Raw genomic sequence first — 127,973 nt, 5'->3', positions numbered from 1 at the left:
GGGGGAAGAGACTTTAGGTTTGGGAAGTAGAAGTGACACTCAGCGATCAGACATATTAGTCAACACAGAAAAAACAACTAGGTTAAAAGCCTGCAGGATTTACAAGGTCTCTTGGTACAGGAAGTATTTATGCTGAGATGTGAGGTCGTAGTGTGGACACGGGAATAGAGAATCTACTGTTCATTTATAGTTCATTTGCTTGTAAGTTTAAAAACCAAACAAAGCACTGACTGGTGGTCTGATAACATCTATTTGAACCTAAGGGTATGTTCACACGGCAGCATCTGTAACGGCCGAAATTACGGGGCTGTTTCCAGGAGAAAACAGCCCCGTCATTTCAGCCGTAACGGCATGTGCAGGCGCTTGAACGCCGCGTTCATTACGGACGTAACTGGAGCTGGTTTTCCATGGAGTCCATAAAAAACGGCTCCATTTACGTCTGAAGTGACATGACACTTCTTTGGCGCGGGCGTCTATTTACGTGCCGTCTTTTGACAGCGACGCGTAAATATACGCCTCGTGTGAACAGACAAACGTCAGCCCATTGCTTTCAATGGGCAGATGTTTGTCAACGCTTTCAAGCCGTAATTTCGGACATAATTCGGGGGTTAAAACGCCAGAATTACGTCCGTAAATAGGCCGTGTGAACACACCCTTAGGCTGGATTCACACGAGCATGTTCGGTCCGTAAAGGACAGAACGTATTTCGGCCGCAAGTCCCGGACCGAACACAGTGCAGGGAGCCGGACTCCTAGCATCATAGTTATGTACGACGCTAGGAGTCCCTGCCTCTCCGTGGAACTACTGTCCTGGACTGAAAACATGATTACAGTACGGGACAGTTGTCCGGCAGCGAGGCAGGGACTCCTAGCGTCGTACATAACTATGATGCTAGGAGCCCGGCTCCCTGCACTGTGTTCGGTCCGGGACTTGCGGCCGAAATACGTCCGTCAATTACGGACGTAATGTGCTCGTGTGAATCCAGCCTAAGGCCTTTTTTGGCTTATGGCCCCATTCACACAAGCGTGATTCTCGGCCGCGTGCTGTGCGTTGAAACGCACAGCACACGGCCCTATTGATTTCAATGGGGCTGTTCACACATGCAGGAGTTTTCACGTAGCGAGTGTCCGTTGCGTGAAACTCACTGTATGTCCTATATTGGTGAGTTTTCACGCACCTAACTGCCCATTTAGTCAATGGGTACGTGAAAACCACGGACGCACATCTGTGCGCTGTTCGTGTTTTACGTATAAATTACATTGGAAAAAAAAGTGCTTGCGAGTGCTTGAAAAACACATGCCACACTGATGCAAAACGCAACGGACAGATTTTACACGCGTCTGTCATGCTTGTGTGAATGTAACCTTAAAGGGGTTTTCCCATGAGAGACATTTATGACTTTTCCACAGGATATGTCATAAATGTCAGATAGATGTGGGTCCCACCTCTGGGACCTGCACCTATCTCTAGAACGAGGTCCCTAAACCCCGTTCTGGCTTTTTGTGCTCACGCTGACTCCCATCCGTTTCCAGATTTAATGCTCAGGAGTACAAAAACAGCATAACTCCCATAGTAGTGAATGGCAATTACAGAAGCAGCGTAGCATGCGAGCTATGCTGTTTCCGTAACTACCGTTCAGTTCTATGGGAGTTACTGAAACAGCGTAGCTCAGCGACCATGTAATCAGTAAGGCGCCGGAAGGCAGCGTGAACACAAAAAGCTAAAACAGGGTTTAGGTACTTTTTTGGGGTACATGAAACTTATTGAATAACTTTTTTATTTTTGGGGGGTAAAGGAAAAAATATAAATTTTGCTGTTTCTTCCTGCATTTTCTTGTACGCCGTTCACTCGACTGTTTAATTAATGTTAACTTCGTTACGATTGCAGCGATATTATATATGTGTATTTACAGGATCTCCCTCGTGACTGCACCACAGGGGGTTGCCCTCTTTGACCTCTATAGGGACAGAGCTCATGAAGCTGAGATCTGGCGTCTGCAGGTTGCTTGTGGCAACCTGACGTGCACTAATGGAGGGTAAACCTAGACCAATGAGATGAAAAGGAGTGGGGATGTGCGCCACCCTATTATACGATGTGGTTAGTGGGTAACCAGGGACACGGGTTTTGGTTACCAGCGGACTGTGAGCATGTGCAGTAGGTAAATTCTGACGCCTAGGTATCTTTTTTTGATATACAACGCTTTTTATGAATGTCCATGGAGATTCACTGTCATTTTGTATCGACATGTTTGTCACGTACACTACTTGAATATGTATGTATTTTTTTAATTAATATATTATTTCTCTGTAAACTAATTAAAATACAGGATGTGATGTCATCGAACGTTGATTATAAAAGGTCTGCACCTGATGTATGGATTTTATGCTTGACAAAAACCCTGTGAGGGTTGAAACGTTGCAGGTGATGTTTTGGTGAATAAAAGAAAACACTTTTCTACTGGAGTGCTGCGGTTTCCTTCTCTTTTTTTGGATTTGCTATTTACCCTGGACCGGAGTTATTTACTGCAAACACCCCCCTGAAGTTGAGATTCTTATATGATCCACTGACGCTCACCTCTTTACTTGTTCACTGTTTCTGCTGGGGTGTGCGCTGATACTTCTCTTCCTAAATGACCAGCACGGGCCAATATTCTATCTAGGTTTCCCAAGCTATTAGGCCGGGTTCCCACGGTACGGATACGCTGCGTAAAAAAGCTGTTCATACTCACCACCTCCCTCCTCTGATGTCCGCTCCAGCCTCCCTAGAGTTTTAACAATGACGCAATCGGCGCGATGACGTTGTCATGCCAACTGTGCCGTTACCCCAGATGACGCTGCCAGGTGTCATTGTGCATTGTGACTGGTGCTATCTACAGGGGGCATTGTGACTGGCGCTATCTACAGGGGGCATTGTGACTGGCGCTATCTACAGGGGGCATTGTGACTGGCGCTATCTACAGGGGGCATTGTGACTGGCGCTATCTACAGGGGGCATTGTGACTGGCGCTATCTACAGGGGGCATTGTGACTGGTGCTATCTACAGGGGGCATTGTAACTGGCGCTAACTAGGGGACAGGTAAGAACTTTTTTTTTTGTGGGCAGCGTTGGGGGCAATATTTACAGGGGACGTTATCTAAACTGGGCAATATCTACCGGGTGCGTTGTGACTGGCGCTATCTACCAGGGGCAGTGTGACTGGCGCTATCTACCAGGGGCAGTGTGACTGGCGCTATCTACCGGGGGCATTGTGATTGCCGCTAAGTACACCGTGTTTCAAATTATTATGCACATTGGATTTAAGTGTCATAAACATGTCATTATTAGTTTTTAAATGAAACTCATGGATGGTATTGTGTCTTAGGGCTCTTTGGATCATTGTAATCAATCTCAGACACCTGTGATAATTAGTTTGCCAGGTGTGCCCAATCAAAGGAAAACTACTTAAGAAGGACGTTCCACATTATTAAGCAGGCCACAGGTTTCAAGCAATATGGGAAAGAAAAAGGATCTCTCTGCCGCCGAAAAGCGTGAAATAGTGCAATACCTTGGACAAGGTATGAAAATATTGGATATTTCAGGAAAACTTAGGCGTGATCATCGTACTGTGAAAAGATTTGTGGCTGATTCAGAGCACAGACGGGTTCGTTCAGATAAAGGCATAATGAGGAAGGTTTCTGCCAGACAAATTAATAGGATTAGGAGAGCAGCTGCTAAAATGCCATTGCAAAACAGCAAACCGGTATTTGAAGCCGATGGTGCCTCTTGAGTCCCGCGAACCTCAAGGTGTAGGATCCTCCAGAGGTTTGCAAGTGTGCATAAAGATATTATTCGGCCACCCCTAAACAATGCTCACAAGCAGAAACGGTTGCAGTGGGCTCAGAAATACATGAAGACTAATTTTCAAACCGTGTTGTTTACTGATGAGTGCCGTGTAACCCTGGATGGTCCAGATGGATGGTTGGTGAATGGCCACCATGTCCCAACAAGGCTGCGATGTCAGCAAGGAGGTGGCGGAGTCATGGTTTGGGCTGGAATCATGGGGAGAGAGCTGGTAGGCCCCTTTAGGGTCCCTGACGGTGTGAAAATGACCTCTGCAAAGTACGTCGAGTTTATGACTGACCACTTTCTTCCGTGGTACAAAAAGAACCGTGCCTTCCGTAGCAAAATTATCTTCATGCACGACCATGCACCATCTCATGCTGCAAAGAATACCTCTGTGTCATTGGCTGCTATGGGCATAAAAGGAGAGAAACTCATGGTGTGGCCCCCATTTTCCCCTGACCTCAACCCTATTGAGAACCTTTGGAGCATCCTCAAGCAAAATATCTATGAGGGTGGGAGGCAGTTCACATCAAAACAGAAGCTCTGGGAGGCTATTCTGACATCCTGCAAAGATATTCAAGCAGAAACTGTCCAAATACTCACAAATTCAATGGATGCAAGAATTGAGAAGGGGTCATATGTAAACATGTAACTTGGCATGCCAAGTTTTTTTTTATTGAAATAGCTTTTGATTTCTGTAAATATGACGACCTGATGCTGCAAATTCAACAAATTACCGTTTTTAGTTCTCTTTACAACCTTTAACCCCTACCCGCACCAGGACGTAACTGTCCGTCGTTGCGGGAGGTTACTTCCCGCATGAGGACGTATAGTTACTGAGTTTTTCCCGGTGCACACTGTCGGCGACAGTGTACACAGGGAACCGGGAGGTCAGCTGTCGCCGACAGCTGACACTCCCCTCTTGCCGGCCAGCGGTCCTTTGCCGCTGATTTAGGCGAATTAACCCCTTAAATTCGGCGATCGGGTGCAATCGCCGAATTTTAGGGGTTTCTAGCATATCGGCAGACCCCCGTCCGAAATCGCGGGGTCTGCCGATAGTATGGCAAACGGAAGCCAAACAATGGCTTCCGGGTCTGCCATGGACGGAAGCCCATCGGGACCAACCTTCGGCTGGTCCTGATAGGCTTCCTGTCAGAGTGACAGAAAGTCACTGTGCCGTTCCCGATGCACACTGTCGGCGACAGTGTGCATCGGGAACTTGGAGATCAGCTGTCCCCGACAGCTGACACTCTCCAGTGTTGCAGATCAGCGGCTCATCGCCTCTGATTTCGGCAATTAACCCGTTACATGCGGGGCTCGATTGCGATCTCCGCATGTAGCGGGTTTGTAGCGCATCAGCAGCCCCCATGCAATCGTGGGGGCTTCTGATGCTTGTGATGGCACCCGGGGGCCAGACAACGGCCCCCAGGTCTGCCATGTATGTCAGCCTATGCTGATCCTCGTAGACCAACTGTCAGAGTGACTGTGACGTCACACTGACAGTTGGAATACGTTACACTACCTAGGTAGTGTAATGTATTCTAGCAGCGATCAGAGCTGCAGGTCAAAAAAATAAAGTGTAAAAAGTTAATAAACAAAAATATAAAGTGTAAAAAGTTAATAAAAATGTTTTATAAAAGTGTAAAAATAAAAGGTTTTGTTTTCCTACAATAAGTCTTTTATTATAGGGAAAAAATGAAAACTTTAAAAAAAAGTAAACATTTTTGGTATCGCCGCGTTCGTAACGGCCCAAACTATGAAACTATAATGTTAATTTTTCCGCACGGTGAACGCAGCAAACAAAATAAACGGAAAACTGTCAGCATCGCTATTTTTTGGTCACCACCCCTCCCAAGATATAGAATAAAAAGTGATCAAAAAGTCGCATTTACCCCAAAAATGGTACCAATAAAAACTACAACCCGTCCCGCAAAAAACAAGACCTCCCACAGCTTTTTTGACAAAAAAATAAAAAAGTTACAGCTCAGAATAGCGTGTCCCAGAAAATAAATTATTTTATAGAAACGTAATTTTATTGTGCAAACGCTGCAAAACGTAAAAAAAACTATACACATATGGTATCGGCGTAATCATACCGACCCGCAGAATAAATTAAAACGTAATTTATTGCGCACGGTGAACGCTGTAATAAATAAAGAATTTAAAGAATAAAGAATTTAAAGCGCCAAAATTGCTGTTTTTTGGTCACCTTAGCTCTAAAAAAGATCCTGAGGGGCCAAAATGCTCTATCCCTAGAAAAATTCCTTGAGGGGTGTAGATTCCAAAATAGGGTGACTTTTGGGGGGTTTCCACTGTTTAGGTCCAGGGCATTGCAAACCCGACATGGCACTGAAAACCAATCCAGCAAAATCTGCGCTCCAAAAGGCGCTCCCTCCCTTCTGAGCCTTGCTGTGGGTCCAAACATCAGTTTACGACCACATATGGGGTATTGCCGTAATCGGGAGAAATTGCTTTACAAATGTTGGGCGGCTTTTTCTCCTTTATTCCTTGTAAAAATGAAAAAAATTCTATGTTTCCACAGAAAAATAGGTGATTTTCTTCTTCATAGACTAATTCCACTAAATTCTGAAAAAAAACTGTGGGGTCAAAATGCTAACTATACCCCTAGAAAAATGCCTTGAGGGGTGTAGTTTCCAAAATGGGGTCACTTTTTGGGGGTTTCGACTGTTTAGGTACCACAAGACCTCCTCAAACCAGACATGGTGCCTAAAATATATTCCTAAAAAAAGGAGGCCCCAAAATCCTCTAGGTGCTCCTTTGCTTCTGAGGCCTGTGTTTCAGTCCATTAGGACACTAGGGCCACATGTTGGATATTTCTAAAATCTGCAGAATCTGGGCAATAAATATTGAGTTGCGTTTCCCTGGTAAAACCTTCTGTGTTACAGATTGTAAATTTCACCTCTAATTTCCCTTAATTCCTGTGAAACGCCTAAAGAGTTAAAATACTTTCTGAATGTGGTTTTGAATACCTTGAGGGGTGCAGTTTTCAAAATGGGGTGATTTATGGGGACTTTCTAATATATAAGGCCCTCAAAGCCACTTCAGAACTGAACTGGTCCCTGAAAAAATAGCCTTTTGAAATTTTATTGAAAATATGAGAAATTGCTGCTAAAGTTCTAAGCCTCGTAACATCCTAAAAAAATAAAAGTACGTGGAAAAAAATGATGCAAACATAAAGTAGACATATGGGGGATGTTAACTAGTAACTATTTTGTGTGGTATTACTATCTGTTTCACAAGCAAAATTTTTGCTAAATTTTGACGTTTTTCACAAATAAATATTGAATTTATCGACCAAATTTTTGCACTAACATAAAGTACAATATGTCACGAGAAAACAATCTCAGAATCGCTTGGATAGGTAAAAGCGTTCCGGAGTTATTACCACATAAAGTGTCATGTCAGATTTGAAAAAATCGGCTGTGTCCTGAAGGCCAAAACAGGCTGTGTCCTAAAGGGGTTAAAATGTTTTGATCTCTGTTGTGCATAATAATTTGAAACAGTGCATTTTGAGTTTTTTACTTCTAAAAAAAAAATCTGTTATCATTAGGAGATTTGTTCAATAAAATTTCGCATTATACTCCAACGGTTGATGGCTTGAAGATTATACTGACTGTCATTTGCATCAACTATTTAGGAAAATCAGCGAAAAATAACATTTGCATAATAATTTGGAATGCGGTGTAGGGGACAGGTGAGGATGTTTTTTTGTGGGCAGCGTTGGGGGCAATATTTACAGGGGACATTATCTAAACTGGCCAATATCTACAGGGGGCATTGTGACTGGTATCTACATGGGGCATTGTGACTGGCATCTACAGGGGGCAATGTGACTGCCTCGCCATTCGGGGCTTTAACAATGGCGCAATGATGTCGTCATGCCGACTGCGACGTTACCCCAGATGACGCTGCCAGGTGTCTGACCAGGGACAGGTGAGAATGTTTTTGGTTTTTTTCTGTGGGCAACGTTGGGGGCAATATTTACAGGGGACATTATCTAAACTGGGCAATATCTACAGGGGGCATTGTGACTGACATTAACTATCTACAGAGGGCATTGTGACTGGCGCTATCTACAGGGGGCATTGTGACTGGCGCTAACTACAGGGGGCATTGTGGCGGGCGCTATCTACAGGGGACATTGTTAGTGTGTGGTGTTTTACTTTACAGTGTTTGACACAACTTACTTCATGGGGACAGAGCATGCTGCCATTATATTCAGGGGCACAGTGTGTGATACTGTTATATTCAGGGGCATAGTGTGGGGCACCATGAGAATTTTATCTTCGTTTTATAGGTGCAGAAATGTTGGAAAAGTGAGCAGCCGAAGACATCTGAGCGGCAAACTCTGCAGAAATGGGCTGTGGCCGGGAGAAATAATCAGAGAGGTCTCGACCGGTTGGAAAATAAAAGAGAAAAAGAATCTGAGGCGTCACCTGTGAGTCACTCATTGTAAATATTTATTCTCCCTGTGACTGATCAGTACTGTAGTAACTGTATGATCTGCAGCGAGATGACGGATGGTAGCATTCTTTTTTGGAAACAACAACCCCCAGCATATCCTAACCATTGTTCATGCTATACTGGGAGCTGTCGTTTTGTCATACAAACTTATATGGCAGGGGTTAAAGAGGCTCTGTCATCAGATTATAAGTGCCCTATCTCCTACATAATCTGATCGGCGCTGTAAATGTAGATAACAGCAGTGGTTTTTATTTTGAAAAACGATAATTTTTGAGCAAGTTATGAGCAATTTTAGATTTATGATAATTTGTTTCTTAATGACCAACTGGGCGTTGAACAGAGAAGTGTATGACACTGACCAATCAGTTTCATACACTTCTCATTGTTCCAGCCCATTGTTACAGCGTGATTGTGCAGTGAAAGAAGCTGGGCATGAATGGAGAGACGTGTATGACACTGACAGGCTTGAGAAAGACCCTCCACTTGTCACTGGTCGAAACGTTGCCATTTTTTACTGGATGTTTGACCAATAAAAGAACATATTGATTGACATTTGGGAAACGTGTGCTGCTGTTCAACCACGCTTTTACTGATTGGTCAGCGTCATACACTTCTCTGTACAACGCCCAGTTGGTAAAAAGCAAAAACATGCCCAGTTGGCCATTAAGAAACTAATTAGCATAAATGTAAAATTGCTCATAACTTTCTCAAAAATTAACTTTTTTCCCAAATAAAAACCACTGCTGTTATCTACATTTCAGCGCCGATCAGATTATGTAGGAGATAGGGCACTTATAATGTGGTAACAGAGCCTCTTTAAACTGAATTTGCAAATGATCTCTCAACTGAGCTGTATTTGTGCTGGTGCTGAATATATGTACTGAGCTTTGTTCTGGTGCTGTATATATGTACTGAGCTTGGTTTTGGTGTTGTATATATGTACTGAGCTTGATTCTGGGGCTGTACGTATATATGTACTGAGCTTGGTTCTGGTGCTGTATATTTATGTATTGAGCTGGGTTCTCTGGCTTTATATTTATGTACTGAGCTTGGTTCTGGGGCTGTATATATATATATGTACTGAGCTTGGTTCTGGGGCTGTATATATATTTACCTTATCTTAAGGTAAAATTAGATGTTAAAGTATATACATACAGTAAAAAAAAGCATAGAGGAATCATTTTTTTTTCCAATTCACCCATTATATGGTACTTTACATGGTGCCAATAAAAACTACAACTCCTCATGCAAAAATGAGTTTGGCATGGTGATGTCAACATTATTTATCATCTGTATACTCAAATCTAATTAATAAAGTTAAATACATGACAGATTTACTTAACCCTTTAATGACCACTCTATGTCTTTTGATGGTGTGCGGTGCAGGTCCCGAGTCTACAGCAACGTCTTTTGGCGTCGCTGTAAAAAAGGTTTATGAGCGGTACTGTGAGATTTCATTCTCTAAGCAGAAGCAGGAGTGTACTAATACATAAGAATAAAAAAAAGAGTTGTAAAATAGTAATCCCTTTTATGGGATTCCAATTTTTTTTTAAAATAAAAACAATTAAATGCTGCAAATATAAGTAAATAAAAAAGTAATTATTTAGTGTAAAATACATTTTATTGTGAATACCCTGCATAAAAACGAAAAACCTACGCATTGTAGGTAGCTGCACGACCATAATAACCTGCGGAATTCATTTACTAGGTTATGCAATGTGAAACTGTGAAAAAACAAAAAGACAAATGCCAAAATAGCTTTTTTTCTATATTCACTTCGAAAAAACAATTCTATAAATTATACAGTAATTTATATATACTCCCCAACAGCACCCACAAAAAATACAATTTCTCCCGCATAAAACTGAGCCTCCTACAACCACGTTGATGAAAAATGTTGGCGCTGTGTCCATCTGAAGGCAGAGGTGGTGGTGGAGGCGTCTCTCAGACAGTCAGAGACAGCGGTGGCCATCTTTGATACCGGACAACGGGGATCAGAACGCGAGAACCGAGCCTGGACCAAGCAGGAGAAGGCCACCAGGTATGGAGTTGAAGGTGTTCAGGCCGCACTAGGTTTCGTATGGGTGCATGCGTAGGGGCCCAACCCGTGTAGTATAACAAAAGTAAAAATGCATACCAAAAAGTAGTTATCCAAAGATGGATTTTTAATATTCGTAATTATGCCAGTTTAAGTGCGACGTTTCGGTCATCTCTGACCTTCATCAGGCACTGTAATATCCTGGGTCCTGCGTAATGGCTCTTAATGTATGGCGGCTTGCCGCATGTGGAGACTTTTTGGTGTGCATTGTACCTTTCTTATAGGCCATCAGGTATGCGAACTATAATTTTGCAGTTTTATGCTAAAAAAAAATGTTGTTTTTGACTGCAGGGTTGTTTTAAGGGATTAAACCTAATAGACTTCTGTAGACCTCAATGTTTTTTACAATTAGGACTTTGTTATAAAGAACCAAAGATATGTAATCTATAATGGACGGCACTAGGTTTTGTATTTTAACGTATACTTTATTTATGGCCAGAATATATAGGATACATTATTGAAACATCACTTTCTTAACATAATGTACAGAGTTAATATTCATGGTGCTCTTTCTGTAGCACTTTCTTGTGTTCCAAGCCTGCCCTCCAGTGTAAGACTTATGTTATGTAGAACACTCTGATACTGTGGATACTCCTGCTGGACCTGGTGAATGATTGTGCTGACTGTGTGAATGCGGGTTTCCTGTTTTTGTTGCTCTGTTTCCAATGTTTTTGGGCTGCTGAAAACTGGTATATATTTGCCTTCTTTCACAGCTTGCAAATGCTTCATGCGAGTCTGAAAGGCCACAATCTGTGACAGGTTCTAATTTGATCGAAAAAGGAGAGAAAAAGTTTCAGTGTTAGTGAGAGAATGCATAATTGAAATACACTCTAAGGCTGGTTATACACCTTATTTGGAAGCAGGGCCGGCGTTAGGGGAGGGCAAACAGGGCAATTGCCCAGGGCCCCCATTCTCTCAGGGCCCCCTGCACACTCTAGCAGCCATAGCGGCTGCTACGGGGCCCGCGCCACCCAGCCACATCACATTTATGGGCCTGGCGGCACGGATCCCCTCGGTTTCGTCGTTAGCGAAGAGATGGGGGGCCCGGTGTTAGTGACTGCGACATTCACTTGTATCTGCGTCCTCAGATACTATTGAATAGCCACGTTAGGTCTGCAGCCTACAAGACGCTGGGACGGAGTCCCTATGCAGGCCGGCGTGATGACGTCACTGCATCGCGCTGGCCTACGCAAAAGGTCCTGTCTGGAGAAGGTGGAGCGCTCAGTCTGTCGCAGAAACGGGGCTAGGTAAGTACAATTTTTTGGGGGGGAGGGCTATCTACTGGGGGGGAGGCTGTGTGGCACAATCTACAAGGGGGTGTGGCACTATCTACAAGGAGGGGGCTGTGTAGGGGTGGAGGGCTCTGTTGCACTATCTACAAGGGGGGGGGGGCTGTGTGGCACAATCTACAAAGGGGTGTGGCACTATAAGGAAGGGGCTGAGTGGCACTATCTATAAGGAGGTGGATGTGTGTTGTGTGGTCTACAAGGGGGCCGTGTGTGTGGCGCTATTTACAGGGGGCTGTGTGTGTGGCGCTATTTACAGGGGATGCTGTGGTGCTATCTACAGGGGTTGTGTGTGGCGCGCTATTTACAGGGGGCTGTGTGTGTGGCGCTATCTACAGGGGATGCTGTGGCGCTTTCTACCGGGGGCACAAAGGGGGCATTATTACTGTGTGGGGGCACAAAGTGGCACGGTTACGGAGGGGACACTTTTATTGTGTCGAGCGCTGAGGAATCATTATTACCATTTGGGGCACTATGGATTATGAGTTTGCTTAGAGGATGGGGTATAGGTGGGGAGGGTGCTGGAAAAGCGAGAAATCAACACGTCTGTGTGTCAAATTATGCAGAGATGAGTCGTGGCTGGAATAAGCCGTTACAGTGGTCTGGGCCGGATGGAGGAAAAAAAGGGGAATGTGAACGACTAATCAGAGAAGACATCACCTGTGAGTCACTGGATATAAATGTGCTTTAATCATTTATATAGTCTGCGCCTGTGTATAGCTGCCATATACAACTATAGGGTCACTATATGGTGGTAATATTATATGGTCTGCAGAGCTTCCGTATATAACTGCCATCTACCACTATATGGTCACTATATGATGGCAATATTGGTCTTTGTATAGTGGTTTGTATTCAGTAACAGCATGGGGGTATTATTCAGTCACTGTGGTTATGGTGTGGTGGTATTATTCAGTAATTGTATGGGGGTATTATTCAGTCACTATGTGGTTATGGTGTGGCAGTATTATTCAGTAACAGTATGGGGGTATTATTCAGTCACTATGTGGTTATGGTGTGGTGGTATTATTCAGTAATTGTATGGGGGTATTATTCAGTCACTATGTGGTTATGGTGTGGCAGTATTATTCAGTAACTGTATGGTGGTATTATTCAGTAATTGTATGGGAGTTTTATTCAGTCACTAGGTGGTTATGGTGTGGAGGCATTATTCAGTAACTGTATGGAGGTATTATTCAGTAATTGTATGGGGGTATTATTCAGTCACTATGTGGTTATGGTGTGGCAGTATTATTCAGTAACAGTATGGGGGTATTATTCAGTAACAGTATGGGGGTATTATTCAGTCACTGTGGTTATGGTGTGGCGGTATTATTCTGTAACAGTATGGGGGTATTATGCAGTCACTAGGTGGTTATGGTGTGGAGGTATTATTTGGACCTCATATTGTACTCTTATTGGTCTTATAATGTGTTCAGTAACAGAATGCATGTAATATGTAATCCTGTTTAGTAGTATGATTTGAGAACTGTATATGTATATAGATAATTTTTTGGTGTGGGAGGACGGATATATGCTTTGGGGCTTGCGCTACAGTAATTCAGCATTTGGGTCCCCATTTTTAACCTTGCCCAGGGCCACACATTGTCTAAAACCGGCTCTGGTTAAATGGCGACCAAACGGTCGTTTGGCTGACCGCTTTTACTCCCAATCCCCCCATACACATGCTCGGCTTGGCCAAACGTGCATATAGTCTGAATGGGGAGAGGGGAGTAAGCTGCTGTTAGACACCTATGGCGGTGACATATCCCCTGAGAACAAGTGTCATGTCAAAAATTCAACTGCCCAAACCCTTCTCCGTAGGGGGGGGGGAGAGTCGGGAGACCACCTTTTAAAAATATGAGCAAAACCTCACAAATACCTGATATTTCCTTTCTTGTAGTTGCTCAATTTCATTTACCATGGAGCTGGTGTCTAATTTCAGGCTGGAGATGCTGTGCTTTTTTTCTGAAATGGCTGAACTGAGTGTCTTCTGAGTGTCTTCAAGGTCAGAGATGGTGTTTTTACATTCATCTGTATTCTACGCAATATAAATTAGACTATTATTTTACTTTTATTTGTCTCAATGTTCAACTTAAAGAGGCTCTGTCACCACATTATAAGTGGCCTATCTCCTATATAAGGAGATCAGCGCTATAATGTAGGTGACAGCAGTGCTTTTTATTTAAAAAAACGATCTATTTTCACCACGTTATTAGCGATTTTAGCTTTATGCTAATTACTTTCTCAATGGACAACTGGGCGTGTTTTACTATTGCAAGACCTAACGTTCGGAGTCTGACACACCAAAATAATTTAAAACAAAAGTTTCTTTATTAAATACATCTAAAAAGTAACATAAATTAAAAACAGAGATGAATTCCACAGTGCAGAAAGACAACCAGATCACAGTGTAAGTGCCCCTGACAAAAGCCAGACAAAGAAAACAGTAATCATACTATGCACACAAAATATACGGCTCAGCTTGACCCCATAAATAAAGAGCACAAAGCAAAATCAGAGCTGTGGCTGTGTTGTCAGCCACAGGTGCAAACAGCCACTACCCATTGGGTTAATCTAAATAAAAGACTCGTAATGCTGAAGGTTAAACTATGCTGGAAACGGAGCTCATACCCATTTGAACAGGTCACCGTCACTGGCGTCACCCCGACGCGCGTTTCGGCCCGGAAGCCTTTCTCTGCACCCCCGGAAGCACCCCCAGACGAAGGCTTCCGGGCCGAAACGCGCATCGGGGTGACGCCAGTGACGGTGACCTGGTTGTCTTTCTGCACTGTGGAATTCATCTCTGTTTTTAATTTATGTTACTTTTTAGATGTATTTAATAAAGAAACTTTTGTTTTAAATTATTTTGGTGTGTCAGACGCCGAACGTTAGGTCTTGTTATTATTCAGCGGGTTCACCGTTATTACCATGCTTTATTCCCCACAAACTATTATGTAATAAGTCAGATTTGTGACTAAAATAAATGTATCCAGGGGATATCTTTTGTGGTGTTCTTCATGTAGGTATACTACTGTGTTTTACTATTGACCAAGTTGGCGTTGTACAGAGGATTGTATGACGCTGACCAATCAGCGTCATACACTTCTCTCCATTCATTTCCTCAGCGCATAGGGATCCTTTTAGATCACTATGTGCTGTCTTATACTGACACATTAACGATACTGAAGTATTTAGACAGTGAATAGATATTCCACCGGATGTCTAGTCACAATCCCTGCACTCCGTTAATGTTTCTGTAGTAGTTACAGCAGAGCAAGCGTAATCCCGCGAAATCACGCTGTAAATGGTTACAACGAGATTACGCTTGCTTTGTAACGTCCTAGAAAAATAAAAGGATGTTCAAAAAACAATGCCAATCTAAAGTAGACATATGGGGGATGTTAATTAGTATCATTTTTTTGTGGTATAACTGCCTGTCTTACAAGCAGATACATTTAAATTTAGAAAAATTCAAATTTTTGCAATTTTTTGCAAAATTTTGGTGTTTTTCACAATTCAATACTGAATGTATGTATCAAGAAAATTTTGCCAGTAACATAAAGTCGAATGTGTCACGAGAAAAGAATCTCAATCGCTTGGATAGGTAAAAGCATTCCGAAGTTATTACCACATAAATTGAAACACGTGAGATTTGAAAAATGTCAGAAGTTTGGATTGGTGGGGGTCCAAGCACTGAGACCCACACCAATCGCTAGAACGAAGCAGTTGAAGCACTCGTGTGAGCGCCCAGCCGCTTCGTTTCTGTTAGGCTATTTCCGGAAATAAATGTATCTGTGTACAGACTCCATAGAAAGTCTTTGAGCCTGTACTCCGATACATCGGCTTTCCGGAAAAAGCCAAACAGACACGAAGCGGCTGAGCGCAAACACGAGGGCTTCATCTGCTTCGTTCTAGCGATTGGTCTCTATGACATGTCAGAAGTTTGTCAAACTACACTTTAAGATAATGGAAAAGGCATCTTACCAAATGTTCAGTGGATCCCATCATTCCTCAGGACAAATACCAAACTCTGAGGCCTGAGGGCTTCTGATGGATCAGCACTTCTTCATGTCTCTGGTTTTACAGCTCACACTAATTATAGGCTGAAACCCTAGTTTTTGCAGAGGACCTGCAGGAGCCGGCAGCCTCCCTGCAGCCTATTTATATAGTGCCCAGCAGTGCGGTGATTCCTCCCACCTGTTACCGGCATGGCAGACTCCACCGGAAGGGACGTCCGATAAACCGGAAGTGACGTCAGACGCCTCCGGAAGTGCCTGAGACACATCCCAGACATTGTCCTGCCCACACTGAGAATCCTACCCACAGCGTGTTAGCCACCTCTCTTTCCAAGAAGGGAAGAGTCGCCGGACAAGCATGCTGCCCGACCTAGCCTAAGCAGACCTGAACCGACAGCACACAGGGAAACAGACTAGGTAAATAGGCTGCGTTTTACAACGACTTATACTATACCAGGAAAGGAAGGCAAATTCATTCCAGCTTCCAGTCCTCCGCCCCGGTTGTGAATAAAAAATAAAAAAATTAGATACATATCTCCAATGGGAGCAGATGCTCCCCAGGACAAACTATCCGGAGGACAGGAAACCTGAAACTGAGGTGTGGAGTGGGTGTGAACCTATTTATCTCCTTAGGTTTCATGTCCTGGGATGGGCGGTCTCCTCGCATGGGTGCTCTCATGAGCGATGGAAAAAGAAAACTACCTGCTTCCTGCTCTGCCATTCACCCCTCCTTTTGTGGGAATCCCCAGTCAGAGCGTTGCCGACACTCAGGCCGGGGATTCCGCTCATAGAGGGAGCCCCTGATGTCACTGTACATATAAGGACAGTGACGTCAGGGGCTCCTCATGCAGCGAATTCCCCGACCAGAGTGTTGATGACGATCTGGCCGGGAATTCCACCACTGGGGGAGCCCTTGGTGTCACTGTCCATATATGGGCAGATTATAAGAAGGGCAAACGTCTCTTGGGAAAGGAAACCTGTGAAAGTTTGCCCTCATTAGAATCTGCCTGGTGATATGTATAAAATCTTCCCCCTCCTCTCCCAAACCTTTCGACCATTACTTTATTTATCCTCTCGACCATTACTTTATTTATCCTCTAGGCTTGATTCTTGTACCACAGCTTTGCAGTAAGCTTGGATCTGGTACTGTATCCATTCAGTAAGCTAATCTAAGCACTAGACTCACTCGGTTACCATATTTACGTGGTTAACCAATATATCCAGAAAGGTGGTGCACAGAGTGCCCACCTCAATGAGGTAGACACAAACCAAATAGCCTGCACACAAAATTAAAGCATAGCTCCACTGATGTTACTGCATGTGCATCAAATAAGATATTGGGGCTCTATTACACGTGAGATTTTACTAGGTCCCTCCCACTCGGGAAACCGGAACTATATATATATATATACATACATGTATACATATATACACACACACACACACACACACACACACACACACACACACACACTCACTCAAGAGTGTAAGCCACAGTGTTCACATAGCAGTGGCAGCCACAATGCTCCCTTAACAGTGGCATCCAGAGTGCCCTTTTAAGACTGATACTTGGCAGAGATGCAGGCACGAAAGTATTTGGAAGTATTTTAAAAATTAAACCTGTCCATCCCTTTTTAAGAATGTCTTATAGCCAGCCAATTGCTTTCAGACACATCCTTTTTATGTATTGCTAGCTGGCTGTCATCACTACGGGTGGCTGTTCCGTCAGCCTTGCATTGTATGAGGGAAAGCAATGAGGTTTTTTTATCCTAACAGGTCAATAACCCAGTCAAAATGCCCCCATATGATCCAGGCACTTTGCCCCCATAATATTACCAGCCACATAGAACGGAGAATAGGCTTGCAGTATTATGCATATTAGGGGTTTCACAGTATTTTAGATTAACCCTTAAAAGCTACTGTCTTACCATTACAATTTCCTTAATTTTTTTCCGTAACTCTTGTAGTTTCCCATGAAAATCATTTGCAGTTAGGTGCTTTTTGTCCTTCTCAGTTTGATTCATACCCCGCATGGTGATGGTTTCTCTTCTAGAAACAACGGCTTCCATATCACGGATCATTTTCTCTTGCTGTTTCATCAACTGTGCATATCGAACCTAAAGGCACAAACATAAATTTAAGTAGAGTAATAATTCATAGTATTTGCCTTCTATATTTACTTTCTATAGTCCTATTTGCCCCCCCGTGTCCCCATTTGACATTGCTGCAATTTACCAATATAGAATCTAAATAGAAGTTAAATGTAATTACAAAAAAAAATCTAAACCATTATATACACATACTTCATATTATGCTCAAATTATTATATCGTTTTCTGCGGGCTACTTGTCAAATTTTGAAGTTCTTCATACCACAAAATAAATCCCACAATACACATTTATGACATAGATAGTATACACCATAATGTTTCTGTAACACTGGCGGCCGCCGTTCGCCATTATCCGGCTTCCCCCAACGGCTGCCAGCATAGTTTACCTGTACGCCGGCATCCTCCTCCCTGAGGACACCGGCATGTACTGCTCCCGTGCGCTGCTCGCTCCCATAGGATGTGCGCGCGTGCGCCCTGGTGTCCCCTTAAAGGGCCAGTGCGCTTGCCACTTGAATCTTCCTTAGAATATCCCTGTGCACCCTGTCCTATTTAAATCCGTCTTGCCCTCCTTCCTGTGCCTGAGCGTTGTTGTTGTCTACCCATGTTAGTTTAGCAAATGGTCCCTTAGTTGTATCCTATTCCCAGTTTTCCTGTATCCAGTAATCCAGTAACTGTGTTTGTTCCTGAGCGAAGTCTAGTGTTGGGTCGAGGTAAGTGCCATCTGCCACGCCAAGTGTCATCTGCCACGCTTAGTGTCATCTGTGCCAAAGCATCTGCTACGTCTCGTGTCTGACAGAACTTTCATTCAGGTACTCTTGTGCTAGAGACTTACGGCGGAGCGGCCTAGTGGGTCTACATGCCCCCATAGTCGTGACAGTTTCATTGGTGATGGGCTGACCATTGGGTCCTGCGTCCCTCATACACAGAAGACAGGTGGGTTAACTCTCCATTTAAGTTTATGGGAGATATAGGAACAAGCTGTGTGAGCTCTTAAAGAAATGTGTTGCTGTTTTTTATCATTTACAGATGTGCGAAATCCGGCTTCCTATTCACCTGCATGCGATGGATTTCCGCTTTCATTGCACTGATCTCTCCTTGGCCAGTTTCAGCGTCCACTGCATTACGCATCTCCTTTGCCAATTGAATTTTCTTTTCCCAAAGCATGATTTGATGTCTGATGAACGACATGAAATACACAAGAACATATATATTAATCATAACACGCTTTTTCCCAACAACACACACACACACACACACACACACACAGACGTAAGGAGGTACTACTCCCATCGTACACAACTCTGGTATTTCGGTTAGGCCGGATTCACACGAGCGTGTTCAGTCCGTGATATACGGTCTGCAGGTCGGCCGCATTTCCCGCACTGAGCACACTGCAGGGAGCCGGGCTCCTAGCATCATCGTTATCTATGACGCTAGAAGTCCCTGCCTCGCTGCTGGACAACTGTCCCGTACTGAAAACCGGCATCAGACTTTATATCACTACTTTCTTGTGAGTTTCCTTTGTCAGAAAGCATGCGTTACACAAATACCACAACCAAGTTTACATCTTTGGTCCATACAAACTCATCAAAGACAGGTGTAGGAGTGTAAGACAAGCCTTTTCGCAATAGTTGTTCCTGATGGACACTTAGTTGAAAGGTAGATTGTTTGAAAATTAGCATTTCTTTCTTTGTGATGTCACCTGCCAGTGTGTCTCCTACTACTGTTATTTGTGATTTTGTCTCCATCGTAGAGTTGATGGTCCTAAAAAGGCATTGGGAGGAACTGTAGGGGTCCCTATGGGGCATGAAATACTCCATTCTGAAATATGCCATTCTGGTTCAAAGTCATCCCTATGGAATTGGATGTATCGTGAAGTGTGTGTTGATGGGGTAAGTAATGTGGCAAAAGAAGACAATGATAATATGGAAGCAGTGGAGAGCCCTCCATGTATTTCGTTTTGTTGGCATGGTCTGGCGTTAAGATTACCGTTAGGGTTGAATGTACAATGCAGGGGTCTTGGAGACCGTAGATGTATTTTTAGTTTGGTACCAAACCTTTAACTGTTCGTTCGATTGTCTAGACTCGTCTGCGCCCGAAATGTCGGATTCAGAGAAGTCGGTATGTCTCGTCTCACGATGTGCTTTACGTGTGTGAGCTTGTCCAGTATCGAAATCTCTACGGTCTTGCATTTACTTGTGATGTTTCCTGTCCTTAACTTCCCCCTGCAAGTTCTCTATATTTTTTTGAAGCTTAGATTTGCAATTATTGAAGTCAGATGAAGAATTGAAGACTTGTATATCACCGATTTTTTTTCTTTAAGTTGTAAACTAATCTTAGCGAAATCACGTTTTTAAAATTCAAGAAAATAGTTTAACATACGTAACAAATTGTCAGTAAGGAGATCCTCCCAGCCTTCGATAAAGTCAATAACACTTCAATAGGAATAAAGAGTGATATTGATACGCAAGTCCCTATATATGATTTTTTGTTGTTTATATGTTTTTAGACAATTTCCCAGAACGATCGCACATATTGTTTGTATGTTTTTTGTAAGTCGCTGAATGCCGTTTGAATGTCAGAATGATAAAGAGGTATATTTTCAGTGGAAAAGACGTATGCTGCCATAGCCGACAGATTATCTGAATTTAGCATCTTAGATAGTGATGGCGAGTTTTCTATGAGTAATTATGGGTCACAATAAGGGGGTTATTAAGCCAAATAGAAATCACATGAACAAATCATGGGAGCACGGCCCGTAAAATACGAAAAGTAGGACATGCTCCATAATTTCCGGCACAGTTCTATGGCACGGACACCTAGCCGTAGCGATACGGAAAGATGTCCGTGGCCAATAGAACTGAATGGGTCCATAATTGCGAACCTACGGAGATTTTTAACGGTTGTGTGCATGGGGCCTAAGTTAAAAGTCTAAGAAAATGAGATATGATGGGCTATCCATTACTAAGCTTAATTATTTTAATATATGTGGATAAATTTCATCTGGGCATGGGGCTTTATCATGATTTGATTTGCTTAGACACAACTGTAAATCCCCTTGTATTATTTTTTTTTTAATATTGAATGCTTTATTCGAATAAATGACTTCTGGCACTTCTAACCCAGTGAGCTGAAAAAAAACCTGTTTAAAGAGGATCTGTCACTAGTTTAGTAATGCCCAATCTCTTAGCTAATCTAATAGGCGCTGCCACCCTGATAATGCTGGTGAAAATTGTGTCCCAAAACGTTTATTATTTTAAAAGTTATGAGCTTTTTTTCTAAATATGCAAATGAGCTTATACTTGACAAATGGGCGTCCACACCAGTGATTCTCCTGGGGTGGAGCCTCCTCACAGTCTGACACTGTCCAATCAGCATGAAGCTGCTTCACACACAGTATCAGAGACCGTCTAGAGGGAAGGGGGATCACTTCAAACAGCAATATCTCGGGCTGTGGACCACCTATAACAGTGGCTCTGATGGCATATGAAAGAGGAGATTCTAATCTTTCATATGAAACCAGGACGCAGTTCTACCTGTGAAACAACTGGAGATATCAACAGTGGAAAACACAGTTGAGAATGGAAGCTGTATACTACGGGCAGGGAAGAGGGAGGAGCTGTATGCTGATTGGACAGCGTCATACAGAAAACGTTACACCGCCCGGAGTGAAAAGAAAATCTCCCATTTGGCAAGTATAGCCAAATTAGCATATTTAGAAAAATGCTCATAACTTTGCAAACAATAAACATTTTTTAAAACAAATCACACTGTAGTTATCAGCTGCAAACCACCTATTATATTAGTTAGGAGGCAATTAATAAACTGGTGATAGAGCCTCTTTAACGAGTCATTCTTTTTTTGTCCTCTACAATTATATTTCGCATATTTCTACAGAATTAATAGACACTTCTAACAACATTTATTTTTCTAGATTCTGGGTGTAATATATATATATATATATATATATATATATATAATATATAAAACGTTCGTATATATTACCACCATTCACACTCACTCGGTTTCAACCAGGCTATTCAGAAGTCTTTCCTTCTCTTCCTGCACGTTTCCTAGATTCTCTTGCATTTCTATTGACTCTCTTTCTGCCTCCTAAAAAATACAAGAAGAGAGTTTAGGCCTTTTTTCTTGCATCTTAACCCCGGAGTTTACTTCTACTGGTACTCACCCGAAGGGATCGCATAAAGTCACTCTCCATTAGTTGGTTATGTTGCAGTAATTGTTCCTTAAAACTTGTCTTTTTGCTATGAAGCATATTCAGACGCAGCATGTCGTTTTTTAAGTTCTTCATGTGATGTTCAATATCCTTTCGCTCATTTTTCTCTTGTTCAATTTCATCTGCCAAGAAATAGTGTTTGTGATGAAGTTATTCAATAATGGAACAGAAATATACACTCTTTTATAGACATTAAGCTTAGCAGATTTCAATATCAAAACATAACAAATATAACAAAAAAAGAAAAAAGATACCCGGGATAGAACAACAGTCATAACATCGGACCTATTAAGGTTTATGACAGTGTTTTATTGCCAATGGTTTCTGCCATTGGCACCTCTGCTTCTTCCCATTTTTTGGACAAACTTTACCACCCAAACTCGAGTGTACATATAGTCCAAAGTGTGCGGGTTCATGTGTGCTGTGTATGGTTCCATGTGCAGATCCTGAGCTAGTATTTTGGGGACTGCAGCTGCAGAGGAATTGGTTGTTTACACACGTGTAATCCATAGGGAGGAGACATACACATTTATTTCCTGATGTACCGCAGTACCCAGCGGAAACCACAGGGAGTACATAAAAACTCAAATATAGCCCTTGGTCGGATTTGAACCTGGGACCTGCAAGGCAACAGTGCTAACCCATGGCCACCATGCTGCCATATGTCCACATGGATGAGTATTTGTAAACAAATACTGCCCCTCTGCAGCCACTGTCCCTTTCAGAAGCATTCAAGGACTTAAAGTGTCCCTCCAATTTCATTCTTCCGCCCGATCGAACATTGGGCATGGAGAAATTATTGTGCAAAAGTAGTAAATTATAAAAAAAATATCAATTTGGTATCGCCTAACGACCTGCAGTATAAAAGGTATTATTTTATTTATACCACACAGTAAATTGTGTCAAATTGAAGACGCCAAAAAGAATGGTGACATTATTTTACCTTAACCAACAAAAAAGTTACCGCCTTTTGCGGACCATAAGACGCAGAGGGTGACGTTTGGAGCGGGCGGACGTGTTATGCCCGCTCGATACACTGCAGGTGTCAGCTGTGTTTTACAGCTGACACGCTGCTCTAACTGCCAGGAACTGCGATCACGGTGTTCCTGGCCGTTTAACTACTTAAATGCTGCGGTCAATAGCGACCACACCACTTAAACCGTTAGGAGGGAAACGGCCCCTCCTACAGCCCAATGCCCCCACGCAACGCGCCGATGGTTGTCATGGCAGCCCGGGGGCCTAATGAAGGCCCCCAGGTCTGCCTTCCATCTGCTTCTGCTAAGCTGTTAGAAGACCGATAGGAAATACGAGGCACTCACCGCAGTGGCAATAAAAAAGATTTTATTGTGGTCAATCTCGGTCAGTGATGATGTGGAGGATGCCAACGACCGTTTAACGCTATGAGCGCTTTGTCACGCTGGCGCCAGTAGAGAGCAGTGAGCCGCCATATTCTATTACAGTAGCGCCAGCATAAATCGCCAAACCAGTCCCCAGTACGGCTCAGTGCCCGACGAAGGTCTTGCGACCGAAACGTTGCACATGTAGCCTCTGGTATATACTGCTAAATGGAAAAAGAAAGAAATCTAGCCAAATACAATTCTTTTGACCTATAACTGGGTTGGGACCCTATTTCGAGCACCTGAGGAAATTTGTGCTGTCTGAACAAAACCACACGTACTACAATATACCATTATATAACTCGCACGGTGAATGGCGTTGTTTTTTGGTCACCTTAGCCCTAAACAAAATTAAATAAAAAGTGATCAAAAAATTGTATGTATGTATCAAAAAATGATGTCAATAAAAACCACAGCTCGTCCCGCAAAAAATAAACCCTCATACTGCCCAATCGATGAAAAAATAGAAAAGTTATGGCTCTCAGCATGTGGTGAAACAGAACAATCTTTTTTTAACAAACTTTTTTCTTTGTTTTCGTATTTTCTAAAACCGGGGTGCGTCTTATAGTCACAATATGGTAATCGATAAATTATATGTAACTTAAAATTGTACCATTAAAAAATACAACTTGTCCCATGAAAAACAAGCCTTCACACGGCTCGGTTTAATGAAAAACATAAAAATTTATGGCGTTTAAAATACGACGATCAAAAGACCAAAAAAAATCCCCTTTGTCATTAAGGCTCAAAATAGGCTGGTCACTAAAAGGTTAAGGGAATTGAGCTCTGTAATTGATAGACCATAATATCTTATCATCTTAGACTCTCTAAATACAGGGTTAGTGCCACAGGAGTCCTGGCTGATATCGTACCAATATTTAAGAAGGGTAAAAAAGTGGAAACAGTTTCTACCGTCCGGTAAGTCTGACATCTTCGGTATGTAAAGTATTTTAATGTACTCTAAGGGATGAATTGCAAAATGACATAGCAGTAAATTACTGATAACCAGCATAGATTCATGAAAAACAGGTTGTGCCTAAATAACCTGCTCGGTTTTAATGAGGTCAGTGCAAATCTGGATGTTGGTCATTTGGCTGATGTGATATTTCTAGATTTTGCCAAAGCAGTTGATGCTGTACCTTAAAATAGCCTAGATCTGAATCTACAGGTGCAGGGACAAAATGAAAATGTATGCACATGGGTAATGAATTGGTTATGGCACAAAGCAAATAGTCATCATAAATGGTACACAATCAAAGTGGGCTAAAGTCAGCAGTGGCACACCACCATAATCTATGTTAGACCCAATTCTTTTATATCTTTTTATTAATGACTGTGGATGGGATTGAAAGTAAAGTGACAATAAACGACTACTGAAAGAACATGATAGGTTGGAGTTACGCCTCTGGTGGTGCTCGAGACCGCAACACCAGACAATCGCTATCACATGAGTGAAACACGCATCAACACGGACAGAAAACAAGCAGTGAATGAGCAGAACCGAAAACCGAAATTAGTAGAAGATGGAGACAATGCATAAATGGAGTGGATGGCAGATGAATAGCATGCGAGCAGTTAACAGACGAATAGATAGTGGACAAGAATTTACAGCACTCACTGACCCATATCTGAATACTATTCCACAGCAGAAAAAGACAACAATTTGGTGGAAGACCAAATGCACAGGACAGGCAAACAAACCAGTGGAACCACTGATCCCAGGATACACATAAAAAAGTGTGATCTCTCAGAGGACCAACCGGTCCCACAGCACAAACAAACGACAAGAACAAAGTCCCAAACAAGAATTTGGAAAGAGTTTAGCACATGCCAGAAACAGTACAACCAGCACCAGAATAATCCAGGCCTGAAGTATATTTAGGCCCAAGACAAGTACTCTGCCCTTATCAACTAGACAAAAGCTAAATAATGACAAAATCCAGATTCAGACCAAAGGCATTGCTTAACAATGCCCAAATAGAGATAACAGAATCATTGACTAGCAGCAGTCCTGCTGCTGATCGTAACAGTTGGCACCCTGAGTAAAAAAATGGCAGATGAGATTTAATGTTGATAAATGTAAAGTAATGAACCTAGGCCACGGTACTAAATATACAATAGGTGGAATAAGACTGGGAAAAATGAACAAGAGAAGCACAGGCTTTCTGGTTACAAGTAAACTAAGCAGTAGTACTCAATGTTAAGCTGCAGCTGCAAAAGCAAATAACATTTTAGGGTGTATAAAAAAAAATGTTAAACTGTGATCCCATTGTAATATTGCCCCCCTATAAATCGCTTGTAAAACTGCATCATGAATATGTAATTAAGTTTTGGGCTCCACGTTGTAAAAAGGATATAGAAAAGCTGCAGAGGGTTCAAAGGTCGGCCACTACATTATTAGATGGGACGGAAAGTCTCTCTTAAAGGTCTCTTGCACACAACCGTTGTGCCACTCGGGCCGTTTTTGACGGCATCTGAGTGGCACCTCATAGTCTTCACTGACCCATTCACTTTAGCGGGTGAATCGGGTCCGTGAAAAATGGTCCGAGTCTCCGATCTGAGGAAAGATGGAACATGTCCTACGGTCATGTGCATGAGGCGTTACAGTGAGAGGCTAAAAATACCGGGCTTGTTTACAAGATGCCTTAGAAGTGATCTTATTAACATGTATAAATATGTGTGGTCAATCCAAAGAACTGCCACGTGATTTATTAATTCCAAGAACATTCTTTACGTTTGGAGGTTAAGAAATTCAAACTTCTATATAGGAAAGGGTTCTTTACAGTTAGAGTAGTTAAAAGCTCTTGAATGCTCTACCCCAAGAAATAGTAATGGCAGATACAATGACATCATTCAAAAAAAGGGCTAGATGCTTATCTAAAGACAAATGGCAATAAGGTTATAAATAGTTTTAGAATTGAAAAATTTATATTTGATCTGGAAATGGTTGAACATGATGGACATGTGTCTTTTTTTGACTTAACTATGTAACTTAGCACGGAACTACCAACTAGCAGCCGGACAAATCCAAGTTTTTAAAGGGATTACAAATATCAGAGTATGTTTTACGAAACGCACTTGTATATACCTAGTACATTGATTTGTACCAGTATTGTTATCTATGTATAAAGTGAGGGGAGGGGGGTCACATTGCTGGCTGATAGGAGGACGTGAGAATTATAGTTATGCTCCTGGTTACACAGTACTTCTTGTGGTGACTCACTTTCTGTTCGGACTTTTCTCTGTTGCAAAATAGTCAGTTCCTTTTTTAACATCTCCACTGAAGCAGCCTGCTCTTCCCTATGCTTTGTCAGCCTGACCATCTCAGTCTGCAACCGGAGCCAATACTGTTGAACAGATGCGATTTCCAAGTTACATTCTTCTATCTGCTTGGTCAGTGCAGTTATCTGGATCTCCAGAGGTCCCAGTTCTTTACCCTTAACATGAAAAAAACATTAAAAAACCTTAATATACTCTAAAAAAAGGAGAAATGTATAATCAGGATTTGTATTTAGCAATGTCTACATAAGCTAAAGCTGGCCATAGACCGAAAGACTGTTAACAATCCAACAAAAATGACTATTGTAATGTCCGCGGTCGCTGACCGCCGGCATCACTTACCCTCCAGTAGCTGCGACCGCAGACCAGTGAACTCTAACTGGCGTCTTCCCCCTCTGAGACTCCGGCACGCATTACTGTTCTCGGTTACTGCTGCTCGTAGGGTGCGGGCGCGCGCTCGCTCCCGGCCTTAAAGGGCCAGCGTGCGCACCAGGAAAATCTACCTATCCCAGCATACCAGGAACTACAAAAGGAACTCTGCCCATTCATTCTTTGCCTGAGCAATGTTGCGTCTACCCATGTTTGTCCTGCAAATGATTCCTTAGCTGTATCCTGTATTTGTGTCCGAGTCCGAGTCAAGTATCTGAGACGACTGCATTATCTGTGTTCGGTGTCTGTGCCAAGTTAAGTGTGCGTATCAACTTGTGTATCTGTTTCCTGTATCCAAGACAAGACCTGTTATCGAGCACAAGCCTGCTTCCGATAGTCTGGTACAAGTCTTCTACCAGGTACTCTCGTCCTATAGACAATCATTGACTGTTGTTTGATCAGCTTTTTCTCCGCTATGGTGGAGCGGCCCAGTGGGTCAACATACCCCACAGCCGTGACAACTACATCTAAGGTACTAAAAACAATTGGTTCCAAAACTATAGAAATTTGATTAGTCATTCTATAATTTTCTTGGTTATTTATAGAATGCTAGCAAAGATTTGACATTTCCCACAATACAGTTTTCAAAAACTCACATTAGGTTAAGGGGTTGTCCAGTTTAGTAAACCCATTTTCATATACCCTATAAGGGAATACAAAATTAAGAAATGGGGAATTATGTATCCTGGTCAGGATTCTTATCTTTTAGCCAGAGTGGATTTCTTTTATAAAGAGCATCTCCTTATAAAGGACCGGTCTTGCATTACAAAAGCAACTCATTGATTTGAATGGTTTCTGTGTAATACTTAATTTTTGCCTGTGACGGCGCTGCAGGGAAATTATAATTTTTTAATATTAAATTAATGTGTTGTATAAAAAGTAAAACATTATTTTTTTTTAATAAGTCATTTTGAAAGTTACTTAAAAATCCATAATAATAAAAAAAAAAAGGGTGGGCTGTAGGGTACATAAGGGTAAAGCAAAGTACAGAGATTTTAAGAGTGTAACAGAAATAAAAAGTCCTAAGCATACTAGCCCTAAAAAGGCTGTTCGATCACCCTCGATCTGTTAAATACCCTACCGAATATCAACTAGCCCTTTGGTATAATTCTTAACCCTATACGTTTCATCCTAAATTGTAACAGCAAGACGCACCCTGCAACAGATGCGGCTCCCCCCCGGTGATTACATCTAATTCCGACAATTGGGTCAGAGAATCCAGACCTGTGGCGATCAACCGATCACCATACCAGCTTCGCTTTTTAAAAGGGGTTGTCTTGGTGAGACAACACCTTCAACAAGAAACCATGAATGTTAGATCCATAGATATTCATTTATGATCAATAAAATGATAGAGAAACATTGTAAATTGAGTTACTTTTTTACAGAGCGAATTTAGTGAAGAAAACATACTATTTATCGGTTTATTAAACGGACATACCCCGATTTCTGCAAGAGTTGTCTCAATTTGCTTGCTGTATAAATTGATGCTGGCTTGCCTCCTCTCGATTGCTATAGTGCGCTTTGAAATTTCGCTCTGGCTGCGAGAGATGAGTTCATTGGTCATTTCAGTTTTTTTATCCAACTCTGCCAATGTCCTTTGTAGAGCTTGGATATGTGATGAGCTGTGATTAAGTTCCAGCTGTACTTGAGCAGCCTCATTCTCCATCTTAGTATAATCGATCTCCTATAAGTAACATGTAAGCAGAGACAATGTTGTCAATCAAGTATAAGAAAAATTTACGTGTAGTGTCGTTTTCTTCATAGCCGACCGAAAAGTGAATAAACAATCCTCAATTAGCAAACTAGAATGATATAGGCTAAAAGAAAACTCTTCAGACAACAAAAAAGGCGGCAGCCCATTGTGGTTACTCCTATTTGGGAATTTATACTAGACAATATTTTGTTAGCTCTAAGGCCTTATGCACACGGCCGTGCTCGTAATCGCGCTCCACGATTATGGGCACGGCCGGCTGCGGACAGCCACCCGCATTTTCAGCCCAATATAAAGTATGGGAGCACTGATCGTAAAAAGCTAAATATAGGACATGTCCTATCTTTTGCGGAGGCTTTCCACGGCCCGGACACCTTCCCACAAATATACGGGAGGGTGTCCGTGGTCAATAGAAATGAATGGGTCCGTAATTACGGCCGAATTCTACGGTCGTGTGCATGGGGCCTAATGAAGTGACAATGCGTAGTACAATAGCGGGAAAACTGCTGGGGGCACTGGTGCATTACTTGAGAATAGTATTTGTAAGCTTTACTTTTATAATGTCGTATACTTTTTCAACACTTTCATGAAACAATCGGATAGGCTGTACAGCTGGTAAAATGCTGACGCGTTTTTCCACATGTTGCTTAAGACAGACAGAAGTGACATTCCGCTGTACAATGAATTTACGTACCAATTCAAGCTTTCTTCTATGTAGTTTTTCCGCCAGGAGTGATGAATATTTAGCCGCTTTGTCAGATGTCATCTTTTCTTGAAGCTTTTCCATTATCTGAGTTTCCAGAGTTTCTTTTACTTGGGATTCTTTCTCAATTTGTTTCCGTAGGGAGTTCAGCTCAGTCCAACGTCCGGCTCTTTCCTTTAGAAATGCAAGAATTGCTGGATAGTGAGTAGGGGAATGATAAATTGCATGATGTATAGATCTTTATAACGTGCTCAGAATGGACTGTATTCACATGTTGCAGTAACAGTATAGCAACACAGGACTTGCAGCAAAACCTCCTATTAAAGGGAAGGTGTCATGAATATTTATTTATTTTTTATCATATTGCTTTGAATATATTAACATAAATTTTATTTATTTGTGTTCTCGTGTTCTACTTTTTACAGTGTACTTACTTTTACCTCTCTATGGGGGCTGCCATATTTTTTTCATCTCTGTATGTGTCGATTAACGACACATACAGAGATGGGATACAGCACATACAACCCCACAGAGAATGTGAACGGGAGCCGTTCCATTCTCTGCAGCGTACGCCGTCTGTGTGGGAACGGCACATGCGCCGCTTCCACACAGACCAAAACGAAGCTCGTTAGCAGACCAAAATCTGGCGCCATTTTCATGTGGACCGGAAGCTGCTGCCGGACAGTCAGATGACTACCTCCGGCCGCGGCTTCCGGCCATATGTTCAAAGAAGCGAAGGTGCAAGGAGTAGGAGCGGAGGCGGCAGCAGCGGCAGGAGCAGGTAATTTATGTTAGTCTATGTGATGTGTGTATTATGATCGTGTGTATTATGTTCGTGTATTACTGTCTGCTGAGCCCTGTATCTAATCCTCCTACACTGTGCAGTCGCTCAGAAAATGGCGGCACACAGTGTAGGAGGTTTGAAGATTCAAACCCCTCCTTCTCCTGGCACTAGCCAGAAGAAGGGAGGGGGGATTGTGTGAGGACACTAGAGCGAGTGTGTCTACCCCAAATTTGCAGCATAAAGCAATGAGGTTGCTTTACCACATTGACCATGCTGCAATTTTGGGAACTGCTCCCTCTAGTGGCCAGCACATGGAAATGTTATAAATTATAATCTAATTTATAATATTTCCTGACTTGTGTTGAAATATAAAAGCATCCTGACTGCGACTAAAATGTGACCTATTCGACAAAAACAACTCGTTGTGTTTTTGCTTCAGATCATGTTTATGCTATCCGAGCATATACGTTTTTAAACACTAAAAAAGTATTGAAACGTATAGCTTGGCATATACATGGACTATAATGGGTCAAACGTAGAGCAAAATAGCATCCGCTTGGTCTATGTTTGTCATGGTTTACGTTGGGATACTGTTTTTTGAAAGTACTGAAAAGTGTAGTCTGCTGCGCTATTCTGTACTGCAAAAAAAGATATATGCGACGTAACGTTTTTTAGCATTGATCTCAGTGGACGATGTATGCAAATGTAATGCTATACGTTTGTATCAGTTTACATACAGTAAATATATCCGTTTTTTTCTATGTGTTCACGTTTAAAAAAAAAAAACAACATATAAGTTGTTTTTTTTTAGGTAAAAAAACGGACAGAAACGTATACCGACGTATGAGTCTACGTAAGTTTGTATACGTTTTCAATGGTCCATATAAAAAACTTATGCGCTCGGCGGATAGCATAAACGCAATGTGAATGGGACCTAAGTCACCAGTTCCCTATAGTGACTACAATATTGACCCTGCCCATGAGGCACTGCTGGAGTGGACGGGGCGGAAGTCACTGCTATGAAGAGTAGCAGGATCTCAATTTATATATAAAACTGGGCTGAACAATCATGGCAGCAGTACAGTTGACTGAACACTTTTCTTGGTCACTGATCTTGATCAGATTGAGGGAAGAGAGGATAAAAATTGCCATTCCTTAAAATAAAAAAGTCCTCAACAGGGTACTTCATTGCTGGTCCATATACTTTTTTCCCCCCCAAATACGACGTAAAATTTACTGATGCTTCGGTATGGTAAAACTATTAGAAGAGGTGAATGAATTCCCCAATGCTGCCTACCACTCATTATGGAAATGTTTACGTTGTTTTATACGTTATACTGTAGAAACAAACTTACTGTGGTGACCCGGCTTAGGGCTTGCTCAGTCTCCTCTAATGTACGTATGTATGTGCTGAACTCTATTCTCAGGGCCTCCTGCTTAGCTTGACACTGAGAAATCAGCTTTTTGCTCATGGCCGCGTCACTCTCTGAACGATTAATCATAAAAGCGAGTTTCTCATGCCTTTCCTCTTCCTTTGTAACAGACTTCTTATAGCCTTCTATCTCGGTCTCTATGGAGCAAAGCTCCTGCTGCGCCAAACTGAAAAACAAATAAAACAATTCTAGCACCCATTTCTAGCCATTCCTTAATAAAAATGTGCCCATCTCACTGTACCTACAACTATTTTTTAAGCATTATAAATGCCGGAGCACTGTTACATTACAGTGGATATGCTCTGTGAACACTGAAAGCTCAGTCCGTAGCCACTATAATGCTATGTTAAGATGTGGCAGATTTATCGTGTGGATTTGCAGATTTTGAAAACCGCATCATGCTTATTTTGTTGCAGAATTGCCGCAGATTTTCATCCACAGGCTTCACAATTTGCAAAGCAAATAGTAAAAAACAAAAAAACAGTCAAATTCTGCAGCAAAATCCGCATGTAAGGCCTTATTCACAAGGCTGTGTTCGGACCGTGAGGTACGGACCGCATGTCGGCCGCATTTCCCGGACCAAACAGTTCAGGGAGCCGGGCTCCTAGCATCGTAGTAATGTATGATGCTAGGTCTGCCTGCGGAAATACTGTGCCGTACGGAAACATGCTTTTAGTATGGGAGATTAGTATTGTATTACAGCTGACACCAGGGAATAACGACCAAGAACAGCGATCGCGCTCTAACTGGCTGTTTAACCCCTTAGATGCTACGATCAATCACGATCGCAGCATCTAAGACGTTAAAATAGAGGGGGCGCCCCCCTCCGACAGCTCATTTGCGCTGATGGTTGTCATGGCAGCCCAGAGGCCTAATGAAGGCCCCCAGCACTGCCTTTCTTCATCTCCTATATAAAAACGCCAGAATCGCTGTTTTTTGGTCACTTCATATCCCACAAAAAATGAAATAAAAAGTGATCAAAAAGTCTGATGTAGCCCAAAATGGTGCCAATATAAACTGCACCTCGCCCTGCAAAAAATAAGTCGCTCAATCGACGGAAAAATAAAAAAAGTTATGCCTCTGAGAATGTGGCGACAAAACACAAATAAAACACAAAAAAACTATATAAATTTAGTATTGCCGTAATCGTATTGACCGGTAGAATAAAGTTAACTTCCCAATTTTACCGTACGGTGAAAGCTGTAAAAACGAAACCCCTCAAAATATTGAGGAATCGCTGTTTTTTTCCTATTTCACCCCACAAATAATTTTTTTTTCAGTTTCCCAATACATAATATGGTACAATAAATGGTGCCGTGAAAAATTACAACTCGTCCAGGAAAAACAAGCCCTCATATGGCTTTATCGATGGAAAATAAAAAAAGTTATGGCTTTTGGAATCTGGGGGAAAGGGTTATGTCATTTATACTACATGGGCAACGGAGTAAAAAACAGCTCCCCCAAAAACTATGACTGAATCGCATTTCCCCCATAAAAAATGTATAAAAGTTCTTCCATATATCATAGGTCCCCCAACGTGCCATAAACAAATGCAAGTAAAAAAAATTATAGATATAGAACTCTCGGAATGTGGTGATGAAAAAAAACGAAAAAAAAAATTGCTGCATCCTTAAAGGTGGCGTCCAGCATTAGAAAAAAACATGGCTGCCCTTTCTTCAATAAACAGAGCCATACCTGTCCATAGTTTGTGCCTCGTATTGCAGCTCAGCTCTACTATAGTGAATGGTGCTGAGCTGCAATACCACACACAACCTGTGGACAAGTGTGGCACTGTTTTTGAAAGAAAGCAGCCATGTTTTTTTCTAATCCTGGACAACCTCTTTGACCCACAATAAGACTGTCCTAAAGGGGTTAAACCTCACAGCTAGAAATTCTACATACATAAGAGCTTCTTGAATAGCTGAATAGGCTTCATCCCTTCTTGTCATTCCAATAAGGCTGCTATTCCACTGCTGAAGTAGCTGCTTTTTTTCAAGACAAATAGCTTCAATTTCCATGTTGGCCTGTAATTAAAGTGAACAGTGTTTTTTTGATCATCATAATTGTTTAAAAACTATTCAGTCTTCAGATGGTAAAGTTCATTCTAACCTCAGCCACTGCTTCCCGCGCAGCTTTCGTATCCTCTTTTTGAGCTGAAATTTGTGATTTATAGACAGCAATTTGCTCCCTAAGTCTGTCAACTTCTCGTGTTAGTCGATCCACAAACATGTCCTAAAAAAGAAAGAGAAGTATTTTTTATGTACAGTTGTGTGTGTGTATATATATATATATATATATATATATATATATATATGATTTATTTATTTTTTATTGTGGGGGGGGGGGGGGGGAGTGCTGGATAATACTCTATGCATGTGGTGTTTACCATTAATATCATAGGAGCCTAAGGCCCCGTGCCCACGGATGTGTTTTTGCACCCGCAAAAATACTGATGAATTGCGGACCCTTTCAATTCTATGGGCCCATGCACAAGACCGTGGTTTGCATGGTCTGTCCATTGGCCAGGAGACCGGACCGTAAAAAAAAAAATTGGACAAGTCCTTATACAGTCCGGGTTTGCAGTCCGAAGTCATGTGCACGGCCCGTAATTAGGGCACGGACGTCCGTGGAGTGTCATCTACGGGCTGTCCACAATTCATTCGCTCAGACAGCAAACCCGGACTGTATAATGACTTGTCCTATTTTTTTGCCGTCCGGGCTCATTGAAATCAATGTGTCCATGAATTGTGGACGGCCCGCAGATGACACTCCGCGGACGTCTGTGCCGTAAATACGGGCCCGTGCACATGGCTTCGGCAGTGTGCATGAGGCCTTACCAAGCTCCTTCCTTCTGAGCCTGCAGTGTCCAAACAGCAGTTCATGACCACATATGGAGTATTTCTGTACTCGGGAGACATTGCTTTACAAATGTTGGGGTGCTTTTTCTCCTTTGTTTCTTGGGAAATTAAAAAAATTCAAAATTTTATTGGAAAAAAATTAGATTTTCATTTTAACGGCCCAATTACAATAAATTTTATGAAACACCTGCCCACTACATCCCCTAGATAAATTCCTTGAGGGTGTAGTTTCCAAAAAGTTGTTTTTTTTAGGCAGTTTTTTTATGTTTTGGCCCTATAAGACCGTTTCAAACCTGACATGGTGCCTAAAATATATTCTAATAAAAAGAAGGCCCTAAAATCCGCAAGGTGCTCTTTAATTTCAGAGGCCTGTGTTTCAGTCAAGTAGAACACTAGGGCCACATATAGGATATTTCTAAAAACTGCAGAATCTTGGCAATTTTGAGCTGCTGTTGTGGATTTAAATTGAATTTCTGCAAAAAAATATTAAAATTGTAAATTCCACCTCCACTTTGCCTTCAATCCTGTGAAATGCATAAAGTACAATGTGTCATGAGAGAAAAAAACAATCTCCGTATCACCTAGATAAAAGCATTCCAAAGTTATTACCACACAAAGTGACACGTCAGATTTGAAAAACAGGGCTGTGTCCACAAGGCCAAAACTGTGTTTCTCTAAGGGGTTAAACAGCGTCTGTCACCAAAAGGGTGTTTTTCTGTCTTTGGACCAATCATTATAGAATTACGATAGATATATTCTTCACTATGTGTTGATTGATGTTTTTCCAGTAACTTTTAGATGTCTGTCTATCTTAACAAAATATCTGCTCATGAATATTCATTAGAGTATATGTCCTTGTCCAGCCCTATTAGAACAGCAGACGATTGATTGATCAATCATGTCACATGACACTGATTGGTCAAGAGCCCTCACTGCAGCTCCAACCTTTAGACTCATTCGAACACATAACGACCCTTTAGACTCGTTTATTTCAAAGTGAAAGTTACTAAAAAATGGCACAAAGAGAAACAAAAAAAAGAAAAAGATCATTTGTCCACAAGGAACTACATCATAAATACTGATCAAATACCACAAAATCTAAGACCTATATTTAGGGTGGGTAATAACATCCCATATTATTATTATTATGGTTTACGGTTTTCTCTTTATTAAAGCTATTTTTTTTTATTTTTAAAACTGCTATACCTGTTTTTGTTTCTCCACCTCAGCCTGAATTCTCTCGGCTTTCGTTTTCTGAACAGCGCGTTTCATAACGGAGATGTCTGAACGCACATCACTGGACATATTCTCCATGTAGAATAAACGCAATGCCAAGTTCTCCACCTCTGTTTGCATAGAGGATACTGAAAGAAAGAGTTGACTAAACATTTGACACTAGTTGTTAAAAAATAAAATTTAAAAAAATTATTTGTACGATCTATCGTCGATGTTCCCATAACTACAATATCATTTAATGGTATTTGAAAATATATTTGTATAAAAATGTAGATAAAAGCAAACAGACAAAATATACTGAATCAAATATATACCACAATGTTTATCAATAAAAACAATAGATTAAATATACCAAACATATATCACAATAGAAATGGAAAATCGGATCGTACGTGTATGAACCTAATTGTAATAGAGCGCTTTACTTGACTTGTTTAACTTCATAATTCTACACTTGTGGTGCCGCTATAGATAAAATCTACGGGTATGAGAGGAGTAATAAGCAGCTTTATAACCACACTAATAACTAGAATATTGCGCAATAGCGCTAGTTTCAGTCCCAATAGTGATTGAATTATGCAACAAGGTAGTGCAAAATTGCTTCTCACCAGTCCCGGTAATAGAAGCGATTCCTCCGTGAATTGTTTAGTGCGTGGCTACAGTGTGGCATAAGGTCCTGGAGAGATGGTTGTTTTTTAAATTGTGCGCATGCGCATTTAGGTGTAAGGCTGGATTCACACGGGCATGTTACGTCCGTAAAGGACGGAACGAATTTCGGCTGCAAGTACCGGACCGAGCACACTGCAGGGAGCCGGGCTCCTAGCATCATGGTTATGTACGACGCTAGGAGTCCCTGCCTCGCTGCAGGACAACGGTCCCGTACTGTAATCATGTTTTCAGTACGGGACAGTAGTTCCACGGAGAGGCAGGGACTCCTAGCGTCGTACATAACTATGATGCTAGGAGCCCGGCTCCCTGCACTGTGTTCGGTCCGGGACTTGCGGCCGAAATACGTTCCGTCCTTAACGGACGTAACATGCTCGTGTGAATCCAGCCTTAAGGACTCTCACTTGTCTCACGGGCTGTTCAGCATACGTGCGCCTGTGCAATGGAGGATGCAGGACTTGGATTAGGTGATTTGTAACTTGGATACATCCATTTTTGTGATATTTGTTCGTGATACATGTTTGATATACTGTTTTTATTGATAAATATCCTTGTTTATATTTGATTTAGTATATTTCAGTCGGTTTGCTTTTAAACTACATTTTTATAAAAATCCATTTTCAAATACCATTTTTATGTGGTGCTTGAGGATCGGTAAATAATTTTTAATGTATTTTTTTAACCTTACTATATTACTATGGTACTATTATATAAAATACCCAGAGGCACAACAACCGCTGTAGCAGCCACAGCGGCTGCTACAGGACCCGCAGCATTAGGGGGCCCGTTCCACCCGCCATCACATGCTCCCCCTCAAGCCCGGTGGCGCTGCAAGCAGCCATTATGGCTGCTACAACGGTAGCAACCCCACATTCAATAGTATCGGCGTCCTTAGGACGCAGATATTATTGAATGGTATGGCAGAACAGGGAGGTGGCTCCCTACTCTGCCATTTACTAGGCCACAGGCACTGGATCAAGCCGGCCTACGCAAGGATCCCATCAGCGTTCATTCGCTCCATTCGTCGCAGGGGCCTAAGTGAGTATGACCTTTTTTTGTTTTATTTATTTGGGGGTCACTATATGGCGCTAGCTACAGGAAAGGGGGGCTGTATACTGTACTGTCTACAGGGCGGGGCTGTATAGCACAGTCTACAGGGGGGGGGGGGCTGTACAGCACTGTCTACTGGGGGGGGGGGGCTGTACAGCACTGTCTACAGGGCGGCTGTATAGCACTGTCTACAAGTGTGGTGTGACACGGTCTACAGGGGGGCTGTGTAGCACTGTCTACAGGGGGGGTTGTATAGCACTGTCTACAGGGGGGGCTGCATAGCACTGTCTACAGGGGGGGCTGCATAGCACTGTCTACAGGGGGGGCTGCATAGCACTGTCTACAGGGGGGGCTGCATAGCACGGTCTACAGGGGGGGCTGTATAGCACTGTCTACGGGGGGGCTGTCTAGCACTGTCTACGGGGGGGCTGTCTAGCACTGTCTACGGGGGGGCTGTCTAGCACTGTCTACGGGGGGGCTGTCTAGCACTGTCTACGGGGGGGCTGTATAGCACTGTCTACAGGGGGGGCTGCATAGCACTGTCTACAGGGGGGGCTGCATAGCACGGTCTACAGGGGGGGCTGTATAGCACTGTCTACGGGGGGGCTGTCTAGCACTGTCTACAGGGGGGTCTGTATAGCACTGTCTACAATGGTGCACTATCTGCAGGAGGCACTATTTACAAGGGGTGCTGTGTGTGGCACCGAGTGAAGGAGGGAGTCCCATGCAAAAGTTTGCTATGGGGCCCAGTTTTCCTAGTTACGCCCCTGAAAATACCTAAAATAGGCTGTAAGAGTACAGGATAATCGCGATACCACGTAAAGGCTTCAACAAAATTATATAAAATAATGTTCAAGTTATAGGAAAAATACATTAAAGGGGTTTCCGCAGAGCAAGCAAATGTGGCTGTGAACAGGGCTGAGATGCATTACTAGGCACAGCCACACTGCAGCAAGCACCGTTGCCCCTTCGTTCTGCTAAACCAATCATACATTCATTGCCTTTTAAAAGAAGAGGCCGTCAAATAAAAATCTCAGAAAACCCCTTTAAATTAATATACGTTGCATAGAATTTAATATCTAAGCTAATGCGGTGGTATAAAAATACTGTTTTCATTATACGCACCTTCCTTGCGCTCGGTATCATTAGTTTGGTGTATTTTCTTGTACAAATTTCTGATATTTTCCCGCTCCTCTTCCACTTGCCTACATAAGGAGGAGATCTGAGCATGTTTATTATGTTGCTTCTCTAGCCCCATCTGCTGACAAGCTAATTCCTGCTGTATGCCATAGAGGATAACCCCAAGATTCTCCCGTTCACTTTTATTTTTCTTCATTGATGTACTCTGCAAAGACAGTAATGTATAATGTAATAGAAATGTACACAATTATTGAATTCTGATAACTGTGTTATAAATTTTAACTCAAAGGAGACTGTCCGAAGTCTACTAGGCCTGGTTCACATCTAATGTTTTCTTCCAGGCATAACAGTTTTGCCTGGATTGTTTCGTAAGTTGGTTTAATGGGCTGCATGGGCTATTCCCTCGTTAATCCATCATCAATTAAGCAGGTAAAAGGTCTGGAGTTGATTCCAGGTGTGATATTTGCATTTGGCAGCTGTTGCTGTGAACCCACAACGCATGGTGCAGTGAGGAGGAAAGGTGGGTTCGGGTCCCCGTCCTCGCGGTGGGGTCCCAACGATCAGACTATTATTATAATCATGTTGATAGGTGATAATTGTACATTTTGGGAACAACCCTTTAAAAGGAGCACAAAGATGGCAGACCTGTGGGCCTTCATTAGGCCCCCAAGGTTGCTATGACAACAATTGGCACCCGCGATCATGTCGGTACCCGCGAAAATGTTGTAAAGGATGTATGCGAATGGGGAAAGTAGCATAGTCATGTGACCTTGCTCTGATAGTAACTTATCATGGCTGTTTTTCTTCCTGACACACATACCCTTGACAATACAGTTAAATTCCCTGGAAATACACCCGTTGACCTCCCATTTTCAGGCAATGTAAGGTTTACTTTTACGTACCATTTCACTCAGTTCCATGTCCAGGCTTTGTATCTGCTTGGCAAGGTAATTCTTAAGAGCTGTTTGGAACCTTGTCATTAATGGCTGCCAATAAAAAGTGAAATGTCTTTATCTTCTAATTTATTACACTTACACACACACACACACATACATATATATATATATATATATATATATATATATACATACATACACACACACACACACACACACACACACTATCTATATACATATACAGTTAGGTCCAGAATTATTTGGACAGTGACACAAGTTTTGTCATTTTAGCTGCTTCTCTCCGCTTTAATTTAAGGGTATTCACATCTTAATTTGAGGAAGGGTTTAGGAATTACAGCTCTTTAATATGTAGCTGCCTCTTTTTCACGGGACGAAAGGTAATTGTACAATTATCTCAAAAGCTATTTAATGGGCTCCATGAGCTATTCCATCATCAATTAAGCAGGTAAAAGGTCTGGAGTTGATTCCAGGTGTGGCATTTGCATTTGGAATCTGTTGCTGTGAACCCACAACATAAGGCCAAAGGAGCTCTCAATGCAAGTGAAACAGAGCATTGTTAGGCTGAAGAAAGTGAAGAAATCTATCAGAGAGATAGCACAAATGTTAGAAGTGGCCAAATCAACGGTTTGGTACATTCTTTAAAAAAAAAAAAAAAGGGCGCACTGGTGATCTCGTGAACTCCAAAAGGCCTTGAAGTCCACAGAAGACAACAGTGGTGGATGATCGCAGAATCCTTTCCATGGTGAAGAAAAGCCCCTTCACAACATCTACCCAAGTGAAGAACACTCTCCTGGAAGTATCTAAGTCTACCATAAAGAGACGACTTCACAAGAGCAAATACAGAGGGTTCACCACAAGAAGCAAACCATTAATCAGCCTCAAAAATAGAAAGGCCAGATTAGACTTTGCCAAACAACATGTAAAGAAGCCGCCCAGTTCTGGAACAGCATAAAACTAAGACCAACCTGTACCAGAATGATGGGAGGAAGAAAGTATGGAGAAGGATTGGAATGGCTCACGATCCAAAGCACACCACATCCTCTGTAAAACATGGTGGGGGCAGTGTGATGGCATGGTGGGGGCAGTGTGATGGCATGGTGGAGGCAGTGTGATGGCATGGTGGGGGCAGTGTGATGGCATGGTGGGGGCAGTGTGATGGTATGGGCATGCATGTCTGCTAAAGGCGCAGGGTCCCTAGTGTTTATTGATGATGTGACTGAAGACAGAAGCAGCCGGATGAATTCTGAAGTGTTCAGGGATTTACTTTCTGCTCAGATTCAACCAAATGCAGCAGGTTGATTGGACGTCGCTTCACAGGATAGATGAACAATGACCCAAAACATACTGCGAAAGCAACCCAGGAGTTTTTAAGGCAAAGAAGTGGAATATTCTGCAATGGCCGAGTCAATCACCAGATCTCACCCCGATCGAGCTGCATTTCACTTGCTGAAGAAAAAAACATAAGGCAGAAAGACCCACAAACAAGCAACAACTGAAGACGCTGCAGTAAAGACCTGGCAAAGCATCACAAAGGAGGAAACCCGGCGTTTGGCGATGTCCATGGGTTCCAGACTTCAGGCAGTCATTGCCTGCAAAGGATTCTCTACAAATTATTAAAAACCCATTTTATTTATGATAATGTTAATTTGTCCAATCACTTTTGAGCCCCTGAAATGAGGCGGCTGTGTAGAAAAATGGTTGCAATTCCTAAACGTTTCACAGGATATTTTTGTTCGACCCCTTGAATTAAACCTGAAAGTCTCCACTTCAATTACATCTCAGTTGTTTCATTTGAAATCCAATGTGGTGGCAGCGGAGCCCAAATCATGAAGATTGTGTCACTGTCCAAATAATTCTGGACCTAACTGTGTATATAACACTGTTCACACTGTTTGACATAAGCCTAATAAAAATACATTCTAAAAGTCTGTTATACTTAAAGGCTATGTACACCTTTAAAAGGCAACATTTTTATTTTTGAAATAAAAAGCTGTATCCGTGTGTTCTGTGCAACTTTGTAAATACTTTTTATTAAAAATGATACAACTTTTTATTTAAAAAAAAATGCCTTTAAAAGGTTTACATACTTTTTAATACCTGATATCTATTTGGAGTTCTATTGTTTAAATATAAAAGTCACCCCTAAGCATACGCTAAATATCATTAGTAGTGATGAGAAGTAGTTAACAGGTAGCTAGAGTCAACAACTTACATGATCTGGATCTAACACCACCAGTTCTTCTTCATCTTGGCTCTGTTCTGTTGTAGGCTCTTCCTCTGGATTTTTTAGTCCTTCCCTCTCATAATCACTCTTGGCTATTTGATTGCTTAGCTGATGAAGAGTGGAGGAAGACACCACGGCGGTGACATTATCTAAAACAACACATAATAATATTCATAATCATATTAACAACAACAACCGGTGCTATTAGACCACGGAAGGAGATTTAAAGGTGTATTCCCATCTACCTAATTTATGGCATATCCACAGAATAGGAGTGCTGCCTTCCCCATTGAAGTTTAAAGTAGTTATGGAAAGAGCCGAGCATTGCTTGATACCCATCAAGTATATTGCACGTATATACATCATAAATGTTTAATATAGGAATAGCCTTTAAGGAAAAAGTAGTTGCAGTGTGTATCGAAGTGTACCTAACTTTCAAGTGGCATTAAAGAATAAGCTGTCATATGTGTGTACATGAGGAATAACACTATTTATGACCATTATATGACTTATAGCCTGCATTTTTGAGCAGTGTGCCCTTCTGCAGGCTCTATCTCTAATTCTCAGTTTTCTCTGAGCTAGTGGATGGAGCTTAACTGCTACCATGTCTTTTATACACAGAGAACAGGAGAATCCTGCTCTTCTATCTCTATCTACTACATATATAGAAGCAACAGCAACATGGAGGACATCATACTGATCAGTGTAGAAGTGAATCCAGCACTGGGGTGAGATATACCACTTACTAGGAGCAGAAGCAGCTTGAGTGTCTCTCACTCTGCTCCTGCTGCCTCCCCTCTCTATATACTTCTATCGGCAGCATGTAACCTAATCCTTTAGTGATTTAATAGTCCATCTTATCTTGAGGAGACGGATTTAACAGTAAATTCAGAGTGAGTGAACAGTTAGGGCGGCCCGATGAATAGAGAAAGAGGTGTTTTCCTTTAATAAGATATATTACGATGCTTCTTCTATTCGCTTGTACTATTGATTTATGCAGAGATTGTTGAAAAGTTAGTGACCATTTAAATCATATTATCAAATGTTAACTTGCATAACTTAGAAGTACTATATTTTAAATGCCTAAAAACAAAAAAGAGCCAAAGTTTACCTTTTATTTATTAATTTTATAATGTTTGTTTGTGATTTGTAATTTATTTATTATATGAAATATCCAATACAGTAACGCTGTACGCCATATTAAAAAAAAAACCTCCCTAGAATCCTGTCCCCACCTTTGCAGTGGAGCAAAAAAAAGGAGAAAGTTAAAGGATTAGGCCTCATGCACGCGGCCGAGCCTGTAATCACGGTCCGCGACTACGGGCACGGACAGCCGTGGACAGCCACCCGCTTTTTCGGCCCGTGCTCCCATCTGAAGTATGGGAGCACAGACCGTAAAAAGCAAAAGATAGGACATGTCCTGTCTTTTGCGGAGGCTTTTTAAGGCCTGGAAACCTTCACGCAAATATACGGGAAGGTGTCCGTGGTCAATAGAAGTGAATGGGTCCGTAATTGCGGACTGTAATTACGGTCCGCAATTACGGACGATTTTTACGGTTGTGTGCGTGGGGCCTAACATCGTACTTTAACATTTATCTCTGTCTCACTTTTTAGACAGACGTATTTCCTGACTCTGTATAATTTCATAATGCTTCGTTACAAATGTGTCAATATACTTTGGGTGATGAACGTGGTTGAATGTTAATACCACCCACACATAAGTAAGAGAAAAAAGAAAAAAAAAACAGAGCAAAGTGGAATGCTTATTTATCAGAGAACGCTGTTTGAATAATTAGATAAAGACTCTTTAAATAGAAAGGTGCGTGCCAAAGCATATTTACCGTAGCCGGAATTGCTTTCGAAAACAGACCTCGAAATACTTGCTGCAGAGGAGATGCTCACACCACTAGTTACCACTGGGGTTTCCATTTCTTCTATATTTTTGTCAGCTATGCTCTCTCTTTGAGTCTGCGAAAAAAATACATTAGACCCCTAAACAAGTTATGCAATCCTACATCCAATGTCCCTATATCAATATATAACTTAAAGGAGTGTTTCCATCAGGGACATTTATGGCATATCCACTGGATATGCCATGAATGTCCGATAGACACGGGTCCCACCATCCATAAAATAAAGAACATGTCCTATTCTTGTCCGAAATTACGGCACGGAGACCCCATAGAAGTCTATGGGAGCTTCCGTAATTACAGACGGCTACGGATGTGCACCCCGTAATTATGGAAGCATTGCTAGGCGACGCCAGGTTTGCAGATGTTGCACATCATTTGTGGTTTTCTTCTTGCTGAGGATCGTATATACACGGATGCACTACGGGCAGTATTTGCGGATAAGTTGCGGGTCACTACGGATCCGTATTTACGGATGGATGAAAATACGGTTGCGTCCATGGGGCCTTAAAATGCATAACAGACAGAAACCGTTTTGGTAAAATTATAGTCACCTATCACATTTCGCTCTCTTACCTCTCCATTTGTTGCTTGCATATCATTCTCTGTGTCAGAAGCATATTCTGCATTAGACCTTTGACTAAAAAAAAAAAAAAAATACACATTATATATAGTATTTACAAACAATATATGTGTTAATATAAGAAGTATTTTTTTAATTGCTATAAAGCCAGCCATGACATAAGGAAATTTGCAAAGCGAACAATACAGGTAATAGCAAAGATGGCTGCAAAAGTGGCAACATCACCTCTAAAGGTCCTTTTACACGGACCAATGATCGGGCTAACGATCACACTTTCGAGTGCTCATTCGTTCCCGATCATTGACCCATGTAAACAAAGCAGCGATCAGCCGACAAATGAGCAAAACCTTGTATGAAGAAAGCTTACGCGTTTCAAAATCTATGAGTAAGAACCAATAGGTTTGAAACGCGTAAAGCTTTCTTCACCCAGGATTTTTATCCATCTTATTTTAAATGTGTTATCGATAAAGCGACAGTAATTTTCCTACATCGTGTGCCGGACCCATTTCACTTCTACGGATATCCACCTACCTCCGACGTAGACTTCTGTCCGTTTGCACCAATAAAATACAGGACGTGGTAACCAGACTGCAATATGGTGAGCGGACCCTTTTTTCTACTTTTTGCGTATACAAACTCTCGTATGTCGGCTGATTGGATCTTTTATGCTACCTTAAAAAAATATTGTTTGTCGGCTGCACAGCTTCCATTTGCATAATGCAAAATATATGGAAAATGTATATGGACGTAAGATTGTAGTAACGATAGTTACTCACATACTCACGAACGTTGTTCCATGTAAATGGAGCAAAATAGATCAACATGATGTTATCGTCCATCGGCGCTCGTTACCCGGCAGAAAATCTGCCTGTGTAAAACCCCCCTTAGGCTGAATGCACAAAATAGAACCATCTGCATAGACCCTGTACTGCAGGCAAATGGAGTCCATACAGCGCTGTAGCACTGAGCTGTAGGCACTCCATGTGCCCCCGAATGATGCCGTACAGCACTGTATTATAGAGAATACCTCCATGATATGGCATCAGAGCATGCCACAATTTCCTGTCTACATGGAAAATTATTTCATATTTAGGTACAGCATGGCTCCTACAGACTACTAAGGGTGCAGTATTAGGGCTTGCCCAGAAGCTTGGCTAAAGGCTCATGGGCCCTGATGCAGGAATTCAGCTTGGGCCCCCCTACCTCTCCCCAACACCATCAGACCCCCTGCGCACGCCTATGCCTAGCTGCCCCGACAGTATAATGTCACCACACAGTAAAATGCCCCCATAGCTGCCCCATACAGTATAATGCCCCCTTAGTTGTCCCATACAGTATAATGCCCCCATAGCTGTCCCACACAGTATAATTCCCCCCTTAGTTGTCCCATGCAGTGTAATGCCCCCTCAGCAGCTACCATATGAGCCCCCCTACCATATCCAGTATAATGCCCCCATATATACCTAATAGAAAAATAATAACCTAATTACTTACCGATCCCCGTTCCCACGACGGGTGGAGAATCCTTCTCCTCCTCTACACTGTGCTGTGAGTGACTCGGCGCAGGCATGCGCAATGATGCCACTACATGATGCCTGCGCAGAGCCGCTCATGGCCCAGTGAATGCTGCATTGAACCCAACTGAATGTGCGTCCTATGGACGCAGATTCAGTTGGAAGCGGGACTAGCGCGATCAGAGCTGTGTGAGATTACGAGGTAAATGAGATTTCGTTTCCCTTGCTGCAAATCTCACAGAAAAGAGTCAGAAGTGTCAGGATTCTGAATACACATGACGTCCAGGCTGGAGGTCATGTGTTTTCATTATCAGGACACTTGATTAACGTTAATGTGTGTATGTGGCTGCACATCGCTGCTGTGTAAATGAATGGAGGAGTGTATGACGCTGACTGGTCACTGATTGGTCAGCGTCATACACGTAAACACGCCCAGTTAAAAACACAATACACGCCCAGTTGGACATAACGAAAAAAAACGCCCAATTGTCCAGTTCAATGCTCATTTGCATAAATATAAAAATGGTCATAACTTGGCCAAAAATGAACGTTTTAAAAAAAAAAACAAAAAAAACTCGTTACTGTTCTCTACATTGCAGCGCCGATCACATGCAATAGGAGATAGAGATTTGAGAATCTGGTGACAGAGCCTCTTTAAGCCTGTATAGTAAGACATTTTCATCCGATGGCGCAAGGGTTGCTTTTATCATTTCTCTCCTCACCGGCAAGGCTCCTGCATGGGCGAACCCTAACTGGGAGTGACAAGGCCCGGAGACCCGTGACTTCCAAGCCTTCCTCCGGATTTTTCGCATGGTGTTTGAGGAGCCTGGACGAGTCCCATCTACACAAAGAAAAACAGCTCCAAAAACGGCTGAAGAAGTGACACGCTCCTTTCTCTTTATGGTGCGTATTTTCATGCGCCATTTTTTAAAACAGCAGCGTAAAAAAAACACCCTGTCTGAACGAAACACCTTTTTTCCCATTAGGGTATGTTCATGCGTTTAACAAAATATGGCTGAAAACACTGATTTTTCAGCCGTTTTTTAATCAACATGCGTTTTTTTGTGGCAGTTTTTACGGCCGTTTTTGGAGCGGTTTGTTGAGTCAATGAAAAACAGCTCCAAAAACGGCTCAAGAAGTGACATGCACTTCTTTTTCATGGGCGTTTTTTTTATGCGCCCGTTTTGAAAAACGGGCACGTAAAAAAAAACGCCCCGTCGGAACAGAACGCCGTTTTTCCCATTGAAATCAATGGGCAGATGTTTGGAGGCGTCCTGCTTCCGATTTTTCGGCCGTGTGAACATACCCTTAAATTCAATGGGCAGACGTTTAGCTAGCGTTTTTTCAGGCATATTTTGAGGTGTTTACGCCCCGATATACGCCTGAAAACACCGCGTGTGAACATCCCCTAACCTGGTACAGCAGACTATATCATTGGCACTGCCCTGTGTTCCTCAGATATGAAATCCAGACTCTATAATAATGCGCCTCACCCTCCTTGCCTGCCACCTCTTGATTTCTACCCTAACCCTTATGAACAGTCACTTATATGCCAGTTTGGTTGTCACTGGTTACCAGCGATAACGCTGGGGACAGACCGAAGATCTGCAAATCGCACAATAATCGCCCACCAAGTTTGACATCACTTGACCGACTGCGATAATGACTCTTTACCACCAGGCGAGGATTTAATTCAATATTAATGATCGGAGAATAATTACTAACCTCCGTCTTCCAGACATGTTCTTGTTGCTAGGCGACACTGTCAACTTCCGGAAGAGGTGTAGCCGCAGCGGACTGTACCAAAATCTAAACAGAGGGGGGGGGGTGTAATGATTCTCCAGATATTAGTATGCGTTTCGCATTATTATTATCATTGGAGCGCGTTAAAATTGTATTATTTTTTTTAGTGTGGAGGTGAACGAGGCTCATTTACCAGATAATCACAGTTACGACGTAACCCAGTGGATCACTTGGTTGGTTCCTAGCGTTAGGTGAAGGGATAACGTGGGGTTCCTCAGCACAACCTGCTGTGCAGGGCTGTGTGGCGTTATCTCCGGGGTGACAATGCCCTCACCACACCAATAATAAAGGCTTATAAAACCACCATAGTCTTCCAATAAAGACGCATCACAGTGGCCATAGCCTGGTATGTAGTGAGGATACGAATGGTGCCCAGCACGTTGTTCCAGTTCCTGCTATTCTTACGTGTATCCTTGTGTTACAGTCTGGCAGGGAAGGAGTTACCCGGATCCGCCCCACCCGTTCACTGCATGCTGCTCGTGGTTCAGGCCGGACGGGGCAGTGTGACCCACGGGCAAGGAACAGGGTGGTCCGGTTGTCACCGGGAGAGCGTACAAGGTATGTCGGACAAAGAGCATGAAACGCCCCAATAATACTGGTCCCAGCGCCCGCTTATTAACAGGACCGTCACCCGCTTACACCCCAGAACTGGCTCTAGTAACCCCTTACTGGCCGGAGGCCTCAGTAGTCACACACCCTAAATATATACTATCTATATATATGTTATATGCAATTTCTATACAAATAATCTTTGTTAGTCATTCCAGCTATAATAGTAAGAAATAGGCAGTCATTTTTTTTTACACTACTGAAAAACTAAACTAGAAAATGTTGCCCATGTCCTGGGCTCCTCTTAAAGGGAACCAGTCACCAACATTTAACCCATTGAACTCCCCTCGCCTGCCGCTGCTGTCAAAAGTTCATAGCCGTTATCCTAAACTCCTCCTCTGACCGTAAATAACCGTTTGCAAACATTTTGCGCCTTTTGTGGTAATAATCCGGCAGTCTCGTTCGTTCCTCTTATGCCCGCAGAAAACTGGCCGCACTTAATGCCGAAACCTCGTCTAAAATGGCGTGCGTGCGCCTGTCATGTATGCTCCGCCACCCTGCCCTGCTTTGTCCGAGCCTCAAATCTAGTTACTGTGCATGCGCCGCTATGATGATCTGTTGTGCGCACGCACCAGAACAGGTCATCAGTGCGCAAGCGCCGGATTTTGTGTGTGCTGGGGGGGGGGGAGGCATGGAGCTGTCAATCAAAAGTAAGGAGGCGGGGTTAACGCAGAAAGGCTTGAGGAATGAAGATATGACTCTTATGCTCATTAGCATACGGTGCGGGAACACTAAAAATCGGAATATTAAAGGTACAGAGTAACTTAGAAGAGATTTATAGGTTACATAAGAATCACTTTTCACCCACGTCCACCAGGTATTGCTGGTTTTAATAGGTGAAATGCTGGTGAACGGTTCCCTTTAATAAATCTTCAGATATTTAAGATGTCCTTGGTAGGGTCTGTGAACCGAGACCCTACCTATTGGTACAATGAACCGCTCTTCTGATGTTCGGCTTCCAAGGTGTTTTTTGTGGATGAATCTTCTAGCGATTGGTGGGGGGGTCTCGGTTTACAGACCCCCTTCTAAAAAGTATTTAAATGTGCACATATCCTTTAATATTAGTATGCAACGTGTAGTTCAACTTAGGAGTGTTGCTGCAGAATTGAAGAGTGCCAGACGCTTCCCCCAATTATAAAAGGTGAGCGCAGGGACCCCTTGGATCAGCAGATTGTTGGGGGACTTTCATGTAAGACGGTGTTGTGCAATGTACCGCTAATGTTGCCGGCGTTCTCATTTCCATTCTTGGGAGACGCAGCCGGAAGATAGGGAGTGCTGTTGCAGAGTCAACCGCATATCATCCGAAACCTCTCCTACAGAGCTCCAATGCAATAGTATCGTTTTAGCGACGTTCTTCAACGTTTTCAAAAAGTGGGCAGAGCTTTGCAGGAGGGGGCGGGAGCTCCCGTTGCCCGACAGATTTACCATAATTGACTCCAGAAATTGGTATAAATTATAGTGGAAATCTACCCCAACTATGATTTCACTTGGTGGCTCATGGACAACGCAAGAGATGACACATTTTTAAAGAGGCGCGCAATTTTTGAAGAGGCTTAAAACGCCAGCCTTAGGCTCTGTTCGCATCTTCGCACATGGCAGATTTTGTTGCAGAAATTACTGCGAATGAAAATACGTTCCATTCATCTGTATGGAACTTGGAGTAATACAAGTGAGAGCTGCAGAAATAACCCCATTCCAAATAATAGGAACTGATTTGCCGTGTGCGGTCCGTGTTTTACGGATCTGTCGTTGGCGGGCGTGCGACGGCCAATGGAAGTGTGCATGAGGCCTTTTTACTAGCGTCCCCATCCATTTCCAATATACAACTACCCGCACCATAGTTTTTTTTCTTTTCTAAAATTAGCAAAATCCAAAAACCATATATATATTGGATTGGATTTTGCTAATTTTAGAAAGAAAAACCTATGGTGCGGGTAGTATATATATATTTGGTATCATTGTATTGAGTCGCAGAATAAAGTTAAGTTGTCATTTTTAACGCACAGTAAAAGCCGTTAAAACGAAACCCAAAAAACATTGGAGGAATCGCAGATTTTTCCAATTTCAGCCCGCAAAGAATTTTTTTCAGTTTCCCAGTACATTATATGGTACTTTAAATTGTGCCAATAGAAACTACAACTCCTCCCGCAAAGAAAAAAGCCCTCGCACCGCTCTGACGGAAAAAAAAATAAAATCGTTCTGTTTCACCACATTCTGAGAGCCGTAAGTTTTTTTATTTTTCTGTCGATTGAGCGGTGTGTGGGCTTATGTATTGCGGGACGAGCTTTAATTTTTATTGGTACCATTTTTTGGTGCATACGATTTTTTGATCACTTTTTATTTAATTTTTTTTTTGTGCTAAGGTGACCAAAAAAAACAACAATTCGGGTGTTTTAATTTATTTATTATTACGCTGTTTACTGTGCAAGTTAAATAGTATATTGTAATAGTTCGGGCTTTTACGGACGCGGCGATAGCAATTTTGTTTTTTATTTTTTGAAATTGTGCTTGGGGAAAAATTGGAAAAGGGTTTTTTTTTTTTAACTTTTAATATTTTTGTATTTTTTTCACACTTCTGAAAACTGTATTTAACGTTTTTTTTACACCTTTTATAAGTCCCCCTGGGGGATTCGAACCAGTGATAGTTAGATTGCTGATCCAATACACTGCAATACAAATGTATTGCAGTGTATTGTCATTTTTACAGGCCCCTGCCTGAGGCATGGCTTAACAGGGGCAGGCAGAACTGGAGGCCTTTATTAGGCCCCCGGGCTGCCATGACAACCATCGCGCTGTGGGGGGGGGGGGGTGTTGGGCTTTCGTAGGGGGCCGCCACCCTCCTAACGGTTTAAATGCTGCGGTCGCTATTGACTGGTTAAACGGACAGGAACCGCGTGACCGTTGTTCCTGGCCGTTAGAGCAGCGTGTCAGCTGTAATACACAAATGACAGTTGCGGTGTACAGAGCGGGCGCAGAGCATTAGCCTTCTCCAAACATCACCCCCCTGCTCAATGACGTGTATTTTTGTCATGGGTCGGTAAGGAGTTAATGGATCAACTTTCAGTTTTTAATGGCCATTTTGCATCAGTGTGTCTCCAAATTTTCATCCATTTCCAGTCCGTCTGTCCGTTTTTAATGGTCATTTGCCATCAGTTTTTCATGACTTAAAAAAAAAAAAGTGGATGGATTTCATTTGTCAGAGTATTTTTGTCCCAAACTCCTGAAAACACCATAGTGCCCATGTAGACAGTGCTGCAATGTCCCTGTAGATAGTGCTGCAGTACCCACTGTACATAGTGCCGACATAGACAGTGCCAGTGCCCACAAAGTGCCACAGTGGCCACTATAGATAGTGCCACAGTGCCCATTTTAGATAGCGCCACACCCCCATACAGTGTCACAGTGCCCATGTAGGTGATAGCAGCCCCCCTTTAGATGGCACCCGGGTAACACCTGATGTCACTATCCATATATGGATAATGATGCCGGGGGCTTCCCCAGGAGCAGAATCCCCTGCCAGAGCGTTGCGGACGCTCTGGCAGGGGAATCCGCTCTGAGAGGACTCCCCTGATGTCACTGTCCATATATGTGCTTACCCTGGTGCTATCTACATATATGGACAGAGACATCAGGGGCTCCCTATAGGAGCGGAATCCTCGGCCAGAGCCGTTAAAAAAAAATAAAATAGTTTTTCACGGTCCTGTCAATGTAGCCTTAAGGGGTGCAGTTTCCAAAATAGGGGTCACTACTTTGGGGTTTGTTTTACCATTTGACCTCAGAGCCCTGCAATTGCTGGCCAATGATGTGAAAAGCACCTAAATAGGCCTGAAATGCGTATGTTGTTCTTCTGAGCCCTACCATATGTCCAGGCAAATGATAAATGCCTTGAGTGGTGTAGTTTCCAAAATGGGGTCACTTCTTGGGGGCTTCCACTGTACTCTGGTACCCCAGGGGTTTTGCAAATGCGACAAAAACCAATACAGCAAAATCTGCATGCCAAATAGCGCTCCTTCCTTTCTGAGCCCTGCTGTGTCCAAACACACAATTGCGATTTTTTTCTTTTTATTATCTATATTCGACAAAGGCAAAGGAAACAGATTATTATAAATAGTTCCGATGGTCCCCCTTTTTTTTTCGGACAATTCCGGCGCATGTAGTTGTTTGGTAACCAAGCAATCACAAACAAGTGTCAACCAGTAAAATGAGGGAAAGAACTACCAATCAGAAGCTATCTCTATAGTGACGTAGACGTGGGAAAAACTGATAGCCAAACTTCTGATGTAGACGTGGGAAATTCAAACAATCAATCAGCTCTCCATACCAGTTTTACTTGGGCGGAGGAAGGGAATATAAACAAGAGAAAGTGAAAAGATTACAAAAAACGACAACGTTCAGCCCGCCCCCTTTTTTAAAATTAAAAGTATAGTTATGGGTAAATAGGTGTATACCGCAAAGAGAGTGATATACAGATACAATTTTATACAATAATAAAGACACATGCAACATGATACAACACATACTTACTTTTTGTGTACTCCCACAATGAACCCTCACCTTTACTATCTGACCTGGGCGTCAACAATAAGACATGGGTATTTAGTGCAATCCTTGTGTCCGAATTTTATATGCCTGACGAAGACCAAAGTGCGAGGTTGAAACGCGTTGCAGTACTTGTATTTTACACTTTTTAGCATGTTCACTGAATAAATCGCTTTTAATACAATCCGATTGTGGACTCGCTGAACCATCCACACAGGAGCGCCCGACACAAGGAGCATTTTTTCCACGTTCTACATCTGAGAAAAAATATAAAAAGGGAGTCCTTATAGGTCTGTTCCCCTGAATCCAATTCTGGTTTTGGCTTAAAAAAAATGCAGGCAAAATCTTCAGCAGATTTTGTTGCAGAAATTATTTGGGACTAAAAAAATCAGTTCCGTTTATCTGGATGGTATTGTATTTGCAGCAAGATTATGGATTTCTGAAAGTTCCATTCTGATAATTGGAACTGATTTTCAGTCTGCACGTGGTCTTAGGCTGACTTTACACTGTACGTTTTTAACGCGTTTCTTTGTTGTTGATGAACTCCCATTGAGAGACGTAAGAGTTTATGTGCCAAACCGAAAACTGCATGTTAAAAACGCAACAACAACGTAGTGTGCACCCAGCCTTATTGTTTTAATGTAGAGAATAAAAATCTATCCTTGTTATGTAATACAGGTGCCCGGCTCGTTAGTGACCGTATGGTTGGGTTCACATATACCGCGGTCCAAATGCTTTTTTTATGCCGCGTTTCACAGCAAAAGCAGGCTAATGTGATGTGCTTTTTGGCAAAATGGCGCGGTTTTGCCACGATTTACAGCAAAAATGCATTTTTACTGCGACATGTAGAGCAATCCTATGTGTATCAGAGCTGTGTCTTCTAACAAGCTGAGCACCTGTATCCATCACATAACAAGGACAGGTAAACAATGAAGGTTTCTATTGAAGTAGTTTCTTTGTCGGGCTTTATGCCTTCTCCTCTCCCTCTCGTCCGTTATCTCAAAGTGATCTTGTAGTAATTTGCTTCTGAGTTGGAGTCTGGGAAACGAAAACACGTGATATCCACATGGGAAGGAAACCGCAGATCCTGCGGCAAGGAGTGAGTCAACACAATTTCATGAGCTGTGTTTTATAGTTTTCTTTGGCCCCTGAAAGGGCTGCATATTCAGACTGCTGGAAATGTGGCTTGGTCGGTCACTGGAGAGATCCGCAAATTTTAGCTACCCCTTTTTGTTGAAGAATTGAAACCCCCAAAAAAACATGAAACCCTTTTATTTCTATTTAAAACAGCCTTTAAAGGGGCATATTGAAGCAGTTCCCCTTCTTGAGAACCTGATCAGTTAGGATATTTTCACAGAGGAATCCATGGCAGAAATATACCCGTTTCCTGTGTTTTTTTTGTTGCGAATTTGGTAAAGTAGATGCAGATTCACATGTGGATTTTAAACCCCATTAGTTTATACCCCCTGAGAGGCTTTAACTACCCAGCATTAAAAGGAAAAACTCCTTTCACCCTCTACCAGACGCCGGTTTGTTGATGAGGAGAGTTTATTGCTGTGTGATCTACAGTGGAAAAACTGACAAAAAAACCAAAAAAATAAGTGACCAAAGCCAGACAGTGACCTGCAGGAAAGCAGAATCCAAGGCTGAAGACCCTACAAGCGTCTCCTTTTGAAGGTCCAGTGTATATCGTTTGCCGCTGAAGAAAGCAGCAGGTAATGGATCCAAAAATAATGTATTCCCTCTTAGGCCTCATGCCCACTTCAGGTTTTTTTTTCGTCAGGGTGCTATCCGTTTTTTCCAACTGATAGCACCCTGACACATTCATTTCAATGGGGCCATGCTCACTTCCGTTGTTTTAACGGAACAACGCGGCTGTTCCGTCAAAAGTAGTGCAGGTTCTACTCCCTCCCGTTTTTGACGGAATAGTCTTGGACTTTTCATTGAATTTGGTCTGTGAAACAACGGACTGCACATGGAAGCCATCCATGTGCAGCCCGTGTTTGACGGAACCGTCATTAGCGGCCGTGCAACGGCCGACGGAAGTGTGCATGAGGCCTTAGTTTTGTGTATTCTTTATGTAAATATGTGAAAATAGAGGTTTAATGTATAGTAAATATTTGTCTTCACAGGATAAAGCTAGAAGGCGGCACAGATACTGGATTAATCCCATATTGGCGCTCAGAGAGGAGAGGGATAACTTTTCTCAATTCTTTGTAGAGTTGCGCACGTCAGTATGTTTCTAAACATTTTTATATTTTTTATTAAAAACACTCATTGTTTTTATATCATAACTTGATGGTTCTTTTCTATCCATTTTTAGATACCTGGAGAAATTAATTTCCATCTACCAAATGCCAATGGAGACCTTTGACAACCTCCTATATATCCTACAAGAGCACCACCGCCAAGAAAATACTGTCATAAAGAGGTCCAATAGTGTAACCAAGAGGTTGCCCCTTACCGTGAGCTAAAGTTTGAGTCTTCTTAATGGCCTTTTCATTTTACAGGTTTAGACCATGTTGACCATTGTTACTAATGTAGTTTTACAGAAGCTGAAATACATGCAATCTTGGTGTAATAATGTATTTTGGGTTTTCTCTCATTTTATTTTTTCCTCCGGATTCTTGTCCATGAGTTATGTATCCCTGCACCTACAGTTCCCGGTTGGTACGTAAATCCACTTTCTCCAGGATTGTGAGGAGCACAAGAGATCTGGCAGTGTTTGCAGCCCGCTGTGATGCCTAGTCCATTCAATGAGATTTGTTTGCAGGTTGCATCCTGTGTTCTCAACAACGATGTCTCGAAATATAACAGTCCTGACATAGAAGTGGAAACACAGCTAGCTTTTGGTTACTCCGACATCAAATGGGGCTCTGGTAGGCCATTCAACCGTGGAAAACGGGTGAGAGAAATCTTTGTGAACTACTTGATGAGTCCTGAAGATGCCGTGCCCTGCAATATGCCTGCCTCGGTGATCAACAACCTGGCTAGCACTGATGAAGAACACTGTCGTCAAGACGGAGAAGACTTCAATATTGTGTCTCTAGTCAAATGTATGTTTTTTTTGTTTTTTACAAAATTAAAAAATTCCCCCCTCCCCAAAAAAAAGTGTCTTTATTTCAGAACATGTAGTATTGCGTTTATGAGCCGCGGCATAGACATATGACAAAAAGTAATTTGCAAAAAAAGTCTTTATCATCATCCCTTTCTACACAATGGGTAAAGGGACAGGACTCCACCCTTCACTTCCAGCTGCCTGTTCATTGTCCTGAGGATTCTTTGACTCCGGATATGGGTCGGACCTTTGTGGGTGGGTGGAGCGAGGGTGACCAGACCAGGGGGCCAGATGGGACCATCAAGGGTGGCTGCTGCAGGTGGCTTGCAGGAGGCCCTCTTAAAACCTAGATGGTACACTGCAGATTTTGAGGCCACAACCCTATGATGCCACCCCTGCAGTAAACCCAATACTTGGCACCCCTGGGTCGCTACCTTCCTGTGCCTCACTGGCCATGGATGACAACAGACTGGTCACATTTGCAGATCTCCGCCTGTTAATTCAATCTCTTCCTACCAGGAATGACATTTTCCTTCTTCGCTTAACGGTGGATGAATGTAAACCGGAATTTGCGCAATTCCGCATGGAACTTTCTTCACTGAGGACCTGGGTGGATGCCCTAGATCAAGCTCGTGGATCTAACACCTCCGCCTTAACCTCCCTGCAGGAATCTATACAGATTCACTCTTGTCAATTATTTGCTATCCAGCAACACAGAGACGATATTAAAATTGGTTGGGTCTGCTGATCTTTTGCCACCTTATCCTCTATTTTTAAAGGGCTACTAGACCACCTGCCCACTACCCATATTTAGATTGACCAGGCACACCAAGCACTCTGACTCCTAGCTCTGATAACCAACACCCTAGTGATGTCATCTACCACATTCACTTTTACACCACAAAAGAGGAAATCCTACAAAAAGCAAGGCCGCAGCAAAAGCTCACCTACAATACCACACAAATATGCATTCTGCCTGACCTTTCACGCCATACTTTGGCACATATCAGTGTTTAAACCTCTACTATATGTTCTCAGAGACTGGGCATCCCATTTCGCTTGGGCTTTCCATTTGCTCTCTCGGTGCGGCATGGAGAATGGTCTCAAAGACTTTCTATGGACCCGGGCACCACTCGCTCTCAGAAAAGATTAGACTAAATATGGCGTGGGAACCCCAGGTGCTACCTCTTCCCAAACAGGAACCCTTACAACCAACTTAAATATTCAAGCACTAGAACTATAACCTGCAGTCAAACACCGTATCGTAAACACCATATGTTAATTGTTGCAATATACCAGTACCAGGTGTACCCCTTTCTTACCCCTTATACATAGACCTGAAGTCGAGCGGCTAGACTAGACATTAAAGGAATATTGCAGCAAATCTAAAAATCTAGCATTCACAGGATAAAAAAGTAAATGAAAAATAGGAATCTCCATCGGGAATTGAAGGCAAGATGGTTATCCCTATCAAGGACAATATAACCAGTGCCAGTGTCACCCTGTTGCCTCACAGTTCCTTGAGCAGTTCAGAAAGTACAAGACAGGTGCTGTCAGTCAGACCACAACTATCCTTTTGGTCCCGTGTTCGGCTTAAGAAATGGAGGTCTCTGTTCTTTCGGCTCCGTCTGTCCTTTATCAATGGCTCCCTCTGGGGGATCATCCCATTCTAAAGCTGCTGAATTTAGCTCTGAGGAGGATATGGTGATGCTTCGGTTTAACCGACCTGTCCGCAAAGAAATCCACGTTTTCTGTAGGGTCCTGAAAAGACCATAGAGATCCATCTGGTTGTCGGACACTGAAAATCGCTGGATACACTAGTTAAAATGCATAGTTTCTTTTGTAAAGGGCGGAACAAATACCGCTGACCGCTCTGCGCTTTTTTTGTCACCTTCATAGAATAATCTGCAAATAACAGTAGGCTATGGGTCTTTCCAATTCTTGTAAGCTGTCACAACGTCCTCTTTGTCCGTGTAGTCCAGGTATCGCATGATCACCTGTCTAGGTCAGGGGGGCTGATTGGATGTAAAGCAGCGGTCATCTGGGTATGTAGGAGGTGTGGGGTCATCTTGGGAGTCTCTGAGGCTGTGATGCGCTGTGCTAACGAGCCTAATGTAGATTTCAGCCGGCTCTGTAGTACGTAACAGTCCTTCTAAGAGTTGAGCACGCTCTCAAGAAATAATCCCAAAAAAGCAGCCCTGATAAAAGTCGGCTGTTGCAGCAGAGCAGACGAAGTTGTTGCAGGGTGTGAATGAGTTCAGTAACACACAGCCTCACATACCAGAGCCGGAACCGGAAGTCCCAAATGAATACATTTTTAAAAAAAAATTTCTTTCTTTTTTACTTTGTAAAAGTGTTTACAAAATATATACATATATGATCTCACCATGATCGTATTAATCACATCAATAAAGTTAACACGTTATGTAAACCGCTGGCTAAACACAACGGCGGAATTGCTTTTATTTTCCACCCCTCCCAAAAAAAAAAATGTAAAAAGTTAATCAAAAAGTCCCATGTACCCCAAAATGGAACTATTAAAAACGACATCTCGTCACACAAACAAGCCCACATCTGGCTACATCGTCTAATAATGAAAACGTTACTGCTCTTGAAAAGTGGGGATGAAAAAACTAATTATTTGAAGAAAAAAAGTGTTTTTTATTTTGCAAAAGTGGTAAAACCTAAAAAAAACAAAACCTATATGTATTTGGTATCGCCTTAATTGTACCGAGCTATGGAATAAAGGTAACACATTATGTGCACCGCACGTTGAACAGCACTAATTTAAAATAAAAAAAGACAATGGTGGAATAACTTTTTTGGAGTCAAGCATGACTCATTCATGAAGATTTCCATCCCTTCTCCACTTTCAATTGGAAGTGTTTTAACCGCTTGTCGATGGGTCTGTGCATTTAGCCGAACATTTCCAGTGCTGTGATGCAGGCTTAGGAGCTGACCCCATGTCCGTATTATACAGCTATGTAGTTTTATAGTCACGTAGTTGAAAAAAACACAGGTCCATCAAGTCCAACCTATAATCTTACTGTGTTATTCCAGAGGAAGGCAATAACCCACATGAGGTAGATTCCAGTTACCTCATTAGGGGAAAAATTCCTCCCGGCTCCAAATATGGCAATCGGAATAAATCCCTGGATCAACATCCCATCTCCAGAATCTAGTACTCATAACTTGTAATATTATATTTTTCAAGAAAGGCATCAAGGTCCTTCTTGAACTTGCTCAAAGCATCAACTATCCTACCAACAGTCTCAAAATTTGTATAGAAGTAAAGCTATGTTTTTGTCATGTATGCTCATGTTGATGCATCTCGTGATTTTATTTGCCTTGGCAGCAGCTTTCTGGCACTGGTTGCTAAAGTAAAATTTACTGTCTACCGATATCCACAAGTCTTTTTCAGTAGCCGTTTTACCATTTAATGTATAATTGTAGAATTTGTTTCCTCGGCCAATGTGCATAACCTTACATTTATCTACATTAAGCTTAATTTGTCATATCTCTGCCCACACCTCCAGCTTCCCAAAATCCCTCTATAGTATTACATTATCCTTTTCTGTGTTGATTAATATACAGAGCTTAGTATCATCTGCAAATACTGAAATTATACTCTGTAAACCCTCTACAAGGTCGTTTATAAACATATTAAAAAGAAGAGGGCCCAATACTGACCCCTGTGGAACCCCACTGGTAACTGCGACCCACTCTGAGGATGTATTATTAATCCTATTATTAATTCTGTAAACAATATCTTTGCAACTGCTTTAAATATAACTATTTTTACTTGTTTTTTTTTTATTTACAAGACTTATGAGGCTTTCATTTTCTAGATTAGTTTAATTCCATGTTTTTCTATTTTTGTTATGAGCAGACAAATACCGAAAAATGTGAAAAAAACAAAACGGCAGTTTGTCATCTGTTTTTCATGGCCATTAAAAAAACGGATGAATTTGTCAGGGTTTTTTTTTTTTTGTCCCAACCTCCTAAAAGCACCACCGTGCCTATGTAGATATTGCCGCAATGCCCCTGTAGATAGTGCCATAGTTCTCAATTAGGTAGTGCCAGTGCCACAGTACCCGCTGTAGATAGTGCTACAGTTCCCACATAGTGACTCGCTGTAGATGTGCTGAGTACATGAATGGAGAGAAGTGTATGAGGCTGATTGGTCACTAATTGGTCAGTGTCATACACCTTCTGTCCACAACGCCCACTTGGTCAAAAAGTAAAACACGCCCAGTTGTCTATTAAGAAAGTCATTAGCGTAAATCTAAAATTGCTCATAACTTGGTCAAAATTTATCGTATTTCTAAATAAAAACCACTGTCACCTACATTACAGTGTCGATCACATTATATAGGAGATACGGCACTTATAATCTGGTGACAGAGCCTCTTTAAGGACATGACCCATTTTAGGCCTTAAAGGCTATGGAAACGTTTGATATGGAAAATATTATTTTTACATAAGTGGACTTAAAACCTTTTGCACCAACCTTAATGCTACACTCTTAAATTCTTTTTTAGACCCCCTGATATTCAGTTTGTAACCGGCTCCTAGTTTCAGACGTTTCTTATGTGGGCATGTGTAATATGTAATTTCTGCTACTATCCTATCTTGAAATGGCCTATAAATAAAGTTCAGACTTAAAGGGAACCTGTCACCAGAATTTCACCTATTGAACTTTACTTCTCCCTCACTGGCCGCTGTTATCAAAAGTTCATTGCCTTTATCCCCTCTCCTAAACTCCTCCTCCGACTGTAAATAACGGTCTGCAACACATTTTGCACCTTTTATCGTAATAATCCGGTGTCCCTTAGTGCGCACACACCAGAAGAGGATAAATTCAATCATAATCCCACCCACATACATCCACAACTCCACTCTCTACTCAATTGTTCCCCGGCCTTCAGCTTCCGGTTCCATCATACGGATATCTTTATCGCAGCAGTTTTTATCTTCCTGTGGATGGCGCTCTTGTACTTAGAATAGGGTATGTTCACACGGGGAAAACAGCTCCTGATTTTGATGACGTTTTTTATTCAAACTCGCGTTATTCACGGCCGTTTTTGGAGCTATTTTTCTATAGAGTCAATGAAAAACGGCTCAAGAAGTGACTTGCACTTCTTTTTCGTGGGCGTTTTTTTACGCGTGCGTTTTGAAAAACGGGCGCGTAACAAACCGCCCTATCGGAACAGACCGCCGCCGTTCCCATTTAAATCAATGGGCAGATGTTTGGAGTTTCTGCTTCCGATTTTTCGGCCGTTTACGGACCGAAAAACGGCCGAAAATAAGTTGTGTGAACATACCCTCACACTGATGCTGTGCGTGCGTGCGCGCGTGTGATCTCTCTGTGGGTTCTATCCTGTCACTACACTGATGCTGCGTGCGTGTGTGTGTGTGTGTGTGTGTGTGTGTGTGTGTGTGTGTGTGTGTGTGTGTGTGTGTGTGATCTCTCTGTGGGGTCTATCCGGTCACTACACTGTTGCTGCCTGTGTGTATAATCTGCCTGTGTAAATGTCATTTCCCCTGAATTGACACTGATGCTGCCTGTGTCAGCTCTCTCCCTTATCTTCAGATTATGCTGTGGGTACTTCCTTTCTGTAAACTGATGTTGCCTGTGTGATCTCATTACCCCGTTCTGACACCGTGACGGATGCTGACTGTGTGTGTTTGTGTGCACTCTCCACCCTGCCGATCCTGCTACTGGTTCTCTCCTCTCCCTACACTGATGCTGCCTGTGTGATCTCTCCCCTTTCAGACTCTGGGTGCTCTTCACCCTCTCGAATACCGTTGAGTTTTCCTTTAGAGAGTCTTTTTGTTTCTCATTACCACATTCCAAGAGCTATAACTATTCTTTATTATTCCATTGACGTATAACTGTATAAGGGCTTGTTTTCTTGTAAGTTGAGTTCTGGTTTTTAATGGCAACATTTTGGGGTACATAATGTTTTTATATAAAAAATTTTGTGGGGTCGTTAGGCTTCCATCATGGCGTCCATCGTGTTAATGGAAAAAAAATAGCACAGCATGCTGCGCAATTTTTTCCCAAGCCTTTTGGATTGGATCAGTGACAGTGGATCCTAACAGGACCTCACTTTTATAGTATGGATTATCATCAATTTGACAATCTCAATTATTATGTATAGTCTTTTTAATATTTTTATTTTTTTCATAGCAAAATATTTTGTAAGGGGATTTTTTTTTTTTACTTTGGTTTATTTTTCTGTACACTTCTACTTTCTTTAGTCCCACATTTGGTCTTGAAAATGTGATCCTTGGATCGCTGCTATAATACATTGCAATATTTCTGTATTGCAGTGTATTATGCTTGTCAGTGTTATACTAACAGGCAGCTCATTAGGCTCTGCCTCATAGGCTCTAATACATGGCAGACCTACTCTCACACATGGCAGACCACTAGGTCCCCAGCTGCTATGGCAACACATCGGCACCCCGTGATCACGAGGGGGGGGGGGGATAATACCATTACGGATATACGGTTTTCCCACATTGAGCTTTTGTGCATTGTAAATTGTAAAGAAGAGCAGCACAGTAATGGATAGTAAAGATTGAATGTTTTACTTTATTCAGGCCCTTTATTTAGGCCCATGCACACTCCATACTTTTGACATATGCCACTGTATAGCTATACCAGGGCATATGTCGCTTATAGGCTACAATTGTAAAAAACACTCTTTTGGTCTCAGTCTGGTGAATGGTGGCCTACGGATATGTTTAACGTATATATGTCGGGAGCTTTCCTGGTGTATTTGCTAAACGCACAGATTTTTGCAGGCAGAAATAACTTTAAAAAACACAAAGTCTGGCAGGGCTTAATGGTAGCGCAAAGATGGCAGACCTGGGGGCCTTCATTAGGTCCCCAGGCTGCCATGACAATCATCGGCTCACGCAATCGCGTAGCGGGTCGGCATATGGGCTGTCGGAGGGGGCCGCTCCCTTTTTTCGAATGCCTTAGATGCCGCAATCACTATTGCCACGGCATCTAAGGGGTTAAAATGGGTTAAACGGGCGGAATCAAAGTGATTCTTGATTCCATCAATTACAGTGAGTATCACATGCCGACACCCGCTAAGTATGGAGCACGCCCAACGTGTGACTCCCGCTCTATAGTTAACGGCTACCACGTACATGTACGTGGCATGTGAATGGAACTTGAAGAAAAACCTGTACTTGCTGCAGAAACAACCCCATTTGGATAAATGGGACTGAATTTTAGTTGCAGCAATTTCTGCAACAAAATCTGCCGTGTGTGCATCCACTGCAGATTTTGATTTTGGGGATGCTGAATAAAACAAAATGCTTTTACATATATTTATTTATTTTTGGTCTAATCTGATAAGGTGAACATATGCTGCAAACTATCACTTTATGCCATGTGTTGTACTAAAGAGTGTCTTACTTTTCAGGAAGTTTATAGCTCAGCCGATGATGGAATTGATGCCATGTCTTTGGGAAAGCTTCTTCGGCGTGCTTCATCCAAGGCCTCCGACTTCCTGACCTTAGGCTCTGGGGGAGAAAACTCTTCAATACGGGATGGAGAGATCATTTTCTCTAAAAACAATGTGTGTGTTCACCCCCCAGAGCTGCTTCAGAATATTGCATCCCACCATCCAGGTGAGTGACATTTCACACTTGACAAGTCCTCATCATACTTTTCATGTGGATAAGATTGCGTATCAGGCCTTTGCACCGTTTGGGATGTTTATTAAGCAAAATGTGCTAGAATTCTGTCACAAATTGTGCCAGGCTTATCATGTTTTCTAGGCCTAATTCACACGACCATATAGAAATCGTCCGTTTAGCTTCCTGAAATAACTAACATTATTTCATCCGTATGGAGCCTGTATCATGTCCGTATGAGGTCCGTGTTTGACTTCCATATGTCATCCATATTTTACTTCCACAAAAAGCTGCAAAGGGACAGGCAGTACTTCCTGTTGTAAGAAAACATCACTTAGCACCAGATCTGTGAAATATGGATGCCTACGTATGCTGTCCGTTTGCTTGGCATTCCCATTCAATGAGCGAGTCTCCTCTGCAAATCGGACTCCGATGGTGCATGCTGTGACTTTTTCCACGTAGTCCTTGTGATAAAATGTTTGTGAGTGTTGGGCCATTGAATAGTGTGGGTCAGTGTGCTATCCTTTTGCGAAACAAGGTCATGGACCGAAAATATATTCTTGTGAATTAGGCCTTCGACACATTTTACACCTACCTCAACAGTTTTGAAAAATTTCTAGAAAACGGGGAAATGTTCGGAGGACTTGTAAAATGCACCACATTTATTAAGGTTCGGAACCATTTCCGGTACAAAATACTGAAGAGAAAAGTGTCTAACATTTCTAGTGAGTTTTCAATTCGAGCTCTTTTTGATGATATTGATAAACACACCCCATTATCTCCAATTTATGGTGAGGATTATAACGCTATACTGGGAATTTATTAAGACTGGCGTTTCATATGCCAGTCTGCATATATAGGGCTCTGGAGTAAAATGCTCCTAATTAATTAAGAGGCGGACAATTACGATTTTTCTACGCAAGAAAACTGGCGTGGAAAAGTTTATAAATTCCTCCCTATATGTTTATAATTCTAAAACTAAGATTTACATGGACTGTCCGACGAAAATAATATTTTTTTATTATTTTTCTTTTTTTGTAATGAATCATTTTCCAAACCTGCACGGATCGCGGGTTTTCAGTCCCCGTCACGTGGACCTGGAAGTTCGGAGCAGCTGTTATTGTGGTGACGCGTCAACACAGGCAACGGGGGGGAAGGAGATCCCCCCCCCCCACCCTTCCTCTCTGTGTGTCGATGAAGGGGCTGGCTGCCTGGCACAATTCACCAGCTAAACCAGCCGCCTCCTCCATCACAACTCATTCAGAAATAGAGAAAGGGGCTGGCTTAGCTAAAGAATTGAGCCAGGCAGCCAGCCCCGTCATCGACACACAGAGAGGAGGGTGGGAGCTCCTTCCCCTGGAGCCTGCTTCGGGTCGTCACCACAAGAACGGCCGCTCCAAACTTCCCGGCTTCATGCGACGGGACAGTCCTACAATCCGTGCACGTTTGGAAGAAAAAAAAGTATGTTACAAATTTTTTTCATTTCAGAAATGAAAAATAATAAATTTGGTTTTATTTTCGCAGGACAACCCCTTTAATTTTATTGATACTAATTACTTGGTAATTATTTTGTATTTTTCAGGATATTTGTGTGTCTACATGGAGAAAGATGAGTCTATGGGTACTACACTAATACTGGCCTGGGTCCCTAACTCACGCATCCAGCGCCAGGATGAGGAGGCCTTGCGCTATATTACCCCCGAAAGCTCCCCTGTTCGTAAAACTCATCATAAAAGAAATCGGCACATTGCTAATTCTACATCCTCTACTTTTAAAAAATCTTCTGTTTTTATCAAGGAGAAAACTGGGGATACTCCAAGTCAAAGCACAGTTGACTCCATTACGGAGCAGTATACCGTTGATGGCTCTGCAGATGGAGCAGCGGATATTGTAGAGCAAGGGGAGGATGACAGGTCTTTGGATATATCATCTGATGAAGTTAGCAAAGACAGCACTCTGGATTCTGATTCTGACGCATTCTCTTCCCCCTTTTGTATGTCCCCTATATGTGAAGCTCTTGAAGAAAATAATTGTTCTGTGTTTTTGGAGAATGAACCCGGGTAAGCTAATATTACTGATATATAATATTACGGTCAATGGTTTTTCCAATAAATATGGCTAGAAAATACTCCCTATTTATGCTCCGGTATAGATGTTTGTATATGTTATAATGACATGGGAATCAGTATGGTTTACCATTACTTTTCATATAAAATAGATGTTTTCATGAAAATTTTTACATAAATGAAAACAAAATTCAAAATAGATGTTACTGCATTGCCTAGAGCTACTTTTTAAAATAACCACTTTCAGAATTTTAGGTCTTGTAAACTTTGTAAAATCTGCTTGAGTGGCTACGAATTCAAAATTTTGAGAATTCAAAATTTTGGTTTTATTTACCACGGTATTTACGGTAAAATATTATCCATGAGGCAGCATCTTTAAAAAAAAGACCACTGGCACGGACTGCTAAAGTGATTTGAAATAGGCAGCCACAGGATTTTCCCTCATTTGAATTACCGTTATTTCTCTCTTTTACTATTAATATACTATATATTTTAAGTTCAATATTAATATGTAATTACTATTGCTAATATTTGGTAATCTTGTAACAAAAAGTATTAACGTCTTTGTTTTGTGTCCTCTGGTCAGACAAGAGGCTGACAGTAACATGGCTTGCTATGCATCTAGCCTAGATACCATCTCCCAGTATTCAGACATGAATGTCCGTGGAAGTCCTGCTAAATGGGAGGAGCAGCAAAAGCTCTTGGCTCTTGAGCAGACGTGTGGCGTTTTCCGAGTAGATTTGGGCCAGATGCGTTCATTTCGACTCTTTTTCAGGTGAGGGTAAAGTGATTTTTTTTTAACAGAAGTATACACTTCTCAGTAAGAAACAAAAATACACTAAAATATTAGTATCATTCATTCATTCATTCATTCATTCACCCCTTGAGGACACAGACAATTTTGGTCTTAATGACACAAGAAATTAACACATTTTTTTGACATGTGAGTGGAAATGCAAAAAAAATAAAATAAAAGCAATTCCACTATTCACCATATGGCAAAACGAACTAACATGTTGACTTTAGTATACGAGTAATTACGATTATAGCGATAGCATTTTTTTTTTGCTTTTTAAACTTTTTTTTTTGTCTTTCACTAATGATCAGCAATTTAACTTTTATTAGATTACCTACACTCCTCAACATTGAAATTGCAACACCAAGAAGGAAAGTTTTGGAACTGTGGAAATCACAGTATCTGTAGACATGTTACTGATATGCCAATGATAAAAAAAAATGGAAACAAAATATTCCAAACTTTTTTATTTATTCAGTATAGAGTAGGAGCGCCATGCACAGAAATACATGCAATTACACGCCTTGACATGCTATCAATGAGGTTATTAAGGGTTGTCTGAGGAATGTTATGCCACACTGAATGCACTTCGATAGGCAAATCATCAAGATTGGCTGCTGGCAGCTCCCTTTGCAATTGCCGACCAATGACGTCCCAGATGTGCTCGATGGGAGACAAGTCCGGAGACGCTGAAGGCCATGGTAGCACGTTCAGGCCTGGTGTTATCCTGTTGAAAAACAGCTTCTGGGACACATTGGAGAAATATCTGTACCACTGGTTCCAAATCAATGTAACGCTGAGATGTTAGTGTACCTGAAATGAAGACTAGAGGGGTCCGTCCCACATCATAATTCCATGAGTAAGACCATTGTGATGTTCCCTTGTGAAGGCCTCTTCATGGCGTTGCCCACGTGGTCTACAAACCAATTTCCGGCTATCATTGCGTCCGTGAAAAAAGTGGTACTCAACGCTGAAGAGGATAGACCTCCATTGCCGTCTTGCTGTTCACCTTGATAGCCTTTCAGAGTGTGGCGTGTGGTCAGTGGAACACCTGAAGCTGGACGTCTGGCTCGTAGACCAATGACGTTCAAACGCCTTTTGATGGTTTATCTCGACACTGGTTGCCTCCCTAGTATTGGGATGTGATGTCCAATTTCACTTGCAGTATAGAATGGATTATTACGCGCCATTCTTTCAATCAGGGGATCCGTCCGTGCAGTAGTTTGTCTCCGCTCACCTCTTGCTGTCATTCCTGTTTGTTGTTCTTCCAACCTCCGGGACACGCAACTTTGAACAATGCTGACATCTCGGCCTAGGTACGTAGCGATTTGCCGGCGTGATAAGTCTCTCTTACGATCTTCAACTTTGGAGTCGGAAGAGAGAAGACACATCGGCTCCAGGCGTCAGAGGGTAGAGTTGAATCTGCAGCAGCATCACCATGTGCAGGTAAGCATAGCAAACTCCCTAGAGACGAGCATATTAATCTTTTGGACGACTGGAGCCGATGTATCTTCTTTGTCCGACGCCAAGGTTGAAGGACCTGTGGGTGACGTCACGCTGTGTGTCTGCAGTGAAAGAAGCTGGGTGGGAACGATGAGAAGTGTATGATGCTGATTTGTCAGCGTCATACACTTCTATTCACAACGCCCAGTTGGTAAAAACACAATACACGCCCAGTTGGTAAAACGAGAAAACACGCCCAGTTGTCCATTGAAAAGCTCATTTGCATAAATATAAAATTGCTCATAACTTGGGCAAAAATGATTGTTTTTAAAAAAAACAAAAAACTTTGCTGTTATCTACATTGCAGCGCCGATCACATTCAATAGGAGATAGGGATTTGATAATCTGGTGACAGAGCCTCTTTAAGTACTGAAAGGTGCGATGTGGGGCCTCCAAAGAACTTACTTGTTTTTCCAGCACATCCCACAGTTGCTCGGATTGAGATCCTGGGAATTTGGAGGCTAATTTGATTCCTTGAACTCTTTGGCCTATTCATCAAACCACTCCTCAACAATTTTTTCAGTGTGGCAGCTGATGAACGATTGTTTGCTCTTTCATAGGCTGATTGTTAATTTGTTTACACAGAGTAATGATCGGGAATAAGCATCATATGAACACTGATTTGCTCAATTATTGGCTTGTGTAAAAGGGCCTTTAAAGTTTGAATTAATCATGTAAGAAAAATGATTGATTCAGGGAAATTATCTGATCTGAGAGATCTGGAATTAGTTTTTTTTTCCTGGTGAGGCAAAATTGGTCAGCCTAAGTAAGGGTTCTCTTACACGACCCAAAATGGGCCGTGTAAGTGAATACTGATCAAGGAGACAACTATTTATGGAGACGAGCGGTTGTTACTATGAACGGTCGTCCCCACGCATTATCATCATGTCAGCAGCATATCTCCCAACTGTGACCAGTCACAGGCGTACTTGCACATGTATATATGTAGGCTTAGTCCCAGTTCTGGGTGTATGTGCAGCGTAGGGACCCACCTATAGAGGACGCCTTGTCGTGGCAGGTGGACTCACACAATTTGATCAAAATGTGCGCTAAGAACCTCCACTATTGTAAGTAGATTCAGCAGTAATGCATATTTATTTATTGATAGTGCTTAGGTACCATTGGTGTTCGCAGTGTGCTGTCGCCATTTTTCTTGTGTACTGTATTGTTCTGCAGTCACAGGCGTTCTGGCCCCTGTATACACGTTTTGTTTCGTTTTGCTGGAATGAGCTGATCAAAGTCTCTTGTCTCTTATGGATGCCTAACAGTGAAATTCGTTACCCATAGGCTATAATATTATCCGCTTAACATATTTATGATGTATCCGTTTAACTTATGACATTATAGTCTATGGCTGATGGATGCCACTGTTATCTGTTGATCTGGGTGTAGTTTTGGATCATAGACCATTGCATGCTGTTATTATCTCAGCTGCTTCTAAGGCCAGCAGTAACCTGTTGTGTATTAAAAGAGGCATGGACTTGCGGGACAGGAACATATTACTGCTTTATATATATACTGTACATATAATGTGGCCTTATCTGTAAAATGCAGTTCAGTTCTTGGCACCTGTTGATAGAAAGGACGTCCTTGAGTTGAAAAAAGTACGAAGAGCCACAAAACTGGTAACCGGTATCGAGAATCTTAGTTATGAGGAAATAATTACATTTATTTAGTCTTTAGAATAGATGTCTAAGTGGGGGACATGATAAACCTGTTTAGGTATATCAATGGCTCTTGCCAGAAATATAGTGAATGGCTGTTACATGTAAAATCCCCTCAAAAGAAAAGAGAGCACTCTCTCCGTCTGGAGAAAAAAAAAGTTAATTTCCAGAGGAGATAATAATAATAATAATATTTATTTATATAGCGCCAACATATTCCGCAGCACTTTACAATTCAGAGGGAACATGTACGGACAATATCAGACACTAAATATTGACAAAATTAATTTGCAATTCAAACAAGGGGAGTGAGGATCCTGCTCAAAAGAGCTTACAATCCATGAGGAAATAAGGGAGACACAAAATTTGAATATATGCTTGTTAAGTACAATGGTCCAGCCATCTTTTATACATATGAGTAGTACACATAAAGCTGTATGAGCCGGTTACCAGCCAGTATGACAGCCATGAAGTGTATTAGGGTGCAAGGGGTGTGGGGGATACTGCTGAATGAAGGGGTCAAGTTCTCATGACTAATGTAAAAGGGGGGCCAGGGAAAGGAGTCAGATTAGGGAATTTTATAGGCCTGTCTAAAAAGATGTGTTTTCAGGGCAGGTTGAAAATTGTGGCTGTTGAGTAATTAGATTTTTTGGGGTAGCGCATTCCAGAGGACTGGTGCAGCACGAGAAATATCTTGGAGTGGGAGGTTCGTATTATGGAAGATGTTAATCTAAGGTTGTTGGCAGAACGTAGAGCGTGGATAGGGTGGTAGACAGATGAGGGAGGAGATGTAAGGAGGTGCAGCACTGTGGAGAGCTTTGTGGGTGAGAGTAATAAGTTTGAATTTAATTCTGAAGGGTATAGGCAACCAGTGCAGTGACTGGCACAAGGTAAAGGCATAGGTGTTGCGGTTGGTCGGAAAGATGAGCCTGGCTGCTGCATTCAGGATAGATTGGAGAGGGGTGAATTTAGTGAGTGGAAGACCGATTAGCATTGAGTTACAGTAGTCAAGACGAAAGTGAATCAGAGCAACAATGAGAGTTTTGGATGTTTCCACAGTAAGAAAAGGGCAGATTCTGGAGATGTTTTTGAGGTGAAATTAACAGGAGCGTGAAAGTGAGTGAATGTGTGAAGGAAAGATCTGAGTCAAAAAATAAACCCAAGACAGCGGACGTGCTGCCTCGGAGTAATGGAAGTGCCACAAACTGAGATGGAGACATCAGGTTTAGGTAGGTTAGTAGAAGGTGAAAACAGGAGCACCGTTTTAGAAAGACATGATGTTAGAGACAGCGGACAGACAATCACTGGTGTTTTGTGTTAGAGCAGGGGTGATGTCATGGGAAGAGGCATATAATTGGGTGTCGGCGTAGAGATGGTACTGGAAGCCAAGTCTGCTGATGGTTTGTCCAATAGGAGCTGTGTAGAGAGAAAAGAGAAACGGACCTAGGACTGATCCCTGAGGAAATCCGATAGCAAGGGGAAGAGGAGAAGCAAATGACACATTGAAGAAGCAGTCGGAGAGATAGGAAGAAAACCAAGAGAGAGCTGTGTCTTTAAGGCCAATAGAGTGAAGCATATTAAGTAGGAGTTGGTGGTCTACATTGTCAAAGGCTGCAGAGAGATCCAGAAGAATCCGTAGAGAGTATTTTCCGTTAGATTTAGCCGCCAAGAGATCGTTTGAGACTTTAGTAAGGGCAATTTCTGTGGAGTGTAGAGTGCGGAAACCAGATTGTAAGGGGTCAAGAATTGAGTTAGAGAGATAGCGGATAAGGCGAGAGTAGACCAAGAGTTCCAGGAGTGTGGAGCGGAGGGGAAGATTAGAGACTGGTCGGTAGTTAGCAGCACTGGATGGGTCAAGAGTTTTTTCTTTTTCAGTAATGGGTTTATAACGGTATGTTTAAAAGAGGAGTGAAAGATTCCAGAAGAGAGAGAGGAGTTAAATATTTTAGTCACGTGACTAGTGACAGCCGGGGAGAGGGACTGGGGATTAATGTTAGTAGGGGGCTGGGAAATATCATGCCGGATGTTGTCTTGTCGACACAGCCTATTTTTTTCAAATATGACGTGTCACTTTATGTGGTAATGACTTTGGAATGCTTTTACTTATCCAAGCGATTCTGAGTATGTTTTCTCGTGACATATTGTACTTTGCAAAAATTAGCATTTTTCTAAATTTAAATGTATCTGCTTGTAAAACAGATAATAATACCACACAAAATAGTTACTAGTTAACATTTTCCACATGTCTACTTTATGTTTGAATCATTTTTTGAACGTCCTTTTATTTTCTGGGACGTTACAAGGCTTTAGCAGCAATTTCTCACATTTAAGAAAATTTCAAAAGGCTATTTTTTCAGGGACCAGTTCAGTTCTGAAGTGGCTTTGAGGGCCTTATATATTAGAGAGTCCCCATAAATCACCCCATTTTAAAAATTGCATCCCTCAAAGTATTCAAAACAGCATTCGGAAAGTGTCTTAACCCTTTAGGTGTTTCACAGCAAAGTGGATCTTTTTTGCCGAAATTCATTTGTAGTACATTTTTTCCTGTAACACAGAAGGTTTTACCACAGAAACGCAACTCTATATTTATTGCTCAGATTATGCAGATTTTATAAATATCCCACATGTGGCCCTAGTGCGCTAATGGACTGAAACACAGGCCTCAAAAGCAAAGAAGCACCTAGTGGGTTTTCAAGCCTCCTTTATATTAGAAAATATTTTAGGCACCATATCCGGTTTGAGAAGGTATGGTGGTGCCAAAACATAGAAAAAATACACAATTTTTTAAACTACACCCCAAGGAAATAATTTAGTGGTATAGTAAACATCTTGATCCTACAGTTTATATGCTAAATTTCTTTGAATTAAGCCATACAAATGAAAATCTACATTTTTCCCTATAAAACATACAATGTTTTCATTTTTACAAGGAATAAAGGAGAAAAAACACCCCAACATTTCTAAAACAATTTCCCGATTATGGAAATACCCAATTTGTGGTCATAAACTTATGTTTGAACACACGGTAGCCCTCAGAAGAGAAGGAGCGCCTTTTGGCTTTTGGAGCCTAAATTTTGCTGGAATGGTTTTTGGTGCCATGTTGCATGTGCAAAGCCCCTGAGCGACAAAAACAGTGGAAACCCCCCAAAGTGACCCCATTTTAGAAACTACACCCCTTATGGAATTTTATCTAGGGGTATAGTGAGCATTTTGACCCCACAGTTTTTTTGCAGAATTAATTGGAAGTAGGCCATGAAAATGAAAATCTAATTTTTTTTCCCATAAAATGTAGTTTTAGCTTAGATTTTTTTCATTTTCACAAGGGCTAAAGGAGAAAAAGCACCCCAATATTTGTAAAGCAATTTCTCCTGAGCACGGCAATTTTCCATACGTGGACATAAATTGCTGTTCATACCCACGGCAAGGCTTAGAAGGGAAGGAGTGTTATTTGGCATTTGGAGCTCAAATTTTGCTGGAATGGTTTGCGGTGCCATGTCACATTTGCAAAGCCTCTGAGGGACCAAATCAGTGGAAACCCCCCAAAAGTGACTCCATTTGGGTAACTATACCCCAGAATAAATTTATTGAGGGGTATAGTGAGCATTTTGATTCCACAGTTTTTTGTTTTTTTTTAAGTATTTAGTGTAATTATGCCGTGAAATTGAAAATTATATTTGTTCTGATTAAAACGTGGAAATATTCATATTTTTACATGGAATAAAGGAGAAAATTCACCCCAACATTTGAAAAGTAATTTCTTTCGATTACAGCAATACCCCATATGTGGTAATAAACTGCTGTTTGGACACACGGCAGGGCTCAGGAGGGAAGGAGCGCCATTTGGCTTTTGAAGCTCAAGTTTTGCTGGAATAGTTTTTGAGTGTCATGTCGAATTTGCAAAGTGCCTGAGGGACCAAAACCATGGAAACCCCCCAAAAGTGCCCCCATTTGGGAAACTAAAGCCCTCAAGGAATTTATTGAGCGGTATAGTGAACATTTAGACCCCACAGGTTTTTTGCTGAATTTAGTGGAATTAGGCAGCAAAAATGAATATCAACATTTTTTACACTAAAATGTTGCATTTTTTCATTTCCACAAGGCATAAAGGAGACTAAGCACCCAAACATTTGTAATGCAATTTCTCCCGAGTACGGCAATACCCCACATGTGGTCGTCAATTGCGGTTTGGACACATGGCAGGGCTCAGAAAGGCAGGAGCGCCATTTGGCATGCAGATCTTGCTGATTTTATTTTTGGGCGCTATGCTGTATTTGCAAAACCCTGAGGTACCAGAGTACAGTGGAAGCCCCCAAGAAGTGACCCCATTTTAGAAACTACACCCCTCAAGGTATTTATCATTTGCCTGGACAAATGACAGGGCTTAGAATTGAAGAGCACGCATTTCAGGCCTATTTTGGTGATTTTCACAGCATTGGCCCACAATTGCAGGGCTCTGAGGTCAAATAGTAAAACAAACCCCCAAGTAGTTACCCCTGTTTTGGAAACTACACCCCATAGGGCATATTAAGCGGTGTTGTGAGCATTTTGACCCCACGTGCTTTTTCATTAGAAATGAATGCGTAGCGGATGGTGCAAAGTAAAAATTGCAATTTTCCACTGATATGCCATTGTAGTGCACAATATGCTGTACCTAGTTTGTGCCATTGAAGACAAAGACATAAAATGTTAAGTGGGTTCTCCTGGGTATGGTGATGCCATATATGTGGATGTAAACTGCTCTTTGGGCACGCTGTAGGGCTCAGAAGTAAGGGAGCACCATTTGGCTTTTGAAGCTCAGATTTTGGGGTTTTGTTATTTCAGTTTATAACGCGGGGGGCATATGTAAGCTGGGCATAATAAGAGAGCATAATAGTGCGTTAAATAAATAATTCATAGATGTCTGGCCAGTGTCGCACTGATCGCAGCGATGCCGATCAGCTGCAAACCTCTAAGATGCTGCGATCGCTTTTAATCGAGGCATCTAAGGGGTTAATGGCAGGGATTGGAGCTAGCTCCGCTCCCTGCTGTTACAGCAGGGTTTCAGCTGTAACAGCTGACTGGTGGCTGATGTCGCAGGCACAGTGTTAGGAAATATCCGTACCTTTAAGATTACCATGACTACTATTCTAGCTTCGGGGCAGTTGTGGTTTTCGTTGTTGAGCATATCCCACTTCTCTGTCCTTCTTCCTATCAGATTGATAGAAGGGTGGATTGGTTCTGATTTCTTTGCTTGTTATTTTTCCTTGTTTCCATGTGTTTGATCAAGCTTCTGACTATACCCTGTTCCTTTTGAGTATTTGCACTTTTTGGAACTGGATTACCCTCTGCTTACTGATTTGGACTTTCTATGCCCGGCTAGTGTTGACCTCTGCACTTTCTGATATCCTCTGGTTTTGTGATTTGGACTTTCTGTTTACCCTCTGGCTGTCTTGTTATCTGCTCTGGTACTGCCTGCATTGCACCTCTTATCCAATCCAGAACTCTATTAAAGCAACCTGGGTTGTATGCAGCAAAATCCATCCTGCCTTGCGGTGGGCTCTGGCGAAAACCATAGAGTAGCCTTAGACTCTGTTGTTTAGAGTTGTGATGGATTTGGGGTTGCAGATTTATTTACACGCTCATTCCTGACAGTCTCCAGCAGCCTTTGGGGAATCGCTCACCTAGCAATTCCATAAACTTACAACCTGGGAATTGCTCAACTGGTGATTCCATAGCACTCAGCATCTAAGCCTGTGCCATCTTGTTTCTGAGGACGGAAGCCCTTTTAGGCCCCGCATCCGAGCGGGACCTAACAGGTTTCCGTACTTGGCAGACAGACAGCCATTGTTAGGCCTCCAGTCTGCCAAAGCAGCTATCGGAACCCTGTGAGTACACCGCTGGGTTCCGATCTGCTTTTAAACCCCATAGATGCAGTGCTCGCTTATGAGCACTGCATTTTAGGGGTTAATCGGCAGGATCGGAGGCTAGCTCCGGTCCTGGCCATGCTGCAGGGTGTCAGCTGTATACATCTGACACCCGCTGGCGATGGTGCGGGCTCAGCTTCCAAGAGCCATAACTTTTTTTATTTTATTATTTCTCTGTCAATAGAGTTAAGACTTATTTTTTTGCAAAATTAGTTGTTGTTTCTATTGACACTATTTAAAGTACCATATAATGTACAGGGAAACGGGAAAAAATTATTTGTGGGGTGGGATTGGAAAAAATTGATTCCTCCATTGTTTTTGAGTTTTTTTGTTTTTTAGTTCTTTCACAGTTCAGTAAAAACGCCAACTTAACTTTATTCTATTGGTCAATACGATTACGGCAATACCAAATGTATGTTGTTTTTTTTAAAGATAAAGTACTTTTACAAAGAAAAACTATTTGTTAAAAAGAAAAAAAAAAATAGGTGTTGCCATATTCTGAGAGCAATAACTTTATTTTTCTGTCGTCGGCAGTGTGATGGCTTAGTTTTTTACGGGGCAGGTGTTTTTTGTTTTTTTATATACAATTTTTCGGTACATATGACTTTTTGAGCACGTTTTAGAAAAAATAAAATTTGAGAGTGTTTGTTATTTTATGTTTTTTTTTTTTTTTTACATTTTTATTTATTTACGGCGTTTACCGTGCAAGTTAAATAATGTAAAAGTGTAATAGTTCGGACCTTTATGGACGCGGCAATATCAATTTTTTTAATTTTTTGTATACTATTTTTAACATTCTTTTATTAGTTCCCCTAGGGGATTTGAGCCAGCGATCGTCAGATGGTCGCTATTGACCTAAGTGGTTAAGTGGCCAGGATCCGAGAGTTCTCTGTACCTGGCAATTAGTGCAAGGTGTCAACTGTAATACACAGCTGACACCCTCAGCCCGTGAGCCCGCTCCATACTTCAGCCCCCGCACCATGAGGTACAGTGTCATCTTAGTCCTTTAAGGGTACTTCTGCCACAGCACCACCTTCTAGACAGCGGAGCACCTGTTCTAGCAGGTGGGATCGAAATTAGCATTATTCAAGTCCATTTAACCCCGTAGATGCTGCGGTCAATCATCACATCAACATCCAATCACCGTCTCTCACCCTACCCTTTCAGCACACCCATGACATGATCACATAGTGAATGATGGTTTTTACGGCAGCTGGGGCCTAACAAAGGCCCTCAAGTCTGCTTTAAGTGAATGCCTAATAATAGATTCTTGTTCGTTTTAGGGTCAGTTCACTCGTTGCGTAAATACTGTGGTTTTTCGCCTGGAATTCCCTGCTGCACACAGGGCAGATGAGCTGCGTGTTTTAAGCAGCGTATCCGCCGCGTGTGAACTCAGCGTACACTGACAGGCATAATACACTGCAATACAGAAGTATTGCAGTGCACTATAAAAGCATTTAAAATATTGCATAGTAAAGTCCCCCCAGTGGGACAAAAAAAAAAAAAGGAAAACATAGTTTAATAAAGTTTATAATAAATTAAAAAAAAACAAGTAAATATCCATGAAAAACCCACTTTTTTTCCCTACAAAATTCTTTATTATGAAAAAAGTAAAAGCTACACATAATTGGTATCACCCTGTCCGTAATGACCCGAACTATAAAACTGCTATGTAATTTTACCCGCATGGTGAACGCCATAAAAAATAAAATAAAAATATTGTCAGAATTGCTGTTTTCTGTTCATCCTGCCTTCCAAAAAATGCAATAAAAATCGATCGAAGTCATATGTACCCCAAAGTTTTATGGTACATTAAATGGTGCCAATAACAACTTCATGTAGTCCCCACAAAAAATAAACCCTCATACATCTACATCGGCCGAAAAATAAAAAAGTGATGGTGACACAAAAACAAATCATTTTTGAAAAAGTGTTTTTATTGTGCATAGTGAAACATAAAAAAGAACTAGATTAATTTGGTATCGTGTTAATCATAACGATGTGCTGAATAAAGTAATTTATACCACACGGTAAACTTAAATTTAAGACACAAAACAGATTGGCAAAATTCCTGTCTTTTCCATTACTCCACAAAAAAGTTAATAAAAGTTAATCCATAAATTATATGTAACCCAAAATGATGTTATAAAAAAAATGCAACTTCTCTCGCAAGAAACAAGTAATCATACAGCTATGTCAGCGGAAAAATCAAAAAGTTATAACTCTTTAAATGGTAAAACAAAAAAAAAATTGCTTGGTAATTAAGGCCTAAAATAGGCTGGTCGCTAAGGAGTTAAGCATTTCACGCACAATATACATAGATATGCAATTAAGAATGTGTTCACTTCAGCGTTGCCTTTCCTTTTGAAGGGTTCCGTCTTAGGTTTCCGTCGGGTTAACCCCTCAACGGAAAGGCAAACGGAAACCTAAGCTTCCGTTTGCATCACCTTTGATATCAATGGTGACGGAAACGTTGCTAAAGGTTTCCGTTTGTCACCGTTGTGACAGGGTTCCGTTGTTTTGACGGAATCAATAGCGCAGTTGACTGAACAACGGAACCCTGTCACAAAGGTGACAAACGGAAACCTTTAGCAACGTTTCCATCACAATTGAGATCAATGGTGATGCAAACGGAAGCTTAGGTTTCCGTTTACCTTTCCGTTGAGGGGTTAACCCGACGGAAACCTCAGATGGAACCCCTCAATGGAAGGGCAACGCTGATGTGAACAGGCCCTAAACTACAAGCTTTGAAAAAGAACATCGTACACTTTAGTTTTCTTTTGTTCTTTTATGAGTTTATTGATTTTCTTTATTTATTTTTTAGTGATGAAGCTTGTACCAGTGGACAGTTGGTGATCGCCAGCAGGGAAAGTCAGTACAAAGTTTTACATTTCCATCATGGTGGTCTGGACAAGTTATCAGAAGTATTCCAACAGTGGAAATATTGCTGTGAGGCTCAACTCAAAGAAAAGGTGAGAAGGAAAAGTGAAATTACAAAAGTCTGCTTAAAAAGGAGATAATGAGCCCAAAAAACTGTTCATAGGAAAATATGTACCAAAGAGAAGCTAAATACTGCACAAATGTGTTGTATGGTTGTAGATTATTCCTTAACCCCTTAACGACTGCCGATGCCCCGTGCAGTTGTCACGTATAGAAATGTTAGCAGTCTGGAACGGAGTTTAATGAGGGCAGTGCTGCTCATTGTAAGCAGCGTTGCACTCTCGTTTCTTCTGCGAATTTGAGACCCTCGGAATACACCCCCCCCCTATATATAGCGGAAAACCCTCTGTAGATCGCACCACCCTTTGAATCCGCAGTCAGCGCTCTGTTCAGGGATTCCCCTCATAGAGGGAGCCCCTGGCATCTCCCATCCCCCTGTACTGCCACCCCCCTTCTGTAGATAGCGCCACCTAAGCTCCGTCTAGAAGTGGAATCCCCGGTCAGATCGATCTGGCCGGGGATTCCACTACTGGAGAAGCCCCTGGCATCACTATCCATATATGGACAGTGGGCTACTCCTGGAGCGAAATGCCCAGCCAGAGCGCTGCTGACGCTCTGGCAGGGGATTCTGCTTTTAGCGTTGGCCCCTGACGTCACGGTCCATATATGTTCAGAGTCATCAGGAACTCCCTCCCTCTAGGAACTCCCTCCACAGGGAACTACAGTGGCGCTATATACAGGAAGGGGGTGCCATATACGGGGAGGGGGTTGGAGCTATCTGCAGGTGGACTATTGCTATCTGCAGGGGGGGTGGCGCTATCTGCAGGGGGTGGCACTATCTGCAGGGTGTGGGGCTATATACAGGGGGTGTGACACTATGGCATTATATGGGCACTACCTACAGGGGACACTAGCCCTATCTACATGGGCACTTGTCTAGCACTATGTGGGCACTATCTACAGTGCGAACTGTCACTATCTGAGCACTTTCTACAGTGGGAACTGTGGCACTATTTACAGTCGGCACTGGCACTATCTACAGTGGGCAATGTGGCACTATCTACTATATTGCATGACTATCTACATAGGCACTGTGGTGTTTTCAGGTGGCTGGGACAAAAAAACCCTAACGGATAAAATTCATAATTTTTTTTTAACGTCCATGAGAAACAGACGGCCGGGAAATGGATTCAAATTTTGAGACACACTGATGCAAAACATCCATGAAGATTTCACAGTTGATCCGTTGTTAATGGCACTTTTTTTCACTGTCGTGTGAATATAGCCTTATAGCCCTCCTCACTCTTCCCTCACAAGGATCCAGGGTGAAGGAGAGGGAAGACGACTAATTGTTATAGATCTGCAACAGCATATATATATATATATATATATGTGAACATAGAACACCGTAACGGCACCAGGACTTCAAGGTAGATGAAAGCAGGGTGGATTTATTCACCTCCACACAGCTGTGTTAAGGTGAATAAATCCACCCTGCTTTCATCTACCTTGAAGTCCTGGTGCCGTTACTGTGTTCTATGTTCTTCTCTATTTTGAATTGGGGAATTGATTCATCCCCTGGTGACGAGCACATGGCCTGATTCTATGGATCTGTTGGAGTGCTGTGTTCATCTGTGTTTGGACTGTGTATATATATATGTGTATGTGTATGTGTGTGTGTGTGTGTATATATATATATATATATATATATATATATATATATATATATATATACAAAAAGTGTTTTTTTCCAAATTTTTTGTGATTTGTCTGCTCAGAATGAAAATTAAAAACATGAAATTAATTGAACTAATCTAGAAAATGAAAGCCTTATAAGTCTTCTAAAAAAAACAAAGTAAAAATAGTCAAAGCAGTTACAAAGATATTATCGTTTAAAGAAGTGCCTATCAAAAATGGAGAATTTGACCTGGACACAGGGGCATCAATGGCCCTTGGCCATGAAAGGGCTCCTCTAGTTCAGATGATGCTAAATTAGCGTGCGCCGCCACATGGAAATGTAATCATTACCTAGTGTCTATTACTAATAAAAGTCATTCCTTGCTTTTAATAAACTTGTGGGAACCTCCAGCTTTGAGAACTCACATTTTAAAATCTACCACCTGTATAAAAGCCCTGCCTATCCATGGCCAGAGCACTTTGGTTCCTTTGCTTTCTCAGTGTTCCAAAGTTATCCCGGTCGTTTAGTTGTATTCCAATGTGATGACCTTGCCTGTTTTTCACCATCCGTGCCTGACGCCTGCCCTGACCTATTGCTACATTTATCGTTACGAACCTCCGCAAACTGCCCAGACCTTTAGTTCTCCTGATCACTCTGTCTCTACTGCGCCAGCCGTCACCAAGGAAGACTACTCCAGGAGGTAGTGACCTGGGGTTTCCCAGCAGCAAAGTCCACATCCCTGTACAGGGGTTAAAAGGGTAAAGATCGTGTGTTCCCTTAGACTCCGCTCCCCGGAGTAGCCCCAACTCAAATCCCTTGATGACAAAGAGGGTTCACACCGCCACTTGCTGGCCCTACTACAGCCCAATCCTCTGGCTTTCATTACAGTCCAGAGTGACAAAGGTTTGTCTGACACAGGAAGTTTAGTGTAGGTTCGGGTCCAACTAAATTTTATTAGAAGGAAAGAAACAAAAACATTCAGAGGGCAACTTACAATTCTGGATAGAACATCATATTATACACATCCCATACCCCAAAGAAAGCCTAGTATGTATCATGTTTGAATGGAAGAATATCTTCCATTGTATTATGTATAGATGGAGGGTCGGATGTTCTCCATAGTCGTGGTATCGCCAATGTAGTTGCCAAGAAAATTACGTATTTTTCTTATAGTTGGAAATTTGACCAGGTAACATATAAAGTAGATTCAGCTCTGGACTATTTTTTTTATATGAAGTCGAACACAAATAATTCAACTAATATCCTCCCATATAGCTTTCAAAGATTAGCATCCCCAGCAGATATGGACCATTGGACCTTGTTCCTTATCACAATGCCAACATAAATTTAAAACCTCAGGAGAAATCTTTAATCCTTTTCAGTAATCTTTAATCCTTTACGTGGATGACCTCTTGGTGAAAGCACCCTCCAGAATGGACAATCTTGAATTTCCAGATCTCTCTAGAAATTTTGAGAAGATTCGGAGGGATCAAGAACAAGGAAAAATCCCTATTGTTCCTGACTCAGAACATGGAGTTTTTAGGAATGGTACTCCACGCCAGGACAGCAAGGGTCTTGTGGCGACCTTCGAAGGAGTTTCATATGCACAATTTCACTCCTGCTTCCTCTAGTGGGCAATCTTTTTGCACTGGATTAAGTCTCAGGGCACGGTGGACAAGTTGATTTTCATGCCAATCTGTCCAGGTGGGTTGCAGTTTTCCGTCCTCATTCAGGTTAGGCATCTTGGTCGTAGGAGGAAATGTCCTTGCAGATCAATTCGTTTGAATTGAGGGCGAGCTTCCTAACCCTCTCCCACTGGACTCGTCTTTGGGGTCGGCTGGTCAGATCCAGAACGACAACTTTGTGGCAGTGCTTATATGAACCACCAGAACAGCACCAGTAGTCGGGCGACTCTGCTGGAATCTTCTTGGATACTACTGTGGGCTGAATAACATATTCTAGCACTGTTAGCGGTCCACATACCAGAAATGGACAATTGGGCCACGCATTTTCTCAGCTAAAAGAGAATAAATCAGGGAGAGTGGTCTCTTCACCTTAGGGTATTCCATCAACTGTGCCAGTGGTGGGGCTACCCAGATGTTTATGTCTTTGTGTCCCATCACAACCACAAGGTTCCAACTTACACAGCCAGGGCATGGGATCCTAGGGCTATCACAGTCGATTGCTGGTCACTCCATATAGAGAGTTTTCTGTTCTTTATCTCTTCCCTCTACTTAATGTTAAAGCCGAGGTTCTGAGAACCTGAGTTCTCTCTGAGCCTGTCATGCAGATGATGTTGAAGGCCAGAAAACCTCAATCAGCCATGGTATACCAACGTAAATGGAAGGCTTACTTCTGCTGTTGTGAACGCAATCATTTCCATTCTATGAAATATTCCACACCTGGAGTCCTGTCCTTCCTGCAATCAGGCCTTGAACAGGGACTTTATTTTTCCTGAGGGGGCAGATCTCTACTGTGTCCATTCTTTTTCTGAGAACTTTGGCTTTTTGGTTCTCAGGTGAAGATTTTCTTTGAAGGGGTTAGCTCATGCAGTCCCTTTTTTCAGACCTCCTATTGAGTCTTGGGATCTTAATTTCGTTCTCGGAGCTCTTCAGGTTACTCCTTTTGAACATTTGAGAGACATTTTGTTGCGTCTCCTTTCCCAGAACGTAACTTTTCTGTAGGCCATTACCTCCATTACCTCCATCAAGCGGGTTTTTGGAACTATCTGTCTTATCAATCAAGCAACCTTTTTTGGTCATCCATAGGGATAAGGTGTTTTTTTGGCCTGTTCAATGTTTTCTACCGGAAGTAGTCTCTACCTTCCATATTAATAAAAAGATTGTTCTCCATTTTTTCCCTTCCCCATCTTATCTGAGGGAACGGACTTTACATAGCCTTGATTTGTTAAGAGCAGTCCAAATCTTTTTTTTTTTTTTTTTTAATTAGTTCAAGTTTATTCAACAAACTTCACATCAATACAGGTCATTATACATTCTCATACATTGTGAAAGCATTTCTCCAAAGACCCAAGCATTTATTTCCAACAAAACAAGAGCAGTCCAAATCCATTTGGCTGCTACGGAGTCGTTTCAGTGCTCCATCTCTTTTTTTTTTTTTTTTTCCTGAAGGGTCATGCAAGAGTCTGTGAGCTTTCAACGCCACTATTGCGTGTTGTATCCGGTCTGTGAATTTGAAAAACAATAGATCCAAGGGTAACGTTCCTCCCGATCAGATTACTGCACATTCTACTAGGCCTGTTGGTGCCTCCTGAGTGGTCAGGCATCAAGCTTTAGATGCTCAAGTATGCAAGGCTGCTACCTAGGCTATTGTGCACACTCTTACTATGTTATGCAAAATTCTTTCTTTGTCATCTGCTGATTCCAGTCTGTATTGCAGTATTTCAAGCGGGTCGCATAGCTGTGCTTTTAATTTGTTTTCCTGCCCTCTGGGACTGATTTAGGACATCCCATGGTGCTGTGTCCCCCAATGATTAACGAGAAAACAAGATTTTTTTAACTCGCCGTAAAATATATTTTTTTATTCTATTGGGGGACACAGACTTCACTGTCTTAATATTTTATTGTTTATTCAGGCCCGAAACCTGTAGTTCTGACTGTTTGGTTTTCTCCCGGGACCGTGGACATGGTTGTGTTATTTTTTTTTCCTACTGCTTTTGTACAGAACTGATTCAGTCAGTGTCTGTGGGAATGGTAAAGCCTGCCTGGGCCGAGCTATCCTACCTAGCGTAGCCTCCTAGTGGTAGAAGCATAGACCCATGAGGCCGTGTCCCCCAATTGATTTAACGACAAATAGATTTTACAGTGAGTACAAACCACTTGTTTTTTCCCATTCGCTGAGAAAAGTGAGTTTGCCTAATTCCCTCTCCCATTCCACAACGTAAGTTGAGGAGGATAAGTAGCTAGTAGACCCCTGTAACAATCCATACCAAAGAGATATTGTATGTGTTCTTTTTTTTAAATACCGGAGTGAGTGATCTACTCGGATTTGGGAGCATAGAAATTGAATATAAAAAGGTCCTACTGGTCTATGAATGTACCAAACATCCCCAGGTGGTGTGAATCAAGTGTAATATTGTTGAACTAATTTCAGGCCATGATGACTAAAAACATGCCGTAATTGTGAATTTAGGTGATCAGTTGAGTCCCAAATAAATGTCTAAAATTACATATTGGGAATATAATAACCGGGGGGTAGGGAAACGGACAAGTGAGCCCTAATCTACCCGCCACTCTGTCCCTGCCTACTTGCAACGACCCGCCCTAGGCGACGGGGTACAACTGGGCGGCGGTCCCTGCACTCAGTAAGTGAACGACAAACACGACAAACATACAAGGGAATACAAGCAAGGGAAAGGGGCAGTTGCCCACGGCCACACCGTGAGCAACCAGAGTGGTGAACGAGCCGAGTCAAGCCAGGAGTGTGCGAGGTACCAAACGAAGCGCAGAAGAGTAGTCAGTAAGCCAGGGTCTGTATGGAGCAGGAACAAAATAGAAGGAGCTGTAGCTGGGCCAGGAAACCACACGAAAAAGAATAACAAGCAAGGAGGAACAGGAAATGCAGGTATAAATAGACAGAGGGCGGGAGCTAGCTGAGTCTGGCCAGGCTGCGATAGGCTCTCCCACTCCTAAGCCTGCCAGCCTGAGTGGTGGAAGCTGGAGTCAGTCTCAGGGATGTAGATTCAGGTGCTGACTGATTAATTAAGGGAGTTAACCCCGAAGCTGTGTCTGGCAGATCCTTTACAGGGAATAAGGTTTACGGAAAACCTCCTCCTGTCCCCTTATTAACAGACTGTAAACTGTCGATTAGCATGTACTGTAACAAAGTGTCAGTTTGTAGTTTGTTGCTAACCGAGACTGTATGCACCAAATCTTATATATATTACACACACACACGTGTCCAATTTATTATGACCGCCTACTTACAGAAACTCTAAACATAGAAAATTCACAAAAAAATTAATATCCCAGGAATTTCTCTCCTCATTTTCTTTGATCCTCTCGTCGTCTTGCAATCAAAACCAAGAAATAAAGAACTCTTCTATATGTTTCCCATGTGATCAACCATTCCCCCCTTCTTCCTTTTTATAAACCTGTGCGGATTTGAGTCAACTGGCTGCAACAAGAGCCTCGCCGCCACTGCTCTGTCTGCATTAGGAGAAAAATAATGTTAACCCGATCCTTTACAAAGTCCCACATCTCAGTAGTTTATCAGCTGAGAATGGAAGAGATCAACAGGAAATAAACCATTGGTCCCTTATTCAAATTATCAATAGACGCATTGTGCCACATCTATTTGTCTTCACTAGTCCGATAACCCTCTGCTCAGCTTCAGTATGCAGTAGCCATTCACCACTACAGGCAATGCGTTCATTCCCTGCTGTTTGTCTTATAGTCCATTCTCTGAAAACATTATTAACTTCTTCAATCGATAATATCCTTTTTTACGCATTCAAAACTTATTTGGGCAGAAGTGCTTTGCACTCAGTAGTGAGCTGTCTGAGGCTCAACGCTCTAACCAATTCTATTGGTTGACCTTGGCCAAGCGTTAATACCATGATTTTAGGACTGTGCCTTCCTTCCTTGTGGTGGCAGTTGGAAACGAAGCAGAAGGACACAGGAGTCACTTTCCGAAGAGCATCGCTTCGAACTTTCTACAGTTGCCCGTTGCCACTGAGGCCCATCTGAACTCTTGAAGGTCTGGTCAAGTGTAGCTGAACTCTAAACTGTGCAGAAGATGGTCACATTGTCCATGTTGAATGAGCACTTTGTCTCTTGGTCTTCTTATCCCCCTTTTCTGCCAGATAGACTCTGCAAAAAGATATATAACGCACACAAAAAAAGTTTTAAAAGAGGCCAGTATTGTCTCTCCGAGACTTGATAAAGGTAGGAAAGGAGTCCATCTTACAACGGTTTGACAGCACCATGCAGTAAATCCCAAGGACAATAAAATTAACATAATAACTACGCAGTTCTCCTGAGTCTGGATTCACACGAGCGTGTGCTTTTTGCACACGCAAAAAATGCAGCGTGTGGCCTCATCATATGATGCGCGGCTGCGTGCTTTTCTGTTGGTGCTTTTCTGTTTTCATTCATCCTTTTCACAGCTGTTGCGCGAATCACGCTGTTCGCACGGAAGTGCTTCCATGTGGCATGCGTGGTTTTCACGCACCCATTGACTTCAATGGGTGTGTGATGCGTGAAAAACGCTCAAAGAACGGACATGTCGTGACTTTTACGCAGCGGACCAATCATAAAAATCACGCACATGTCTGCACGGCCCCATAGACTAATATAGGTCCGTGCGACGCGCGTGATTTTCACGGACGTATATAACGTTCGTCTGAATAAGCCCTAACTCTCTAACCTTAGTAGTGCCTTGCCCATGAATTCATAAGTGACGCGATCAAAGGCTTTTTTCTGGTCAGAACTCAATACAGTGGCCCTTGATTTACTGGACCATATCTCTGACCAGAGCAAGACTGTCTACACCCTTTGACATTCTATAGCCTGGTGGTCAGTACTTTGGTGAGGATCTTGTATTTTTCATTCGTACAACTCCAACATGTATGGGAAGATCCCCAAGCACTACTGGGAGACCTTCACTCAGGGTCTTGCTAGTCCTAAAGGATTGAGTGGCAGAGAGCAGCTCCCTTACTGTCAATGGGCATCTATTGCTGATGAATTTGAAGAATAGAAGTCCGTGATACCTGAAAGAAACTTATTGGCCACGTCATAGTCGGTCTTCTTAGAAGTTGCTATAGGTGTTTGTGGCGACTCCCACCACCCCCTTTTCCCCAATCTGATAAGAAATAGTTCCAGATACTCACCCGAGGCCTTTTTCTGCTGAGGCTAATGGGGTTTTTATGCCTTGGGACACTATCATGTACTGTCTCATTTTTTTACGTACTAGAATTGAAACAAAATGAGATTGTATAGTTTCATCCCCACTTCCTGTTATTCCCCTAACAAATCAAAGTATTACAAAGAAGTGTTTTTAGATAAACATATATTGCTTTTCATTTGATCCTGAATTTGCTAGAGAATTTTTCTATTTATTCCATATCAGGTAACAGAGGAGAAGACATGTCTTCATTTCTCAATTCAAAGGCCAAGTGTCCTCTCCTCTGAATCTCATCCTGAAGAGGGTATTTACCAAAGATTAAATGTCACTAGGTGGTTGCAACATCTCAATGAGGCTGGACAGGTGGAAGAAGAATATAAACTACGGAAGGTAGGAACAAATGTAAATTGAGATATTGGATATCTAAAATGCACATAGGTGTTAACAATTCTCCCAATAAGAAGCGTTTAACCTTAACTGAAAAGTTGAAAAATATCATTTTATGCAAACAATATTTATCAAAATTCTGTTTTTGCATGTTTGTGCACAAATCATTTTAGAATTTTATAGTAATATATTACAGGGTAACATACTGCAATTACATAGGTTGAAAAAAGATATGTCCATCAAGTTTAGGCTTCGTTCATATCTGCGTCAGGGCTCCGTTCCGTCTGAGCTTTCCGTCGGTACGGAGCCCTAACTGACACAAACGGAAACCATAGGTTTCTGTTTCCATCACCATTGATTTCAATGGTGGCAGATCTGGTGCCAATGGTTTCCGTTTGTCTCCATTGTGCAAGGGTTCCTTCGTTTTGACAGAATGAATACCGTAGTCGACTGACCTAAACCCCAAAGAGAATCTATGGGGTATTGTCATGAGGAAGATGAGAGACACCAGACCCAACAATGCAGACGAGCTGAAGGCCACTATCAAAGCAACCTGGGCTTCCATAACACCTAAGCAGTGCCACAGGCTGATCGCCTCCATGCCACGCCGCATTGATGCAGTAATTCATGCAAAAGGAGCCCCGACCAAGTATTGAGGGCAGATACTGTACATACTTTTCAGTAGACCTACATTTCGGCATTAAATATCATTTTTGAAATTGGGCTTATATAATCTAATTTTCTGAGACACTAAATTTTGGGTTTTCATTAACTGTTAGCCATAATCATCAAGATTAAAAGAAAAAAATGCTGGAAATAGATCACTCTGTGTGTAATGGATCTATATGAATATATGGGTTTCACTTTTTGAATTGAATTACTGAAATAAATTAACTTTTTGATATTCTAATTCATTGAAGGACAAGTGTGTGTGTGTGTGTGTGTGTGTGTATGTGTGTATATATATATATATATATATATATATATATATGTGTATATATATATATATATATATATATATATTCAGGATCCATAGAGCGAACAAGACGATCGAGGTGGTCCCACGGATGCTCAATTAGGTTAAAGTGTGGCGAATTAGGGGGCCAAATTGGGGAAACCAATCTAACAGAATCTGAGCTCCAAAAGTCAAATGGCGCTCCTTTCCTTCTAAGCCCTGCTGTGTGCCCAAACAGCCGTTTATGACCACATATGGGGTATTGTCAAACTCTGGAAAAGTTGCTTTACAAATGTTGGGGTTCTTTTTCTCCTTTACTTGATGAGAAAATGAAAAATTTCCATATCGTCCTTCATGACTGCACCACGTGGAGGTTTTTCCCCTTGACCTTTGTAGGGACAAGAAGGCCCCTCCTACAACCTCCCACCAGGGTTTTTCCTGTCCCTACAGAAAACCGGAGCCCTCCTGGTGGTGCTATGGGGGGGGGGGGGAGTAAGAAACATATATGGCCTGGAGGTCTTCCCATCGGGAGGTCTGGGGGGTAAAAGATTCCAGGCCATCCCCTGTCCTCCTGTGGCACCCGGGGTACAGGACAGAAGTAGGTGCTGTTAGAGATGCCAGTGGACTTCCAGTCCACACATGTGCGGCACCATCTTCCTTTCTCACTTTCCGGAGGTGACGTTGGCCGGGCCATCATAGGATACAGCCGTCATTCCAGTGATGGGGCTGGACAAACGCCCGAAGGGAAAGGAGTCCTTGCAAATCATTTAAATATTGGCAGTTGCATCCAGAACGGTGTCCTGATTTGAGGTCTGTCTTTCTGGCATCATAGCCTCTCCAGGTCCTGAGACTTCTAGTACTCAGCCCAAAATTTCAGAGAAATCCATGGTTCCCAGTACAGTGAGTACCCCATAGGGGATTTGATAAACAAATGTAATTTGCCTTGTGTAGGGATATGGTTGGATTCCCCTGAGTGATGGTTGCTCCTCCTGTTTTCTTATAGGGGGAAAAGAGTGGATCTCAAAACTTAGCAACAGAGTGAGAAAATGCGCGGTCAGCTTTACAAAGCTTTCTGATTTATGTAAAAAGAAACTATACCATGTCTTCTTAAAGAGGAGCAACCATTATTATTGGATGAACTCTGCCCTATGGTACGGGAATGAAATTAAATCTTCCCTGACTTTGATGAAAATTCCCAGTCCAAACCCTACTCTGTCTCCTTCTATATTGACGCCCACACTGTCTTCATTTCAATATGAGGCGCTTCCTCAATCTGCGAATACAGGGTTTCTACCCAGTAAACGGTTAATATCATAGGTTATTTCTTCATCTGACTTGGAAAATGAAGATGGTGTATATTTCCCCTGATGACAATATTTTGATGGAGTCGTCACTGAAAAAAAATTAAAAATATTTTTTCTCACCTGATGACGTAGAAGCATTAAGAGCTGTAAGAACTACCATGCAAATCAAAGCGGTTCAAGAACCTCGTACTATTCAGGATGAGATATTCGGGGGACTTAGGCCTAAAAATAAATTCGTTTTTTTTCAATTAATTCAAATATTAGGTAAATGATATTGCAGGAGTGGGAAGAAGCTGAAAACATACTGGGTATTTCAAAATAATTTAGGAACCGTTTAGTCTTTAAACCTAGTGACTCTTAAGGCCGGGTTTCCCATGGGTCGGATACACTACGTAATAATCACGCAGCGTATCTGACCTGGAACCCGCAGCACCATCCGTTCCAAAAATCGCACCACCGTGGTTTTGCAGACGGAATTTCCACTGCGTATAAAAAAACGCTCATATTTACTCCCTCCCTCGTTTGACGTCCACTCCGGAATCCTAAGAAACAAACACTACCAAAAAAACAGTCCTTTCGTCCTATCCAGACCCAATATAGGGATTTCAAAGGGAAAGGGAAAACGAGATGCTGGTCTTACCCCAAAGGGGGGAAAGGTAGAGTCTTCATCCATAATCTCAGACATGGTTAAACAGAGTTAGGTTCTCCACCCCCAGAAAAATGTATTCTTACTTCCCAAACCTTGCCTATACTTTAAGAAAAGATATTACAGGGAGTGATGTCCATGCTAGATTCAGAGTTTATCATTCCGGTCCCAGAGTCTCAAAAAGGACAAATGGATCTTATCGCACTATAATAAACCTGAAATTTCAAAGTGTATAAAAGTGTATCAAATACAGAACATTCAAAATGGAAACTTTAAAGTCGACTACTCTGTTAATTCCTCTGGGGGCAGAGATGTGTAGTCTGAATTTAAGGGATGCCTATTATCACATCCCCATTCATGCAGCATCTCAAAAATTCAGAAAGTTCGCAGTATTGGACAAATCACATCAAATTCATCACTTCCAGTTTGTGGCTCTTCCCTTTGGAATCTCTTCTGCTCCAAGAGTCTTCACAAAAGTAGAGGTGGTAGTAAGTTTAAAAAAAAAAAACAAGGCATCTTTATAATACCGTTATTAGGTGACTATTTATTAATCACATATTCAAGACAATTACTACTTCAGGATATTGTTTTTACAATTCGATTGTTTACTGACTTAAAGAGGCTCTGTCACCAGATTTTGCAACCCCTATCTGCTATTGTAGCAGATCGGCGCGGCAATGTAGATTACAGTAACGTTTTTATTTTTAAAAAACGAGCATTTTTGGCCAAGTTATGACCATTTTTGTATTTATGCAAATGAGGCTTGCAAAAGTCCAACTGGGCGTGTATTATGTGCGTACATCGGGGCGTTTTTACTACTTTTACTAGCTGGGCGTTCTGACGAGAAGTATCATCCACTTCTCTTCAGAACGCCCAGCTTCTGGCAGTGCAGACACACAGCGTGTTCTCGAGAGATCACGCTGTGACGTCACTCACTTCCTGCCCCAGGTCCTGCATCGTGTCGGCCACATCGGCACCAGAGGCTACAGTTGATTCTGCAGCAGCATCAGCGTTTGCAGGTAAGTAGCTACATCGACTTACCTGCTAACGCCGATGCTGCTGCAGAATCAACTGTAGCCTCTGGTGCCGATGTGTCCTCGCTCGTCCGACACGATGCAGGACCTGGGGCAGGAAGTGAGTGACGTCACAGCGTGATCTCTCGAGAACACGCTGTGTGTCTGCACTGCCAGAAGCTGGGCGTTCTGAAGAGAAGTGGATGATACTTCTCGTCAGAACGCCCAGCTAGTAAAAGTAGTAAAAACGCCCCGATGTACGCACATAATACACATCCAGTTGGACTTTTACTTTAAACACGCCCACTTGGACTTTTGCAAGCCTCATTTGCATAAATACAAAAATGGTCATAACTTGGCCAAAAATGCTCGTTTTTTAAAAATAAAAACGTTACTGTAATCTACATTGCAGCGCCTATCTGCTGCAATAGCACATAGGGGTTGCAAGATCTGGTGACAGAGCCTCTTTAAGCTGGCTTATAAACAAAGAGAAATCAAAATTAGTCCCAGTAAGACAGCGGAAATTTTTAGGGGTAATATTAGATTCCAGATCCCAAAATTATTTTCTTCCAAAAGAAAAAATCCAAAATATCAGACAAGATTTAGAAGTTCCAGAAGAAAACATTCTGTTCCATCAGAGACGCGATGAGGCTACTAGGCATACTCACAGCATGTATCCAATCAGTCAACCGGAGTCAAATTCATACAAGAAGCCTACAATCTTGGATTCTGTCTTCCTATGACAAGAGCCAATTTTCTGAAGACGACAAAATAAAAATACTGTGCATCATCAAAATGTCTCTGAACTGGTGGTTGGTGGAAACAACCTTCTATCCGGGGTTCTTTGGCATCCAAATCCGATAATTCAGATTAAGACAGATACCAGAAAATACGGTTGGGGGTGTTACCTATTGGGAAAACATTTCCAAAGACCTTGGCCTCCCCAAATCGAGTCAATCTTTTCAAATTATCTCAAATAACAGCAGTGTGGGAAACCCTCAGACAAGTGAGTCACTTATTATTTCAGAATGGTCTCTTCATCCACAAATGTTTCAAATGATAATCCAAAAATGGGGATTTACAAAGATTGATATTTTTCTCTTAATCCCAGAGACAACTCACTGGGGGTGGATGCCTTGTCTCAAAATTGGGGTCTGGGACTAGGCTTTGCCATTCCTCCTTTTCCCTTAATTCTAAAAGTCTTACAAGAAATTCAACAGCAGAGAGCCACATTCATTTTTTTAGCAAAAAGACGTTGGTTTCCACTTCTCCAAATATTAGCCCTACAAGATCCACTGAGGTTTCCCTTCAGGAAAGACCTTCTACATCAGGGACCACTATCTCATCCGAATCTAGATCATTTTGAACTCTCGGCTTGGATACTGAGAGGGAAATTCTAAAACAGTGAGGCCTATGTGATTAGGTTATCTCCACTATAAAAGCCAGTAGGAAGAAGAATACTTGGTGTGGAGAGAAACACTGATACAATCTGACCGTTATGGCTACGATGGATAGCCACCACACGAAGGTGGGGGTGGAGGACCATACTAGGCATGGAGCTTGTCTAATATACTACATTATAGATGTTGTTGTTTGGACAATGACCCGGTCTGCAAACGTACTAATAGTCTTTGCAGTCAATATGGTTTACGTCTTAGGATGCATGTGCTGGCATTATTCCCTTCAATAAATAATGTGTATGTTATACATGTTGTTTGAGCGCTGTTAAAAGTAGAGGCTTCGCAACTTGAACAACGGGACTAGCTTGTTCCTGATAGGCCGGTCTAGACTGTTACCTTTGCAACGCGAGACGCCGTCTGTTGATTGGTTGTCGGACCCTTCTTGCATAGCGCGTTGTTACGCATGCGCTGTTGATTCTTGCAGACGCTGGAGGATCGTAGAGTAATTCAAACAAAACTTGCATATATTTGTCTGGGGTTTGACGATTGGTGAGTGGCTCGGAACTCCTCCCCTTCATTACTATGTATACTTTTCTGATGTTTTTACAATTAGTAGATCACATTGTTTTGGAATCAATTTTTAATACACATTGGATGGAATATGTTTGTAACATTGTTATACTGTGCTGTGCACTTTTTCTATATTGTATTAGCCAAATGTTGGCCTTATTTGTATGTCTTGACGTTTATCACTGCTGATTATGCATTGTTTACACATGGGTATATAAACCCTGCTTTGCACATGTCACTTTAGCTTGAAAAAGGTCCTGAGAGAGGACTGAAACATAGCTTGTCTTTGAAACACGGAATAATAAACCACATCTTTGTTTGACATCAACTTTTGGAGTGCTGCGATCATTTCTACATATACCTATAGGACCATTTGGATCAGGGTCAGGATCGCATAGCACCGACTGGTACATTTATGAAGTGCTGCTTTTTTCCTCTCTCTATATACACTACCGTTCAAAAGTTTAGGGTCACTTAGAAATTTCCTTATTTTTGAAAGAAAAGCACAGTTTTTTTCAATGAAGATAACATTAAATTAATCAGAAATACACTCTATACATTGTTAATGTGGTAAATGACTATTCTAGCTGCAAACGTCTGGTTTTTAATGCAATATCTACATAGGTGTATAGAGGCCCATTTCCAGCAACCATCACTCCAGTGTTCTAATGGTACATTGTGTTTGCTAACTGTGTTAGAAGGCTAATGGATGATTAGAAAACACTTGAAAACCCTTGTGCAATTATGTTAGCACCGCTGTAAACAGTTTTGCTGTTTAGAGGAGCTATAAAACTGACCTTCCTTTGAGCTAGTTGAGAATCTGGAGCATTACATTTGTGGGTTCGATTAAACTCTCCAAATGGCTAGAAAAAGAGAACTTTCATGTGAAACTGGACAGTCTATTCTTGTTCTTAGAAATTAAGGCTATTCCATGCGAGAAATTGCCAAGAAACTGAAGATTTCCTACAACGGTGTGTACTACTCCCTTCAGAGGACAGCACAAACAGGCTCTAATCAGAGTAGAAAGAGAAGTGGGAGACCCCGCTGCACAACTGAGCAACAAGACAAGTACATTAGAGTCTCTAGTTTGAGAAATAGATGCCTCACAGGTCCTCAACTGGCAGCTTCATTAAATAGTACCCGCAAAACGCCAGTGTCAACGTCTGCAGTGAAGAGGCGACTCCGGGATGCTGGCCTTCGGGGCAGAGTGGCAAAGAAAAAGCCATATCTGAGACTGGCTAATAAAAGGAAAAGATTAATATGGGCAAAAGCACACAGACATTGGACAGAGGAAGATTGGAAAAAAGTGTTATGGTCAGACGAATCGAAGTTTGAGGTGTTTGGATCACACAGAAGAACATTTGTGAGATGCAGAACAACTGAAAAGATGCTGGAAGAGTGCCTGACGCCATCTGTCAAGCATGGTGGAGGTAATGTGATGGTTTGGGTTTTGCTTTGGTGTTGGTAAAGTGGGAGATTTGTACAAGGTAAAAGGGATTTTGAATAAGGAAGGCTATCACTCCATTTTGCAACGCCATGCCATACCCTGTGGACAGCGCTTGATTGGAGCCAATTTCATCCTACAACAGGACAATGACCCAAAGCACACCTCCAAATGATGCAAGAACTATTTAGGGAAGAAGCAGGCAGCTGGTATTCTATGTGTAATGGAGTGGCCAGCGCAGTCACCAGATCTCAACCCCATAGAGCTGTTGTGGGAGCAGCTTGACCGTATGGTACGCAAGAAGAAGTGCCCATCAAGCCAATCCAACTTGTGGGAGGGCCTTCTGGAAGCATGGGGTGAAATTTCTCCCGATTTTACCTCAGCAAATTAACAGCTAGAATGCCAAAGGTCTGCAATGCTGTAATTGCTGCAAATGGAGCATTCTTTGACGAAAGCAAAGTTTGAAGGAGAAAATTATTATTTCAAATAAAAATCATTATTTCTAACCTTGTCAATGTCTTGACTATATTTTCTAGTCATTTTGCAACGCATTTGATAAATATAAGTGTGAGTTTTCATGGAAAACACAAAATTGTCTGGGTGACCCCAAACTTTTGAACGGTAGTGTGTGTGTGTGTGTGTGTGTGTGTGTGTGTGTGTATATATATATATATATATATATATATATATATATATATATCTTACTGCAGCAAATCATGTTGTAGTTTACTGGTGAAAACACTAGGGGGAGGTGGTAGGAAGGGTCTTATGAAAGTCTCTTCCTGTCCTGCTTCCTGTCCCTACAGAGGTCAAAGGAAACAACCTCCACGTGGTGCCGTCATGGTGGACTCATGGAAACCGAAAGAACAGTGAGACTCTTTCTCGTTTTTGAGCTAAATCTATCTTATTAAAAAAATAATAATAATAATTTGCACTGCCTGATTCTACTGGGGGTTTATACTGTACTGCTACATTAGGTGCTTCGTAAATGCAACATGGTGCCTAGAAACCAATCCAGCAAAATCTGCGCTCCAAAAGCCAAATGGCTCCTTCCATTCTGAGCCCTACTGTGTGCCCAAACAGCAGTTTATGACCACATATGTGGTATTTCCGTACTCTGAAGAAATTGCTTTACAAATGTTGGGGGGCTCATTCTCCTTTATTCCTTGTGGAAATGTTTTAGCTAAAACAACATCTTATTTTTAATTTTCTATGTTACAATTCTTATAAAATCTATGAAACATCTGTTCAAGGGGTGTAGTTTCCAAAATGGGATCTTTTTTTGGGGTGTTTTCAAACCTGACATGGTACCTAAAATATAATGTGATAAAAAGAGGGTCCCAAAGTCCATTAGGTGCTCCTTTGCTTCTAAGGCCTGTGTTTAATATTATTAGCATACTAGGGCCACATGTGGGATAGTTCTAAAAATTGCAGAATCTAGGCAATAAATATTGAGTTGTATTTCTCTGTTAACGCTTGCTGTTACAGAAAAAATGGGTTAAAATGGAAAAAACATCAAATTCCTGTTTAGGTTAATAAACTTTTTTAAATGCTGTTTTAAATACTAAGAGGGGTTTCTTTTTTAAAATTGGGTGATTTTATGAGGTTTTCTAATTCATAGGCCCTCAAAGCAACTTCAAAACTGAACTGGTTTCTAAAAAAAAATAGTCGTTTGAAATTTTATTGAAAATGTGAGAAATTTCTGCTAAACTTATTAGCCGTGTAATGTCCTACAAAAATAAAAGGATGTTCAAAAAAGGATGCCAATATGTGGGAAATGTTAATTTAGTTACTATTTTGTGTGGTATAATAATCTGTCTTACAAACAGATACATTCAAATTTAGAAAAATGCACATTTTTGCTAAGTTACATAAAATGCTGGTGTTTTTCACAAATAAATGTATCGACCAAATTTTACTACTGACATAAAGTACAATGTGTCACAAGAAAATAGTCTTAGAATAGCTTGGATAGGTGAAAGCATTCTAAAGCTACAACCACAAAAAATGAGACATGTCAGATTTGAAAAATGAGGCTCTGTCAGGAAGGTCGAACTTGGTTGCAACGGGATAGGGGTTAATTTAACCTATGATGCACGTGATTGCCCTGATAAATTTAATAACGTTTTTTTTTTATTATTACAATCCTCTGTAATTAGGTGCACGTTCAGGAACCAATGTACATACTAATTGTACTTTATATTATTTGTACTTCTATATCGTATGGTCTTAATAAAAGTTGCCTTTAAAAAATTATTATATATATATGTATATGTGTGTATATATGTGTGTGTGTGTGTGTGTGTGTGTCTGTGTGTGTGTATATATATATATATAACTAGTAAGATGTGCCACCTGACTTAAACTGTCAAGGTTGAATGTTTATACTGTTTATACTGTCAAGGTGACATATTTATTCTTCGCTTTTTATTCTGTTCCAGGCAATTTTTTTTGGTGGTATTGAACCATCACTCAGAGGGGAAGTGTGGCCATTTCTTTTTGGATATTACAGCTGGGAATCTTCTTCGGAAGAACGCGAAGCTCTGCGTGTTCAGAGAAGAGAGGAGTATGGTCAGATACAGAATAAAAGGTATAAATGGGAATTATGTTGTTTCTAGACTTTACATGTGATAAATGCAGATTTCCTTGCACTTATTTAGTATTCGCTGTTTTTTTAAATTGATTTTCAACAAAGGAAATATAGTAAAGAAATGTAGTCACATTAACGACCAACAATAGTAGCATGCAATAAAATTGCAGTGATGTCTCCATTGTTGAGTCCACATTTTAGGCATGTAGAATGCAGAGTACGAATTATCACATAGTCGAGACATCAAAATATAAATAGTAAACTTGTCCAAAATTATGGATATAACATATCACGAAACAAGAGGGAAGATACAGGTTAGGGAAGTGAAGGGAAGGCAAAAAAAAAAAGGGGGACGGGGGAAAGGGGTAGAGAGCAGCAAAGTACGGACATCATGAGTATGTAGGACATTCTAATTATATGGATAGGTATCTTTTCCATGGTCCCCAAGTCTTATCGAATCTATCCTGTGTATCCGTAAGTTTTACTGGTAAGTTGGTCATAAACCATTATCCATGATAGTTTATTTTTAACCAGATCTATAGGGATTGTGACCGAACGCCAGGACTTAGCAATAGCTAGTTTGGCTGCTAACAGGATACACTGGAGAAGTCTTGTGAGGTGTTTAGATGGTGAGGTCAACGGCCCATTTAGTAAGGCAGTAGATAAATCTAATGGTGGAGAAATGTCAGTCAAGGATCTGATGAAATCAAATACCTCCGCCCCCGGAATTTAACCCCTACAGGGCAATCCTACCAAGCATGAAGAAGGGTATCTATGCCTCCGCACTGTCTAAAAGAACCCGGAGTAGATCTTAGACAATCTGGAAGGAACCATGTACCATCTAAGCATAACTTTATATCCTGCTTCAATTAAAGATGTGAATTGATACCTTGGAAAGTTGGTATGCCATGTCTCTCCACTGGTTCAGATCCCCTTGCACTTATTAATTAAAATAGTACATTTGTATTGGTACTGCCAATATTTTTTACTACATTAACATTTTTCTCAATCTTCAGACTCTTCATGAGCCCTGATGCTCAGAAAGATTTCTGGAGGAATGTTCAGTTTACTGTGGACAAGGATGTTGTGAGAACGGATCGTAGTAATCAGTTTTTTCGAGGAGAGGATAATCCCAATGTGGAGTCCATGAGGTGATAACCCATTTGTGCAAAAATAATATTTTATTTATTTATTTAACCACTTTGATTATTAAACGTGCGCGTGTCTTATCTTTTGCTCCCTCTGCAAGAGGCCCACCTGCAGTTTACATACACCTTAGCCACATTCATTAAAACCCAGTTTTTCACATTTTCTGACATTTAATCCTAGTACACATTCCCTTTCTTAGGTCAGTTAAGATCACTGCTATATTTCAAGAATGTGAAATGTCAAAATAATACTGGAAACAATGATTTATTTCTGCTTTTCTTTCTTGCATCACATTTCCAGTGGCTCAGAAGTTTGCACACATCGAGTTGACTGTGACTTTAACACCTTGGAGACCCTTGAACAAAGCCTCGTTTTTCAAATCTGACATCTTACTTTTTTTGGTTAGAACTTTGTAGTGCTTTTACTTATCAATGCGATTCTAAAATTGTTTTCTCGTGACACATTGCACTTTATGTTAGTGGTAAAATTTGGTCAATACATTCACTGTTTATTTGTGAAAAACACCAACATTTTGATAAAATGTTGAAAAACTAGCATTTTTCTAAATTTGAAAGTATCTGCTTTAAAAATAGTAATGCCACACAAAATGGTTACTAATTAAAGTTTACCATGTGTCTGTAGTGGCTTTGAGGAGCCTTTATACTAGAAACGACCTAAATATTACCCCATTTTAAAAAAAACCTTCTAAAGAATTCAAAATGGCATGTAGAAAGTTTCTGAACCCTTTAGGCGTTTTACAGGATTTAAGGCAAAGTGGTGGTAAAATTGACACATTTTACAAAGCTAAGTTTTCCGTTTGCCTTTCCGTTGAGGGGTTAACCCGATGGAAACCTCAGACGCAACCCTTCAGCGAAAAGGAACGGTGATGTGAATAAAGCCTAAGATGTTACACAAGGACAATTAGTACATGAGGTGATACATCATTAACTGGTTCCCGACCGCTGGCTGTGTTTTTACGGCCAGCGGTCAGGGTCCTTAAAACCCGAGCCATAGACTTTTTACGGCGCAGGTTTTAACTTGCTGCCCAGCTGAATGTCGGGTCTCCGGCTGTCAGTGACTGCCGGGGACCCTGAGGAGAGGATAGAAGCAGCTTTTGCTTCTTCTGTCTTCTCTGATCACTTGTACACCGCGCTCAATGAACGCTGTGTATAGGAATAGAGGCAGCGGCCGCGCCATTGTCTCTATTGATCCCGGTGTTCATGTGACTGGTCACCTGATCGCCGGGTGCCGTTAGTGGCAAACTGCTGCTGGGTCTTACTAGACCCAGCACAGCCCTATTAGTGACAATAGACACTAAGAGAGGGCTGATTTCCCCTGTAACTGTGGCTGCTGTGCAGCCCCAGTTACAGTGGAAAAAGATGGTGTAAAAGAAAGAAAAAAAATATATACAGTTCTCCAAAGTAAAGTAAAGTGCAAAAAAATGTATAATAAATACACATAAAATACCCACCCCAACGTTCCACCCCCCCCCCCCCCCCCGCCAATTATTGTCGTAATGCTAGCCCGGACCCAATTACCCTAATATAGACATGTAATATATTAAAATTTACGGTAGACAATGACGATCACAAATAAAAGGTCTATTTTAGAGTAAAACTATGTTATTACCCAAAAAAATAGCTGAAAAGTAATAAAGCTTATTTTTATACTATTATTTTCAAACTTTAAGAACAAAAATTCTAAAATAGCAAAAAGGATGTGTATAAAAATGATAAAAAAAAGAAACCTACATTGTCTACGGAAAAAACATCGCAAAAATCACGTCGCTAGCCCAACAAATAAAAAAGTTATAGCCATTTAACTAACGCGTGCTAAAAATGGCTAAATGGTGTCTGGTCCTGAAGGATCAAAATAGCGCGGTCCTGAACTGGTGAAGATAAGCTGGGGCAATAAAACTGAGGTTATAGGGTTGATGACATAGGTGTTAAGGGATCTGGAGTCAGTCTGATGGGGGAAGTGACGTGTGTCCATGTTGTGGCTCATAAATCCATAAATACGGCTGAGGTGGGATCCCGCCGCTCTTTGCCTTGCAATCAAAGAGCACCATGGGTTTTTGAGGCATAATTTGGCGATGTACACAGCATTTGTTCACAATTGCAGAGGCTCTGATGTGAATTATTAAAAGAAACCCCCAAGAAGTGACCCTATTTTGGAAACTACACCCCTCAGGGCATTTAAGGGGTGTAGTAAGCATTTGACCCCACAGGTCTTTGTTTTGTTTTTTTTACCAGAAATTATTGTGCAGCAGATAATGCAGAGTGATAATTGCAATTTTCCACTGATATGCCATTTTAGTGCATAATATGTTGTGCTCAGCTTTTGCCACTGGATACAAATACCTCATAACTGTTAAGCAAGTTCTCCCGGGTATGGCATATAGGTGGATGGATGTAAACTGCTGTTTGAGCATACTGTTGTGTTCAGAAGGGATGGAGCACTATTTGGCTTTTGTATTGCGGATTTTGCTTGGTAATAGTTTTGTTTTGGTGTATTACTAGTATTTCAGTTTATAATGTGGGGGCATATGTAAGCTGGGCGGAGTACATCAGGGCATAATAAGGTTTTATAATAATGCAGTAAATAAATAACGCTTTGAAGCAATCCTTTTATGCACAGGCAAGTATGGCAGTGATAAATGGTGTCCATGCTTATTTCCCTTTTGTGAACACATTCTGCACCTTTTGTATAGCCATAATATGAGAGCCATAACTTTATTTCTCGTTAAATCATTCATTGGGGACACAGCACCATGGTATAAGTCCCTGCCACTAGGAGGCTGACACTAGGAAAAACTAAAAAAGTGTTGGCTTCGCCCAGTGGGCTATACCTCCTTCTGTTACACCAAGCTACTCAGTTTAGCCTAGTGTACGTAGGAGGCAGACACGACCTGCATACAGGTCTTCTGCTTTTTTTTATTGTTTTAGTTATTGTTTCGTTACAGGTTGCAAAGGGTTCGTCGTTAGTCGTAACCCCTTGTGGGCGCTGGGTGGAATCTTTTTTTCCCCACCTTTCAGGTCAGCCATTGCCCAGTGGCCGTAGCGGATGCCTGTGAACCCACTATTTAGTGTGAGACCACTGAAGGGGTGACCAGGCATGCACCCGGAGGCACCAGACTAGGTGAGTTCTACATTCCTCCCGGGGCGTCTCTCCATGTGGCACCCCCTGGCCTCCCCGTTTGAGGTTTTCCCCTGGGATGCTGTGTTTTTTGCCGCTGCTGGGGGTGTTTGTTTCTATGTTGCTGTGCTGGGCTGTTGTCTGGGTCCCCCTTTACCTCTCCTGCAAGGATATAGCTTCCGGAGCTCCCCCTGTCCATTTACCGGATGCCCCTTCTGTTTTCCGGCATCCCCGGGCCTCCGTTGTTCCGGGGGTGCACTGTCCACAGCAGGCTTCATAAAGTTAGACACCCCATTTCGGCCAGACCTAGGTTGCGTCTCCTTTGCTTCGTGGGCTTGTGGACACAGCAACTAGGGTCAAGTAGGCTAGCCTTTCCGCAATATTTTGTTATTTCAGGGCTCCTTCCTTTTCACCCTCCCAAAAAAGGATGGTTCCCTTCATCCTATCCTGAATCTCAATCTGCATGTCAAGGTCCGCAGGTTTTGTATTGAATCTCTGTGCATCCTTGAAAATGCACGAGTTCCTGCCTTCAATTGACACACAAGATGCTTACCTTCACATACCCATTTGTCGGTCTCAGCAGTGTTTTCTTCACTTTGCGGTGTGTTCCGATCATTTTCAATCCGTGGCAATTCCCTTTGGCTTGGCCACTGCACCCAGGGTCTTCACCAAAGTCATGGGGGTTCTCATGGTCCTGTTTTGATCCAGGGGTGTCTCAATAATCCCCTACTTGGATGACCTCTTGGTGAAGGCCCCCTACAATTTTGCCAGTCTTCAAATCTCCCTGGACTTCCTTCGCAGTTTTGGGTGGATAGTCAATAAGGACAAGTCCCCTCATCCCCTCTCAAAGGATGGAGTTACTGGGCATGATTCTCGATACCCAGGTGGGCAAGATTGTTCTTCCGGACCAGAGATCAGCTCTCTCCAGAAGGGAGTATCAGTGCTGCGCAGGAATTCTCACTGTCGCATTTGTTTATGCATAAGGGTTCTTGGGACGATGGTTTCCTCATTCGAGGCAATTCCTTTCGCTCAGTTTCACACTCACGCTCTACAGGTGGCGATTCTTGCTCTATTGCTTCCGATCCGGCTCCCCCCGCTGGTTCGTCGAGAACTGTTATGGTGGCTGTCCTCCCCAATCGTATGCTTGGGTAAGTCCTTTGCCATCCTCCATTGGCAGGTGGTCACGACGGATGCCAGTCTGGTCTACCAGTTCAAGTCTAGATACACAAATCTAAGGCCATGTTTCGCCATCTCTTCCTTCGCTGGGGCCCTCCGGACGTGAACCTCTTTGCCTCCCACCTCAACCACAAGTGCCCAGCTTACGTTGCCAGCACTCACGGGACCTAGAGATCCGCCAAAAATATTAATAGTTATTAATCATTTTGGCGCATCATGGACCTATTGGACTACGTCGTAGAGTCATTGGACTATGTTGTTGATTTGGTGGACTGCTGCGATAATCTAAGTTTTTTTAAAAATGTAGTGGTTAACGAGGGTCTTGTGGGGGAGGTTTTATTTCAATAAAAAAATATTTTCTTATTCCTCTTTTTTTTAATACTTTATTACCGCCTTAGTAATGGCAGTTGTCTGTTTGACTATGTCCATTACTAAGGCGGGGCTTCGTGTTAGCCAGTAAAAAGGCTAGCACTAATCCACCCATTATTACTCCAGTACCCACCACCACCAGGGGTACCAGGAAGAGCCGGGTACAATCCAGTACCCAACCATCTGTAGTGATGGTCACTGCAGGTTAATTTCTGAGTGATTTTTCCTCTCAGTATTTACGCAGCACGTGGATGAGATTATCATCCACTTTTCTGCTACTGTATTTGCTGCAGGTTTTCTGCAACGAATTCCGTTGCGGTAAAACCGAAGTATTTATGCAACGTGTGAACTGACCCTTGCAATGTCCCAAATTTCTGTTATGTAAGGCACCACATGATGCTATATTAATGAATTGTTAAACATTTATGTTTTATTCAATATAAAGTTGTATACGCACAGATATAATTGTTCAGCTGTTAAAAAGTCCTAAGAAACAATAATTGTCTAATAATTGTTTGCATTATGCATAATTAAATAGTAAATCTGCTGAACTGTGAATAAATTCCGACCTGTTTTGCTATTTATATATGTCTCCTTGTGTCTTTACATTCTAATGGTTACAATGATTGTTGATCCCTAGGAGGATCCTTTTGAATTATGCTGTATACTGCCCTGGAGTGGGCTACTCTCAGGGAATGTCAGACCTTGTTGCTCCGTTGCTGACAGAAGTGCTTGATGAGTCTGACACATTCTGGTGCTTTGTTGGCCTTATGCAGAACACTATTTTCATCAGCTCACCCTGTGACGAGGACATGGAAAAGCAGTTAGTAAGTGTTACCACTAATATTTTTTGCATGGATACCTGGTTTATTAAACTACATCATGTAGAGCACTTGTCCTTGTATTAATTGCTTTTTATTGCAAAATTTTAACCCGTTTGTACAAATGGTCATATCATTATGTCTTAATTGCGATCTTAAAGAGGCTCTGTCAACAGATTATAAAATCCCTATCTCCTATTGAATGTGATCGGCGCTGCAATGTAGATAACAGCAAAGTTTTTTGTTTTTTTTAAAAACGATCATTTTTGCCCAAGTTATGAGCAATTTTAGATTTATGCAAATGAGCTTTTCAATGGACAACTGGGCGTGCTTTCTCGTATTACCAACTGGGCGTGTATTGTGTTTTTACCAACTGGGCGTGTTTACTCGTTTTACCAACTGTTCGTTGTGAATAGAAGTGTATGACGCTGACAAATCAGCGTCATACACTTCTCAACGTTCCCACCCAGCTTCTTTCACTGCAGACACACAGCGTGACGTTACCCACAGGTCCTTAAACCTTGGCGTCGGACGAGAGAAGATGCATCGGCTCCAGGCGTCCGAGAGGGTAATATGCTCATCTCTAGGGAGTTTACTATGCTTACCTGCACACGGTGATGCTGCTGCAGATTCAACTATACCCTCACGGACGCCTGGAGCCGATGTATCTTCTCTCGTCCGACGCCAAGGTTGAAGGACCTGTGGGTAACGTCACGCTGTGTGTCTGCAGTGAAAGAAGCTGGGTGGTAACATTGAGAAGTGTATGACGCTGATTTGTCATTGTCATACACTTCTATTCACAACGCCCAGTTGGTAAAACGAGTAAACACGCCCAGTTAGTAAAAACACAATACACGCCCAGTTGGTAAAACGAGAAAACTCGCCCAGTTGTCCATTGAAAAGCTCATTTGCATAAATCTAAAATTGCTCATAACTTGGGCAAAAATTATCGTTTTTAAAAAAAACAAAACACTTTGCTGTTATCTACATTGCAGTGCCGACCACATTCAATAGGAGATAGGGATTTTATATTCTGGTGACAGAGCATCTTTAAGACCACAATGTAATGGTACACCCAGTGGTTGGCACATGATCTGTGCCCGCTCCATCCACAGCGGGTGGCAACTGTAATATACAGCCAACAACATCCTGCTGCAATGGCCAGAATTGGAGAGAACAATGAACCCAAATATTTAACCTCTTAGATGCTTTGCTCAATCGCGGCTGTGGCATCGAAGTAGCTACACAGGGAGGGGCTCTCTCTGTCACCCCATTGGTGTCAACACAATCGCAGGGCGCCAATGCGTTGCCATGTCAACTGGGGACCTAACATGGGCTCCTAGGCCTGCCATGGCTATATGCTTATTATGTTTTACACTGAAAGGCAAAAATACTTTAAAGTGTAGCTAAACGTTCGACAAACTTCTGACATGTCATAGTGACATGTCAGAAGTTTGGATTGGTGGGGGTCCGAGCGCGAGTCATTACGATCTGGCGATATCATATATGTGGATTATTAAAGAAATAAAAAATTAACACTAAAACCACCTTTTATGGAAAAAAAAAGTTTCTTCCAAATAAACTTTATTAAAGTGTTTAACTTCGGGAACTTCACATTGTGATCTGATCGCTTCTATAATTATTTAAAGTGTAGCTAAATGTTCGACAAACTTCTGACATGTCAGAAGTTTTGATTGGTGGGGGTCCGAGCACCGAGACCCCCACAAATCGCTAGAACGAAGCAGCTGAAGCTCAGCCGCTTTGTTTCTGTTCGGCTGAATGTCCGGTCTGACACTTATTTTACAGATGAAATTGAACCTAATTGTCAATTGAATTTGGTTTACTGGTTGATTTAGTAGCTAACATGGGGCTGTGTAGGACTGAACAGCAATTTTCCTTCAATAAATTAAATCATTATTTAAAAACAGTATTTTGTGTTTACTTGGGTTATCTTTGTTTAATATTAAAAATAGTTTGATCGGAAGCATTCAAGTGTGAAAAATGTGCAAAAATAAAATAACCTCCTACTTATGTGCTGTAGCTGCATGAGAATTTAGACAAAATTTGAGGGATATTTTAATCAAGACTATTTTAACTTTTTTTTGTGAGATTTATCTTAAACTAGGAAAGATATGTAACCATGTATCTATTTCAGATGTATCTCCGTGAGTTACTTCGTCTCATTCATTTGCGATTCTACAAACACTTGCTCTCTCTGGGAGAAGACGGCCTTCAAATTCTGTTTTGCCACCGGTGGATCCTGCTTTGTTTCAAAAGAGAGTTTTCGGACACTGAAGCCCTAAGGATGTGGGAAGCATGCTGGGCTCATTACCAGGTACAATTCAGAACTATAGTGCCTATAAAAAGAAAACATCCAACAACATTAAATCACCGTAATTAGGCTTTTGTCTTTTTGTGCTAATCTACAAAATTCTCTATATTCAGTACAATTAAACATAAAATAATTAAATGCATAACAATTCGCCCCTGTTAATGTTACATACTAAAACCCCTTCAGGACCCAGCCTGTTTTGGCTTAAAAACGAAGCCGATTTTTTTCAAATTTGACTTGTTACTTTATGTGGTAATAACTTTGGAATGCTTATACCTATCCAAGCGATTCTGAGAGTGTTTTCTCGTGACATATTGTACTTTGTTAGTGAAAAAATTTGGTAGACAAATGTAATATTTTTTGTGTGAAAAACACCAACATTTCAAGAAAATTTGCCAAAAATAGAATTTTTCGAAATTTGAATGTAAGACATGTAAGGCTTGTAAGATAAGATAAATAGTAATACCACACAAAATAGTTACTAGTTAACATTTACCATATTTACCATATGTCTACTATACGTTTGCATAGTTTTTTGAACATCCTTTTATTTTTCTAGGACGTTACAACGTTTAGAGCTTTAGCAGCAGTGTCTCACATTTTTAAGAAAATTTCAAAAGGCTATTTTTTCAGGGACCAGTTCATTTGTGAAGTAACTTTGAAGGCCTTATATTTTAGAAAGTCCCCATAAATCACCCCATTTTAAAAACTGCACCTTCTCAAAGTCACCTAACCATCTAGGCGTTTCACAGGAATTACAGCAATGTAGAGGTGACCTTTTAGAATTTCTTTTTTTTTTTGCCAAATTTCATTCACAGAATGTTTTACCAGACAGACAAACACAACTCAATGTTTATTGCCCAGATTCTGCAGATTTTAGAAATATCCCACATGTGGCTCTAGTGTTCTAATGGACTGAAACACCGGCCTCAGAATCAAATCCACACCTAGTGGATTTTGGGGCCTCCTTTTTTTTTTTAGAATATATTTTAGGCACCATGTCATGATTGAAGAGGTCTTGTGGTGCCAAAACACTGGAAACCTCCCAAAAGTGATCCCATTTTGGAAACTACACCCCTCAAGGAATTTATCCATGGGTATAGTTAGCATTTTGACCCCTTTTATTTTTCGCTAAATTAATTTGAATTAGTCTGTGAAGATGAAAATCTACTTTGTCTCTGAAAAAACAAAGAATTTGTAAAGCAATTTCTCCCGATTATGGCAATACCCCATACGTGGTAATAAACTGCTGTTTAGACCCACGACAGGGCTCAGAAGTGCAGGAGCACCATTTGGATTTTGGAGCGCAGATTTTGCATGAATGGTTTTCGGCGCCATGTCGTGTTTTCAACGCCCTGAAGGGACCAAAAAGTGGAAATCCCCCAAAAGTGACCCCATTTTGGAAACTACACCCCCTCAAGGAATTTTTCTAGTGGTGTAGTTAGCATTTTGACCCCACAGGTTTTTTGCAGAATTTAGTAGAAATAGACTTTTTTTTCTGAAAAAACATAGAAATTTTTCATTTTTACAAGGAACAAAGGAGAAAAAGCACCCCAACATTTTTAAAGCAATTTCTCCCCATTACGGCAATACCCCATATGTGGTAATAAACTGCTGTTTGGACCCAAGACAGGACTCAGAAGGGAAGGAGCACCATTTGGAACACAGATTTTGCTGGAATGGTTTTCAGGTTCCATGTCGCGTTTGCAAAGCTCCTGGGGTACCAGTACAGTGGAGACCCCCAAGAAGTGACCCCATTTTGGAAACTACACCCCACAAATAATTTATTTAGGGGTGTATTCACTTTTATGACCAGATAGTTTTGTTTTTTTGCTGAATTTAGTGGAAATCTGGCATGAAAAATAAAATGTTACATTTTTCACAAATGCGTCGTTTTTTTGACGACAGATTTTTCAGACACCGCATGTAAGTGCAGGAAGGCATCTCAATATTTATTGGGGTATTTCTTCGGAGTACAGAAATACCCCCAAAGTGGTCTAAATATGTTGTCTGGACACATAGCAGTCCCTGGAAGTGAAGAAGCACCACAAGGATTTTGAGGCTTTATTTTTACTTGGATGATTTTTAGCCACAAGCATAGGCCTAAAAAAATTATGCAGATCATACACATTTGTTCAAGTGATAGGTATTCATCTAGGGGTATAATGAGGGTTTTTAGTTTTGTTATACTTTTTTTAGTGTGTTAAATTAAAAAAATCTGTAAAAGACCGTAATGATAAATGGGTGGGTGTTTTAAAAGTATAACATTTTTTAATCCAGGGAGGTGTGGAAGATGCAGAAGCAGTCCTTCATACAGAGTCCGGGTTTTGATGAATGTGTGTCGCACTAATATAGGGTATCCTTACGGATACCCCTTTTTGCACAGACACGGCACCTTTTTTTGTGCCCTGAGTTTTTTAGTTGTTGCAGGCACTTCACCTTGAAAGAGTTGCCCAGGAACGATACGGCAAGTACTACTTGAAGCAGCAGACGTTTCCCCCACCTCGTCTCCAAGCAGAAGAAATTTTATATTTTTCTTCTTGGTACTCCAAGTAGGTACCCGGGTGGCCAGATTTACGGAAAATTTAAAATGAATTGTACAGTGCCATCTGTACAAGGTGCACTGCCAATTTCCTGTACCATATTTGACTTTTTCGCATGGCACTGTAGGGTTTTAAAACCTGATCATTCCTAGTCAACCCCCCCCCCCATGAATTTATTATATGCCTGAATGCATATAGGCTTCATCGTGGACATTGTAAATCCACGTGTGGGGACAGGGCTGCAGCTTGCGTCATGCATAGATGTCAGCATGCGTACATCTTTTTTTTTATCCAGGTATTTCAGACACCGGCCCCCATCCTGCAGCAATGCCCTGCTCTCTCCAATTTGCAGGGATTGGCCGATGAGGGTCTTGGGAAGGTGCCGCTGTTTTTTTTCGGACCGTCCCACAAGCCACAGTTTATTTTGTCTTTTAGACATTTGAACAGGGGTACACTTGTGTACCAGTTGTCCAAGTACAAGTTGTACCCCTGATCTAACAGTGGGTTCAGGAGGTCCCACACTATCTTCCCTGTTGTGGACAGGACGGGGGGACAATTTGGGGGCTGTATTGTCCTGTCCTTCCCCTCATAGATCTGGAAAGCGTATCTGTATCCGGTCTCAGACTCACACAGCTTAAAGACCTCGATCCCATTGGGGTCCGGTCATAGTATTTCGGTACAACTGACATTGATATAAAATGTCCGTGGACCAATAGGATCTCACTTTGGGCTTGTTAGTGTGACCCATTTTGAGGACTAACCCCCGATTTTTTGCATTTCTGCACAATTAGTCGGCTATAAATTGGTGGCCGTAAATATTTGTTTGGTCCACCATAAGGTCTATCAAATTGTCGGTAAATAACAATTTGAAAAATCCAATTACAGGCAGCCCTTCCGTCTGCACATGAATTCCTGCCGCAGCAGTAAATTCTGGTATTTGGGGGTTGTAATTGGTTGGGGATGACCAATCACTGCTGGCAGTACCAGGGTCAGGCAGAACGGCAGTTTCAGGGTTAGGCAGAACCTGGGCACTATCTCTCCTGCGACTACGAGGAGGTTCCTCACTGTCACTAGAGGAGGACGAGAGAGAGAACTCTGGTTCTTCACCGCTCGCTGAGTCCGTATCGGATAATATATATATATATATATATATACATACATATATTTTCAGCCGGAATCAATAGCGGAGTAGACTCCGCTATTGATTCCGTCGGAAAACCGGAAACCTGCTGGAATGGTGACGAACGGAAACCATTAGCGATGTTTCCGTCACCATTGAGATCAATGGTGACTGAAACGGAAGCTGTCCTTTCACTTTCCGTTGCGGGGTTCACCCGACGGAAAGCTAACTGTGATGTGAATAGACCTTAACTGACAAGTGACACGACTGACAGTGACGGATTAACACTAACTGACAAGTGACGAGACTGACGCTACAGATTGGCACTGACAACGGGTTGACGCTGATCAACTGACGCGACAAATTGACGTAGATGACCTAGACAACTACCGAACTAAATTTATTTTTCGTGATTCATGGAAAAAAAGAAAATCTCCCTTATACACTTGGAGGTGTGTGGGGGTCACACACTAGGAACAGGGGACCAGGAAATTAGGGGTGAATTCTGATTTTCACTTTGTGTGGGGCACACAACACAACACAGGCTCTGATCTCTCCAACTTCTCTTCACCAACAAAGAGATCAGAGCCTGTGTCAGTCATTTTTCACCCGCGCTGGGTGAAAAATGCACTGTGATTGGTGGGTCTGAATAGACCCACCAATCCCCAGCATTGGACCACTTTTACGGGTTAATTGCGGGTTAGTGGGGAGTGTTAGCTGTCAGGGGGGGGGGGAGTATTTTTTACCCGCCCCTGTCTAAAAATGTACTGAGATTGGTGGGCCTGAACAGACCCACCAATCACAGCAATGGCTGGCAATGGACCGCTGCTATTGGCCCTTTGCCGGTCACAAGGGACAGGGTGGGGGGGGGGGGTTCTATAGTAACCGTTCCCAGACTTAATTACAAGTCCTGGGAATGTTTTTTTACAGGAACGATACAGATCCACCGATTACACCGACCGCCGGCATTGGACCTCTTTTACGGGTCCATTGCCGGTGACTGTCAGCTGTCTGGGACAGCTGACCTCCCGGTTCCTAGGGCACACTGTCACCGACAGTGCGTCGTGGTGCGAGTAGGAAGAAAATTCCTTTAACCATCATAAAGTGTTATGGTGTATTGCTAGGATATCTCATGATATTGTGATTGCCGATCCTGAGAACTTGTTCCCTGCACAGTGGCACCCACTGTGCAGGTAAGTATAACACAGCTCTATTCAGCAAGAGTGTTTTGGGAGCTCCACTGTGCAGGGAGATACCCTTCATTCTGAGGATCCTAGCAATATGCCATCACTTCTAGTAGAAGGAAAATCCCTTTAATGTCACGGCCAATGATTGGGCAAACAAGCGTTCATATCAACGCTCAATCCTACTCATTGCCCTGTGTGAACAGAGCAACGATCAGTCTATGAACGTGCAATCGCACGTTCATTGGCTGACCTGCTCGTTTATTCAGCAATAAATATTATCGCTGTCATGAGCACATCTCCCGGAAAAGCTGTCGACATGATGGAAATGTTTGGGGACGAACGATCATATTAACTATTCCCGTACATAGCCAAGTATTGCTCCTTATAAAAGGAACAAGCTAGTGCCGATCAACGAGGTGCGTCGTTGATCGGCGCTCATTTTTGTGGCCCATAACCGGTCAGGTAATAGGACCTTTATTCTTACTCAAGTACATGACTGTGACAAATGCATTTAGGAAGACAATAATAGTAATAATGATTAGATCATCAGAGTGGTAAGATAGATGAATAAGTACATTAAAAAAATGCCGTTACTATGAATACATCCTTCTAACATTGCTGATATATTAAAGGGGTTATCTGATGTCTAAAATAGTTTTAAAAACTGCTGCCAATGTCCTAAAACAAAGTACTTACGTCTTCTTTCCCACAGAAAACTTGAGGACAACATCCGTATGGCAAAGGTGTAAACGTGTTTTATTAACACATCCCAATAACCAAGTGCATACGTTTCTACTTAAGAATGCTTGATAAAGACTCCTACGGAGTAGAAACGTAGCACTTTGTTATTGGGATGTTGCAATAAAACACTTTTACACCTTTGCCATACGGATGCTGTCCTCAAGTTTTTTGCAGCAATTGATTGTCCAGAAGGGATCTCTGGACTTGGAATTTGCATCCTGCCGTAATCGAGTGGAGATATTCCGACCAAGTGAGTGCTGTGGATAACGAGTTTATCGTCGTCTTTCCCACAGTGATCCAGCGGTTACTCTCCGGTGGTACCTTCGGTCTCTGCCAGGCATCATGGCTCCCATTGCTGAAGGGGAATGCCAGGAAAACTTATATATACACAATTGCCCAGTATACTCAATATCCCCTTTGCTTAAATTCACCAATTAATTAATAAATATAACCTTTATTGGTAAATATATAGGAATGGTTATTAACTTCCGAGGATTAAGTTAAAATTTAATTATGAGGAACCATTTAAAAACAGTACACTAGAACAGAATTTCCACTAGAATATCTGCTACCTAAAATCAACATGCAGCCTCCCCTCAGTTTTTAAATGGTTCCTCTTAATATTGTGGAAATTATTATTGATTGGTAAATATGTACCAATAAAGGTAATATCTTATAGTTAGTTTGTGAATTTGTGTATAGTGGTTATTGTGCCCTCTGGATAAATGTATATACACTATATGGACCTCATGACATCCCATTCTCAATCCATAGGCATTGGTTGGTCCCCACCCCCACCCCCCGCTAAAACAGCTTCCATTCTTCTGGGAAGGCTTCCTACAAGATTTTGGAGTGTGTTGTGGAAATTTTTGCCCATAGAGCGTTTGTGAGGTCAGATACGGATGTTGGACGAGGGGACCTGGCTCGCAACCCCTCACAATAGGGTTGAGGTCAGGGTCTATGTGGGCCAATGAAGTTCTTCCATACCAACCTCACCCAACCGTGCCTTTATGAAACATGCTTTGTACACTGGGGCACAGTCAAACTGGAACAGAAAAGGGCCCATCCCAAACTGTTCCCACAAAAGTTGGAAGCTACAATTGTCCAAGGAGACTTGGTATGCCTGGGCAAACCCCTGAAAAACAACCCCATAGCATCATCCCTCCTCCACCAAACTTTACAGTTGGCACAATGCACTCAGACAGTTAACGTTCTCCTGGCATTCGCCAAACCCAGACTCGTCCACCAGACTGCCAGATAGAGAAGTGTGGTTAGGCACTCTATCGAACACGTTTCCACTGCTCCAGAACCACTCTATCAGACGCTTGGCGCTGTGCTTGATGATGTAAGACTTACAGTAGTGTTCAAAAACATAGCAGTTCAACATCATTAACCTGATAAAATTAATGTTTTTGGTAGAAGTAATATTTCTACATAGCAAATAATTTACTTGTAAGTGTAGTAGAAAAAAAAACCAGAGCCAACAATTAGGACATGCGAGCCGCTCGTTCTTAGGAATTGAATCGTTATTTGAAAGGGGCTTGTTCAAAATAATAGCAGTGAGGAGTTAAATTGGTGAAGTCCTTCATTCTGTGGAATAACAGGTGTAAATTTTTGCCCTTATTTAAGGTAGGAGGGTGGCAAATGTTGCACACGTTGGTTATAGTGCATTTCCTTCTGAAATACTGGGGAAAATGTGTAGGTCCAGACATTGTTCTGATGAAAAACTTACTTTGATTAAAAAGTTGATTGGCGAGAGAAAAACATATAGAGAAGTGTAGCAAATTATAGGCTGCTCAGCTAAAATGACCTCAAATGCCTTGAAGTGGCAACCAAAACCGGAAAGACCTGGAAGGAAGCGGGGAACTACTGCTCGAATGGATCGAAGAATAACCAAAATGGCAAATGCTCAGCCAATGATCACCTCCAGAAAGATGAAAGAAGATGTGAAGTTACCAGCGAGTCCTGCTACAATCAGAAGACGATGACGTGAAGCCAAGTTACCAGCAAGAACTCCCCGCAAAGTCCCGTTGTTGAAAAAAAGACATGTCCTGAATAGGTTAAAATTTGCCAAGGAACACATTGACTGGCCCAAAGAGAAATGGCGCAACATTTGGTGGACTGATGAAGGCAAAATTATTCTTTATGGGTGGAGTGGCCGCAGACAGTATGTCAGGTGACCCCTGAGCACTGAATTGAAGCCACAGTACACTGAAGACCGTAAAGCATGGTGCTGCAAAAATCATGATATGGGAATGTTTCTCATACCTGGTGTTGGGCCTATTTATCGCATACAAGTGATCATGGATCAGTTTGAATATATCAAAATGCTTGAGGAGATCATTTTGCCCTATGCCAAAGAAGAAATGCTCTTGAAATTGGTGTTTCAACACGACAATGACCCAAAACACACCAGTAAGTGACCAACATCTTCTTACAGACAAACAGGATTGAGGTAATGGAGTGGCAGCCCAATCCCCTGACCTCAATCCCATAGAGAACTTGTGGGGTGACATCAAAAATGCAGTTTATGAGGCAAAACCCAAAAATACAGAAGTACTGTGAATGTTGTCCAATCTTCCTGGACTGGATACCTGTTCAGGTGCCAGAAGTTGGTCGACTCCACGCAACACAAATGTCAAGCAGTTCTTAGGAACAATGGTTATGCCACTAAATATTAGTTCCATAAAGTGAAATCTGAAACATTTTTTCAGTTTATACTGTAACGTCTATAGCCGGGGGCCATCGTTCAGACTTAAGCTCTGACGGCCATGGACATCTGTCTTTGCGGCATCCGCTCCCTCCAGGGAGACGCCGGTACTCCCTTCCGGGTCCTCAGACTATTTCCCGCAGGGCGCGCGCACATCCTTAAAGGGCCAGTACGCGTCCAGCTGTCCCCAACCAATAATTAGCCCAAATGGCTGCTGGACTATAAAGAGGGCTCTGCCCACTTGTTCCTCGCCTGAGCATTGTTGTATACCTAAGTTTGTCTTGCAAATGGTCTCCCAGTGTTTTCCAGTTCCCAGTGTTAACCGTTCCTGCTGCCTGTACCCTGTATCCCGTGCTATCGTATCTACTGAGAAAGTCAAGTCGTGCCTTCCGCTGCATCCACGGTGTCACCTGCTGTGAAAGTCAAGTCGTTCTTCCGCTACTTTCTACATTGCCTCAGGTACCCATTCTGAACTATAGGCATTGTTTGTACCTTGTTGGCCAGCTGCTACCCCGCTACGTGGTACGGCCCAATGGGTCCACACCCCGCGCCGCGACATATACATTAATTTTTTCGTTTTTAAAGAAAAATGTTGACACTTCTATTTTTTTAAACAGCCTAATGTTCCTTTTTCTTTACTTTCTGTAAAGGATTTACGCAAACTGGATAAATTTTGTTATGGTTTTGATTTGGAATTGAATGTGGAATATTTCCAGTGCATTTAGGCAACTAAAAGTTATTATAATGATTTGGCGCTTTATTTGCTTTTTTAAACTCGCTTCTATTTTTTTTAACTCTACTGTACATGCAGCTGCTCGGCCTTGGAAATCCATGCCATAAAGCTTCCATCGCACATTTTTTTTGTGCGGATGTTCGTGCCAGAGGAGGTTTAAAACTGCCGTTTTTGAGTCGGCAGAGCGACTTTTATGCACTATGTGCCTCAGCACCCCTGTTCTATAACTTTTCGTAGTCTACCGCTTTAGTGTCTGAGTTGCTGTGGTTCCTTAAGTCTTCCACTATGAAATAATTACGGTCATGTCCATGGCTGCGGGCTCACTCACCTGGCGGCCGCAGTCATGGGTCTGCGAGCGCTGGCCCTAGTCTTCTCCTCAGGAGACGCCAGCGCTCACTTCCGCTTACCTTGGCTCGTGCCCGCTCTTAAAGGGCCAGTGCGTGCACCGGAGTTTAATGTCTAAATTAGCCCATGAGTACCCTGGACTATAGAAGGGCCCAGTCCCTTCCTCCCGTGCCTGAGCATTGTTGTCGTACTCTAAGTTTTTCTAAGCAAATGGTCTCCTAGTGTTTCCCAGTGTTCCCCGTTCCTGTATCCCGTGCTACCTGGTCAAGTGCCGTGCTGAGCTGTAGTCTTGCTGTGCTGTATTCCACGCCTGTCCTGCTACACCATGCCTGACGTCAGCCTGCTGCCTAAGTCCCAGCCGAGCCTGTCATTGCTACTGTCCGAGCTGCCACAGGTACACTATACGAACTATAGACTGTGACCTGCGCCCTATTGGCCAGCTGCCATACCGTCAAGGCGGTACGGCCCAGTGGGTCCACGCAACCCGACGTGACAATACCACTCGTAGATCGTGGACTATCTAGGAGGGAAGAAAGTGCACGAACTGACTCGTTGCGTCCTATTAGAGTACCACACTCTAATTCAGTGAGCTCTTTAGAACTTGTAAAGGCGGACTGCATGGTTAGGTGCTTGATTTATACACCTGTGGTAAAGGGACTGAATGAGAACACTGAATTCAATGATTAAGATGTGTGTCCCAAAACTTTAGTCCATATAGTGTAAGTTAATATACCCTGCACTCACCAAGGGGGCAAAGCTTGTTTCAATATACCAGGAATACGGCATGTGACTGCTGAGGCCTCTGATAGGCTGCAGTGGTCACATGCTGGCCACATGTAAACGGAGACCAGGAGGACCGCCGGAGAATCAGTGATGGAAAGCTACGGGAGAGAAGAGGTGAGTACTGATCCTTTTTTTGTTTTATAACATTTGCCGCTGTTTTTAAACTTCTATACAAGTCAGATAACCACTTTAAGGGGTTGCCTGGGATGTGAACGTGACCTCAATCATAGGTTTTACAGAACAATTTGTAAATTGTAAATCTCATACACCTATTAATGTTGTTTATGGATTTTTAGAACATAAAGTGATTTTGTGCTTAACAATGTTTCTCCTTTAGACAGATTATTTCCACCTTTTTCTGTGTGTTGCAATAATTTTCCTTTATGGTGAGGATGTCATCGAGCAGCAACTGCCAGCTGACCAGATGTTGCTACATTTCAGTAACTTGGCTATGCATATGAATGGAGAATTGGTTCTTAAGAAGGTGAGAAAATCATAATTTTGCCATACATTGCCTGGTTAATAAGTTATTCTTGTGCATTTGTATTGCTTTTGGCATTTATCCTGATCCTGGCTTTGGCTTTGTTCCTGACTATTCTTTTGCCTTGCCCTTTCAATATTACGCTTTGTACTTTACTACTGGTCCTGACCCCTGGCTATCTCCTAACTACGCTCGTGTCTCATACCTTGGCTCGCTGCATCCTGTCTGCTTTCCTGGTGACCAATCTCCGTTCCGTTCCTGACCACTCCACTGCTCCAGCAGCGCTATTGCTGCCAATTTAAGACTTTTCTGGGGACCATGACATGAAGATCTTCCTGTAACAAAGGCAATATCTTCTCGCATGGGTTAAGGGTGTAAAATAAGGTATCCCTTAGACTCCTCACCCCAGTCTAGATTTGACCAATTGAATTGCAGCTTTGAGAATCCACCAACCACGTGAATCACGTGGTACGTGACTCAAAACGATCGCACTTCATTATGTTCCCACTATTAGCAGCCTTGTTCTGCAGACATTTATTTAACCTCTTAAGGACACAGACCATTTTAGCCTTTTTCCTTCACTGCATTTTATTTTTTCAATAGTTGTATGTGGTCTTGTTTTTTGCATGATGAGTTGAGTTGTGTTTTAATGGCATCTTTTTTTATTATTTTTTTATGTAAACTTTCTAAATCCACCATTGCCGTGAATGTATGCCTGCGCCTCATTGCCTGTGCATATAAAATGCACAGGCATCTGTTATATACAATCGGAAAGCCTTCAGACCCTTTGCTCAGGACTTAGTTGAAGCACCTCTGGCAGTGATAAAAGCCTCCAGTCTTCTTGGGTTTGATGCCACAAGGTTTGGACTCCTGGATTTGGGGATTTTCTACAATTCTTCTCTGCAGATCCTCTCATGCTCTGTCAGGTTGGATTGGGACCGTTGATGGACAGACATTTTCAGGTCTCCACGATTGGGTTCAGGTCTCCACGATTGGGTTCAAGTCAGAGCTCTGGCTGGGCCACTCAAGAACATTCACAGAGTTGTATCTAAGCCTCTCCTGTGTTGTCTTGGCTGCGTGCTTAGGGTCATTGTCTTGTTGGAAGGTGAACCTACGACCCAGTCTGAGGTCGAGAGCACTCTAGATCAGGTTTTTATTAAGAATATCTGTGTACTTTGCTCCATTCATCTTTTCCACAACCCGGACCAGTCTTCCTGTCCCAGCCACTGAAAAACACCCCCACAGCATGCTGCTGCCCCCACCATGCTGCTGCCCCCACCATGCTTCACTGTAGGGATGTTATTGGGCAGGTCATGAGCAGTGCCTGGTTTCCTCCAGACATGACGCTTAGAATGGAGTCCCCTGGATGTCACTATAAAAGCTTTATAAAGCCCCCTCCCACTTTGTTTACAGTTAATGGGTGTTGTGATCGGTATTAACCCTTTCTTTGATGCCTGCTGTTAAAGCAGGAGGGTGGGTGTCAATCACAACTCCGTATATTTACAGCAGTTTTGGTAACTGCTCTCAAACTGTCTTGTAAATATTCAGAGCAGAAGGGGTTAAAGGGCCAGTCTACTTTTGATAAGTTTTTCCATATGACATTTAAAATTCATAGAATTGGAGCCCATCATACGACTGTAAACTTCCACACGCAACAGCCAATTGGTAAGAAAGTGTCAAGAGTGTAGTCTAATTCCTAGCTCACAATTTTAAATGTCATGAAACAGAACTCATTGGTGGCGACGTAGAAAACCTGTACAAATGTAAGATCTGTTCACATCTGCATCGGTGGCTCCGTCAGAAGCTTCTGTCTTAGATCTGGCCCAAAATGCTGGAAAACTACAAAAACCCGACGGAACCCATTAAAGTCAATACGTTTTGTCAGGCGCCGTTTCTGTCCATCATGCGATGGATCCACCCCGTCGTCTTTCTTTTTCATTGTTCTGCTCCTATGACGGAGCAGAACAACAGAAACTGTAGCGCATGTGTGAACATAGCCTTAAAGGGGTCTGCCCATCTTGGACATTTATAACGTATCCACAGGGTATGCCATGAATGTCAGATAGATGCAGGTCCCACCTTTGGGACCCGCACCACCTATCTGTAGAACAGGGCCACCCAAACCCTGTTTTAAATTTTTCGGCTCCTGCTGCCTCCCGGCCACTACCTGATTAGATGGTTGGGAGTTACAAAAACAGTGTAGCTTGCTGAGCTATGCTGTTTCTGTAACTCCCATAGAAGTGAAAGGCAGTAACAGAAACAACATAGCTTTAATGCAGTATATTTACTCTGCGGTGATGGCGCAGGCACATGATCTGTAGCTGCGCCATCACCATTGTGTAATATACAGCTGACATCTTGCTGCAAAGATCCTGCCCATTTTAGAATGTCTATGAGCCGGTACACCGCTACATTGGCTTTCCGAGAAAAGCCGAACAGAAACTAAGCGGCTCAGCGCTTCTGCTGCTTCGTTTTAGCGATTGGTGGGGGTCTCCGAGCTCGGACCCCCACCATTCAAAACTTCTGACATGTCACTATGACACGTCAGAAGTTTGCTGAACGTTTAGTTACCCTTTAACCCCTTGAGTACCCAGCTCATTTTGGCCTTGAGGACCAGACCCATTTTTTCAAATCTGACATGTATCACTTTATGTGGTAATAACTCCGGAATGCTTTTACCTATCCAATTGATTCTGAGATTGTTTTCTTGTGACATATTGTACTTTAGTTTAGTGCAAAAATTTGGTCGATAAATGCATTGCTTATTTGTGAAAAACACCAACATTTAACGAAAATATGAAGAAATTATGATTTTTCCAATTTTAAATGCATCTGCTTGTAAAACAGATGGTAATACCACACAAAATAGTTACCAATTAACATCTCCCATATGTCTACTTTATGTTTGCATCGTTTTTTGAACATCCTTTTATTTTTCTATGACCTCACAAGGCTTAGAACTTTAGCAGCAATTTCTCATATTTTTAAGAAAATTTCAAAAAGCGGTTTTTTTCAGGGACGAGTCCTGTTCTGAAGTGGTTTTGAGTGCCCTATATATTAGAAACCCCCATAAAACACCCCATTTTGAAAACTGCACCCCTCAAAGTATCCAAAACAGCATTCAGAAAGTGTTTCAACCCTTTAGGCGTTTTACAGGAATTGAAGGAAAGTAGAGCTGAAATGTTCAAATTTCATATGTAATACATATGTAATACATTTTCTTCTGTACCACAGAAGGTTTTACATGAGAAATGCAACTCAATATTTATTGCCCAGATTCTGCAGTTTTTAGAAATATCCCACACGTGGCCCTAGTGCGCTAATGGACTGAAACACAGGCCTCAGAAGCAAAGGAGCACCTCTTGGATTTTGGGGCCTCCTCTTTTCAGAATATATTTTAGGCACCATGTCAGGTTTGAAGAGGTCTTGTGGTGCCAAAACAGTGGAAACCCCCAAAAGTGACCCCCATTTTTTAAACTACACCCCTCAGGGAATTTATCTAGGGGTATAGTTAGCATTTTGACCCCACAGGTATTTTGCTATATTTTCTGGAGTTAGTCTGTGAAAATGAAAATCTACTTTTTTTCTGGAAAAACGTAAAAATTTCTAATTTTTGCAAGAAATAAAGGAGAGAAAGCACCCCAACATTTGTAAAGCAATTTCTCGCGATTACGGAAATACCCCATATGTGGTAATAAACTGCTGTTTGGACCCACAGCAGGGCTCAGAAGGGAAGGACCCCCATTTGGATTTTGGAGCTCTGATTTTACTGGAATGGTTTTCAGTGCCGTGTCACATTTGCAACGCCCTGGAGGGACCTAAACAGTGGAATCCCCCCAAAAGTGACCCCATTTTGGAAACTATACCCCTCAAGGAATTTTTCTAGTGGTATAGTTATCATTTTGACCCCACAGGTTTTTTGCTGAATTTATTGGAATTAGTCTGTGAAGATAAAAAGAGACTTTTTTTTTGAAAAAACACAGAATTTTCTAATTTTTATAAGGAATAAAGGAGAAAAAACACCTTAAAATTTGTAAAGCAATTTCTCCTGATTACGGAAATACCCCATTATGTGATAATAAACTGCTGTTTGGACCCACGGCAGGGCTCAGAAGGGACGGAGCACCATTTGGATTTTGCAGCTCAGATTTTGCTGAATTGGTTTCTGGGGGCCATGTCGCATTTGCAGAGTCCCTGAAGTACCAATACAGTAGAAATTCCCCAGATGTGATCCCAATTTGGAGACTATACCCCTGAAAGAATTAAATTAGAGGTGTAGTGAGCATTTTGAGCCCTCAGGTGTTTTATAGATTTTATTAGAATTGGTCCGTGAAAATGAAAACATTTTTTTTTTCCAATAACCTGTAGCTTTAGCTCAGAAATTTTCATTTCCACAAGGAATACAGGAGAAAAGACACCCCAAAATGTGTTACACAATTTCTCCTGATTACGGAAATACCCCGTATGTGGTTGTAAACGGCTATTTGGACATACGGCAAGGGTCTAAACTAAAAAAGTGCAATTTCGTTTTTGGAGTGGAGATTTTACAAAATTTGTTTTTGACGCCATGTTGCATTGCGCTGAGGTACGAGTACAGTGAAAACTCCCGAGAAGTGACCCCATTTAGGAAACTACACCCCTCAAGGAATTCATCTAGAAGTGTAGTGAGCATTTTGACCCCCAAAGGTTTTGCAGAAATTAGTGCACAGTGGATGTTGCAGATTGAAAATTGACATTTTCCACATATATGCTATTTCAGTGCCCAATGCGTTGGGCCCAGCTTGTACCACTGGAGACATACGCCCCATAAATTGTTAAGCGGTTCTCCAGAGTACGGTAATACCCCATATGTGGTCATAAACCGCTGTTTGGGCACACTGCCAGGCCCAGAAGAAGCGCCATTTGGCTTTTGGAGCGCAGATTTTGCTTGGTAGTAGTTTTGTTTAGTGTTTTACTGGTGTTTCAGTTTATAATGTGGGGGCATATGTAATCTGTGCGGAGTACATACATTTTTTGCGTGACACACTGTCGTTTTTATTGGTACCATGTTTGGCTACGCGCGACTTTTTATTCCATTTTTTTGGAAACAATGTGACCAAAAAAGGAAATTCTGCCATTGTTTTTTATGGTATTTTTTTTACGGTGTTCACCGTGCGGGATAAATAATATGATATATTTTTAGGTCAGGCCGATACGAACGCGGCGATACCTATTATGTCTAGTTTTTGTCTTTTTTTTTCATTTTTTTTCTAATTCTAAAGGGCTTGATCAGGGAAACAAGGCGATTATTGTTTTTATTACGTAAAACTTGTATTTATTTATTTATCTAAAACTTTTTTTTTACTTTTTTTTCACTTTTTATTTTACACATACTAGGGGACTGGAAGATCTGATCTTCTGATCCCCTGTACAATACACTGCACTACTTCTGTATGTGCTGATGTAGTGCAGTGTATTGTAACTGTCACTTTACAACTGACAGTTGAGCCTATTACGTCCTGCCTTGGGCAGGACCTAATAGGCTCCCGTACCTGGCAACCAGGAAGCCGTTGCTAGGCTTCCTGGTTGCCATTGCAACCATCAGAACCCCGCGATTTTTCGCGGGGGGGGGGGGGCAATGGGGTGCAGAGGGAGCCCCCTCCCTTTGTATCAATCACTTAAATGCCGCTGTCGCTATTGACAGCGGCATTTAAGGGGTTAAACTACAGCGATCGGAGAGGACAGTGATCGCTGTAGTTGCAGAGGGATGTCGGCTGTATATTACAGCCGACATCCGATGAAGATGGAGCGAGCACAGCTCCTGTGCCCGCTTCATCCTCAGGGCGTTACTATACGCCCATTTTCGGGAAGGGGTTAATAAAAATAGTGTTTTGTTTTTTTTACACCGCTTTCTCTGATCTCCTCACGTATCTCACAGAAGTGAGGAGATCAGAGAAAGTGACAGGAGCTTTCTCCGGCAGACGACGTCACAGGCGGCTGTGATTGGTCAGTCTTCAGAGACTGACCAATCACAGCAATCGCCGGCATTGGGGACTGCTAATTGGTCCCCAGGCCGGTAGCAGAGACGGTTAGCTGTCAATGACAGCTGCCGCCGCTGTTCTGTCACTATGTGATTTCACATAGTGACAGTTTATTCCTGCGCCGTAATAGTACGTCGAAGGTACGCTGGAATAAGCGGCCAGCGACGTACTATTACGTCGAAGGTACGCAAGGGGTTAAACATATGTTCCATATTCTGTATTACTATAGAGGTGCTGCAGTTTCTAGTTTCTTTCTAATACATATTTTTTATTGTTGTACACAGGCAAGAAGTTTACTTTATCAGTTTCGTCTCTTGCCCAAAATTCCCTGCAGTCTTCATGACTTATGTAAGTTGTGTGGTCCCGGTATGTGGGACAGCGGCTATATACCAACAGTTGAATGTACAGGTAAACACCCGGACTCCAAGAGTTGTTTGTATGGAGGAACTGTAGAAGAGCCTATTCCAACTTCACCCAAAGACAGCAAGAAAAAACATAAATCACTTGATGTTTTCACCTTTAGGAAATAGAGAAATCACCTACAAACTATAATATTTCAAGATGTCAAAATGACTGTATTCACAATGAAGTGGAATCCACGAACATAACCTCAACATATATTTATACCACAAAGTCAGCGGATTGGCCAGAATTTGAATTACTGGTTTGGTAAAAGTTTTGTTTTATATGTTACAATATTTGTCAGAAAAGGTGACCTTTTCATTGGCTTGATAACTCAGTCGTTGTTACATTGAGTCTTGATTATGAAGATTTCAGGAACTTTTTCAAATCTAGTTATCAAGCCAGCGAAGCACAATCCTGTACCTCTTTCTCACCCGAAGTCATATTTTAACATCATGCATTATAAATCAATTAAACCTGTTAGTGGGGTTTTAACCAATCAATGTTTTCTAATTAAAATGAATCAATAATGATTTTTTCTTGTTTTTTGTTTTATTTTATTATCTTTATTGTTATTGCACAAACAAAAACCTAATCCTCACTTATGACTACCAATACTATTAGACAAGTGATTCCCCACTGCACAGCGTTAATGGGAAATACAGAATTTACTTTAAAGAGTAACTAAACGTTCAACAAACTTCTGACGTGTCATAGTGACATGTCAGAAGTTTGGATTGGTGGGGGTCCGAGCACCGACACCCCCACCAATCGCTAAAACAAAGCGGCAGAAGTGCTCGTGTGATCGCTCATCCGCTTTGTTTCTGTTCGTCTTTTTCCAGAAAGCCGATGTATCAGAGTACGGACTCATAGACTTTCTATTGAGCCCGTACTCTGATACATTGATTTCCGGAAAAAGCAGAACAGAAACAAAGCGGATGAGCGAGCACACGAGCACTTCTGCCGCTTTGTTTTAGCGATTGGTGGGGGTCTCAGTGCTCGGACCCCCACCAATCCAAACTTCGGACATGTCAAAAGTTAGTTACCCTTTAAGGCTGTTATTTTATGTAAAATACCCAGTTTATAGCAGTGTAAATAAATTGCATTTTCACAATATGTTGTCCTTTCCGAATTGAAGAATAATATAATCAGATGTAGCCATTCTGCTGGGATTTTTTCCCCTTTATAATCCAATGAAGCATACCATTCACACATAAACACAATTTGAGCAGGGGTAGGCAACCTTGGTGTGGCAGAGATCTACTGGATACGACAAAAGGTTCTTAAAGCGAATGTACAGTCAACTTATCTGCTGCCCCGATGCTCAATGATCCGGCCTCCATTCCTGCGTTCCAGTCCCCCGCTTTCCGGTATCTAAAATGGTTGTCGCTGTTTTAGACTTTCCTATGTAGATCTTCTTTGAAAGTCTGAGGCACGGCCCCACCCCTCCCTTTCACGACCAGCGCTGATGATGTCGGCGCAACTGGATACAGCGCCAAAACGGGGGCTCATGTTATCAGGGGAGGGGCATCACTTATCGTCGAACAACATCAGTATATTGGGTGATGTTCCTCATTCCTGAGATTAAATGAATGCAGCCTACTTAATTGTATGAGAAAGTCCCCAGGTTTTACTGTTCATTTCAAAAACTCCAGTCATATCATTGGTGGTACAGCGAAGAAGCTATGGTCCATCGCTGCCAAGACAAAATCTGCTTTCACCCAAAAACAACACCTGTCGTAGAGAATAGACACTGCGTAGATTTATGCTCAGCCATGTTATATAGCCTTTTTAAGGTTCCAGAGGTCAATTTGTGCTGATATGCATAAATTATCTACATTGTGTTAAACTTTTTTACATTAGTGTACATGTTCCAATCTCATTGTAAGTTTGCAAATGTAGTTTTAATAAAAAAGTAACAGAAACACAGCTTTTTTTTCAACAGAAGAACTAATCGGCGTAGAGGATGGAAGAATGTGTCAGTCAGAATAGTAACAAAAATCCAGGTTGCCTTGTTTAAGATGAAACGGCTACTCTAGAGAAAAAGGTTGAAACTACATCTATACTACTGTGTTATGTGTAACTACGTAATTGCATCTAAAAAATAGAGTGCTTCAAATTTCACACTAATTTATTTGCAGCCTCGTGGTCACAACCCAAATGTACTTGTGTGTTACTTTCTAGCCTAGGTAGGTTACCAGTAGATCGAGGTCTAGTGGTTGATCATTGACAGGTCCTGAGTAAATCACTTATGCCTTTGTTCAACAATAAGGGCTCTGCACTTCACAGTGTTGGACTAAGGGCTCATTCAGACGAGCGTGTAACTCGTCTGTGTGATGGCCGTTAAAACAACGGCCGTCACACGGACACATGTATTTTAAGGGTGCTGGTCACACTGTCGTTGTTTCAACGGAGCGTGTGAAGGGTCCGTGGAAACATAGGACATGACCTATTTTCTTGCGTTTTCACCCATCCCGCTATACATTTTTCACGTCCGGTGTTGCACAGGTTCATCTGAATATAGCATTAGGCTACATTCACACGAACATGGCCAACTTCAGACGTGAAACGCGACCGTTTTTCACGTCCGACGGGCAATAGAGTTTATGGAGGGATGCGTGAAAACGCAAGAAAATAGGACGTCATATTTTTTCACGGACCCTTCACACTCTCCATTGAAACAACGGTCGTTTGAACGGCCGTTGTTTTATCGGTAATCACACGGATGAGTTACACGCTCGTCTGAAGAAATTATCATCACTATAGTCCACGGGAAACCTCTGTTTCTGCTTCTTGTGTATACAGTCTGTAGAGTCCATAGCCACGGGCCGTCGGGTTTACTCACCTCCCGACGCCCGCAGCTATGCATCCGTGAGCGCTGGTCCCCATCTCCTTCCTAGGAGACGCCAGCGCTCACTTCCGCTCCGGTCTGCTGTGTCCCGAAGGGTGCCTTAAAGGGCCAGCGCGCGCACAAAGGAAATCATCATCAACTGCCACGATTTCCTGGTCTATAAGAAGGCCCCAGGCCTTCTGATCCTTGCCTGAGCGTTGTTAGTTTTCCTAGTCTGTCTTGCAAATGGTCGCTTAGTGTTTCCCGTTCCAGTTGTTACCCGTCCCTTGTTCCTGTGCCTATTAGTCTCGGAGTTGTGTCATGTCCTGTGTCGTCTGCCACGTCCGGAGGAATCCGCCACGTCCTGTGTCATCTGCCACGTTCTGTGTCATCTTCCACGTCCGGAGGAACTCGCCACGTCTGGCGCAACCTGCAGCACCTATGTCATCCACCACGTTTGGCGTTACCTGCTGCACCCATCTCCATCTGTGCCAGAGCTGCGCCACTGTCTGGACTATCCAGGTACCCTTGTGCGGGACATTGCTGGGGTTTCCTTTTGTTTAGCCAGCTGCCTCCCCGCTACGGCCTAGTGGGTCCACTAACCCGCTACGTGACACAGTCATATGCTGTGGAGAACTAAATCTACAATTTGGAACTCATTGGATTCACACAATAATGCTGTAATTCATCTTTGCCCAGGAAAGGCATGATTTAGAATTGCATGTGAATTAACTAAAATAATGTGCTTAAACACCTTAATGCATTTTCACGTACATATATGTGAACACGATGGCCGGCGGCCGATAGTTTGCAATGACTGTGTGCCTATTAGGCCGTGCAAAAACCACGTTCTCATAAACTGCCTAATAAGGCAGTAACGCTTTGGTTTACGGAGTATACCAAACATATCAGCAGAAGATTGCTTTGTGAAGTTTTCTAGTGGGACTAAAACAAAAAAATTAAATACAGTTTAATAGTTTATTAAAAAATAAAGTGCACAGTAAAAATAAAAAACAAAACATTTTTTTCCATAAAAAGTTGTTTTATTTTGTAAAAGCGTAAAAAAAAACAAACAATAAAAATAAACATATGGTATTGGCGCATTTGTAACAACCCAAATAATAAAGTTAACATGTTATTCAAACCGCATAATGAACGTCCTACAAAAAAAAAAAGCAAATAACGGTGGAATTGTTTTGTTTTTTTTAACAGCCCCTGCAGAAAAAATATAATAAAAGTTAATCGAGAATTCCCTCGTACCCCAAAATGGTACAAATGAAAATTACATGTTGTCTCGCAAAAAACAAGCCCATATACAGCTACACCGTCAAAAAAATAAAATCGTATGGCTCTTGGAATTCGGCGATACAAAAATAAATTACTTGAATAAAAAAAAGTGTTTTTAAAAAAGGAAAATAACGTTAGATTCAGGAGACTCTGTTGCTAGTTACATTTCTCCCTTTAGGCCTGATTTACACGAGCGTGTGCGTTTTGCGCGCGCAAAAGGCATTTGACAGCTCCGTGTGTCATCCGTGTATGATGCGCGGCTGCGTGATTTTCGCGCAGCCGCCATCATAGAGATGAGGCTAGTCGACGCCCGTCACTGTCCAAGGTGCTGAAAGAGCTAACTGATCGGCAGTAACTCTTTCAGCACCCTCGACAGTGAATGTCGATCACAATATACACCAACCTGTGAATAAAAAAAGACGTTCAAACTTACCATGAACTTCCTGCTTCCTCCAGTCCGGTGTCCCCGCCGTTCCCTTGGTGACGCGTCCCTCTCTTGTCATCCGGCCCCACCTCCCAGGATG

At 42.0% G+C, this 127,973-nt stretch overlaps 2 protein-coding genes across 3 annotated transcripts; one reads left to right on the top strand and one right to left on the bottom strand.

Moving 5' to 3' along the window:
• Positions 1–10,809: 10,809 nt before the first annotated feature.
• On the bottom strand, positions 10,810–48,254 carry CCDC40 (coiled-coil domain 40 molecular ruler complex subunit). Its single transcript, XM_075846315.1, has 20 exons — positions 48,103–48,254; positions 47,620–47,703; positions 44,374–44,437; positions 43,729–43,855; positions 41,876–42,036; positions 39,649–39,732; positions 38,732–38,951; positions 35,861–36,018; positions 33,906–34,028; positions 33,699–33,820; positions 31,719–31,962; positions 29,571–29,753; positions 28,604–28,849; positions 26,678–26,891; positions 22,010–22,179; positions 21,842–21,933; positions 18,874–18,994; positions 17,639–17,827; positions 13,574–13,732; positions 10,810–11,167 (listed from the first exon to the last, which is right to left on the bottom strand). Exons 2-20 carry the CDS (start codon positions 47,634–47,636, stop codon positions 10,904–10,906), a joined length of 2,958 nt encoding a protein of 985 aa, XP_075702430.1. The 5' UTR covers positions 47,637–47,703; positions 48,103–48,254; the 3' UTR covers positions 10,810–10,903.
• Positions 47,880–123,865, top strand: TBC1D16 (TBC1 domain family member 16). Of its 2 annotated transcripts, none has more exons than XM_075846317.1 (13): positions 47,880–48,043; positions 48,122–48,255; positions 63,349–63,556; positions 65,145–65,622; positions 66,254–66,403; positions 78,319–78,466; positions 87,202–87,366; positions 97,137–97,285; positions 98,302–98,436; positions 103,755–103,941; positions 106,091–106,270; positions 116,767–116,913; positions 123,215–123,865. In XM_075846317.1, exons 3-13 carry the CDS (start codon positions 63,385–63,387, stop codon positions 123,458–123,460), a joined length of 2,157 nt encoding a protein of 718 aa, XP_075702432.1. In that variant the 5' UTR covers positions 47,880–48,043; positions 48,122–48,255; positions 63,349–63,384; the 3' UTR covers positions 123,461–123,865. The 2 variants fall into 2 exon arrangements, with proteins under 2 accessions (XP_075702432.1, XP_075702431.1); XM_075846316.1 differs by having other exon boundaries at positions 66,215–66,403.
• Positions 123,866–127,973: the final 4,108 nt, after the last annotated feature.

This window comes from Rhinoderma darwinii, chromosome 13 (genome assembly GCF_050947455.1).
Source record: "Rhinoderma darwinii isolate aRhiDar2 chromosome 13, aRhiDar2.hap1, whole genome shotgun sequence".
Lineage (NCBI taxonomy): Eukaryota > Metazoa > Chordata > Amphibia > Anura > Rhinodermatidae > Rhinoderma > Rhinoderma darwinii.
The sequence above is the reverse complement of the archived record's forward strand: the minus strand, read 5'-3'. Positions and strand labels throughout refer to the sequence as shown.

Coding starts and splice junctions, on each gene's coding strand:
- CCDC40 (XM_075846315.1), bottom strand. Junction 18,995..21,841: donor AATAGCCTGGTTGAAACCGA/GTGAGTGTGAAT, acceptor GTCGTTCATCAG/ACATCAAATCATGCTTTGGG. Junction 17,828..18,873: donor CGGAAATCCATCGCATGCAG/GTGAATAGGAAG, acceptor TTGTGCCTTTAG/GTTCGATATGCACAGTTGAT.
- TBC1D16 (XM_075846316.1), top strand. CDS start 63,385: ATGTCTTTGGGAAAGCTTCTTCGGCGTGCTTCATCCAAGGCCTCCGAC. Junction 97,286..98,301: donor GGTCAGATACAGAATAAAAG/GTATAAATGGGA, acceptor CTCAATCTTCAG/ACTCTTCATGAGCCCTGATG. Junction 116,914..123,214: donor GAGAATTGGTTCTTAAGAAG/GTGAGAAAATCA, acceptor TGTTGTACACAG/GCAAGAAGTTTACTTTATCA.